This window comes from Neovison vison, chromosome 8 (genome assembly GCF_020171115.1).
Source record: "Neovison vison isolate M4711 chromosome 8, ASM_NN_V1, whole genome shotgun sequence".
Taxonomy (NCBI): Eukaryota; Metazoa; Chordata; class Mammalia; order Carnivora; family Mustelidae; genus Neogale; species Neogale vison.
The window spans coordinates 61,999,003-62,142,849 of record NC_058098.1 but is presented as its reverse complement, the minus strand read 5'-3'; the positions used below and the strand labels follow the sequence as shown (position 1 = coordinate 62,142,849).

The 143,847-nt window shown below is 45.6% G+C and overlaps 1 protein-coding gene and 1 long non-coding RNA gene across 10 annotated transcripts; one reads left to right on the top strand and one right to left on the bottom strand.

Moving 5' to 3' along the window:
• Positions 1–28,983: 28,983 nt before the first annotated feature.
• Positions 28,984–30,558, bottom strand: POU3F3 (POU class 3 homeobox 3). Its single transcript, XM_044262427.1, has one exon. It carries the CDS (start codon positions 30,553–30,555, stop codon positions 29,056–29,058), a length of 1,500 nt encoding a protein of 499 aa, XP_044118362.1. The 5' UTR covers positions 30,556–30,558; the 3' UTR covers positions 28,984–29,055.
• Positions 30,559–32,919: 2,361 nt separating this feature from the next.
• On the top strand, positions 32,920–143,396 carry LOC122916403. Of its 9 annotated transcripts, XR_006386187.1 has the most exons (8): positions 77,401–77,729; positions 83,885–84,064; positions 85,132–86,244; positions 86,518–86,594; positions 88,004–88,126; positions 121,444–121,514; positions 140,797–140,967; positions 142,031–143,396. It is a non-coding gene; the product is annotated as an uncharacterized LOC122916403 (long non-coding RNA). The 9 variants fall into 9 exon arrangements; XR_006386186.1 differs by lacking the exons at positions 121,444–121,514; positions 140,797–140,967; positions 142,031–143,396 and adding exons at positions 32,920–33,018; positions 96,798–97,262 and having other exon boundaries at positions 77,553–77,729; XR_006386188.1 differs by lacking the exons at positions 121,444–121,514; positions 140,797–140,967; positions 142,031–143,396 and adding exons at positions 33,833–33,945; positions 96,798–97,262 and having other exon boundaries at positions 77,553–77,729.
• The last annotated feature ends 451 nt before the right edge of the window (positions 143,397–143,847 follow it).

Here is a 143,847-nt window from a genome sequence, read left to right as displayed (position 1 = left end):
CTATTAGTTTGACATTGCCAACTTCTTCCTCACACTGAAAAGTCAGTAGTTTTTGCAGAAGTTACAGACGCATTCGGTTCAGCATGACTTTCCCTGGCACTTGCTATGTGTCCTCCTGCATGGTTAAGAGGTAGAGACAGGAAGGTGAGAATGACCGCTTACCTGCTGGGAAGTTTCGCTGCAATGGAGCCCCCTTCCACATGGATCATCTGGTTACAGGGGTGGGGTCCTCATATGGAAAGGGTCCCAGCTTCAGAGGCACAAACCTGCACGACTAGCGATGGGACCTCTGTCCCAGGCCCCTCAATTTCTGACTTTCAGTTTTGTCATTTATAAAGCGTTCAAATACTACTTCTTTTTTGCATGTACATTTGAGGCTTCGGTGAGATCATGAGGGAAAACCACTGAGGGGCACACGCTTTGGCTCTCCTAGGTGCCCTTATTAGTATAGCTTCTTAAGGGGGGAGGCTCTCTTCCCCTCAGCTCCACGGGTATCAAAGCGAGCAAGGCTTCAACGTGTTTATTAGAAGCTGGTTTGGCGCATTTCACAGAGTGATATCAGAATTCGGTCAAAGGTGACCAGGGAGGACATCTGAAAACAAACAGTTCAGGCCTTCACAGTATTGATGCAAAGACCATCTTCCCCCAGCCCCACGCCCACGCCCGCCCCCACTCTACCCCGCCCCCGCCTTTTCAGTGGCATAATTTGGGAAGCGCTGACTCAAAGTGTTTGAATCTGTGAGAGGGAGGGTGGCACTGGGGGAGAAAAGAGGGAGGTCTCTTCGCCAAGATTTGCAGGTGTTAAATATAAACCCCAAATTGGTTACTGTGACTCTCCTGAGATGGGAGAAGGAAGTGGGTGGGTGGACGGGAGGGTAAGGAGTGGCAGAATCAGGCTGGGAACCAAGGAACTCCATATGATGAATCTGAACAGATATTCCTTTCATATTTCCTGCCTTCTCCTGGGGGTGGGATTTACATAAGCATTTTCTGGAGTCCAGACCACTAAGACCGTGCCTTAAAAGACATTTCACTTTTCCTGCCCATCATCGGGGCCAGTACCTTCCAAGAGGCAGAAATCCTGGAGCGACAACAACGAAGGTGCTCGCCCGCGTTCTGAAAGCCTTCCAAATCACGGCACGAGAAAGAACGAGGTGGTGGCAAACCTCACTACCAGCCTGCCATCCCAGCTGCCCTTTTAATCAGGAGTGTTTGTTAGCCCGCTGCGTCGCTGTTCACACACGCGTCCTGTTCAAGCCCCGCATCAGCTTTGGGATGCCACGCACAGCAGAGTGATCTGTTAAGCCTTCCTAATAAACCGTAACCTTTGGAAAAGTGGTTAATGTTTGCCCCCTAAGAGCCTGTAAAAATATGCCCATTTCACATGCGTGGCAGGGCGGCCCCTGGAAAGACTGAAGGGTGTGCTTTTCAGATGAACGATGTCTTTTTCAAGTGCAGTATTGTTGTGAAAGGCATATTATATCTGAAATGGATGCACTTTTGGTAGATAATGAGTGATAGCACTTGCTTATTGTTGGTACCCACTCTCCACTCTTATGAAAAGTGGGTGCTGCACAGCTTTTGCAATGATCCTACAAAAGAAAAATTTTAGAGGATTTAAATACCTGACTGTTCCTAATTGTTATTCAGAATAAAAGGTTGTACTTCTTAAGTGTTCCCGCTTTTAACACTGTTTTAGTTCCTCCATTTAAAGCCTGAAAATAAAAATGCTTTTGCATGTGAATACAGAGCTAGGTGTTCCTGGGGGGGGGTCTGTCTTGGGGGATGGGGGCAGCCCCCCCCCCCCCCCCCCCGTGTCAGGAAGCCCATGGGACTGGGGAAGGCCTGGGGGGACCAGGCACTTCAGCCTGCATTCCCACATTTACTGGGCATCTATTATGTGCTGGCTGTTTCCAGGATCTGCAAGGCATATAAATAGTATGACATTTTTCTGCCTCAATTTCAGCTTTCACTGGCGAGATGTGACAGAACCGTTCCCTTGGTTGTGCTATCTGATCGGGGCTTGAGGCATTGAGCAATTCAACATCTGAAAAGGGCCCCACCCAGGTGGTTCCAGCCTACAACGAAGACTCTTAGCTGGAAGTTTCCAGAGACTCTTCACCCCTGGATTCTTCTAGGTGCCTTATGATGCACCTTGGCCTCCAGAGGGAAACTGGGCTGAATCTCTTCAGTCCAACCAACAGCAGTTTCATCAAAAGGTGTTTGGGTCAATCGACAGCTGAGAATATTCTATTCCTTAGGTCCCTGGACAGCCAGTTTTTAGCAATATAACATTTACCCTAAGTCCCTTATCATGTTTAATGCTTACGTCAGTTTTCCTGCCTTAATGAAGGACAGAAACTCATGTTTGGTTTTGTTTCGCTTTGGAACAGCCCAGAATGTGCATTCTTCCTGCATTTTGTGTCTGCCTTGCTCCTCCCCTACCTCTCACTCAGACCTGACAGTTCTCAGCACACACTAGGAATTTAATAAGCGTGATTCTGCATCCTGAGCGGCTCAATTTTCAGTGATCCTTAACTTCCTTGTTCTGTACTAGACATCCTCCATTTCTAGTACATTCACCTTACTGTCCCTTGGAATACCTTTAGGGTTAACCCGTCTTTCTGGAGTCACGGTGCCCGGGAGGGGAAAACCCTTCACGACGAGGTAATGAAGAAGACTTCCTATCTGCAACCCTTTTAATACCTCCCAGGATGGGACTGGGTCTCACTGTCACAAACCAAGGCAGGATGGCCGTCTCCTGTCAGCCCGCCCGAATCAGAGAGGAGTTCATTGCTGGCTTATGGTGCCAAACCCTTGTGGGCTTTTCCAGGGATAGACAGTTTTGCCTAATTCAGTGGAGACATGTGCGCCCCGAAATTATCTCCATTAGCTATGGTGCTGGGTATGTGGGAGCGTGTGTTCTGACTTTCTCAGCAAATGGGTTTCCAAAATACTTCAAGGGCTGGTTTTAGTGTCACAGAGAAGCCCTTGTTCGGTTGGCCCGCACTCATCAGTGGGATGCTTGGAAAACAGCGGAGGGGCTGGTTCCCTGGGGGCGAGCCGTGCCCCGCCACCTTCGGGAATCAGCAGGGGACACAGAGAGAAGCTCTCCTACCAGCTGCTCAGACTCAAGAGGGTTTCTGCCAGCAGCTTCAAGGTTTAGTAGCATTGAATTCCACAAGTTCTCACACAACCAGGCAATCCTCTACCCCTGGGTATTTTTATCCCCTGGTATACCCCTGATTTAGCTCCCAGGGGATTTCAGATATCACCCTCAAATAAAGGTGTCTGGGTTTTCATCACTGTTCCAAACTAATTTTGAATTTAATTGTATCCCATCTTTTATATACTCACATTCTTTTCTGTCTCCCTTCCAGAATCCTCTCTCTACCGATCATACCAGGTCGGTGTCATCCCTAACTTGATGAGCATGATCTCTATTCTAAGCAATTCCTACAGGTAAGAGCAATTCGACATCATGTGCAGCAATCTGAAACGGACCACCGAGGAGGCACCTAGGGAAGCAAGAGCTACAGAGAATGTTCTTTCCATCTTCCTCCCATGCCCTGTTGTTTTTTTGTTTTTTGTTTTTTGTTTTTTTAGTTCTGTCCATCAGCTGCTGGCAAACTTAGGGATTCTGAGACAGGATCTCTTTAGGAACTGGGCTCTTTTCTAGACCTAGTATATTCTGCCTTCTTATTAGTGAAGGGACAAACACCCCCCTTGCTCCTCCCCTCCATCTCCTCCCCAACAGTGAGAACCTGGATGATATTCATTCTCAAATGTTTGCAACTTTACGACACAACATGCCGATGTTCTGACAAGAAACATACGGCTGGTACAGGAGGTCCTGGAAATGTTTCCCCTCTGTATTGGAAGTAGAGAATTGCCTTCGTTAGAGTCTCCCAGGTGCTAAAGGAAGAGAGCTGGGCTGAGAAGGGAGAGCTGGACAGAATCCAAAGCTGCTGTGTTATCTTCCTGACTCTCCTTTGCCAGATCTTCCACAGGCGAGAGCAGAGTGCGCAAAGCTCCCTCCAAGGGCAGACCTGCTTCTTGCAGCGCTGCCTAATGGCAGACCAATGTGTGTTCATGCCCAATTTGAAGGAGGAAAAAAACAAAACAAAACAAAAAAAACCCCAAAGCTGTCAGTGTGTGGTTTCTACGGCCCCAAGCCAATCCAGGGTCTTGAACGGTTTCACAAATCCTCAAGGCCAAGGCTGCCACAGGCCTGGGGACGGTGCTATACACTCGTGATGCTGCCTTGCTTAGGGCATCACACACCAGGAGAATTCCACCTCACTAATGGCCTGGGCCCCTGGGAGTGCACCTCAGGTTGAAAAGGCAGGCTGTTTTTCTCCACTACTTCCCCTTAATCCATTGAGGGGTCATCCCTGCTGTTCTCCACAGGAAAGACCTGCTTTCTGCCAAAAGGCCAAGCCCATCATTCCCCTCCTCCCTGTGAGGGCTTTGCCTCAGAAGCTGATGTGGGGATAACTGCCCCCCAGGACCTCTCGAGGCCGAATTACATGTTGATGGCTATTATTTTCTGGATATTCAATAGTCTTCTTGCTTACAGCTACCTGTCATTTTCACCTGTTGTTCTGGTACCCAATTCTTACCCTAATCTACTTTGCAAAGCCTTCCCTTTATTCTGTGGTATTTCTTCTAGGCTCCTTCCTAGAGGGAGAGAGTTAAATTAAAATTTAAAAACAGAAAAGAATCGTGTGAGAAGGTGTACGCGCCTCTCAGAGTGCTTTGCATGCGAATTTGTTTCTGAATTCAGATTTCGAGTGTTGAAGTCGCACAGTGTGTCAGATGAGGATTGGTGAGCTCCCCTGGATTACTCAGACATCAGGGAGTAGGATTTCCAGTCAGTGCGAACAACATCCCAGTTCCAGTATCTACTCTACAGAGATGAGGTGAGGTTGAAGGAAGAAAAGGGTAAATGAGACCCTCCATGTCTTCTTTCCGACCAGAAAGATTGTGCTTATTAAGTCAGGCCAATATCTGAAATTTTAAACTCAGATAAGACTTAAAAAAACATACAAGCAAACTTTCACTTTGAGATGCTGCTCATTTCTTAGAAACCCATTCCCTAACAGTAGATTTTATCTGCTCTAATAATCTTTTGCTGAGTCAGTAACTCTACCAACTGGACAATAAGCAAGGTAGCAACTTGCTTCGTTATTTCCCCTATAAGTGTGGATTTTATTTCTTCTTCTTCCATTTTCAAAGAGGGGAAGGAAAGAACAACAACCTTGAGATGCAGTGGAGTACAGGGAACAGTGATTATCCAGTGATAAATATCCCATTTTGGAGAATCCTCCCGTCTTAGCCCACAGACCAAGGGACTGGGGACCCAGACCAAGAGACTATTCTTTCTTTGTTAGGATATTGTGGCTGCAGCCCCAACTCAGAGGAGCATACTGATTCCTGGGAATGACGGGGGTCCCTCCCATGGAACCCTCCCAACAAATCACTATAATTAAAAACCATAAATGTGGGGCACCTGGGTGGCTCAGTGGGTTAAAGCCTCTGCCTTTGGCTTAGGTCATGATCCCAGGGTCCTGGGATCGAGCCCCGCATCGGGCTCTCTGCTCCATGGAGAGCCTGCTTCCTCCTGTCTCTCTGCTTGTCTCTCTGCCTGCCTCTCTGCCTACTTGTCATCTCTGTCTATCAAATAAATAAATAAAATCTTTAAAAAAAAATTCTAAAAAAATAAAAAAATAAATAAAAATAAAAAAATAAAAACCATAAATGAATATTATTTTACCAAACTCAGGCCAATTTATTGGTTTTTTTAGATATGCCCACAGCTATGTCAGAAAAAAGTCAAGGCCACTGGTTGAAGAGCTCGCGTGAATTTTACGTATACACGGCAGGGAATGGCTCACTGAATTTCTGTGCAACCACTGTACCTGGAGAAAGAAAATTAGGTATGTATAGAAGCTACGTGAATATCTTTTATGTAAAAGAAACTCGATGTGCTTCATCTTCGAAGAGTCTAAAGCAAAGAATATTTTCACCCTGGTAATGTAATAAGTTGTTTTTGATACACACCTTTTGCCTCATTGACTTTTCAGAGCATTTAAGGGCTGAACAGATAAAAAAAATCCCCCAATCTTCTGTTGAGAGTAAAGGGTGGACGTGTACTGGTGTATCAAAGAGAAGAGTACCCAGCCCCCCGGTGCCCAGAACAGATACATCCTGTCCCCAAGGCTTGGCTCAGGGCAGAGACAGGTACTCTACTCACAGGCATTCCTCTGGAGCTCAGCGACAGTCACTGAGTTCTCCAAGGACTGGGCCAACCAGACACACTCTGATCTTTAGGAGAAAAGAGGAAGACAGCGTGAAGGGGTTTCCTTTCTTTTGTGCGTTCCAGCCTCCTCCCTTGCTTGGTACAGAGTGGTGAACAAATCAGAATGCATTTGATGGCACGGCCTTGAGAAGCAGTAGTAGACTTCTCTGAACACTTTCAGGGGAGACATCCAGGACACTGGCAGTAAATACAATGCAGCAATGGATCTCAGTGAGGAGCACGGTCAGGTGCCTCGGAGTGTAACTGGGAGCCAGCAGGAAATGGGAAGGGGCTCGGGCGGCTCAGCTACTCCTCCTAGAACCACAGGTCTCTTATGGACGTCCACGGTCTCCCTCCAGCCAGCCGCACTGAGTTAATCACACAGACTCCACTCAGTCCAAGCACAGAACCGGGAAGCAGAGCCAAGACAAGGCTTTCTCCTCCCATAACGCCGGAGAGGGCATTGTTGTAGACAACGCAGGATGAAGGAGAGAATCTGGCAAGAGGAATCTTTTCCATCCTCCTGGCTGTGGAGTGAACAGGTGGTCCCAAATCTGTCTAAGTGGTGGTGGGGGGGGGAGGCGAGTGGGGGAGAGGATGAATCTGAAAATATAATGTCCTGAAACTGAAATCCAAACCGCAGAAAGGAGGGGGAATAAGTGATAAGGTAGTAGTCTCAAAATTTTCCACCAAAAGATCACTAATCTCAGAAGAAAATGCATGTTTGGATGAGAAGGGGCAGGGATTTGTCCAAAGCCACCATCTCCAGCCACAAAAAGCATCTGAAGTCTTGGTGGTTGCCGCAAGCTCTTGCATAATACTAGATTCACACTCATTTTAATATAAAGGAGTATTTTGAAATTAACTATCTGTTAAATCACTTGACTTGTCCCTGAAAGAATCAGACAGTAAATGGGTGCTCCAGGAAGACACACTGTGCTCGTCTGTGACTTGGTTTCTGGAACCCAGACCCATCACCTGCACCATTCAGTAGCTGCAAATCGAATGAATGTAGCCACCGGACGGGCTTTCTGCTATGAAAACAAAGTCCAGAGACCACGATGTCAGGATGGGGGCGTCCGTAGAGAGGAGGGAGATGCACCCTCTTCCCCATGACGTCCCCTCCCTTCACCATGCCCACTCTGTTTTGCTCTCCAAAGGCCTCTCTTGAAAAGTCAAGGCCCAAATGTGGGAACAACTTGCCTCTGATCATTTCTCTTAGCCTAGCGGAGATGTTTTTCAAGAAGACCTGGGCGGGGGGTCGGGGGGAATGAGAGAACAAATAGGAAATTAAGGCTAAGAAGCACAAAATGCTGGGTCTCTGCTTTTTCCTCATGCTCTCACCTGAGATGACCACACTTCACCTCAGAGGGCTGGCAGGGCTTGGCAGCCACTGTACCCTTATGGGACCTGGTCTCCTGGACATCCAGACGAGAAGGAACTGGGTCAGAGCCCAAATGTGACTGAAGATGTGTCGTGTTATATGTGTGTATTGTCTGTGCTTTGTGTGTTTTGTGTGTTTTGTGTGTGTGTGTGTGTGTGTGTGTGTATACGGTGTGTATGATATGGGCACACAAATTTGGGGACACAGTGCAGTGAATCTTGAAATTAAACAGAGCTCAAGTTCGATCTTTGCCACCCACCTATACCCCTCCCACTCAGTCATGCCACCTGAGGGGTCTATTTTTTATCCGGAGATGGTGAGGAGGGGGTGACTGGCAGATTCCAGAATCTCAACTCTCAGACGAGATGCCAACACCTAGATACAAGATCTGTCTCAGCCCTGGATTCTGTCAAGTGCAAATAATACTAGGTCCACGTTAATAAACCCAATACTCACACAAGAATTCTGTTGAATAGTAACAGTGCAGCCTTATTACAAAAACACAATGCAGCATAAAAGTCCCAAGCCACCACTGAGAGTATGGAGAGGGTTGAGAATAGTTGCATGTAGATATTTCATTCCAGTCTGTACTATGGAATAGGCAAGGACACAATATTTATATAACAATATCGACAGTTCTTAGGCTTTCCTTATATCACAGTCAAGGAAAAAAAATGGCAGAGAGGAAAAAGAATCCACTTAGTTGGAAACAACTTATCCTTATTTCCAGACCAAACCCTACAATTGAATTCAGTCTCTGAAATTTGGGTAAATTGCATGATTTTGTTTCCACTCTGACCTTTGGAATCTGGCTGATTAAGGCTCAGTCTGCAAGGGCAGCGGGTCTGTCTTTCGACCAAACCGACCCGCGAGAAAGCAGGCAACCAGCTAGGAATCATCTAGTATCTGGTTAATCTTTACTGCTTCCAAGTGCCCAGATTGTTCAACTGCCTGCATTCAGGTGTGTGAAGGAGCTTTTCCCTCTCATCTTTGTCCTGCCACAGGAGGACATGAAGGACGGTCTTCAGGGGGAAGGGTCACTATACAACTTAGAAGAGATTCATTGGCAGCAACTGAGCCCGGAGGCGGTGGCCTCCCAGCCAAGCCACACACAGAGGGCACGCACCAGCTTGCCTCTGATTCTACATCTCTCTCCTCAGACTGAATGGGACCGTGGGAATTTGGGTGGCCTTAGCACACACTATCATCAGCGGAAAGCCTCATTGCAGACTGTAAAAGGAAGACACCGAAATTAACCACTGTGGTCCACTCTCTGTGGTCTCTGGGTTTATAGGGAGGACATTTTGCAGGGTAACTGTGTGTTAAGGATACACTTTGGCTATCTCCCCTGGCAGGGTCAGTTGGAGGGAGAGCTAATCACTCAGTAAACAGAGAGAAGAGAGATGCTTATACTTAATAAGCCATTGCAAATGGAAAAAGCAAGCTCCTAGCCGATGTGATTCTCTCTAGAAACAAATGGCTTGGATCCAAACACTACAAAGCCTTTCAGAATGCTGAGGGGTCTCCTGGTCCCAGCGCCCTCAGGACGTAATCCTTCTGCCTCGTCTCTTTCACATGGAAGTAGCTTTAACAAGGGAAGAGGAAATGATTGTGCGTGCATGCGTTTGTCACAGCCGTGATTTTTTTCTTTTGTCTTAAGTTACGGGAGCTCCTGATGTGCAGCATATCCTTCCCTCTAGGGAACAGACGCGGCAATTAAAGGGGAGGGCCAGACGGAGCCTCCGCAGCACCCTTCCCCAAGGGGCTGCCCCGCCCCCTCCCCCGCCCTACCCAACCCAGGATGGCTGCGGCACAGTCGAGCTGTGGCTGTTCAGCAAGTGGCAAAGTTGGCCTGTTGGCAGAAGGGAGGTCGAGGTCCCTGCCAAGGCTTGCTGCTCTGGTTTCTCTCATCTCTGGCCCGTGCCAACCCTCCTGTCAGATGGAAGGAACAGTGTGCTTCAGTGGGCCAAAGAAAGCTCTGCGACCCTGCCACCACCACCGTCCTCTCTAGGTAGCATCTTGTGCCCGTTCTAGATAGTTCCACTTAAAATGTGGGCAATAAAAACACTAACCGGGGGTGCTTGGTTGGCTCAGTTGGTATAGCAGGTGACTCTTCATCTCAGGGTCCTGAGCTTAAGCCCCATGCTGGTGGGGGGGGGAGGGGGAGGGCAGTGGTGGCTAGAGTTTACTTAAAACAAAAAACAAAAAAACCCTCAAAACCACTAGCCTGTTTCCCTGGGCACTACTTTAAAAAAAAAAGAAGGAAGGATAATAGAGCACTTTGTAAATACACTGCACATAATTCTAAATAAAGCTGATATGAGGTTACTGCCAGACAGGGCCATGGAAGGAAGTGGGGGGATGCTTTGTACAAGAGAGAGCTCCCAACCAAGGAATTCTACCAGTACAATGGCAGCCCCCCTCCCCCGCCCCGGCTTGCACATTTCCTTCTGTTCTTTCCCTAGGAAAAAGGACTTCAGAGATTTCCACCAGTCCACATGGCCAATGTCTGGGACACTAGCATCTTAGTTGGAAGAAATCAAAGAATCCCAGAGGAAGACAAGACCATTCACCTGCCTCTCCTCTCTACTTAAGAGAGGGTGAGTCTCTGGTCTCCTTCTGCAAACAAAGAAAGGAACAAGCTTACTAATCTGTGTCCCTTCCGTGTTCCAGCTTGTGATGACAAAGTGATGCCAAAACACGGTCATCAAGCAGTGTTTGTTCTGTGTACTCCTCTATTTTGGCCATTTCTAGAACTGGACTCAAAACTAAAGATCAGAGATTTGAAATGATTACCTGGATATTTCCACTCTGCCAAAAACCTCTGGCTAATTTGTCTGATCAGTGTTATTTCATTATGTGTGTACATTTGCACTTGAAAAGAAGTTTTAAAACCACAGTGAGATACCACTTCACACCCATCAGGATGGCTATTATTATTATTATTATTAATTAATTATTAATAATAGAAGAAAATAATAGAAGAAAAACCCAGAATATAACAAGTGGTGGTGAGGATGTGGAGAAATGGGAATTCTTGTTCACGGCTGGTGGGAATGCAAAATGGTAGGACCGCTCCCCCCAAAATTAGATGTAGACATCTCATATAACCCGGCAATTGCACTTCTAGGTATAGACTCCAAAGAAGAGAAAGTAGGATCTCAAAGAGATACTTGTACCCTCATATTCAGAGCAACATTATTCACGATAGGCAACAGGTGGACCCAGCGCAAGTGTCCATTGCTGGATGAATGAAGACCCGAAATGTGGTCTGTCCATACAATAGACTATTATTCAGCCTTAAAAGGGAAGTAAATTCTGGCCCGTGCTAGAACATGGATGAACCTGGAGGACTTGAAGCTGAGTGAAGTAAGCCAGCCATAAAAGGTCAAATACTGGATGATTCCACTTCCATGAGATACCTGGTGGAGGCAAATCCATAAAGACAGAACGTAGAATGGCTCCCTAGGGCCTGGGAGGAAGGAGGCAATGGGGAGTTAGTATTTCAGGGGTACAGAGTTTCCATTTAAATGAAAATTCTGCGGATGGATGGCGGGGATGTTTGTACCCAATGGGAATGTCCTTAGTGCTATTGAACAATACACCTGAAAATGGTTAACAGAATAACAGGATAAAAAGAAAAATATTAGTCTATCTGATATCATGGTCTACCCTCATAACATACTCGAGGGAGGAACAGGCGTTCTGATCTCCATTCTATAAACCAAGGAAGGCAGGACAGGGGGCTGTCACTGAGATCCACCACTTCCTCCTGGAATCTGGACTCCAGCCCAGCCCCATCTGACCGCATCGCCAGCTCCAACTATCCTGTCCAAGGCTGTCCACAGACCCTCCCTGCCTCCGGCCCTTTGCTCTAAGGCACTAAAGACAAGGTCCCCCCACAGTTAAACCTTAGGACGTCTGACAGTTGTGGGATCTCAGGAGAGGGTGATCAGGCCTGATGGCACCTCTCCTTGTCCTCCTCCTTTCACAGAGGGTCAGAGATATCAGCCCCTCTGCTGCCCTCTCAGACTCTGGGGATCTCCTGACCTGACCGGAGGGCATGGTTCCTGCTTCTTTCGCCTGTGAGTTCCTCACAGTGGCCTGGAACCTTCAGGAGAGGCCTGGATCTCCTCAAATGCCAGCCACCTCCTGGGTAGGTGGGTCCCTCCTTTCCATTCCCTTCCTTTGCCCTCTTCAGACACCCTTCCTTCCTGGACTTCACCGCTTCCCACTCTCCAGGACAGCTCTTCAGAACCCAATCCCTCCCTCCCTGGGGACAGGAAAACTCTCCCCAGGCCAGCACAGGACCAAATCCCCCTCAGTTGAGCCCTTCTTTTTCTGTTACAATACTATTATCCTCTCTCACCTCCTTTCTTCATCCCTCTGGAAGCTTCTTTGGCTGCTCTGCATTACGTGGCTGTTCCTTCTGGAAAACAGGTGTGCCCTACCAGGGCTTCTTGGGACTTTCCATCACAGCCCAAAAGGAAAAAGAGAGAACTTGAAAAACACCAGGACCCTATTAAGGCAGGTGCAAGACAATCCGTTCTCTTCTGTGGCCTGGGGGAGTCCGGAAGGGAGGCGAGGACAGGGGAACTGGGGACAGTCCCAGGGGACAGGCAGACAGGCTGCGCAGGCATGCTTCCTTGGGAAAGTGGGCTTCCGGGTGGTGGTGGTGGGTGCTCCGGAGTTCCAAAGCATGTATGTCTGCGTGTGCTGGGGGTGGCTGGCGGGGGGGGTTGTCTAGTCCCGATGTACAAGGAGAGTGGGGGAGGGGATCTTCCACGCCTGGGAGCCTCCCCCCACCCCACCCTCAGCCCAGCCTCGCGGGTCCTGACCTCCACCCAGAGCCAACTTTTTGCTGCTTCCGTTAGATGGCGCTCAAGACTTTCTAACCACTTGCGAAAGTGAGCCTGGCCCGGAACAAAAAGCACCGCGGGGTGTGAGTGTGAGTGTGAGTGTGTGTCATTGGGAGGGCGTGCGCGAGGCCGGGCACAGGCGCGGGCGTCGCCCTGGCACCACGCGGGGCCCCGTCGCGGGTCAGCCGGGCCCCGGGCGGGAGCGCGCAACCAGGAGGGCCTCTGCACGGCCGGCCGAGAACTTTCGCCTTTTCCTCGCCCAAGTGGGAAACACTCGGGTTCGCAGCCGGACCCCAGGCTGCGCTCCTCTAGAGGAGGGAGCGCCCGGCCGCAGGCCTGGGGATGCAGGCGCGGGCGGCCGGGGGAAGGCGGGTGCAGGGCGAGCGGGAGGAGAGGGCCCCGCGCCGCGCGGCGGGGCGACCGGGGGCGCAGACAGCAGCCTCGGGACGCACTCACCGCCACCCTTTCCTCCGCCCGGACTGACGGCCCCAGCTCTCTTTTTAAGAGCAGGGGACAGGTGCGGGGTTTGTTGTTTCAACCGTTCAAAGGCAACTGTTTAGTGCAAGGTTTAATAAACTTAGCGCGTTCGTGCGTCTCCAACAGCCAAGGGCAAACTTTCTTGCCGGCCCCAATGCAGGTTAAGCCCGAGTGCTGCAGTCTAACAGCTTCCGTTTTAAAAAAAGCCCCTGGGTACCTTAGGACGTAAGATACGATCGCTGATTTTAAAATAACCGATTAGAGATCCAGGTGGGAGCTTTGTCTCCACCACCAGGAGCATCTTTCCTTCCACGCCCTCCAAAAAAAGTGACTCGACGAGAAGGCGCTCCCTTCTCCTGATCCTCCTCTTAATGTCAGTCTGAGCGGGCACCGAGGCGGAGTGGGGATAAGTCGCCCCAACCTCGAGAACACAGGAGCCAGAGACCTTCCTTTGTGCCTCCCCTCGGGTGTGAACTTTGCCGCGCGGTCCGTTCTCCTTTAAGAAAGTCGCGATCCCTGAAAATAACGCCTGCGGCAGCCGGCAGCACAGAGAGAAGCCCGGGAGCCCACCCGCCCCGATCCCCGCGCGCATTGCGACCCAGGAGCTGGGCGAGCGCGTCCACACCAGCGGGCCGCGGCGAGAACCCGGGTCAGGGAGGGCGGGGGCTAAAGGGAGCAAAGGGCTGGGAGCAAAGGGGCTGGGGCCGGGGAGCCGGGCGCGGGGTTAGCGGGCAGTGCCGTTCATTTCCATAAGAAAGCTGAAATCTCTGCTGGAGGGAGGATTTCTCGCCCCTACCGCCCTCCCCCTAGACCCGGTTTTCTGCAAGAAGCGGGCTTGGGAGCTCAGAGCCCTACGTGTGCGCGCTGGTCTTTGATGGTATTGATAAAATGTGGTTTCAAATGTTGCCCCGACTGAGGCCGGTTTCCTGTCTGCGTGCGGAGTGGAAGGACCGCGCCGGGTGAGTCCAGAGCGCCGGGGAGCGGGCAGGAGGAGCAGGGGAAGAGGAGAGGGAGGGCGGCCGGGAGGCGCAGAGGAAGTTCTCCGGTGGGGTTCTCAAAAGGAGAGCTGGGATGAACCAAGATCCCAAGGCCAGAAGACTGGGGGTGGGGGGCCGTGGCGGGGGGGGGGGAGGGTAGCGCGTGATCTGGGAAGAAGGCTCGCGAAGCCATAGCCCAGTCGCCTGGGTGGTGAGACCGTCTGGCCCGTTCCGCGGTGTCCTTCTTCAAAGACCGAGGGAAACTTTTCCTCAGCGCCGCAGACCCTCTTCCTGAGAAGGAATAAAGTGAACTTGCTTACGTACTTGAATCCACGGACGTTTTAGTTGTTCCTGCTTTCGCCTTGAGTCCCTTTTAGGCTTTCAGTGTGAACACCACCCATGTGTCCTCAATTTCTATAGTGTGTGTGTGTGTGTGTGTGTAATCTAATATATATATATATATATATATATATATATATATATATATAAAATCTCCTAGGTACTTTATGATCCCATCTGGAGAAATTAAAACCCAGATCTGTAATGTTTATTCTTAGATAGTTTACAAAAAGCAGGGGGAAAAAATGTGTGAGACACATGTCTGCAAATATAACAAAAGTACTTTCCCTTCTGCTTGAAAAAGTTGCCTGCAAATGGCTTCCCTTTACTGGTTCTGGACCACCTGTACTTATCCCAAGAAACTAAATGGGGTCAGGAAGAAAGCACCAATCAGATCAAGCAATTAAATACCAATTATGACTATTAGTGACTTTATTACTCGTGATTGGAGTGGAGGACTTCAAACCTGCTCAAGATAATCAAACTGTTTCAAAAGTCTGCTACCTAAGTTTTTTGTTTTTGTTTTTTTTTTAAACAGCACTCCACCCCCAATAAAGGAGGTAAGAGGATAGAAGATAGAGGGGATATTTTCAAAAAGTACTCCAATAGGTTTCCTGTAGTCGATGCTAAATTTCTTTCTTTCAACAAAGTTTATTGCCACTTCTGATAAATGATAGGGTCCACTTTTCTGGTGGGCGTCTAGTTCGGCAGTGTGTGGCTGCTGATGGGGGTTCCAAGGTCTGGATGCAGAATTGGGGTGGGGAGGGTGTTTTCTCCCACCAGCAACTCTGGGACTGCTTAAGCCCTAGAGGATTTTTAAGGAGCAAGTGTTATAAACCTTCAGATGGGGTAAAACTTACCGGGATGGCTGGGAGGTGAAGAAGTGAGGGATGGTGAACTCAGGGAACAAAGGAGACATAAGGAACTTGGCTTAGGGTTTAAGTTTTCTTTTTTGCTCCTGGGTTGACATGGTTTGGGCCTGTCAAAAGCTGAGCGACTCTTTGAAACATAAAGGTTCCTGAGAGGAGTCTGTTGGGTTTAAAGGCTGCTGTGGTTGGGTCTCTTTATTAATGGATTGTGGTGAGGATTCCATGGTAAGAAGAGAGGATGGGGCAGCCTGCAGCACCACCAGGAAGCAGGTGGGCAAAGCAGCCAGACCATTTCCGTGTGTATCGCCTCCCCTCATTGCCCTTGGATTCAACCCCCTCCTATGGGCCTGTCAGGACGCTGGGTGAGTTGGGTCCCTGAATTTCGGGTCTGTCTGCTTTGGGCCGTCTCCCCAGCACCTTGGTTCATGGGTGGAAGACCACAGCAGCATCACACATCTTGTTCTGATGTATTTACCGGGCTGGTCTGGAAATGCCCAGGTTGCATGGTGGAAGCCCAAGCTGCTTGCGACAAGCAAACTCCCCTGAGACGCCTATAAAAGTTTGGACAGTTTCAGAGTGCTGGGTGGCCCCTTCTGTTGATGTGAAGCACACGGTCACCTCCTCCCAGTTCTAGCTTGTTAGAATTAATTGCCCTGGAGTGAGAGCATCTCACACCTCAGCTAATATCTCCGAGGAGGACTCCTCCAAAGGTGACAGGAGAGCGTGGAACCATCTAGGACACCAGGAAGGTCCCCAAACCTCACCCGAATGAAATGGGCCTGGGATGGTCTCCTTTCCATTGAGGTACATGTCTCTTCTGCCAGGCTCTGGCCATTACCTACAGAAGACCCTTGAGTCCAGAGACTCAAACTATGCTCGCTTCCTTGAGTGGGCAGCCAACCCCAGAAGCAGATCTTCACAGGACAGCCTCATAGCAAATTTGCTGCTGACCCTGAGAAAGCCGCAAAAGAAGGGGCCAGAGCTGGCATGAAGCACCCCTTACCCTTAGCCATTTGGGCCCTGCCTACCACTGACCCTGGCAGTGGGGGAGAGGGGCAGGGCTTGGGAACAGGGCTAAGAAAAACCATTGTTCCCGGCCTTGGGTCAGCTGCAGACAAGCCTGAGACAACAATTCCTAGGAGGAGGAGTGAGGGTGGAGGGTGGAGCTGGCCCTCTGGTTCTTTCTGGCTGTAGCACCAGGAGTTTTAGGGCTCTGTGCTAGGGAGAGAGAGAGAGAGAGAGAGAGAAAGGCTGGCAGTACTTGCTTTCTCAGGAAACCTGGTTGGGGAGTCTGGTCAGAGTTGGAGGCAGTTGTTCAAGGTGTCAGGTAGGCTGGGAGAAGGAGTTCCATCTGTTCCCTGCACCCCAGTAAATACAGAGAAATTCTGTTCCTTAAAAAGAAATGTTAGAACTTTAGACGTTTCCCAGCCAGAAACCCACCTAGTTTTGTCAAGGTTGCTTGTTAGCTATATCCCATCCTGCCTCTTTTTCCCTTCCTTTGTGGCCTCCGGTTGCATTTCGGGGGGCTTTATATAATGCTGCTCGTGTCAGCAAGCTTCCCTGTCTCCAGCCGCACCCCATCTCCCTGTATGGAATTGTAGTCGGAAACCAAACGCGCACACACACAAATTCTCGTTAAAATTTTCTGCTATTCTTCCTGACTGGAAGAGTTGACAAGACATAGACATTAAGTTGCATAAAATACAGTGGACTGATCAGCCAGAATGCATCTCATTTGCACTTGTACGGAGTCGGGGTAGGAGCTGGTGTCACTCACGGCCTCCAGTCCTCTCTGCCGTGCTGGACTGCCTGGCTGTAATTTTCTAGCAGGCCCCACTGTGGAGGCCATTTGTGAGGTTGGAGCCTTCCCCTCCAGCCCAGGCCATTCAAGGTGGGGGGGGGGGTTGGGGAGGGCAGAGGCCTCTGGAGGCCTGGCCCGAGGGCTTGGGCCAGCTTGGGGAGACCTTCCTCTCTGGGACGCTCAGGTGGCTGAGAGGCCCCGCTGGATGGGCTCAGACAGCTGGATGCCCCAGGTCTGCAGGGATTCCAAGGGGCTCCCTCTGGTTTGAATGAAAGGGGACACATTAAGGAGAAGGATGGTCACTGAGCACATTTTCTACCCACTTCTACCCATCTCCCCAAGTTTTGTTCTCATTCCCTCCTTTGTCCCCAGTGGAGGGGTCCCTGGGCCTGATAGTTTCCTTTACCTCCTCCTCCTCCTGAACTCAGACAGAGCCTGAGGGCTTCTCCCTTTTCTCCTGTCTCCCTGAGCTCCACTCCTGGGCTCCAGAGTTCCAGAAAAAAATGCCTTTCTCATCAGCTCCCAGAGGCACCTGGCATCTGCTCACTGAGCCTCAGGATCCCAGCGGGGACACTAGAGGAAGTTTGGGGTCTTTATGCTGGTCCCCTTCACCACTCACAATCACCTTCCAGCTTTGGTGTCCACTTTTCCTGCCGAAGACGCTGAGGCTTCAGATTCCTATCTACCAATTCGTACCCAGCACTTGGGTGCTGGGTAACTGCCAGGGTATATTGGAGGCTGGAGTCCTGGAGGCCTTAGTGGTAGAAGGGCCAGAGGAAATGGGGTCTTCTGGGAGCCTCAGTGGGGGTGGTGGGAGGGCCTGAGTGCCCCAGCTTAGCCTCCGTGAGCACCCCCAAAAGTGTGTCCCGGGTGCGTCTTTTCCACCGTGGCCTGCTTGCTTTCCTTGCAAAGGTCATGGGACTCGGACTTCCGCCAATCCTAGGAGCTCCCCTTTACTCCAGTGCTTTTCTTGCCCAGCAGGGAGGCTTCTGGACTGCTTCTGGGCCTCCACTGCCAGTCCCCGACTTCGACTTTGGCCTGTGACCTTCTCAAAGGGGTGGGGAGCCAAGGGCCAGGGATGTTGCCCCAAAAGACCACCGCCTCACAGGGCCGCTGGACCACGGACGAGGGCCTTTGGACCCAGGCGCAGCCAGCCACCCACCCGTACCCACGGTGGCCTGCAGCAGCGCAGGGCCAGGGCTGTGGAGCTGGGCAGCCAGCCCTGCACCATTGACAGCCGGGGCACGTCTGCAGCGCCCCAGGGAACAATCAATGGACTCTGTGTCCCGGGAGCTGGGGACACGCCTGTAAGGTGTGTGATAATTTAAAGATCCTTGGTACTACTTTTGCATGAATCCTTTGTTACAGCTTTGTCAGTTCGCATGCCTGCAGCAGCTCCCCCTCCCGGGTCCTCCCCTCACCCCCCCCCATCTTATCCCCCCTGGGGAAGGGGACTTGGCACTGGGGATCTGCCCAGACCCACTCCCCAGCTCCACAGTCCCTCCTGCAAAACCGCTTGTCCCTTAGTTGTGATTCCCCCCCCCCCCCCCCCCCCCCCCCCCCCCCCGTGCTTGGGGCAGATGAACACAGTTCAACTGCCTTTGCCTTGGGAGGCTCTTCTGGAAGAACAGGCTTTCTGAACCTGGAGGGCTGAAGGGGTGGACTCCTGCTGCTGGTGAATGAGTGGCTCACCTGACCCAGCATCTGGGGGACTGCAATGGGCACAGCAGGGTGCATGGGGGAAGGGGGAACCTGCTGTCCCAGAGTAAGGGTTGGAGGATTCCTTCAGAAAGAGCAAGGGTGAGGATAACACAGAGCTCAGAACTGATGGCCTCTACTAGCCAGGTGTCAGGGCCACCAAATCCCAGCATCCTTGGGTCTGATTGCTCTCCCCTCCAAACCCCAAATCAGGCATGACTCCTCTTCCGGCCAAAGCACAGCTCTAGCTAGGGTGTTTAAAGAGTGCTTGGTCACAGAGAATGTGTAGGAAAATTTACATGTTTCATCCTATATGGCTATACATTTCCCCATAGATTTCCTATATAATTTGTCTTCATCCTTCCTTTCCAGGCCTTTCTGCCTGCACAGTCACTGGGAGAAAAATCAAGTGTAAGCTCGTCTCCCTACAGAAGGTTCTGTATGTTATGTAATGCTCACATGGGGTCCCTCAGGTTACCATTTTGCTGCAAATCAGCCGCCACACGGTTTTCTGGCCCTGAGATGGGGGTGAGATCGTCAGGGTGATGCTAATGTGGGTGGGGGCCTTCATTCCCTGGAGACTTTTACTCCCCTCCTTGAAGCCCAGGAACAAGGCCCAGGAACAAAGTGGGTAAGTAACTGATCTGCCTTTTGGTCTCTCCCCTCCCTTTTACCCCTTCACTTGCAGGTCCTCCTCTTTGATAAATAGGGGAAAGCCTGTGGGATTCAGATACCTATGTAAATAGTGCTGACCTCGGTGCCCCTTCTCATTGAAAAGCAGAAAGTCCATTGCAGGTGCTGGCTGCGCAGTGGCCCCACTTCCACTCGCCCAGACTTCACTGGACCCAAGACTCCTTACTTTGCCTCCTCCCCTTGTTGAAAACAGCCAGGACAACTATTAAATAGTTCTCAGAAGAGTTAAAGATATGTCTCGGGGTCAAAACATTTTTAAAGCCCTGGATGAATCTTCAAGGAATACAATCAGTAGGATGGCCTGAGCAAGTTTGAAAGACTGCCCCCCACCACCTCACTGCCCTCCAAAATGCTCGTTAAAAATACTTTGTAGACGTTATTGTGTTCCCTAATGGGTTTTTCCACATTGTAACCTACAGATTCTCAAGACCAAGCTACTAAAACATCAATTTCCCTTTTGTTAGTTTCTGGGTGATACTACACTTTCTGATTAGACTTACTGAATTATTTTTAAAAACTTGGCTGGGAGAGTTTTCAACCTTGGAAGTGTGAGTGAAACATAGATGCTCTCCCTCCCAGATTCCTACAGGGGTTGGGGGAGTGGGACAAACCCTGACTCACACCTCCAAGTTGGCCTGTCTGAACCTGGGCAGAGCGAGGGTAGCAGGTTTTGTCACCTTTCATGCCAGTGCTGGCACAGAGTGAGCTCTTTGAAGTGAATATCTATTCTATTTCAGTGTGCAGTGTTCTGGCCGACTAAATGGGCTTGCCTTCTGCGGAGAGGCAGTCCTGGAGGACATAACTCAGGAGCCATCTCCCAGGAAGCTCTTCATCAGAACATCCCTTGTCCTTCTGTTTTTGTTTTTTTGCTTTTGTATTAAAAAGCTGTTTTGGGGGCCGCCTGGGTGGCTCAGTGGGTTAACCCTTTGCCTTCGGCTTAGGTCAAGATCTCAGGGTCCTGTGATCGAGCCCCGCTTCAGGCTCTCTGCTCAGCAGGGAATCTGCTTCCCTCACTCTCTGCCTGCCTCTCTGCCTACTTGTGATCTCTATCAAATAAATAAAAAAATTTTCAAAAAAGGTTTTTTTTTTTTTAAAAAAAGCTGTTTTTTGTTTCCCTCTCAGCGCCTGTTCTGTTATTTTGCAGCAACAACAATGAAACATGAACAGTTGATCATTCTTTTTGTCCTCTGTGAAAGTGTCGTGTATTGGGATGTCACAAAGCCCTAGACACACCTCAGCGTGTCCTGTGCTTTTGATGGTTACTTGCTACTCACTGGGTCACCAAAGGACCCACACTTGATTCTGCCTTCCCCCCAGATGATTCTCCCAAACAAAGTCCTTCTTCCGAACTTGCAGATTCACTTAAATGTGGCTTCTCAAAATCAGAAGGACCAAACTCAGGTTCTCCAGAGAAGTCGTACTGGTTTATACAGTGACTGGGCAGCCTCCCCAGGATGACTCCTCTCAAGAAGGAGGGAGAACGACAGACATGTTTCCAGAGACATTTCTAAAACTATGGCAACTAAGTGAGTTTCACGGATAAAATTCTGGTATATTCCCAGTCAGCTCAAGTTATTTAAATTTTAGTTTTGTTCCCACGTATAGGCACGCACACGCCAACTAGGATTACGTTAGCGGCGCATTTTCACTGGACAACTCTGGTGACAGCAGCCATGGACCAACAAACTTATTTTCTGAAGAGTGGAAAAGAAAAAAAGCAAAAAGCTCTCCATCTCTTTTCAGTGGTTATTTTATGCTGCTTAACACCCCAAAAGACCCAAAAGACAAGAATTGGCTAGACTTCCCAGCTTCTTTTTCTAGGAACAGGTAACTAACCATGCTCTTTCCCCTCCCCCCGCCAAGACCCAGCTATTTTTAAAAGCTAAAATTTCTCTTTCCAAAGGGAGGAAAAGGAACGAATTTCATTAATGAATTACTTACATGGAATGTGGCTTGTCTGGGGGCAATTGTATTTGTAAATAAACGGCTTCCTGTTTATTATACACGTTTTACAGAAAAACCGATTCTAATGCCTCTGAGCACTTAACACAGCAAATATTTCAACTTCTGGTTTAATCCCCCCCCCTTTTTTTCCTACTCACTAGAAAGAAATCGGATAAAACAGTCATTTGGGTGTGGGGTGATGGGGGGAGGTATCGTTATCCTTAAGCATCCAGACTGCTCTGGAGAAGTCACCTCTTTAAGTTCTCAGGTATGCCAAAGTGCGAGCGAATTGTTTTGGCTTTCGGGGAATGATATTGGGACCCATTTGGAGAGTTTCATTTTTGCCCCTGGATCTTTCTAAAGCGGGCCGCGGCCTCCTTTTAGCGCTTCAAAAGCCAAGCCGGCGCGCGCTGGTCCTGGCGGGCGGACTGGGCACCAACTCGCTGCCTGGCACCCCTGCCTTCCCCTGCGGCCCGCGCTTGCCCGCCGCCAGATCGACATCGCCGCGCAGGCCCGCGGCCCGCGGTCCCAGGCCCGGCCCGGGGTAGGGGCGCCGGGGGTGGTGACCGGGACGGGGCCGGGCACTCGCAGCCTGCTCCAGCATTCTCCCGGCGCTCGAGTTTTCCCCACACGCGGGAAGCCGAGGCGCGGGCCGAGTGCCCAGAGTTCCCCAAGCACTCCACTGCCGAATGCGGCGCGCAGGGCCTGGAGGCCCGAAACTTCACAAAGCCGCCAACGTCCTCCTGGCCCTGCCCCCGCTCCACGGCTCTGGCTTCCAAGGTCTCTGCGTATTCCCAAACAATGCGACCTACCCGCGCACTAGGCCAGTCCTCTCTGACCCCTACTCGCTCCCCCCACCCAAACCTCTCCACATTCGGACTGTATGTAGCAAAGGGTTAGAACCTCATTTCTGAGCCAGCGCGTCCCCTTCCGGGCACGGCACCCTTCGGGTAGAGACACAAAGTGCCCCCCCCCTTCTGTAAATCCCAGGCTCTGGGCTGGGCCAGAGTCTTTGAAGACCCAGGGGGTCCAGCTCCGTCTGTACTTTTCCTCCAGGGCTCCGGGCCTTGGGGCAGCAGGGAGGTGGATCTCCGGGAGGGCCGGGGTCAGCAGGCCCTGAACTCAGCCCCTGTGAACTCTGCGGTCCGCGGAGGGGGAGGCGGCAACTGAATTCCGGGAGAGGAGGCTGGACCCCAGCACGGAAAATCCGCAAACATGGAACGGAGGTCGACAGGCATTTATACCTTGAATTCCCCTATGCGTTCCAAAAAAGTGTTCGCCAGGACCTCTGGAACCTGAGCCGACCGACCTTCCAAGGAAACTTTCCCAAGTTTTCATTTCTCTCTCTCCTCGATTTCTTAGGTTTTCTCCAGCCACCGGCCTTGTCAATTGCTCCACCAACTGCCCTTTAGTCTCTAGGGCTCCCAAGGCCCGAGTATTTCCAGAATTATGACAATAATTGTTATTATCAGGCTGGGGAACGAGCGCAGCATCAGAGGAACTGAGGGGGAGAGTAGAGATGCTGATGAAAAGGGATATTTCAACCCTGTTTCAAAAAAGTTTCAGTTGACAATTATCAGTAACCCCGATAGACAACTCCATTAAAGAAAAAAATTTACTACTGCTCTTGAAAAGCCGTTATTTTTTACATCGCTTTTAGGAAGATAGATGAACAAAACATCGCGTTTCAAGCCATTTTGATCTGTAATTAAATGGCAGGATCGGTTTGTATTCTCCTACGGCTTTTACAGAAGTTGCAGTGATCCAAAGTCGGGTTGCTGTGTCAGAGTGGCATTTTATTAATGAGAATACAAAAAGCTTGCATATTCTTAGCCCTGCTTGAATTTAGTTGCTAAGCAACCGGTGTATGGTAATTCATCCGCGAAATTTAAATCTTTGAGAAAGGATCGTGCGTTTTGCTGAATGGTCGCCACGAGGAAAACAACTTGTGGGACTGGCAGCAGCTGTTACGGCCGGGCCGACGGCCGGGCCAGGCCGAACAGGGATCGGGCCACCCCACGGCGACCGGCGACCGCCACCACCCCACCTCAGCGCCCGGTCTGCCCTGTGTCCCAGAGAGAAGCGGGGTTTCTCCTGCACGCTGCCCCGGCTCTGCCTTCCTCCGCTCCTCGGGTCCCCATTTCCACTTGAGGCAGGCCCTGCACCTGAGCAAGCCATCTGCCTCCCTAGGGCTTGAGAGTCCAGGCCAAGAATTTCCGCAGCCCCCTCCCCTCCCCAGCACCCGCAGGCACGCGGCGCGAGGGCGCGCGCGCGCGGCGCGAGGGCGCGCGCGCGCGGCGCGCGTACACACACACACACACACACACACACACACACACCAGCGCGCGCACACCGTGCGGCCTCGAGAATGCCAGTTGCCCTCTTCCCAGACCCCTCTGAGGTCATTTCCAGAGCCATCTCTTCCTTGAGGAAGATCCGACTCAAGACTCATAAGAACGCAGCCCACAGCCCTCCAGAAGGCCAGGCGGCCGCCGCTGGCCGGCAGTGACATCATAGGCTCCTGCTCGCCACGCTCGCTCCCACATTTTAGGATACAGGAACAAACACGGATGTGAAATCAAGAATGAAAGAGAGAGTAATCTAATTAATAGGCCATGAGCCAGGCTAACAAAATCAAAGAATCTGATTACACAGGCACCCCTCTTGCTGTCTCCGCTCTTCCACCCCCACCCAGGTCTTCCAGCCTCCGCACTATTTCCTTTCCTAGACTGGAAAGTTCAGGCAAACCCAGAGCCCTCCGATTTCCTTGTTGAAATCAAGATCAAGCCCACGGTGGGGCTCCAGCAGCCGGGAGGTCACGTGTGTGACCTTCAGGCCCTCGGAAGAGCCGCCCTGAGGAACTGAGATGACCAAGTGACCTACAAAACCCCACGAGCTGGAGAGGTAGCCCCCGTATTTGTGACGCGCCGCACTCTTCCCAACATCAGCAACAGCAACACCTGTACTGATTGCTCATGCTATCAGAAACAGGACTAGCAGAGAAAGGTTCTTCACTCACAGCCGTTTCAGGAAGAGCTATTTTTGGAAAACAAACATAACACAACTCTTTCTTTCCAATCACCTTGCTTCTGAGTCACTGATAGCCTCCAAGTCTTAACTCTCAACACCTTTCCCCCAGCATAGATGTCTGAGCACAGCCAGGTATGGGGTTTTTATCACTGATACATAGCATCTGTCCTAATCAGTCTAGTCAGCCACGTGCATTTCATGAAAGAAGAGAATTCTTTCATTGCTATCCTTCTGCCTTGAAAAAAACCAGGTCCACCTCCTAAATAATTAATTTCAAGTCTGCATCCAGTGCCAATACTTGTTGCATCCATTTTAGAGTTTGATTAATTACCCTGGAACTTGGGCAAACTAAACTCCATGTGGAGAGAATGTTTCTTCCTTCAATTTAGTTCTGAAAGCTACAAGTTATTGATGGCTCTTACTCTATTTACATACAAATTGGTGCAAATATGCCCATATCTTAAAATGCATTTTGTATAAATATATAAAAGTGTCATTTTTGATTTAGCTTGAAGAGGTTGATCATTTATTACAAAAATAAACGAATAAATACAACAATATATTGTTGCTTCCAACAGGATAAATACTTTACAAATATATAATTTAAAAAACAAATTTAATTGTTAAAATTATTTAAAATATTACACTTATCGATAAAACTATCAATAGTATATACTGCATTTAATATTAGAACCAATTATTCTCTGAATGTTGAAAACCATTCATACAAAACAGATTATGAGCATGGTAATAAGCAAACACTGGAGGCTACAGGGAAGCAGAGGGAATCTCTAAGATCAATAATGAACAGTTCTATTTTGGAACAAAGAAGTAGTCCTTGGCTAAGTACTTAAAAAAAAAAAAAAGGCAGAGCAACAACAGCAAAGTGACTATTTTAAATACACCTTGAATGATTTATCGCCCAGACTTGCAGGAAGATGGTTGGGTGAATGAGGTGACAGGGGCTTGGACAACTGATCAGGAACCACAGGACACTGCAAACTATAAATGGGCCTAGCTCGGGATTAGCCAGATTGATGGAACAGAACTTTGTCACTTTCCTTTGGGTTGGAAGGGGAGGAGGGGGTGGATTGAAATGGAGGAAACAAATGGCCACTTTACGAAGCACAAGACACTTGCGCTGCAAAGGAACACAATGACCAAATTCATTAAAAAGATCTGGTGATATATAACAATATTTTCATTATTTACATGTGTAACAATATAAGCCTTAGCACAAAACCTCTCAGTTATAGCTGCCCTCTTTTGTTTTTCAGCCATGAATTTCATTTTGTAAATACATTCAAAGGGTTGATTTAAAAAAATAAATATGGAGTGCAAGCATGAGCTCACTTTTAAAAACGCAAAATGATGAAATAAAATGGGCTTTCATTCCCATCTTCTCCAATCAAAAGTTACTCTGCTACCCCTAAATCTGGGCTCCTTCTAAAGTAATCAGCAAAGGTTGCTTTTTAATAGAAAACAGTGTGAAATCTAATGTTAGTTCTTTTGTTGTCAGCCAAATCAAGTAAGCAAATACCTCCTAAAATTTTAAATGGACCCATTCTCGGTCTAATCAACCACTACCATTCCTGTAGGGAAAATAGGATTTCATCTCACGTGCCAGTAGTAGCCACCATATAAAACCCACCACACCCAGTCCTCAGCTTTCTCACGAGGCCTGCTTTGCTTGCCCCAGTAGCCCCTCAAAAAAATGATGAAGTTTGTCCCCACCCCCACCCCTCACTCCAGGTTGTAAATTTGCCGGGCTGAGAGATTACAATAACAAGAGAAATAGGAAACAAGAAGGCAAAGAAAAGTAAATTGTGGTTTCTTGTTTTCAATTTTTTCCCTTCTCTCTGTTTAATAAATATGGCCTTTTTCAGATTTCACAAATCAAAATGATTGTGATTTTTAGTACGATTTGGTTTTAAAATAATGCAACCCAATACTCGGCCATCTGGCTGGGCTTGATTTATGAAAGTGACACAGGGTCTGTCTGGAAGAAATGACTGTTCCTTGTTGCTCTCACAGTTTTCCGGGTTTTTTTTTTAACCCCTGCATCAATATCAGAGGAAGAGAGAGGAAGATGAGAGAAGGTAGAAAGTGAGTGACAGCTAAATGAGATTAAGAGGAAATTAATCCATAAAATCATTGCTTTATCACTCCCCAATACTTTTTTAAAGTACAATACAAAGGGACTCAACTGAGCAGAGTCTTTTGCGTCTGTAGTACTCACAACCTGAGGCATTATACTTTCATTTTCCCACATTGTAAATATTGATACATTAACTTGATAAATGTGACCGCTCTGCAGGGTGTGGCTAAAGAGTGATCAAAAAAAGCTCAGAGCCCAGGACCAGTAAAGAAAATACAGAATCATACTGGGGAAAGACCAGAACACAGAAATATGGCATCTGAAGTCTGAGCTGGTGATCACACTGAGGGTAATGCAGTGTAGCCCGAAATCAGGGTACTAGAACTATATTCTTCCAGTACAAGAATAATAAACAAAACAAAACAAAAAAACCCCAAACAGCTTAATAATTTAAACTGAATTGCATATAGTTATTAATGGGAAGTAATTAATATAAAAATACTTTATAGACTTGTAAGCTATTCTTTACAACTATTAGTCTTCAGAAAAGAGGAAAGACACTTATTATGGTTGGGGGGACGGGAGGGGAAAGAGAGGCTAAACTTGGGTTGGGGGAGCTCTGTCTTAACCATTAATAACCAGTTGGCACATTATTACTGGTGCTGTAGTCCAGTCTTCTGGGAAAGATGATAAAAAGACACAGGTATCTCCAAGAAAAGAACTAGTCTTTAGACAATCTCACCTGAAAACACTAAAAACACCCACTGAAACCAAGGGAGAGAAAAATGTTGTGAGATTTATGGATTAATGAGGAGTGACAACTATGTTAAAGTACTAGCAGTTTCTGTCATGTCTGTCCTTTACTCTCTATTTCCAAATATACCTTAGGTGGAGCAGGGTCTGCTTCCTCAGTGCTATCACTTAAGGACTTGCATTAGTAAAAAAATATCTTCTAAAGAACTCTTTTCTTCCCACATAGCGTTTACGCATCAGACACAGACTAGTTCATTCTAACAAATTTATTTTCTCGATCAGCTCTTACGGAATCACTACTCAAATTAAATTACAATCAAATGATCACATCAAAAGATACCCTTACTACCTAGCAACTGTCCATATTTTCATTTCATTTTGATTTGTGCTCGTCTGAAAAAAACACGTAATACAAGATCTGGGGAAAAATAAATTACCGTTTTGCAGCAGTTCATAAGTATTCTGAATAAAATATTAAAAGAAGTCATTTAATGAAAATATAAAGCAAATATTTTTAGATCAACAACGGATCTAACAATTCTATATTGCCGTCTTTTGAAAAGTCTGTTTATTAAAACCTACCAAAAACACTGCTTGGAAATGGCAGTATTATGTAATCACAACCTCAGCACCCATTCAATCAAAGTTGGCAACGGATTGAGGAGAGAAGTCCAGAGAAGTGCGTCGGCTGGTGCTCAGTCCTTCTAAATCTCTTTATCTGAGTCAGTCCAGAAATAAAAAATAAAAAATATTAATAAAAAAAATATTAGCGGTGGAATCTTTAGGCCTCATCCACCCGAGTGACCGCCGTTAAAGCCGGGGTTGGTGGCGGGGCCTCGCTCCGTGCCCAGTCCGCGCCTGCCCTGCCCAGGACTTGGCCGGGCCTCTCCCACTCCTCGGAGGACATCCCCTTCTCCCTCGCCCAAACCTCTGCTCTTTCGTGATGCTTTATTTCCAAGGTTACTTTGAGGATACTTTTTCTTTTGGCTTTGCTATTCAGTCTGTTAATTTCAGAAGCTGTGAATATTTCCTTTTTTTTTTTTTTCGTCCCGAAGACTGTTCTTTGTTTTCTCCTTCCCATTTCATAGTCAATTTGTCCCCAAATGACTTTAACGTGGTCAAGAAACACAGGGCCCCCGAGCACAGAGTCATCCTCTGATTAAACCCGGTGCCTCAGCTTTCTTTCAGGTCGTTCCCAGGAAAGAAAGTTTCCGTAGATCACTTTAGGCAGCCCTTTGGAGGGGGGAGTGAGTGAAAAGGAGAGAGGGGTGCTTTTTTTTTTTTTTTTTTTTTTTAAGAGGAGAGGACGAGGCAGGTGCTAGGTGCTGGCCCACCGTTGCCATGTAGGACTTTCTAGGGTGGATAAAACCTCAGGAGTGCAGTTTTGGTGCGCTAGGCATCTTCACTCTTCTTTAAAAAGAAAAAGAAAAACAAAAAGGAAACACCACCACAGTATAAACGAGATCTCATGATCGCCTCCTTTTTCTCTTGCGGTTTTGTTTTATATATGTATATAAAACAGTCTAGGTATTTATTACGCTTTTTGTTTTGTTGTGCCCCTCCTTCCTTGGACTTCAGAAACGTCTCCTTGGTCTGTCTCTCTCTCGCTCTTTTGCCTCCAAGGGCCGGCATGTTTGTCTTTGGGCGGAGGGGAGGGCGGCGGACCGGCCCCGGCCCGGTGCGGCCCCAGTGCGGGGTTGGCGCTGCGGCGGCGGCGGCGGCGGCAGCGGCGGCGGCGGTGGCGGCGGCGGCGGCAGGAGTTGGTGGCGGTGCTGACAGCGGCTGCGGAGGCGGCGGCGGCGGCGGCCCTCTTTGCGCTGCGCCCCTGGCCTTCACTGCACGCTCGTCTGCAGTCCGTGGTGCGGCGGCGGCGTGTCGGCGCTCACGGTGCCCACCTGCGAGTAGACGTCGTCCGGCGTCTGCTGTTGGATGCCTGGTGGCGTCATGCGCTTCTCCTTTTGGCGCCGGTTGCAGAACCAGACCCGCACCACCTCTTTCTCGAGCTGCAGGCTGTCGGCCAGGTTGGTGATCTCCTGCGCGGAGGGCTTGGGGCACTTGAGGAAGTGGCTCTCGAGCGCGCCCTTGACGCTCACCTCGATGGAGGTCCGCTTCTTGCGCTTGCGGCCCTGCGCGGCGATCTTGTCGATGCTCGTGGGGCTGCCGGTGCTCGAGTCCGCCTCCTCTAGCCACTTGTTCAGCAGCGGCTTGAGCTTGCACATGTTCTTGAAGCTCAGCTGCAGGGCCTCGAAGCGGCAGATGGTGGTCTGCGAGAACACGTTGCCATACAGCGTGCCCAGTGCCAGCCCCACGTCGGCCTGCGTGAAGCCGAGTTTGATGCGTCGCTGCTTAAACTGCTTGGCGAACTGCTCCAGGTCGTCCGAGGTCGGCGTGTCCTCGTCCGAGTGCGGGTCGTGGCTGTTGAGTCCGGGCCCCGCGCCGCCGCCGCCATGGTGCGGAGGCCCCTGCGCGTGGTGCGGGTGAGGGGGGTGAGGGTGCGCGTGGTGGTGGTGGTGGTGGTGGTGCTCGGCCAGCTCGGGTGTGTCCCCGCGCACCAGCCCCGGGTGCACCAGGCTCTGGGCGCCGCCGCCCGCGCCGCCGCCTCCGCCGCCCGGACCCGGAGGCGCGCTCAGCATCCCGTTCACCGTGAAGCCCCCGGGCTGCGAGTAGAGCAGACTCTGAGGCGGCGGCTGCTGGCCTCCGGCCATGGACGGGAGGTGTGCGGCGGCAGCGGGGGCGGCGGCGGCGGCGGCTGCGGCGGCGGCGGCCCCCCAGCCCCCGGGGTGGCCCTGGTGCGGGGGCGGCGGCGGGGGCCCGAGGTGCGGCGGCCCGCGGTGGTGCAGCGCGGTGCCCGCGTGCAGGTCGTCGCGTCCGGACCCGCCCTTCACGTCGGGGCCCTGCGGTGGCGGCGGCGGCGGCGGCTGCGGCGGCTGCTGGGGGCTGCCGGCCATGCCCACGGCGCTGCCGGACCACGGCGAGCTCGCCTCCACGGCAGCAGCGGCAGCGGCGGCGGCGGCGGCGGCGGCGTGGGGCAGGGCTGTGACCCACTGGTGCGCGTGGCTTAGCATATGGCCGCCGTTGCTGGCGGCCATGGCCCCCTGCATGAAGTCGCTCTGGACCATCTTGACGGAGGACGGGTCCCCTCGGTAGGCGCCCGAGGTCACGGCGGCGCTACCGGGCTGCATGCCGCCCGCGCCGCCTCCCGCGCCGCCGCCGCCACCCCCGCCGCCGCCACCCCCGCCGCCGCCGGCTCCCGCCGCGTCCGAGTGTACAATGGAGCCGGCCGCCAGCAGGCTGTTCCCCGGCAGGTAGGGGTTAGAAGCCGCCGTGGCCATGCCGCTCCGCTCCCGCCACCCCACCGCCGCCACCACCGCCGCCGCCGCAGCAGCAGCAGCCGCGGCCGCCGCCGCCGCCGCCGCCGCGCCCCCCCGCCTCCCGCCTCCTCCCCCCCCTCCTCCCCCGCCCCCGCCGGGGCCCGGGCCGGCCCCGCCGCCTTCGCCGCCGCCTCCTCCTCCGCCGCCTCCGCCCCCGCCGCCTCCGCCGCCGCCTCCGCCGCGGCCCCCGGCTGCAGCTGCAAGGCCGCTCGGCAGGGCGCGGGGGTCGCCGGCCGGCCTTGGTCAGCAGCAGCAGCAGCAGCAGCAGCAGGAGCAGCGCTCTGGGAAGGGGGGCTCGCTTCTCGGGGCGCGCTCCGTGGCCGCCCCCTTCAGGGGGGGTCGTGGCCGCCCCCCAGCCCCGGCGCGTTCCGCTCGCTCCAGCGGGGCTCACCGGGCGGGGCGCGGGCCTGCGCTCCGGGCTCTTTGGCGGGGCGCGCCGGCTCCGGCTCCTCCTGCTGTCCTCAGGCGAGTGAGGACTCTGCCCGGGCGCGGGGCTCAGTCCACCTGCTAAGTGAAGATTTCACGGGAGACAACAAAGAAAGCAGCCGTTTCTCTCTTCCTTAACCAAATTATGGATGACCAGCAACCGGACTGCTCCTTCCCCTCGCCCGCTCTCTTCTCTCCTCCTCAGGAACACATTTCACTCGGTTTCCTTTCGAGTAGTAAAACTTTTTTTTTCGTCCTTGAAGGCGTGGTGATGCTGGCTGCTCGCGTGTGCGGAGAGGAGAGGCTGGCTCCTGTTCTCCTCCTCTGGTCCTTTCGTTTCAAGTTTTGTTCTGTCCTAGGAAAACTTCTTGCGATGGTGCATTTCTCTGAAGTTGCTATTGCCGGAGCTCTTGGTTGCCTCTGAAACAAGAGTCCTTTTTCATTCTCCTCGCAACAGTCACAGTCTGATGCGACATCTTTCCTTTTGGGCAGAAATTAGGAAACAAATATAACAAGGAAAAAATTGAACAGGAGAAAAATGAGGTCGAATGGCTCTGTTACCTTGTTGCTGACGGTTGGGGTTGGTGTTTTATTTTTTTCCCAGCAGTTGTCTGGAGGAGGAGGAGGAAGAAGAGTGCATTGGTGGAGGTGGAGGTGTGTATGTGCATATAGGGGATCCTTGATACACAACCAACTCCAGTGGGCACGTTGCACGGCTCGTAGAGTGCACCGACGGCGCTGGCGCTGGCCGAGCCGAAGCGGAGTTGCAGCGGGAGCTCGCTCTGCGCCCTCGTTCGCGCTCTCTCTCCCTCTCTCACTTTCCCTCTCCCTCCCTCTCTCTCTCTCTCTCTCACTCCCTCTCCCTCTCTCGCCCGCCCGCTCTCGCTGGGATCTGACAGTTCGCTCTCTGTCCCTCCCTCTCAGAGCAGGGACTGTCGAATGTTTACCCTCCGCCGCGAGCGCGCACCCACCACCACACTTTCCCAAATACAAGGAAGTCGAGCACCAGGGCCCCCGCTGATTGGCTACCCGCTGGGTGATTGGCAGGCCCAGAATGACTGGCTCTGGACGCGCGGCCCCCCTTCCGGCCGTTCCGATTGGTTGCTTTTTAATTTAGGCAGAGCGTCGTAGAAGCTGGAAATCTGTCGTCCCCCCCCACCCCCCGCCCAGCCTTCCTCCCCCTGGCCACTTTCTCCTCTCCGCCCCTCCCCCTCCACCCCCTCCGCCACATCTTAACTCTTAGTGTCCGGCGGAGAGGTTGGCGTACTCTCCGCGGCTCAGGGCGTTCGCTACCAGTCTGGGAAGAGGGATGAAAGGGGAGAGAAAAGGGAGGGAGGGATGGGGGAAAGGAGGTGGCGGGGGGTGGGGGGTGGGGTGGGGAGTTAGAATCAGAAGGAAAATGAAGAGGGGAAAAAAATGAAAAATAGCAACCTACCCACTTCACTTAGTACTGCGTTGTGTTGCCGCCCTCCCCGCCCCCACCCCCATCCCAGAGATTTGTAAAGCGCGCGGCATGGATGCACCATTCACGCTAATACCTATAGGCAGATGTATTCCCAGTGGTTTCAAAGTTTCCTTTTTCCTTCACCAGCCGGCCCCCATCTCTGTCTCGGCGGGGGTGGAAAGGGAGAGCTCGCATCGCCAAGGGCTCGGGTCGTGGCCACGCTCCTTGGAAATCCGCCACCGCAACTTTCCGCAGTCGCTTTGCGCTGGCGGCGTCCCCCTTTGTTTAAGTTCTCGGATGCCATCATCTGGGAAACCTGCAGCCCAGGACCAGCGCGGTGCCCGCGCGTGCGAGACGGACCGCTCGCTGCCGCGGCTCGCTCTCTCCCCCACCCCCTCTCTGCCTCTGCGCTCTCCCTCCCTTCTTCCCTCCCCCCTCCTCTGGGATTCAAGCAAGTAGCGAGCGTGTCCTTGTGTGTTTGGAGGGTGCCGGTCAGCAGAGCCCTGCGATGTATTTGAAAAGCAATCAGCTCGACCTTTCCCCATAGATCCATCGTAAGTGTATTCCACCCCAAAGGCTCCGGGGATTCCCAATGCAGCGGGAGCCGGCCTAAAGAACCAGGATCCACTAGCCGCGCCCTCCACCGCTTACATTGTGCGTGTGTGTGCATATGTATATATATATGTATATGTATATATATATATACATATATATGTGTGTGTGTGTATATATGTGTGTGTGTGTATGTATGTATGTATGTATTTCTCCCTCTATGGTTATTAGTGGTGTTTTGCTTGCTCGCTATTCTTAGACACAGTGGTGCTTTTTCTTTCTTTTCTGTTTCGGATGGGTTTACGTAGTGAATGGGCTGGCTGCGACAAACGCTTTCTCAGCCCTAGCCCGGCTGAAAGAGTTAAGGGGGACGGGAGGGGGCGCGCGCAGGGTAGGCGGGAGAAGCGGGGGTGGGGGGACGCGGCCAAGCGGAAACGCTGCACAGAGGAACCTCAGCGAACCAAGAAAAAAGAGAAAGTGGCAACGAAAACAAGGGCAAATTGAACCCTCCTCGGGGATTTCCAATGAACTAACCCAACTCGGACATTCAATAAATACAATGTTCCTAATGAATGTGCGCGGGCGTGCACCCCGCACCCCTGACTGCGGGTGCGCCAGCCCTGCGCCCGCCGCCCCCAGCCGGCTCCTTCAGCCGGCAGTCCTGAGCTCCAGCGGCGCCCGCCGCCGGGCGGCGGCCCTGGGGGTAGTCGCGGAGCCGCCGGTGTGCTCCGATTAATCTGTGAACCGGGCTGCCCTCTCCCGAGGAACCATTCCTCTGGCTGAACGCAGTTAGGTGTACTCAGTTAAAGCCAGAGCTCTCCAGCCCAGCCGCAAGCTACGCCTTTGCGTGATCTCGAGATTAACTGTAGACGCGTAGGATTTAAGATCTCGTCCAGCTCCTGCTTGCCGGGTGAGAGATACCGTCGTAGGTAGGTTTTTAGCAAAGCCATTATTGCTAAGGTACAGCTCTGAAAGGCAGCGGTAACCAAACCCCAAACAGAACGGATTTTCCCCCCTTCTACGTCCCCCTAAGATTCCTTTAAAAAAATATTTATGTATGTGTATATGTATATATAAAAGACGGAACACAGATTTCATTGAATAAATCTGAGATCTCCAGGTGCAGACGTTTGAATAGTCGGTGCCAGCACCCCGTGTTTTCCTTTCCTGCCGATTTTGCTTGGATCCGGCTCAAAAACCGAGAGAGTCTCGTGGTTTTGTTTACACTGAATGGGGAGGATAGGAACAGAGCCATGGGGCCGCCTTTCATTAATATACAGTGAGGATTTTGTCTAAATTACTGCTATGAATTTCACAGTACACGCTTTCAAAAGCAGTCTCAGGTGGCCTGATGAAACGTGATAGCGCCTCTGCAAACAGATCCACTTTCTTTCTTTTCAAGGAGGGTGTGTGTGCATATGGGAAGCCCCCCAAAACGCTGTGCTCCTCGATAACAGAAATACACTTCTGTTCCGAGGTCTGTCCCCTTCGTCCTCCCCCCCTTTCTGCGCGTACTTAGTTTTCGAGTCGCTCCCTAGCCTCCCCCCCACCCAGCCCCACCCCATCCGCCCCCTCCCTTTGCCGAGTGTGATTGTTTTGTCTGGAAAAAAAAAAATCCAAAGTATATAACAAGGGGAGAACAGTTAGTGCTGATTTTCATTTGCATACATTTTCATATATTTTGGTGAAAATAATAGACTGGTGGAGAGCTGGGTTTAGAAGAGTCAGTGTAAAGGGAAGACTAAGGATGCATCGGTTCTGGGGAGTTGAGAATATGCCTCCCCCCCCCAGGCACCTTTAAAAAAATAATAAAACATCTTCTTTTATTTTAAAATCTAACCCTGGAAGTTTGTTCGGTAAGTCCTTTTCATTTTCTTTACCTGCTTTCTCTCTTTCTCCCCCCCTTTCCGGTTTGTTTATGCTCTTGTAGGTTTGGGAGCTTATTTTCATGGCTTGGGACAAGAGAGGGTTCACAGAGCAACTGTTTTGAAGGAAGGAAGGGAAAGTGTGCTGGGGGAGAGTAAAAAAACTCAACCCTGCTAAAATATTACATAAAAAGATGGACTCATTCCAAAGCTCCCCCGTAGTGAGGCATTTCACTTTTTGGGGGGTGGGGAAGGAGAGTCTATTAATTTTAATTGTTGGTTGTGAGGGAGAGCCCTAGAAAAAATGATTATAAAGCACGCAGTATTATACCTATTTCTTGTTTTGCACCCCCCCCCAAGAGAATCAGGACCAGAGGGGAAGTTACCCCCTTTCTGTAGCCAGGGCTGATGTGGTGACCCTTGTGTGCTCGTCTGGGATTGTGGTGGGGGGATTCCTGCTGGGAGCAGGGGGATGGGGGGGGGGCTTGGCAAAGGGAGGGCAGAGAGCCGCAGTGGAAGGAAGCAGGGGAGGAAGAGGAGGCAGGAAGTCAGTGCACCCCTGGTTAATGGCGAGTCTGGGGAGCAGTCTCAGTTGCTGCCTCCCAGCTCGGTAGTGAAAGTCCATCAGAAAAGGGTGATCAATCAAAACTAACCAGGACATCCTCCACTTTATTCCCAAAGGAAATGGGAGCTTTATTATCAAAAACCAGATTTTACTTTGTTTTCCATTTTGACAGCCGGCTTTGGCCCTCCACCCTTGCCACTGTCCCTGGGTTTTGTAAAAATCGAGGGGGAAGTTACTTGCGAGGTGCAGTTAATTAGATAAATATGGCTGGAGGAAAGAGCTAGGCCAAGGCCAAGCCTGTGTGGGCACCTTACCTTGGTGAAATAGGCTGGAGAGGATTGTAAAAGCTTCTTGGTTTTGTTCTTTTTTAAAGGAAGCCGAGTCTGATGTGATGAGGGGGTAGGTTCAAATGGCTGGAATTTTATTGCACGTTTGCTTCCAGAACACCTTACAATTCAAAATTTGTAATTTCTTTGGAAACAGTTGATGCCAAATCAGTGAAATGGTTTGTAAGGAGGGAGGAAGCGGTTTCAGTTGGGGAGGGGGTGGTAAGAATCACCAGTTTTCCACTCCTTGTTTACGTGCTTGGCAGCGTTGCTTTTGACTGGGGTTAACTCTCTGTGCTCCATTGGACCAGATGCCATATAGAGCTGCTCCCTGAAGATCATTTGTTTCCTTGATGGGGAACATTTCTGAGCAGAGCATATTGGTTGCCATAGAGAAAGAAATAAAAGGAAGAACACTAGTCACATTAAGCTATATGTTTGTGCACTGGGCTTTAGATAAAAGGACCTCGGTTCAGCCAAAGAGAAGAAGCCAAACTAGAGATTTCTAGCGCCACTAAAACTAGCTTTATTTTGTTTTGGACTTTTACAGTTGAAACATATAAGCTAATTTTATTGGTTGTTGTTAATTTTATATGACACGGTTTACTGAACAAAATAAACTTTGGAAGTGCTCGGGAGTCGCACTGTTGACTTGTCAGCAGGGGGCGCACTGACTCGCCTTAGCAGGTACTGAGTAAAATGTAGCTGTTTCAAAAGCAAATCTGCTCCTCCAAACTTGCCAAAGGAACAAACACCCCTACCTCTCTATGCATATTCACAATGAGGAGTGGATTCATTACCTAACACAGGGTTTTAAATGTGAGGACCGTGACCTCTCTGTCTCCCACCCATCCCTGTCCATGAAATGGCCCTGAAGGAAATACAGTTAAAAAAAAAAACAAAAACAACAACAAAAAAAAACAAACCACAGAGAAACAAAAAAAGCGTTTGTCCATTTCTCTCAGTGAAGTGTATATAGGATTGGGAAACAGAATTGGGCTATGGAAGCAAAAACATTTAAAAAATTATCAAGGGCACAGAATAAGTTACTTAAGAAGCTACATTTCAGGTTCTATTTTTGGGGAAGCAGTCAAGAGAGCAAAGATGCGTTCTAAGGTATTATCTGTTAAATACTAAATGTTCTTCAACTTGATACATGCTTTGACTTCTAAATAAAACTCAGGCTCTTGGAGATTTAGTCAAGGCTTCCAGGATCCCTTTTACTCCATTTGATACTTAATGGTTACTTCAATTCTGGCTACTTCCTATAGCTGTAGAAGATTTGGGGTTTACCCTGGAAAGCCTTGTTAGGGAAAAGAAAATACAAAATAGCCATCGGTGAGAGGAAACTGTGGGCTTGAAACTTTTTAGGACAATATCACTTAACACAGTTGAGAAGAAAAGTTTTCATAGAGCACGAGCTTCCCGCCTCAGGGATTTTTAGGTTCGGCCAATGAAGACTGAACTTTATTGAGCAGAGGATGAAAAAAAAAATGTGCGGAAAACTTCCTAAAATAATGAAGGGCAAATCCTGACTAGTTCTGAAGAATTAGTCAGTTTGTCACTAACAATTTTCCCAAGGAGATTTAAAGACTATGACTAAGGAAGGGAAGCCATGAGTGACTGGAAGTGAGAAGCTGGCTTCCACGGTTCAGTGGTTCAACGCACCTGTGAATGTGTCACAGAGCCTGTTAGGAAAGGGGCACGTTTTGTGAAAGCTCTAATGTCCCTCTGGAAGAGGGGAAAAGACACTTTATTCTTTCAAACTCAACTCCAAATCAACCTGGTTCCAGCCAGGAGAAGTTTTTCTTTGAAACTGACTTGAAAAAGTCAAGGTTTGGATTTATAAATGGCATTCAATTCCAGGAGAGTTGAGAGATTATGAGACTCATGTGAGCAAAGCAGATAGTCTGAGCAACATTTTAATTCCACGATTTTCGAACGGGAGCTCTCACATTTAGTCAGGAAATGTACTGTCAGGTTTGTGCTAATAATATAAGGTGGAAATTTAAAGAAACTGTGTAATCTGAGTGCAAACACTGCTTTTTCTTCAGCTCTCCGGACTTTTTCAGACAAAAGACTTCTGGGGGAGATTCACGTGAACTGGACAAATGCCTCTGAGCTCCAGTTTACTTTGTGTGTCCAGGGTCGCTAAAGGCATTTAAAAATTATTAAGGAGAAAGGAAACTTTTTCTATTTAGCAAGACAGTTTGGGAGAAAAAAAGCAATAATTGTACTTATTTAGAGAGTGAATTTTTTTGGTTTTATGAGATCTGTGATTATAACTATGTTGGCTGCTACTTACTTTCCTTTCTTGCAAAGGTACTTAAAGACACACACACACATACACACATACCACACCAATGAAAAATGCTCGCTCCTTATGATATCTATAGTCTCAGATTATCTAAAGTAAAAGAAACAGAAAATAATAATTCTGGGTAAAGCAACAAGTTAATTTGAGAACTGACATATTATAGAAATCGTGTTAGGATTCTATAATGATTTGGAGGTGGCAGCGATCAAGCTGGGTATGAATTAAGATCCCAAGTGCTGGGCAAAACTACAGGCTTTTAATCGTTGGGAATGGTGAAATTGCTTTTGCCAAAGGAGAGAATGAAGAACATTACCTGGGTCAAACGTACAAAACACAAAATGGGTATTTACTCTTTTGCTTCCATTTGAGGATAGTAAGGTGCTCTGATATTTGTAGAAGCACATTCGCCATTATCATTTACAAATTAAAATGTTAAACATATTCATAACCCATACTGTGTGTCATATACAAAGGAAGGGGCTCTTCAACAGCAGCTTTTGGATGGAAGGGAGTATTTGTCATCTTGGCAGTGGATGAGTTGTTTCTTGGTCTTGCTAAGTTTTTATTTATTTCTTTATTTATTTATTTTTGAAGCCTGCGGATAGCACCCCCCCCCAACTTTCCCAGCCCAGTTCTTTGTATCACTTTTATCTGATGATCTGTAGGAAGGGAGCAAACACTTAGTTTTTTTTTTTTTTTTCCCTTTTAAGATGGGTTTGGAGGAGAATTGTAAATTCAGACACTATAAATTCTCACCCTAAATAGTTCGAAGCTTTACTTCTGTTGCTCGTAGGACCGCTTTAAACTACAGGCCATTTCAGACTGTGGAATCTAAATGAAAAAGGCATGTTAAGTTGGTTATCGAGTGCATGCTTTTAAAACAACCCATTTCCAAGTGTTTGCCCGCTCTAGCTGCGTGTATGCACCTGGCAAGTCTGGTAATGAAAACTAGCAATCGCTAGGGAAGCCATAGCTGACACAACGTGGTGATGGACTATTCTTGCCTGCCCCTCTCACCTCCCTGCTCCCCTACCCCCCCCCAACACAATGGTCTTCTTCGAATTTAAATTCACAGAGCTAGGTAACATAGAACCCAGCTGATTGACCAGGGTGATGATGATGATTTATTAACCAAAACATGTGGGTATATCCTAGGTAGGAAAATATTCCAAGGTCAAATTGGTGTGTGTGTGTGTGCGCGCGCGCGCACGCGCACGTGCACACAAACACCTATGAATTTTTGTGTCTGTTTTTTTAAAAACAAAACCTAGAAATATTAACTCAGTCTTGCCAGAGGGGTGGCTGGATTTCTGGAGCTTGTGGTTCTAACAGAACTGAATTCTCCTCTCCTTTGGAAACACTCTATCCAGACCGTTCCTGTACATTATACAGTGTCTCCTTTCTGGCTTGGAACGGAGTAGTTTTGTGATGGATTAGAATCATCGTGGCACATCAGAAAACAACTCTTGCACTTTGGTGTCTCTGTTTTTTATTATTAGATCTTTTGGCATTTGAACTCAGCTATTGTCTGAGGAGCTGGGCGCAGCTTACCAGACTGAAGGCTGCTCTTTTGGACATTTTCCCCAATGTGGGAAAATGTGGCGTCTCTTGGGTGAATGTGGAAGTTCCCACTTATGTCAGGCTACCTCCTTAGGCCCACCCTAGACCCGTCAGCCACAAGGAGTCTTCAAGAAAGTGTGGTTATTTTTGTTCACCTTTAAAATACATTCCCAACTTTAAAATACATTACCAATGTTTATTGATATTTGATACTTCAACTACTACATGGATTGCAGCAATATAATTTCAGCCCTATATTTGGAAAAGAGACTTCGGTAGTAGAACTAAGTGACTTTGCTCTCTGTAGCTTCATGTACTGGGGTTTGTCCCAAGTTAAAAGTTAGGTATCCCCTACTTTTTTGAAGGCCCCCCTCCTCTCAAATTTTCTGTAGGGAGCCTGATTACTCAATAAAGCCCAAGGGAAGGATCCCAGGCTTACAGTGATGCTTGACAGAGGTCAAATCTTAATTTAGTGTTATATCTGGGTGCAAAAATCCCCGTAAGTCATGGCATGTATTGTCCAAAATGGCCTAGGCTGTTCCCTTTATTTTTTGTTCACGACTCAAAAACAAGTAAAATTTGACTTGGACAAACACATTATTGAAGTATCATAAGTTCGAAAACACTACGATTTTCTTGCAGGGGTCTGATAGGCGATTCTTTGCCAGGGCTTTAAAGTCCGATTGGAACTTTCCCTAGAAACTAGGTTTGCCTTGAGGGACACCAGGGTTCCAGGGCTGCATTGCCTAGCGGAGCACTCCATTTGTGGCTGTCGGAAGTAACTTCTCCCGAATAGGTGGTGACTTGTGGGGGTCTCAGGGCCAAGCTCTTCTTCTTTGTACTGCATTTTATTTTTTTTTAGATTACAGTTTGTGTAATAAAATTAAGAGGATCCCATTACTCCCTTTCTCTCTAAACACTTTCTTTAAAGGTCTTTCAAACTATCGTTTGAACGCCCACAGCGGCGTTCAGAAGTTAAATTAGCATTGCTTTCTTATGGAAAAGAAAAATGGAAAGAGATTTAAAAGAAAAAATAAAAAGGCCAAAGGAGAAGGATAAAAGGTAAAAGGAGTAAGGTGGAGAAAAAAGGAGGGCGATTGGGGACCGAAAGGGACGAGAGAGGAAGATAGGGGTGCGGGACAGCGAAGAGGTGAAGGCTGAATCACCCTAACAGGTCACTGGGTACACAGGAGCAAGAGGGAACCGTCCAGGAAAAACAGGGTGCAAATCGCTCCCCACCTCCCAAGGCCTCCTTCCCGCTCCGCCGCTGGAGCGCAGACTTGGAGCTCGGCGCCGCCCGCCCGCCTTTGTCACCGGCTCGGTGCGCGGCCGCGGGCTCCCGCGGTGGGCTTTGTTCTGGCGGAGCAGGGCAGGACCCCTTCGCACCGCCGCATCCCCGCCCTCCCCGAACTGGGGACAGTGGGGGTGGGGACGGGGCATAAGGGAAGGGGACCGGAGGAGCAGCAGCGGGCGCCTCCGAGCCTGGGATTTCTTTCCTTCGCTCCTTTCCGTAATTGAGCTGTTGTTCTCCCTTCGGGAGGGGGCCAGGGCTGCGCGGGAGGAGGGAGAGAGGGAAAGGGGGCGCCCGTTCTCACCCCGAAGCAAGGGCAAGGTGCAGCTCTCCGTGCCTCCGTCCGCATATTTGTAGGGTATGCATGTATGCAGGATGGATGGAGACATGCATGTATGCATGAGGAGAACCATTGAATTTGGTCCCACGTTCTAGGTTTCTAGCCGAGGTTTTGGCAACTGCAGGGCACCTCAGGTCCGTGCTGGTTATCTCCTAAGATCTGCTCTCGAGATGTTTTGGGGCCGCGGGTGGGCGCTGTGGACGCTCCCTGGGTCCGGGGACTGCCCACCGAGAGCGCACAGAACCCTGTGGCGGAGGCCTGTGGCGGGGGACAAAGAGGCAGACACTGGGAGCAATCAGAGGGCAGGCGCGCACATGCACCCACGCGCCCACCCCACTTAGAGTCCCTCCCCATGAGCCCCCGCGCCTGGATGCCCAGGGCTCTGCCTCTGGAAAGTTCACTGCTTGCAGAGCTAGCTCCCTTCTCTCACCGTTGCATTTAGAAAACTGCGTTTGAACGTGTGTCACCCTCTCCCCAGCCACCCCCAAAGGTGTGGGCAGATTGCAAGAGTTACTGCTCTGTTATTGTTTGTCAAACAGGCCCCTTCTCTTGGGAGAGGGGCGAGGGGCATGTGGCGGATCCCGGGCCAGGATTACATTAATCAAAGCATTATTTCCCCAGAGAAGTCGAGCACAAATGAGAGTAAATCCTAATAAAATTGGATCGCGGAGAAATGGTACGCTTTAAGTAATCTGTACTGCCAGATAAAAATCTCACATTTATAAGATGTGGGTCTTTAAAAAAAATTCGCACACCTCTGGCCATGGCTTGGCTGCTTGGTCTCGATCAGGACGTGGGACAATTACTATCCAAAGCTCAGCTGAACTTCTGGAATGAGAAAGGGACGTGGACACCCTAGAGTTCGAGGTTTCACAAAGTCAGGTTTACTCCAAAGGCACTTTTGACCCTGGGCGCCCCTGTGGGGTGTGTGAAGAGTCCCTGAGACAGATCAAGCTCCCCCTCTGTGCCTGTGAGGACTTGAACTCTATACTTTTGGAGCATGGCCCCTACTCTCCTCCTCCAGCGATGCTGCAGGGTGGGCTAGTCCCCGGGGATGGGGGCGCAGAACCCCGCCGAGCGGAAAGGCAGACGCGGCCGCCGATTCCGGGTCTCTCCGTTCCCCCAGCCCAGGACCGGCCGCATCCACGCTTGGCTAGGGAAGGGGCGTGCATTTGAGGGTGACTGCTGGGGAAGCCGAAGGTGCAGCTCGCCGGCCGGACTTCTGATACTTTCGGGTCGTCCCAGCCAGAAAGCAAGGCTCGAACTTTATCCGCCGTCGTTCCCCGAGGGGTAGGAAACTTTGCGACGCTTTGCGCGGCTGTGCGAGGAGAGAAAAGAAAGCCGCCCTTCTCCCCCCCAACTCCAGAGCCAGGACTGAGTCAAGCCAAGCCAACCAGCCAGGTGGCAAACACCCCCTGCCAGCTCGCGGCCTCCTGCAGCCGCGGAGACAGGCGAGCGGGCTGCGACGCCCCGCGGCCTCTCGTTGATGACCGGCGTGCACTCACTGAGTCTGGTGCGGCGGGTGAGCCCCAGCCTCAGAACTCTGCGCGACCCTTACCGCGCGGCGCGGGGGAAACCCGCTTCCGTCCGGGTCCTCCGCCCGGCCCCTCCTCCGCGCAGGGAGGCTGGCTGCGGGGCCTCTCCCCCGCCCCCAGCGCCCGCGCCCCCGCCCCCGCCTCAGCGGGGCGCCAACTCGCGGCGCCCCCTGCAGGCCAGCGCCGGGAGGAGCCAGCGCGCCGCTCGCCCGGGCTCCCGGGCCGCGTGGGCTTCCCGCGCTACCCACGGCCACGCCCCGCCCCCTCCCCCGGCGCACGCGGCGCCACCGCCTCCTTCGAGCGCCAGCTCCCTGCTGCGGGACGGGAGGAGGGAGCGAGGGCATGCAGGGAGGCGCGGGGAAGGAGGCGGCAGCGACACCCCCTCCATGGCCTGCTCCCGCCCCCTCTCCGGTCCGCGCCGCGCAGCCCCCGCTCGTGCGGGCCGTCGCGCGCCTTGTCTCAGGCCCGCGGGCTCCGGAGCCCCGAGAGCCGCGCGGTGCGCTCGCGGGGGGCAGTGCCGGACCGGGCCGCCTCACCTCCGGCGAGCGCACCTCAGAGGGGCTGCCTCCTCAGCAGTCCGGCGAGCGGAGCTGCTTGTAGCGGTGTGCGAGGGTGTGCGTGTGCGAGGGCGTGCGTGTGAGTGCGGTGCGCGCGCAGGGCAGGGCAGGAGGCGGTACGGGATGCTCCGGGGCAAGCGTAACCTTTGCAGCCTTGAGATCTAAATCTGCAATACCCCCCCCCCCCAACACACACCCCATCTCTGCACGTGCGTCTCCTTCTTTTGCCTTCGTCGGGTCTGATTCCCAGAGATCCCTCTTGTGGTCCGGGGATATTCATGGACGCCCCGACTCACGTGAGCGAGGGTAAGACTGAAAGGGACAAACAATGTTCGCTGAGAAATGCCACCGAGAGCATTTCCATCATCCAGCCTGCTCTTAGGACTTGATTTCACTCCCCGGGAAGCCAGGGTTCAGGGGCTTGTGTATCTGCTTCCTCTCTTTCTTGGCCTTAAAAACTGCTTGGAGGTGGTTTTGATTTTTGGACGCGTAGGGAGGAGGTAGCAATCAATTGAAAATCACTTTCTGGCTATATCTTTAGCTGACTAGTTGTGCTCCTGTTCTGTGCCACTGTCCTCAGCCCCTTCCCAGTTTACTGGCTCTTTTCCAGTGATGGGCAATTTTTGGGGGGGGGCGTGAAGACACCCACACCTTTTCAGTTCTGAAATAATGACTCCCCTTTTCTCCAGTCTGTGATTTCCATAATTTCATACAAAACAGGGCTGTCAGTTATCTCTCATTAAAGAAGAGAAAAGCAGACTAGCAGAAGAAAACTTGGGCCAGATGCAATCCCTCCTTCTTAAAACATTAACCAGTCCCATCCAGATTGTTCAACTCTCAAAGGGAAGACAGGGCAGAGAGAATTCAGAAAAAGCTTCCATATTCTCTTCATTATTGAGAATATGAACCCAATTGCCGAACTGTATTTTAATAGCATGAGGCTCAGAGGACCCTAAAGAGAAACTTTATAAACACTTTTAGTTGTCCTCTTTTTGCCTTTCTGTTTGTATCTGAGGATTTTTAGTAATTTGGAGAAAACAGTGGCATGTATATATATTTTTTATTTCTTGGATTTATTAATATTAGGTGTTTTTCCTATTAGCCACAATACTTTATAAGACCTCCTGTCCTGGAGAACGGCTGTAAGTGAAATTTACAGATCCTCATCTCAAGAGACCTAACCAGCTAGCATCTTGATAGAATTACAGTTATTCCTTGTCACAGGATAATTTATAGATGGCTACATTTTAATAAAGAACGTTAATGGTGGATGTTAATGTTTAACGAGATGAGTTTTTGTTTTTGGAAAACCAGAATTTAGCTTTTCTTTGAATTATTAATCAGGCTGTTTGCCCATAGGCTTTCCTAAGAGAAGGGGAAGGTGCAGGGGAGGGTATCACTAATTTATTTAAAGCTTATGTTGACATACGATTATACAACTAGCCTTTTGGAAAACAGTAAATATCTAAACCATGTCTATAAACACCCACCTTTGGGACTGTGAGAAAAAGGAAAACCTAATTACTTCCATAGAAAACAGCACTCAGTTAACAGTTAACTAAAATATTGTTTGGCAACCCTTAGAAGCTCCTCCTCCTCCTTCAGTATAGTACCCTTTGGTAATATACACATATTTATACATGATGTAAATATACATATGCACATGGGTAGATGTTTATGTACATAACATAACAACATATATACATACCCCAACTGAATACATTTGCATATAACATGTCCATGTGTAATATAGCAAACTTCTACGATTAACAATACATTGTACAACAGATAGTCTTAAAATAGCTGGGAGAGTGAGTAAATCGTATTCCTATTGAAAAAATGTTCACAATTTATTTTGAAATCTGAATTGTGCTAACTGTAAGATGACACCACAGAAATCAGTAAATAATACATGCATAGTATTGATATCTTAAGCACACCCCATTTAAAAGTAATACAAACTTAAAATAACTTGTCTTATGTAGAATAAAAAGGTATTGTATTTTAGAATGCACATTTAAAATAAAAATATTCTATCTAAATTCAGGTATTTTTCCTCCCTGCAAATTAAATACTGTTGCTTTAAAACAAAAATTAAATTCTGAATGTAATGAAAATAGCATTAGTTTTATTTTCCATTCTACCATAAAGAAAATATTTTTAAGTATTTTAATTTTATGTGCTTTTATATCATCAAAAGACTTTCAGTAGTCTAGTGATAATTCAGAGTGTAAACAGGAAATCTGGAACCATATATTTATACTTGAAATGATTTGTTTAACATGGGATGACATGTTACCGATTTGTTTCTGGTTAGATAATATTCTGAATCGTAGCATTTTCAAAGTTTTTTTTTTCCCTTTCTTAAAATAAGAATTACAGTTAAAATGAATATATTGGCAAGAATCCAAATATACTTTTGTGTCGGCAAATGTAAAGAAATGTTATACCCGAATGTTATGCTTTAAAAGCGATTTGTCCTAGTTAATAAAGGAATCAATGGTAAAGTTTTGAAACTTTCTTGAAGACCATGATAGGAGGAGCTTTCTCACATAATGAGAGTTGCTTTTACTAATGTCATAAAATATTATTTTGGTTTTTCTATGTTTATTTAAACGTATATTTCTTTCCTGGAAAACATATTTAAGGTGATGTTCCCATGTGTAATTTGTCATTTATTGCAGAGAGTGTATTTCAAAGACAGATAACTCCTCAGTGGTATCTAAATATTAGTGGTGAGCTTGTAAAAGCAAAATCCAGTTTAGCAAGCTGCTTTTCCAGGTTTGTTTCTTAACCTCTTTATTAAAAAGTTTGAAGTCACAATGATGGAAATACCACAAGTGAAAATCTTAAAAAAGGAATATTGCTTGTAAAGAGGCAAAAAACCTTTTTATTCTAGATGGGGTTTTGAAATAACTGCAAAAATAAATTAGTCTTTTATTTTAAGAAAGTTTTCTGTGTGATGGTGTGGCGTGATAGGAGTAGGCCCAGGCTACGTAATGATTTTAAAATGCGCAACATTCATTCAAAAATTTGGACCAAGAGTCATTCACTACCAGAATGTAAAAGAATCTTTTCTGCCGATTTAATTAATGAAGTGGGTAAAGAACTATTTTAGTAGGCTCAAGTTACACATATAGAAAGATTTGTCAGAATAAATACTTTGGCATTCTGTGGCCTAACAGCAGACAGAAGTATAATATAGCAAATAAAACACCCCAGACTGTAGGCATCCAAGATTCAATTTTATTAAAAAATTTGGCAGTTAAAGAAAAGAAGGAAAAATGCTTATTAAATCAGGGCAACTATAAAATGTTGACAGATCTCAAGTTTCATATCCAACGAGGCTCTGAGGAAACAGCTAGATGTTTGTGGACTACACGTTATTCTGTCAAACCATTTTTCCTAGCGAATTACCTTTTCAATCCCCTCAAATTCAAACTCCCAACTTCGTAGACTAATCATTTTCTCTCTCCCTCCCCCCATTCCCTCTCTCTTTCTCCTTCCCAAGCCTGTAAGCATTTGGGTGAGCTGATTCAGTAAAGGTTCCGAGAGACACCCGAGAGGGATTTCAGGTAGTCAGCCTTAATGTTTAGACATTACCAATGACACACATGAAGGGGAGATGTATCGGTGTTCTCTCAAAACATTTATTTATTTTTTTCTTCCCTCATCCAACTACCAGCTTCTTTTAAAGAGAGAACCAGGCGAGGTCTACCGAAGGCAAAATAAATCAGAGAGTTGAATTAATTATCTGGAGAATTCAGGCTGCTCTCCCTTCTGCGTAGCTATAAGAAAAAAAAAAAAGAGGGAAGACATAGCGAAATTTCAACAATCTAGATTGGCTATCTGTAGTGATTAAATTTGTAAGATCGCAGCGAATTCTGTGAGATACTGCTTGATTCTTCATTCTACCAGTGTAATGAGAGATGGAACACACACCTGAATAGATCTCCGGTTGAGATATTTACCAGATTTAAATAAAAAGGGTTGAGGGGCCTGACTTGCCAGGTTGGCTGAGGATATTGATGGGATAATTGTTCACCTTTCTGCTTAGCCCCATGAGAGGAGACACATACACATATCACAAAATACTTTAAATTAATGTTAAATAGTCCAACTGGGATCGCTAAAGTTAGTTACACCTAGCAGTGGATTAAAATGTTAGCATTAGACGGGTAATGAACTAGAATCTTAGTCTCCTCGTCTGCTATGACTTGGAAACATTTGCTGAACAGGTTTTCAAGGGTCTTGTGGGGAGGACAGTTTTCTCAGTGTAATTTGGAAGGTGGTCTCCTTTTACTTTCTTACTTTACTTTTTCCAAGGGGAGACAGGGGACAAAAATCGAGAAAATATGGGAAGGCAATGTTACGTATTGTGGGTGGTAATTAGGCCCACAGACTATTTTAAAGTAGTGTTTGGTAGAGTAGGCTAAGATTGAGCATGATTTGGGCTTAATCGAGGGAACATTAATAAACTTTAATTACTGGTAACTTAAAAAAAAGACACCTAGTGGCAAATATGATTTTAAAAATAGCACCTAAGAATCTCTATTAATAAGCTTTGCTTTCTCAAAAATTTCTGGAAAATTGTATCACTACATTTTGCATTCCTGTAATTAAACATGCTGAAGTATTATTCTAACACATAAAGCATGAATACTCCAAGAACAAATAAAAATGTAGGCTAGATAAAAATTGCTGATTTCATATTTGATATAACTTCAGGGGGGGAGTGACCAGGTAAAAATTATGGGCTAGTAATGCTTTATATTTATTCATAAAGTTTTATTACCCTGACCGAAATGATATCCTCTGGATTACACCTAGAAAAGTGAGATCATCTTTTAAAATTTTAAATGATTCTTATTTCTAGATGCACATAAAGATAGGGAAACACTTAATAGCGTTCAGGTTTGCTTGCACGGAAATTAAACGCATAGCAAGATTTAGCGAGTAAATGAATGATGTTTAATAGACTGGGCAGTTAGACCCAAGATTGTACTTTTGTTGTTTAAACAGCAGCCTACCCTATTTTGTTACCTTGAGCCTCAAGAACTTGTATCATGTGAAATTATTCCAGAATCACTAATTATTCCTCACCTCAGACCCTTTTCAATGAAGCGAGTCTATCCACTGAAGATTTACAGTGAAACAGGATGTTGAACTTATTATTAGGGAGCACTCCTGTCAAAAAAATTTGCAAGATTTTTTTGGAAATAATACCTACAGGGACATTTATTTTGCTTCTTCGCTTTCTCATTGAAAAGTTAGGGCCCAGTGCTCCATGTTGGCCGTTGATCATGGTGGAGGCTCCTGCGAGGTAGGCATGTAATTTCTTTATCTTTCACCTGCAAATTACACACATTATTTTACAGCTCAAAATAAGCATTCCCAATGAGTTGCATTCAGCAAATGTCTTTCACGGCATTAGTACAGAACTGAGGTACAAAAGAATATTAATCTAATACATTCCAAAATTCAAATACTTGTGATTAATAAGCATTATTATCTATAAATAAGGCCCTAATGATACTTTGGCAGTGTTGTAAACACAAGAATCAGAGGCAATTATTGTCATTATTGTTCAGCAAGTACTTCCCATGAATACCAAATGGGTTTTGCTGTCCAGCTACTTGGCAAGAAAGGTTCCTATAAAGAAACAGATGTTGGCCAATCAGGACTGGCTACTATTAACGGCCCTTAGTCCAAAATGCAGAGTCCTTAAAGAAAGAAAGAAAAAAAAAACAACACCTCAAGACATCAAAACGGTTTTGTCGTGATTTTAAAAAAATGCCCTTTTATTATAAACGTAAAAGCATCTTGAAAATAATGTTGTTTTCCAGTACTGACTTTGGTGAATGGGACGCATTAGCAACCATTGTGCCAGCCGGAAGTAAAGGTCTTGTTTGTGAGGCTCTAGACCCGGTGGGATGAGGTGCCCTTGAAGTGAAATCAGTGGACAACAAAAAATAAATTGCAACAACATGAATAACCCTTCTAAGAGCACAGGCATTGCCATGTTTCTCTTTTCCCCCTCCTCAGGTTACACAGAGCTCATTCCCTCACTCTTCTCTGTTAAACAGGACCAGCACACCAGGCCTAGCTCCAACAACACCGTGTGTGTGTGTGTGTGTGTGTGTGTGTGTGTGTGTGTAGGGAGGCTGCTGCAGTATGAGTTAAAGCAAATTCCTGACGCTCACAGAGGAGTCCATGCAGGCCCCTTGCCATACATTTTCACTCTGCACTCTGGGTCCTACAAGCCAACGTAGGACCAGATTTGGCTGTGCCAAGGAGCTGATTTTAGCTTGCAGTCTTACTAAATTCAATGGCACTGGGTAACAGCGAGATTAGTTTTTGTGGAAAAGCAAAAGAAAAAAAAAGTTCTGTATTCATTTTCCCAAGGGATAGATGCATTGAGCATTGAGTATAGATTTATTGTCTATTTTCAAGTTTTCTTGCACCAAGTCTTATGCTTTAAAGATGTTATAGGTCTGTACGGGGCTTGAGGGAGGGGCGGGGGCATTGAAAAAGCATTGAGTTGGTTCCCCATGGCACTGGAGAAACTTCAAGAAGAGTGGGGTGGCCGTGGAGTAGGTGATGTTGTGAAGAAGCCACGTGTTTGTCAACCACCATCGCTGGCTCTCAGTTTTGGTGTGAGCATGTTGTTCGTGGAGAATGCACTGTGGCATGGGGCGCTGACCCACTGGAGGTGAGTGAGAGTGTTGTATGGACTCCCTTCACCCCCAAGCCCCCAGCAGACACTTCTTTATCAGCACATTGGGTTTGATGGGATTTTTCCCTTCTTGCCTTCAGGAAACAGAAGCAAGGGATTCCACTTTCCTGGCAATAACCTGGGTGGGGAACCAGGGAGAGTGTCAACCTATGAGATTTTCCTCTGGCTCCTAAGGAGAATGTTCTTGCCACACTGAGCCCTCAGCCTGGACTTTTGTCACGGAGGAAGGTCTCCATGCTCGGGGCTGCAGGTGGCTGGATTCCAAAGCTGTTGTTGACAGGAGGCCTTGGGCACTGTGTCCTCTCTTCTATTTTCAACTCTTCTAAATGGGCTGGAGGGAGAATGGCCCACCAGAATTCAGCAGCCTGTGCTCTCTGAGTGGGTAAACAGTAATGATAATGACCCAGTCTTTTACTAAGGACTTAACACGTGCTTAATATGTGTCGTCGTACTGAAGCCTTTAAGTGCATGTTTGTATTCAGGTTTGACGGAGGAGCTGAGGGGGTGCTAGGGGGTTCCTAAATCACCTGCCCAAGGTCATGTGCCGGTGGTACACCATTTCAGTCGTGTCTCTTAGAGACGGTGTGTTTTTAACAGCAGTGCTTTACTGCTGTCCAAATTCTGGGGTACCCTGCTGCTTTCTCCCCTTCTTGGAGTTTCCCAGATGTCCCCACTGGCAAAGCAGTCCCGTAATATTTGTGAGTGCAGCTGACCACCCCTCTGCACCCCCCCCCCCCCAACTGCAGGCTCATATCAAAACAAGGCTGGTAAAGGCTCTTAGGCCTCCTAACACAGCACGGCCACACTCAGCTACATCTCCCAGCCCTGTGTAGTATGGGAACAGAATAAGGCTCAGCCTCTTAACCTGGAAGGATTACTGCAATTTGGTTTGGATGGCCCATTTCCACCAAAGCACAGCAATTATGGTGAGGTCTCAGAAAGTGCATGTGTGTCTATCTGTAAATTCCTGCGCTGGATATGCAGAAAGGGATGTGTCAATTTCTCTGTATATGAACACCCTAGGGAAGAGAATAACCTGCTAGTGGGAAGCACTACCCAGCCACAAAGTTCACTGTGACTCTGGAGATTGTCTCTTCTTTCAGCCTGACGAAAGAGCCCATCGGGCTCTTTTGGCTGGTCTGCTCCTCACTGTGCACACATTTGCAGGGAATAAGTGGGTGCCTTGAAGACACAGGCAGAGCCCCTGTCTTAAGCCTCTTCACTGCCCTTGGCATCTTTTGGGAGACAGTGGAGCTTTTTCAGATGAGCCCAGGATAAATCAGGAGGGCTGGACCCGATGCACCCCTTCTCCCCCCAAGGGAGTGCTGTGAATCTGAGCATTAATTCCTCATTACATTGACCAAGGAGCAGAGTATACAAATGCTGGTTCCTGCCCGGAGGGAAATGCATGCTTTCTCCTGGGGTTTAAGAGAAAGTACAGTCAGCTGTGGAACTTTGAGAAACACCAGTGCTCTACTCACCGCAACAGTGACACAAAGGTTGAAAAATACTCCTCAATAATGATCTCGTCCTAAATGAAATCTTCATTGCTTGTCACTGGCCCCCAAAGGGCAAAATGTTATCTGTAAAGGTCAGAGTGAAAAGGTTACTTGGCTTTTGGAAAATGACTTTCACCAATTAATTAATTAGGTATTAATTAGTTAATATTCTGCCTCATACCAAGAAAGAATATGACACAATTTATAAAAATACGAGATAGGCGGAAACTAAGGTCGGAAAAATGAGCCGGGGGAAGGCAGCATAAACTAATGTGTAACCTCAGATTCTGTGCTCTGCTTTAAGATACTAGAAAGTCACATAAAATGACATGAGATAGCGTTTGCTTTCTCCGTCACAAAAAACCAGAAAAATAAAAAAGAAAGCCTTTACACTAAGCTATCAATCTATGTTAACTTTTATTTGAAAAGACACTGCTTTCAAGATGAACTATCAATTACATATGAGTAGAATATATTTCCTAAACTTCCTTGCTGTATTCAACCTCAGAGATGGTGTTCTGAGAGGAATTTACTACGATCGCTTTTGTATTCAAAACAAAAAAGTGAATCTTGAGGCCATTCAAAATGTATATTGGAGAAGTAGCATTATGATGCTCTTTGGCAACTTCTAATGTTAGCAATTGGCATTTTACTTCCTATATTTACTTCCCATAAAATAATTTGACAGTTTGGAAAATAGAGACCTTGTCTGCTTCTTCGCAGTGAGACCCAGGAAATCAGTGAATGATCCATATTTTTACTGCTTCTTTTTCTTTGTCGTTGTTGTTATTGTTGTTTAGATAGTCAAGAGGGAGACAGTAGAAGAACTCAGTGAAGTCCCTTAGAGTTAGGGGCATCTCAATTCATGCACTAAGCCACCAACTAGTTTAGTGGTTTGGTTGCCTCATGTAACTCTTTTGCTCTCTGATTTCTCATCTGTTAAACCAGGGTAAGGGATTTAGTTGGTCTATTTAGCTGCCTTTTCTAGTCATAAAATTCTGTTGTGTTGAATTTTCTATCATCTAGAGAATCCATTAATGTAAGCATGATTTTTAAATATCTAGTTATATTTCAATTGCTATAGAACTTGCATGTAAAGAAGAATATGGGGCATTCTATTATGTGGTGTAAATCAATAAGATGAAAATGTATCCATTGACAACATTTGTATTTTCACCTATTACAGAACCGGTGCCATCTCTTTGAATACAATACACTTTTATGCCCCATTAAAGCATGCTTGACATAGCTTTCAACTACTTGCAAATGCTGAGAAGTTGCAAAACATAACATTTACAAAAGATACATCTGGTGCATATTTATATGACTTGGAATAAGGAATCATTTAAATACTGCTGAGCCATCTCCATATTAGGAGAAAAGATACTCCATGTCCATATGTGAAATCGGTAGTAAAATACATGTAGGTTTAACTTTCTCTTATGCATTTTTTTTCTTCACACATGTTAAAAATATGAAAATACTGATTAGGTCTTAATTCATCTATTTGAGTTGCTGCGATTGCTTCTCCCTTGAATTTATAGATCACATCATTAAACCTAGTTTATATTCTAGAGGAGATGAGTTTTGAAAGGGGTTGAAAGTAGCACTTTCTACTGAGAAAAGTTGCTTCTTCAGGTGCAGGAATTCTTAATGTGGCGATCATGGATAAGTTCAACACCCAGAGATAAGCTTCAGGGCTCTCTGAACCTCCTGGATTTATATGCAAACATTTGTGTGTGTCTATCTGCCTGTACATATATTTTTTTCCCTGGTGAAAGCATAACTCACAATTGTATCTTAAAGAGTGTTGTGATCCTGGAGCAGTTGGAAAGATTTGAAATCCTGGGAAATACTTGGGGTTACCTCTCACTAGTCGTTTAATCTACCTTCTGTAGCCCCTGTCTTCTGCAGGTTTTATCTGAAAAATGTAAGTGTTGCACTAGGTAATCTCAGATGCCATATGCCATTTTCTGCACCCACATTCTGTAGGTTTAAGTGGGAGACTTCCCTCCATCCACCTAAACACTTAAGCTCTAATGTCGTCAGAATTTGTTCTACCCCGTGCGTTTGTTTCTGATTGTTACTGTGGAGTTTCAGAGTGGAGTAAAGGTGGGTTACACTGAGCAGTATGCAGGACTGCATACATACCAATTTGGGAAAAAAGAACACCTAAATTGTACAGCTTTTCTAGAATGCCATGTGGTACAGCATATGAAATATAACTTGTACCCTCCAGCTCACACACACTTTAATTAATGTTATGGGCTGTGCTTTAAACGGAGACAAGTGAGAAAACCAAGGTTAAGGACGCTCTGTTCTTTACTATGTAGACGGAAAAAAGAGACAGCTATGTAAATTAAGGATTTCGTATCTCCTTGTCAATTTCTTATCTGTTGTCAGTTTGAATGATTTCTAAATCAGAAGAATGCTGAAGATCTGTTTTCCCATCAATTTTGAGCCTAAGGAATTTGGAGCTGAAGTTCTGAGCCAGGAAACAGTCCTGTTTTGAATTCAGAGGCTCTGCTGCTGAGCACAGATGCCAGGCTGATGATAAATTCCAAAAGGTTCAGCTTGATATTTCAACCCCAGAGGTCAGAGAGGATTCTTGGAGTGGGCAAGGGGAGTAGCAGGGAATCTGTTGTTGTAGCACTTGGGAGGGGAGCAGTTTAGCAGGCCCCGGGTGACATGGCCAGCTAGGAGAGACTCACCTTTCCTAAGTGGAATAGTGTGGTGGGCACTGCCGGCCTCAGGCTGGATGGCAACTCTGTGTTTTTGTATGTTTGACTTGGTGCATCCCTAACATCTGGAAGGCTTTCTAAATTTCTCACTTCACAGTTCGTTATTACGGTGTTTCAAAGGCTACACCTCCAAAGCTGATGTGATCTATTGTGCAAATTTTCTTAATTTGAGAGGTATTGATTGGGCAGATTGTCCCGCATTATTATTTTTTGGAGCCCGAGATCAATCATGTCCGTGTGGCAGCTATGTGTGCGGGCTAAGTCCACAGGAACACCACAAACCAGATTCCAACCTCGGAGGCAAGGACTGACTGCCACCTTTCTAGCCTTCTCTCTTTCCCCAGATATTTTCCTCTGTTGCAGATCTAGTAAAACTCTTTCCTTTAACAAGAAGCGATAACTTTTTCTGAGTTCAAAGCCCCACGGAGACTATTTTTCGGGGGAGGATGGCTTGAAAGTGTCCTGTAGAACCGAGATGGCTGCAGTCATGAACTTCATACGAAGTCCGATTTAGCGCAAATGCGTTATGATGTATCCTGATGACAGGAGGAAACCGGGGATTTATTTATTATTAATTCGTATTTCGAAGGGTTGACAGAACTTTTCACGACCAATTGAAATGACAAAAAAAAAAAAAAAGGACATGATTAAGGCTTGAAATATCACAGACCAAATTGCAATGGGGAAGGGAATAAAAATACGTTTTTTTTCTTCTAAAGGACCGTAACTCTAATGTTCCCAAGTGTTGTCAAAACCAGAAATACATCCTGCATCCTGTTTCCTTAAACAGTGAAGGGATTGTTCTGCCTTTTATGGTTATTTACCATGGTGCAAAGATGTGATGAGTCAACCTGAGTACCAGGGAACCCCAGGAGGTGGGAGGGAGGTCAGAGTAAATTCGGCTAATGATGTTGTGTTTTCATCTTTGGAAGGAAGGGAAATAAAAGACTGATGCTTGTTACTGACGCCATTTGGTCTCCACTGGAAGAGATCTGAAAGGCCAAAGTTGTCCTGATCGAGGGCTCTGTGTTCTGTCCTCTCAGTTTTTCCCGAGCCCTGTCCCCAGCCCGGGTGCAGCAAGACTGTGGTTTGGTAAAAGACACTTGAGCTTTCTACCTAGGAATACTCTCTCAGGAACCTCTTTGAGAATATCAGTAAAGCGACCACAATAAAATCGAATGACATGCCGTTGATAACGTGAGCTGGTGTAGGTTTAACTGAAACTCATCCAGTCAATAACACATCTGTTGATTTCGTGTGCACAAACACAGGGTAAATAGTATTTTACTTCAGTGTCATAAGGACCTTGGGAAAAGAAATGAAGTGTGTCCAAAGCACCTTCGGAAAAGCCACCTTCCGGGTCAAAAGTAACCTTCCCGTCAGAGTGACTCAGTGTTGCTTGCAGCAGAAGGTCATAAGATACCCCATGCAATGGAAAGCAACAGAGAACCAAACGACAAAAGATATCTGGCCCTTTTTCGCCACGGACTTTTTAAGTCCCTTCCCTGAGGTCCTGGTATTTCTCCTGTAATCAACGTACGTTATTTTGATTCAGAAACACCATTGGTTTATCATGATATATACTTTTTTCAGTTGGATAGTATTATTCGGGGGGAGGTAATTCCATCTTGGAGAGGTTCTGCTTTGCAGAGGTGAGAACTGAAATCCTTCAACTCGGGTTTCTTAGATTGCAGTCCACCTAGAGAATATTTTCTTATGTCTCTTGAACTTTTCTATTCATTTCATTCATGAATTAAGTGAATCATGGGTGGGGCAGTTTTTTTCTCACCCTCCCCTCCCCGGTTTTATGGAGAAATCATTGACACGAGTCCCTGTCTAAGTGTAAGGCACGCAGCATGAGAATTTGATTTACATGTACCGTAAAATGCACAATAGCTTCAGCCAACAACTCCCTTCTCATACAGACCCAATGAAAAGAGAAGAAAGACGAAAAAAAGAAAAAACAATGTTTTTTTTCTCTTTGCACTGAGAACACTCAGGATTTACTCTCTTAACTTTCTTATACGTCATATAGCTGTGTTAGCTGTAGTCCTCTCGTTGTACATTACGTCCCTAGTATTTATTTATTTTATAACTGGAAGTTTATGCCTTTGGACCACCTCATCCTTTTCCTATGAGGGCTTTTATTCTTCCTTTTAGATTCCACACGGAAGGGAGATGACAGAGTATTTGTCGTTGTCTGACCTCCTTTGCTTAGTTGAATGCCCTCAGGGTCCATCCATGTTGTCACAAGTGGTGGGATTTCCTCAATTTCTTTTACGGCTGAATAATATTCCATTGTGTATATTTCCCAGAATTTCTTTATGCATTCATCCGTTGACTGGCACAGGTCTTGACTTTTGTAAATGACGGCGCTATGAACATGGCTGGGGGTGCAGATATATTTTGGGGTTAGTGTTTTTGTTTCCTTTGGCTATATTCTCAGACAAAGAATTGCTGGATCATAGGACAGCTCTATTTTTAATTTTTTGAGGGTGTTCCATACTGTTTTCCATAGTGGCTGTACCAATTTACAATCGTAACAGCAGTGCACAGGGGTTCCCTTTTTTCCACATCAATGCTAACTTTATCACATCATAATGTTATCTTTTGTCATTTAGATGATGGTCGTTCTACTGAGCTTGAGGTGATACCTCCTTGTGGTTTTGATTTGCATTTCCCTAATGACGAGTGATATTGAGCGTTTTTAATGTACTTGTTGGCCTTTTATGTATCTTCTTTGGAGAAATGTCTATTCAGGTCCTCTGCCTATTTAAAAATTGTTTTTTTGTTTGTTTGTTTTTTGTTATGGAGTTGTATGAATCCTTTATACAGTGTGGCTGTTACCCTTTATCAGATATATGGTTTATCAATATTTTTTCCCATTCTGCAGGTTATCTTTTCACTTTGTTAGTTTCTTTTGCTGTCCAGAAGCTTTTTAGTTTCATGTAGTCCCAAGTGTTTATTTTTGATCTTGTTGCTTGTGCTTTTGGTGTCATATACCAAAAATCATTACCAAGACCCATGACAAGGAGTCTTGTTTTCTTTTAGGAATTTCATGGTTTCAGGTCTTACATTTACGTTTTTAACTCATTTCAAGTAAATTTTCGTGGGTGGCATAAAATGTGGGTCCAGTTTCATTACTTGTGAATATCTACTTTCTCTGGCACCATTTATCAAAGAGACTGTCTCCCCCCCCCCCCATTGATTATTCCTGGCCCTCTTGTCAAATTTTAGTTGACTGTATCAGCATGGGTTTATTTCTGGGCTCTTGATTGTGTTCTATTGGTCTATTTGTTTCTTTTTATGACAGTACCATGCTGTTTTGATGACTATAGCTTTATAGTATAGCTTGAAATTAGGGAGTATTATGCCTCCTTCTTTCCCAGATTTTTTGTTTTGTTTTGTTTTATTTTTTGTTATCTGGGATCTTTTCATGGTTCCATATAAGTTTTAGGAGCGTTTTTTCTACTTCTGTAAAAAATGCCTTTGGAATCTTGGTAGGGATTGCATTGTATCTATAGCTAGCTTTTGGTAGTACTGACCTTTTAACAATACTAATTCTTCTAAACCATGAACACAAGATACCTTTTTATTTATTTGTGTCTCTGATTTCTTTCATCAATGTCTACTAGTTTTCAGACTAGAGATATTTCACCTCCTCTGTTAAACTTACTCCAAAGCATTTAATGTTTTCAATGATATTGTAAATAGGATTGATTTCTTTATTTTCCTTTCAGAAATTCTTTGTCACTGAATAGAAATGTTACAGGTTTTTGTATGTTAATTTTATCTCCTGCAACTTTACTGAATTCATTGATTAGATCTAACGATCTAACAATTTTTTCATTGACTCTTTAGGATTTTCTATATATAAAATTATGTCATCTGTAAATACAGACAGTTTTGCTTCTTCTTTCCAATTCTGATACCTTTTATTTCTTTTTCTTGCCTAAGTGCTCTAGGAACTTGAACAGGAGAAGAGGGAGTAGGCACTCTTATACATTTCTCATCTTAGAGGAAAAGCTTTCAATATTTCACAAATGAGTATGATGTTAGCTGTGGGCTTGTCACATATGACCTTTAGTATATTGATAGATGTTTCTTTTATACCTAATTTGTTAAGAGTTTTTATCATGAATAGATGTTGAATTTTGTCAAATGCTCTTTTTTGCATCTAGATGATCATATGTTTCTTTTGTTTCATTTTATTGATATGATGGATTGTGTTAATTGATTTGTATATCAATGTTGTATATACAATGTTGTATATACAATTATACAATGTTTGTATAATTCAATGTTGAATTATTCTTGTATCCTAGACATAAAGCCTATTTGATCATGGTGGAGGTGCTGTTGAATTCTGTTTCCTAGTAGTTTACTGAGAATTTTGCATCCATCAAGGATACTGGCCTGCAATTTTCTTCTGTAGTAGTATCTTTTTCTGGTTTGGGGATCACACTGTCCTCGTAAAATGAGTTTGGGAGTGTTCCCTCCTTTTTGATTTTTTTTTTTTTATAAAAGCCTGAGAAATACTGGTGTCTCAAAAATTGATTTTTGTAATTGGTCTATTCAGATTTCTTATTTCTCCTGATTCAGTCTTGGGAAGTTGTATATTTCTAAGACTTCTTCCATTTCTTCCAGGTTGTTTAGTTTGTTGGCATACAGTTGTTCATTAGCAGCCTCTTATGATCCTTTGAATTTCTGTGCTATCATTTGTAGTGTCTCATTTATCATTTATGATTTTGTTGATTTGGGTCTTTTCTCTCTTCTTGGTTAGTCTAGCTAAGGACTCGCCAATTTACTTTATCTTTTCAAAGAACAGAGCCTTAGTTTGCCTAATCTTTTCTATTGTTTTTCTGTTCTCTATTTCTTTCTGCCATAATCTTTATGATTTCCTCTCTTTTGATAACTTTGTGCTCAGTTTGCTTTTCTTTTTCTAGTTCCTTAAGGTATAGAGTTTAGTTATCATTTGGGATCTTTCTTATTTCTTAATGTGGGTGTTGATTGCTATGAACTTTCCTCATAAAACTGCTTTTGCTGCATCCCACAAGTCCTGATACATGGTGCTTTCATTTCCATTTGCCTCAAGAAACTTTTTTTATTTCACTCTTAGGTCTTTTTTGATCTGTTGCCTGATTAGGTGAGTGTCGTTTAGTGTCCTTATGTTCATGAATTTTCTAATTCTCCTCTTGTCCTTGGTTTCTAGTTTTATGCCATTGTGGTCAGAAGAGATATTTCATTTGATTTCTATCTTATTGCATTTGCTAAGATTTGTTTTGTGGCCTAAAACATGGTCTATCCTAGAAAATGTTCCATATGAGGTTGAGAAGAATGTGTACTGTGTTGTTGTTGGATAGAATGTTCTGTATATGTGCATTAGGTCCATTTGGTCTATAGTGTTACTCCAATCCTCTGTTTCCTTATTGATTCTCTGTTTTGATGATCTATCTGTGGTTGAAAGTGGGGATTAAAGTCTCCAACTATTATTGTATTACTGTTTATTTCTACTTTTAATTCTGTTAGTTTTTGCTTTATATATTTAGGTGCTTCCATGTTGAATGGATAAATATTTATAATTCTTTATCTTCTTGATGTATTGACCCCTTTATTATTATGTAATAACCTTCTTTGTCTCTTTCTGCCATTTGTAGTTTAAGGTATATTTTATCTTCCGTAAGTGTAGCTACCCCACTTTTTTGGTGACATTATTTGAAATGTTTTTTCCTATCTCTTCAATCTTCTTCTAGTTTAAGGCCAAAGTGAATCTCTTATAGGCAGCATATTGTTGGATCTTGTTTCTTTTTATCCTTTAAGCCATTCTATGCCTTTTAATTTCAATGACTTTTAATTTCCTCTATTTTTATTTAAAGTAACTACAGCTGATGTTTGAACAATGCAGGGGTTAGGGACCCTGACTTCCTACACAGTCAAAAATCAGAGAATAACTTTTGAAATTTCCAAACTTGGGGCATTTGGGTGGCTCAAAGTATCTGCCTTTGGCTTAGGTCATGATCTCAGGATCCTGGGATCAAGGCCTACAATGGGCTCTCAGCAAGGAGTCTGTTTCTCCTTCTCTCCTGTCCCCCTGCTTGTGCGCGTGCTCTCTCTCTCTCTCTCTCTCTCTGTCAAAATAAATAAATCTTTAAAGAAAAGAGAAACTGGGACGCCTGGGTGGCTCAGTTGGTTAAGCAGCTGCCTTCGGCTCAGGTCATGATCCCAGCGTCCTGGGATCGAGTCCCACATCGGGCTCCTTGCTCGGCAGGGAGCCTGCTTCTCCCTCTGCCTCTGCCTGCCTCTCTGTCTGCCTGTGCTCGCTCGCTCTCCCTCTCTCTGACAAATAAATAAATAAATAATCTTTAAAAAAAAAAAAAAAAAGAAAAGAGAAACTCCCAAACTTTATCTACTAATAGCCTACTATTCCCCAGAAGCTTTCATGATAAAGAGTTAACACATACTTTATATGTGCGTGTATTACGTAGTGCATTCCTACCATAAAGTAAGGTAGAGAAAAGAAAACAATATTAAGAAAATCATAAGGAAGAGAAAATACATTTACAGTACTGTACTGTATTTATTAAAAAAAATTGTGTATAAGTGGAGCTTTGCCGTTCAAACCTATGTTGGTCAAGGGTCAACTGTATTGATAGGTAGAGACTTACTATTGTCATTTTATTAATTATTCTCTGGATGTTTTGTTGATCTGTTTTTTTCTGTTTCTTATCCTGCTGTCTTATTTGTGTTTTGACATCTTTTGGTATCATGTTTTGACTTCTTTATTGTGTTCTTTTGTATAGTTATCATAGGATTTTTTCTAGTGGTTACATGATACTTACATGTAATACCTTAAACTTCTAACCCCTTATTTTAAACTCATAACAACTTAGGAGCATCTGGGTGGCTCATTTGGTTAAGTGTCCAACTCTTGGTTTCAGCTCTGGTCATGATCTCAGGATCATGTGATTGAGCCCCGTGTCAGGCTCCATGCTTAGTGCAGTTTCTTTGAGATTTTCTATCTCCCTCTCCTTCTGAGAGAGGAGGCTCTCATGCTCTCTCTCTCTAAAATAAATAAATAAATCTTTAAAAAAAAACCATAACAACTTAACTTTAATGCAGTTAGCAAGCTTTACAGTTTTATTTTTTCTTCTCCCTCACATTTTAGGTTATTGCTGTCAAAATTTATGTGTTTTTTTCATATTGTATAACTAATAACAGATTATTGTAGTTATGGTGACTTTTACTACTTTTTTTTTTTTTTTTTTTTTACTTTCAACCTGCAGGGTTTTCTTTTTCTCTTTCTTTCTTTCTTTTTTTTTTTTTAGGGAGGAAGGATGAGGGTGAGGGAGAAAGAGAATCTTGATGTGTTTCTTTGATTTTGTTATGAATTGGTTTATATAATTGGCTGGTCCCATCTTAGGGACATAGATATTTAAAATTGTTAGATCTTCTTGTTGGACAGACTTTAAGTATGATATAGTGTCCTTCCTTATCTCTTATTATAGTCTTTGGCTTAAGAAATCTAATTTTTCTGATATAAGGATTGCCACCCCAGCTTTCTTTAGATGTCCATTAGCACAGTAAATTGTTTGCCACCTCCTCACTTTAAATCTGAGGTGTCTTTGGGTCTAAAATGAGTTTCTTCTAGACAGCATGTTGATGGGTCTTGTTTTTTTATCCATTCTGATACCCTGTGCCTTTTCATTGGGGGCATTTAGCCCATTTACATTCAGGGTAACTATTGAAAGATATGAATTTAGTGTCATTGTATTGCCTGTAAGGTGACTGTTACGGTACAGTATCTCTGTTCCTTTCTGGTCTGTTACCTTTAAGCTCTCTGTTTGCTTAGAGGACCCCTTTCAACATTTCCCATAGGGCTGATTTGGTGTTTGCAAATTCCATTAATTTTTGTTTGTCCTGGAAGCTTTTTATCTCTCCTTCTATTTTCAATGACAGCCTACCTGGATATAGTATTCCAGGCTGCATATTTTTCTCATTTAGTGCTCTGAATATATCATGCCAATCCTTGCTGGCCTGCCAGGTCTCTGTGGATAGGTCTGCTGCCAATCTAATATTTCTGCTGTTGTATGTTACAGGCATCTTTTCCCTGGCTGCTTTCAGGATTTTCTCTTTGTCACTAAGACTTGTAAGTTTTACTCTTAATGATGGGGCATGGACCTATTTTTATTGATTTTGGAGCTATTTTTATTGATTTCGAAGGGGTTTTTCTGTGCCTCTTGGATTTTGATGACTGTTCCCTTTGCCAAATTAGGGAAATTTCTGTACTATAATTTGCTCCAATATACCTTCTGCCCCTCTCTCTTCTTCTTCTGGGATCCCAATTATTCTAATATTGTTTCATCTTATGGTATCACTTATCTCTTGAATTCTCCCCTCATGGTTCAGTAGTTGTTTGTCTCTCTTTTGCTCAGATTCTTTATTCTCCATCATTTGGTCTTCTATATCACTAATTCTCTCTTCTGCCTCATTTATCCTAGCAGTAAGAGCCTCCATTTTTGATTGCACCTCATTAATAGCTTTTTGATTTCAAGTTGGTTAGATTTTAGTTCTTTTATTTCTCCAAAAAGGGATTTTATTTCTCCAGAAAGGGATTCTCTAGTATTTTCCATGCTTTTTTTCAGGCCCAGCTAGCACCTTGATAACCTTGATAATCGTCATTCTGAACTCTGGTTCTGACATCTTACTAATGTCCACATTGATTGGGTCCCTAGCCTTTGGTATTGCCTCTTGTTCTTTTTTTTTTTTTAAGGTGAGTTTTTCTGCCTTGTCATTTTATCCAGATAAGAATAGATGAATGAGAGAACAAAATACTAAAAGGATAGCAACTACCCCAGAAAAATATACATTAACCAAATCAGAAGAGACCTGAAACTGGTGAATAGAACAGAGCCACACACTTGATTTGGGGTATATTTAGGTCTGTTAGAAGAAACAACCTTCCAAAATTTTAAAGAAAGAAAAACTTATATATATATATATATATATATATATATATATACACAAAAATAAGGGTAAACATGATGAAGGGATGGAATATGACTGTAAAGATGAAAATTTAAAAAGATTCTAAAAAAGGAATTTGTAAGATAAGAAGTTGGCTGAAAAAAGAAAAAAAAAAGAGGAAAGAATGTGATCAGGCTGGAGACTAGAGCAAAGCCATGTGCTAGATTTAGGGTATATTTTGATCTATTAGAAGAAATTATATCCCAAAACTTTAAAGGAAAAAGAAAAAACTGTATGTATACAAAATATAAGGTTAAATACAATGAAGGGATAAAATATGAGCATAACAATGAAAATTAAAAATGAGTTTTATAAAGGTATTGATAAAATAATTAAAAATGTTAAAATAGGAGAAGAAAAATTTAAAAAATAGAATAAGAAAAATAAAATTAAAAAGTTTAACTTTGAAAAACTAAAGAATCATGGGAAAAAGCCATGAATTCTATGTACAGCATTCCCTCAGTTCTAGAGTTCCATGGTTCTCATTGATGGGTACACTTGGTCTTGGCTGAATATTCTTGCTGATCTGGAGGAGGGGCCTGTTGCAGTGTTTCTCAAATGTCTTTGCTGGAGGCAGAATTGAACCGCCCTTGCCTGGGGCCAGGCTAAGTCATCTGTTTGGGCTCATGCTTGGAGCTTTTGTTCCCTGATCGTTTTCTTTACAGCTTTGGAGGACGGGAATTAAGATGGCGGCCTTCTTGTCTTCGGCCCAGAGGAGCTTAGAGTTCGGGGCCCCACTCCTCAGTGCTCCCTCAGAGAAAGCAGTCAATCGCTCCCATCTCCTTGGTCTCCGGCCGCACTCTGTGCTCACATGGCCTGTGATTGAGCGTTTTCTATCTCGGCACATGGCCCCGTTTGGAGTCTCCAAACCCAGCTGATTCCGGAAGCACACTGCAGCATCACTCCTCTCCAAGGAGGAAGGTGAGTCTCCCAGGATCTGCCACTTATGAGTCCCTGCTCAAAGAGCAGGTGCCTGACTGCACCTTGAATCATGGTTTAAGGTAACCCTGTCCTGAGAGCCCACTCCTTGGCTCCCTCTCTGCGGTCGGCTTCCCTGCTCTGATACCTGGGGGTTTTGCCACACTCAGACATCCAAGGTCTTTCTGTGTCCCTGCGGGTCCTGAGACCACACTGTCCCCACAAGGGCTCCACCTCCCGCTTAGCCTCGGGAGGGACATTTCCCCGCAGAGTAGACTTCTAAAAGTTCCGATTTGGGGTGTCACTGCTCTACCGCATGCTGGGAGCCCCCTGCCCTACAGTCTATGGTCCCATATAGCCTGTCAAATTCACTTCTCTACACGTTCTACCTTCCAGAAAGTGGTTGATTTTCTGTTCCTAGAATTGCTGTTCTTCTGTTCCATCTCCTCTTGAGTTTGTAGGTATTCAGAATGGTTTGATAACTATCTAGTTGAACTCCTGGGACCTGCTATTTCAGTCTCCTACTCCTCTGCCATCTTGCTCCTCCCTCCAAATAAATCCAAGGTAGAGAATCTTAAGCAGACTCCATGTCTAGCATGGAGCCCTATGTAGGACTTGATCTCACAACCTTGAGATTATGACCTGATTTCATTGCGTCCCGTAATTCATGTAGGTTTTCTTCAGTCTTTTGTATTCTTTTATCTTTTTGCTCCTCAAATGGTTAATATCCAATGTCTTACACTCCAGATCACTGATTCTTCTGCAAGGTCGAGTCTGCTTTTGAAACTATTAAATTCTTTAGTTCAGTTATTATTTTTTCAATTCTAGAGTCTCTCTCTCTTTCTTTTGGTAGTTGCTGTTTCCTGTTGAACTATTTATTTTGTTCATGATTTGTGTCCCTTATTTTGTTTAGTTGTCCTGTCTGTGGTTTCTTGTAGTTCACTAAACTTCCTTAAGAGGATTATTCTGAATTCTTTGTCTGCCAGTTCACAGATTTCTGGTTTTTTTTTTTTTGGTGGGGGGTGGGTCCATTATTGGCACTTTATTAGTTTTCTTTAGTGGGGCTATTGACTTGATTCTTCATGATCCTTGATTCCTTCTGTTGGGATGTTCACATTGAGTGATTGTGCTCTTATTCCAGATGTATAGCTTTCTTTGGGCAGAGACAGTTTTTCACCAGTCAGCTCAGTTTGGGTTTCTGGGCAGGTTTACTGGTAATGTCCTGGGGAAGGTGGAGCCTGCTGTTATGGTCTATTTTTAGGTGAGGCAACGTGCAAGCTCTTAGGAAGTGGATGGGGATGTATGCCACTGGCTAAGAACAGTTGGCTAGTATGGCTAGCTCAGTTTCCTACTCAAGTGAGGCTGTAGGATGGGCTTCATGGTTGTTGGGGTTCTCTGGTCAGCCTTGCTAGATGGTCAAGACTGGGCATTACATTAAGCCAAAGATGAAGCTATGAATTAGCATCCCTGCACTGGCAGGGAAGCAGGACTGACCCTGGAGCCTATACAATTCATTATTTGGGTGTCCAAAAGATGTTAGAATGTGCCCTGAATTCCCTGGGAAGGTCTGGCTATTAGTTTTGCTCTGCTGGGAGGGGAAGGCAGGACTGTGCCTTTTGCTGAAGTGCTGCTCTAGGTTGGGCTTTTGAGTGGGCTCTGCAGCTTCCTTTTGGCTCTGGTTAGGTTTCTTGGTTAGACAGGTTGAAGGTTGTATTCAGTAATGAGTGGGGCTAGGAACCATTCCCTATCTTGGTACAGCAGGAGCAGCAGCTCCTCTAAAGCTGGTAAAGCTCTTTGGTTGTTGTCTTAACTCAAGCCAATCTGCACCCTAAGTTCCCTGTCTGAACAGGGTCACTGGCTTTTCTCTGAAAGCTATTGCCTTTGCCAGGATAGTTTTGCTAAGTAAATATGAAACAGGCATCTGGATCAAAACAAAACAAAACAAAACAAAACACTAATGGACGGTCTATCACTCCCAGTGAAGGCACTGAAACCGGAAACGGGAATAATTCTTCTAGAGACGTTATATAGAAAACATGATCATGACATTGCAAAAACGAGGTGGGACAGTTTTGTAAACTATCTTTATGTTCTAAGTTGGGAAGGATTATCATTTAAAATGTAGAAACAATTTCTTTTTTACTATTTGTTCTAAGAATACTATACAGTGTCTGAAATTCCCTTTTTTCTTCTATTATGAACCAGGAAGATTTTTCTGATGGAGAAGATTTCTAAAAGAAATCAGGAAATGTGCATTTTTGAGGTATAATTCTCCATAAGAAAAGTCATAGACTACTAAATTATCCAAATAAAGTGGCATGGGTTATCCCTGCAGTGTTGGGAATTTATGGGTGAACATTCACTATATAATATTGAATGTTCATATGATAGATCCAGAATTTTTTAAAAAGCCATTTTGCGAGGAAACAGTGAAAATTCATTAAAATTGAGGAAAGTACATCGTGAATCTATATCCTTAAATGGCTGGCCTGTTTGGACTAAATGAATGATAACTGAGCTACAAATTCCAGTTAAGTTGGTAAAACAGTTAATGCAGTAAACAAATTAAGTGGGCTAAATTTTAAAAAACAGATTGGAAGATTAAAGTAGATAGATCAAAATCAAAGAATGCTATAAAGGAATATGGACATATCCTCCAAAATGAGAAATTTCTTGTGCTGCCATTTCCAAGGAAGGGAAGAAAGAGATGACAAACGTATTTTGTAATTATTTGAGATTAATGTGTAACTTTTGGGGTATGTAAAGTAGGAAAATAAGTGAAGAAAAATATTTGAATAAAAATCTGGAGCATTACAACAAAAATATTTTTTAAAAGCCTGCATATGTTTAGACTATTAAAAGGTCTTCCTTTCTCTTATTTTGGTTATGCCTTTTTAAGTAGCTAATGGATTTATCAGCATTCTTAACCCGAGTCAGATGATTTGGCCCCTTGGTGACTTTTCTAATGCCTCTGATACCTATTTCAACTTGTTTTCTAAAGAGACAGTATGTACTTAGCTTTCGCAGAAGTAATTTGGAACCTTTCAAACTCCCGAGTTTCTGTAGTCTTCATTTTGTTCATTGGATTTTCTTCCCCTTTGCCTTTCCTCCCTCCTCTTAAAGTTTAAAATTAACCTTCCATTCCCACTTTGTCTTTTTCTTTTTGCTTTCCTCTGTGGTTCACTTCTTTCCTAGTGATACTACTAGGATTTTTTTTTTTTTTGCCTCACCATCGAGTTTCTCTTTCATTTTTCTTTTATGCATCTATTGACTCTCCTTTATCCATAACATCCATTTTTAAAAAGATTTTATTTACTTATTTGACAGAGAGACAGCGAGAGAGGGAACACAAACAGGGGGAGTGGAAGAGGGGGAAGCAGGCTTCCCATAGAGCAGGGAGCCCGACGCGGAGCTCTATCCCAGGACCCTGGGATCATGACCTGAGCCAAAGGCAGATGCTTAACGATTGAGCCACCCAGGAGTCCTATTCATAGTATCCTTATCCATCCCTGTCCCTTTTTCTTTTATGGACATAGTCATGTTGTCTTCTTTCTGTGGGGCAATTTCCCAAGCTACTGGAAATTTCAAACCAATATATGTTGATAGACAACGGATGTTTCATGCGGTACTGGATTTCTCCGTGGTCTTTCTCCGTAATTTCTTATCCACAGCTGCTCAGGCTTGCCCTCTGGCTTCCTAAGGGATGCCAGCTCTGTCTTTACTTGTGTTTTCGGACCCTTCTTTGTTTGGCCAGCTTTGGTTATGTCTAAGAAACTTGAGGTTGGGAGTTCTGCCTCACCAACTTAAAGTGGCATTTTATTTTATTATTATTTTTGCAGATCATTCTTTCTTTTAAAAAGTTTTTATTTTAGTTACAGTTAGCTAACATAGTGTTGTATTAGTTTTAGGTACACAGTAAACATGGACATTATAGTACCTTCTTCTCATCAGCTAAATACAGGGTACCTCCCCAACCATCCTTTTGGAAACAGACCTGGCTGAAAACAAGAACACCTTTAGATGGGAGGCACTGTGTTCATGCTGAGTCAACAGATAGACAAGGGTTTGGAGAGGGGTCCTCCGATTATACTGCGTGTGTCACCCTGGATAAGCCATTGGATTCTCTGCACCTCTCTTCCTTCTTGGAGATAAGGGTTTTTTGCGTACATTTTGTACCTGGTGCATTTCCAATAAGGTTTCATTCCTTGTATATGCACCTGTGGTTGACACCTCAGAAAACGTAAAGCAGTACCGTTAGGCACAGTAGACGCGGTGGCACGGCAGAAGGCAGAAGTGGTAGAAATAACGCCATTACCACAGTGCTCTCAGTGTGTGTGTTTCATTTTATCTTGACAATGACCCTGAGGTCTGATGAAGATCCCTGGCCCCTCAGTGGGGAACTGAGACCTCTCATCAGGCCACCACTGTCATGTCATTAATTTGGGAGGGAAGAAATGCCTACTAAAAAGCCACGTGGATATTGTGAAGGTAATGGGTAGTACGAGATCATCCTGAGTGTGGAAAATTGGAGCCATTCAGCCTCGTAGAAAAGAGGAGTTTTATGTTTCATTCCCAGGTTCAGAGAAAAGAAAACCTTTCCTTTTCTTTTCCTCTTTGTTGTTGTTGGCAAGAGTCTGTAAGACTGCAACTCACATGTAAGACACACTGGGCCAACTTTTCAAAGAGCCTCTATACTTTGCATGTGTTAGATTTTTCATGCATAGCTACAGTTTTGGGCGGTGGTGGAGCTTGTGGGGTGGAGGGGAGGGTGGGCACAGATGGATTTTTCACATTTGCCACCTCACTTTGAATGTGTAAATGAACTAATTTTGTGAGATTTGGTTTCCGGAAAAGAAGAGATCCCGAAGCAGGCTTATATCTAGAGCAGTGTCTTCTTTAAGTGAACAGCTCTGAAAGTGGTCAGGATTTGCAGATCTGCCTGGACGGTGATAAGAAGGTGGTGTATTGTTTGGAATAGAAATCAGCCTGAGGAGAGCTCCGAAGTGTCTTGCAGTTTGGGTGGGCTAGACATTAGTCTTGCAGTTGTGTACGGCTCATGTCATGCCTTTTTCCTAGGCACTTTTTGTCTCAGATGGACCTTCACTAGGGAATGATCGAATGTCTCAGAGTTAGTGATTTGCTAACAGAAAGCCTGGCAGGTTTGTTTTATTCTCAGAAAGATCTAGATTCCTTCTTTCTGATGTGACCCTCAGTAACTTTAAACTCCCTAGTTTTGTCTATTTGCCATCAATGCCTGTTAGGATAGAGAAAGTTACATTATGGGAGAAAGTAGGCCTCAAAACCTCAGTGGCTTAAGATTACAAAAGTTTCTTTCTTTTTTTCTGTTGTTGTTGTTGGCTCTGTGTTTTTGCTATTTTACTTATTTATTTTAACTTTTGTTCCAGTATGGTTTCTAAAATTTGAATTCCAGTAAAGTTAATGGACAGTGTTTTGTTAGCTTCAGATGTGAGATAGAGTGATTCAACCCTTTCATCCAATGCCCAGTGCTCATCACGACAAGTGCACTCCTTAATCCCAGTCTCCTATTTCCCCTCTCCCACCCCAAAAGTTTATTTCTTGATCCCATTTCATGTCCACTGTGAGGCAGAAGGGGTGCCCATCAGCCATAGATAATTAGGGACTCAGAATGATGGAAGCTCTTCTCTGTACCTGTTTCCACACTCACCATAGCGGGAGGAAGGAGACATGGCGAGGCTTGCCCTGGCTAAGGCGTCTGCCCAGAGGTGACAACTGCCACTTCTCACATTTCATTGGTCAAAAAGTCTCATGACCGTGCTCCACTTCAAAGCACTGGAAGGCACATTCAATCCTACACCAAGTCTAGCAGGAGAAGAGAAATTAACAACCTGCTGGTGACTACCTCATCGGCCATTAGACATCAGCACGCAGGGAAGGTATTTGTCTTTTGTTTATGGTAATTAGCACCACCAGTGCTAATTTCTCTACCCTGGACATTTCTGAGCATTGGTAAAAAAGTGTTGTCACATATTTCCACAGTCGTCCCCATGAAGTGAATGTTCCGCCTCCTTGGAAGCTTATAATACAGCAGCTTCAAGGACTATGGATACTTTGAAATGTTTTCAGTGACAATGATTATGATGAAAATAATAGTGAAGAATAAAAACTTACCCACAGAGAGAAATCCATCCCTTAAGCCGTGCTTTAAACTCACTTCTTTCTTTTGAAAGTACCTTTCAAGTCTTAATCAAAGGACAACATCTTCATGACCAAATTAATCAACATTTGATGGATAAGGAAGTTAAGGATCAGAGAAGATAGAGTAGACTTCTCAGGTCTCTAAGATAGAAGTGAAAGCGTTGAATTCACATTGGGGGATTTTACTGTAATCGCCAGAACAACCTTTGCCACCATCGCTACGGACCTCTGTCCCCACCCCCCCAACCCCATCATTATCCCCACCACCCTCCTCAACCCCCCCATCTTTACCACCTTCACACTACAACCACTACGCCCATCTAGTGTTATAAACACAGACAGTATGACCCAAATAATGTTTCTTTTCAGAACAATCAGGAGGACCATAAAACTAGGTAAGATTTTTTAAGCTATTAAGTTTCTTTTTCCTTATACATTTCATAATCCAGGAATAAAAAAGGTCACGGAAGAGGATTGGCAACTCTGAACAACCATGGGAACGTGGCTTGGACTAAACGTGTCTTTCTTCCTCTTCAATTTGTCTTTTTGTTTTTCCCTTTCAATTTTCTTCCTGGGGTACTTTTTCTTTCCCCTTTAAACTTGAAAGAGAGCCAGTGTTAAAAAATGCCACACTCCATGACCTTCACGGCCCAGAAGGGGTGGTGCGTTCGTGTACTATGGTAGCGCTTACTTTATTTTTATATAGCCCTTTGAAGAGCACAGATGTGGGCAGGATTTCCAAAATGGGGCTCTTTTTCCTGCCAAACTCTGCTTAGAAACCAGCATGGGGATGGTAGAAGGACCATCCGAAGCAAAGTGGCACAGTTGCCCAGTGAATCAGAGGGATTTGGCAGAATCATTGCAATCAGCATGTTGTACTTCATGAATCCACCTGTCTGCTCTGATTTGGGTGTGATGCCCCAGGCCTCTGGGAGAGTGTTCAGAGTGGGCTTTCTTTGGAGGTGATTCTTATTGGCCCCTGAACTGTGGATTCTGTCTTAGCCTCTCGGTCTAACATAGGGAAGGATGGCATCTTGGATCCTTGCCCATGGCCTGTGCAGTGTTACCAAACTTCTACAAGGCCCCAGGCATTTGTGTCTTTAAATACCCCTGCTGCCTGAGCTAATGATGGAGGGTAGAGAGATTCTGGCCCAAAGCTAACACCCTAGAGCTTTACTAACCCCCCTACCCTTAGCTCCAAATATTAACAAAACAAGGACGTTATCACATTACCAATCCAGGCTGCAATTGATTATTTGCCAAGAATTCCACGCTTCCACCTCACATAATACATTTTATTTTTCTTTTGGGGATTTGTTTTCTGAATCAGTTTACTTCTTCGTGGTCCAATAATCACCAAATGGAATTCTCTCCATCTTTCATCCTTCATCATTAGAGGAAAAAATACAGTATCATTTTCTGGCAAGAAATAAATATCTCAAAATGAAAGACAATATTTAGTGACCAAAAAAAAAAAAAATCCCTCAAGAGCACTACTTTTCTGATGAATCAGAGCTGGAAGTGATTAAGGGCTCAGTGCATTAAAACAATGAGCACTCACGTCCATTCCTTCATTTTCATAAGAAAATCAAACATCCTCTTTTAAGGAAGTGGGGGGTTGCTTAACAAATCTTTCAAGTGAGCCATAGATAAGTGCATTGGCATGGTTTGAGGAAACGCATAGAGGAAATTAAAAATATTTATTTTATTGAACTAATATTCCCAGTTGGAGATTAAAGTAGCATGGAACCCACAACTGTAAGGTTGATGCGATTTGGCCATTTAGTTTCTATTTATTTTGTTCTTAACTGTCAACTTGAACTTGAGGAGAAGTTTAAAATTGTAACTTACTAAGTGCTTAAAAGAGTGTTCCTTGTATATGAGATGGGGTTGTCTCAGATTGTATTTTTGGGTAAAAATACGTGTGGTTTGATTTTTTTTTTTTAATTTTACGTTCAGAACTTGAAATTCCTGGCTGTTTTCAAGGTTGAATAAAATTTTGCTGTGTTGTAGAGAGTTATGATTTCATGACTGTGTGAGTTTGGAAAGGTTCTTATGTCTTTTTTGTCATGGATTTCAAAAGAAAACATTTTTAAAAACACCATTTACGGGGCGGGCACCTTGCTGGCGCAGTCGGTTAAGCAACCGACTCTTGGTTTCGGCTCGGGTCTTGATCTCAGGGTCGTGAGATTGAGCCCTGCACTGGGACCCACACCCAGCAGGGAGTCTGCTTAAGATTCTCTCTTCTTCCTCTGCCCCTCCTGCTTATGTGCACATTCTATCATTCAAACAAATAAATAAATCTGTATAAAGAAAATTAAAGGCATTATTTAGGAATCAGGGCTAACTTTTTTCATTTCTGTCTGCTACCTCTTTGCTATTGGATCTGGACATACTATTCCAGGCTGGTCGTGTTCCGTTTGGTCATTGCTGTCTTCTTCCTGGTTGGACGACTATTGTACTTTTTATTTCAGATTTACAAGGAAAGGGACATCTGGAATGCACACCTGTCACATCAGACAGTCACGTTTGCTCAAGAGGCAGAAGTCGCTACCATGGTTAAGCTTCCACCAGTACTTACTATGTTCCAGGAAATAGGCAAAGGAATTTATGTCCATTATTTCTTGTGGAGACAGTTACAGTTTTGCAGTAACTATAATTATCCTCATTTTATAGGTGAGGAAACTGACCTCTCAGAGAGGATACCTCACTTTCCCATGAGCCCCTAGCCGGCAAGTGCCAGAGCTGGGGTTCTCCTGGTGGGCGTCCTGTTGGGTCCCCCCTCCCAGATGTTGCGGGGCTTCTCTAACAGTGGCAGAGACCCAGGTGTTTCAAGATGGTCGTAAACCTCCTGGGGCAAAAATTGATAAATGCAAAAGCAGGGCTACATCCCCGTCCTCTTCCGGTTCACAGCAATTCTCCTGCAAAACAACTGTGCATCTGCAGGCTGGCTTTTCCATGGAAAAGCTAGAGTGGGCACACGTTCAACTCAATTCCCACTGTGCTTTCTCACAGAGGTTCTTCCACAAGATTACAAAGACTGGGAACCCAGCCTATTATTATTAATAATTTTTAAAAGTTATTCTGGCTTCTTTCAGGGCCATATCAGTTTCAAAGATCGCTGTCAGGGTGGGAGCAACTGAAGTTAAAACGGCCTGAATGCTAAATGTAGCCTGAGAGCGGAAACTTTGTTCTTCAGAGTTGAAAAGTCGGTGGAATATTCATAGAAATGTAATATGAGCACAGGATACCGAGTCAGTGTCAAAACTTTGTTCCAAACCATATTTGCTATTTGTAAAACTCACTCCTCAGGGCCCGGCTGGAGGATGAGAGGGCAAATGGATTACAGCACGCCCTGAGTCAGGGCTGTGTGTTGGGGCCTCCCTTCCCCACGGGGCTTTTCTCCACAAGAATTAGGGTTCGTAAGGGGGGGGCAAAGGTAATGGGGTCCAGCCCTTCTAGGAGGACCATCTCTGCCTCAAATACAGAAAACTTTCCTCTGTGTTTCACCTACAGTTTGTGCCTGAGTTTGAAATAGAAACTGTGGAGGGGTCTATGTAATGTTTCCCATGTGCAGAAGTGACACCATTTGCTTTTTTCTTTGAAGCTCTCCTGATTGAGATATTGATTTAAAAAAAAAAAATCATGGTGGCATAGGTCGCAATGAATATCATCTTCAGATGCTGGACTTCTATCTTAAAACTAACCAAAGGACCCATCTACTGATGACCCAAATTTCCTTTCAAGAATTAACGAATTCTCTCGCATTTTCCCCCCCCGTGGAACTCTACTCATCTGTAGTTAATCTAAGAATTAACATTTAGCAAATTACTGCCCTAAATGAGGTATGTGCCTGGTGGCTCCGTTGATTAGAACCCTGTGCTAATGAGATCACGGGTTCAGTCCTCGGGAGGGCTGGTTCCCTTCACCGTGGTCCCTGTCTGAATCCCAGCCAGGCCTCCCAATGCACACTGCTTACAAGGGGCCTTCTGGGGAAGAATCAACACAAATTCTTCATCATTTGTGGGAAAAAAACAACTCAAAGCAGATGCCTTGAGTTAACTCAGGGCATGATAGTGATCCTGTGGGGGTAACGAAATGGTACCCTAGAGAAGGCAAGGGCTGCTTGCAGATGGTGGAGGTGTCGCACTTCCTGGGGATGGCTTCTGGGCTGGGAAAACAGATTTGGTGTGTGTAGGACGTTCTGGTCCTGCCAAGTGAAAGGGGGACTTTCATATAGGAAGGGTAGGAGGCTGGATGCTTATCCATGGGGCAGACTCAGAAGGATACTTGGTGGTGGTGGGGGTGTAGGTTGTTGAACTTTCACTCATCACTTATTTAAAAGACAGATCATTCTGGGCCTTCCCTATAATGTCAGTAGTCATGTAATTCATGGGACCATTTCTCCTACAGCCAGGCCACTCCAGCCAATTGTCTTGGGCTGGCAGGAGACACCGTAGCTAAGAGCTTGAAGAGCAGGGGTGGTTCTCACTCTTACTCCCTCTCCATTTTCCACTCTCAGAAACCACCTTTCAGAGGTAGGTCCAGGTCTGAGGCCAAACCTCACCCAAGCATGACCGGATGCCTTGATATCCTCTGAGGCCATTTCTTGGGTTTAAGGAAGAATAATGCCTAATGAGCTCCAGCTGTGCCTAGTGGCATTCCCTGTTGAAACCAGCAGCCCCCACTGGCTTTCTTCCATTTTCCGAGAATACTTTCTTCAGGGCAGCGGCCACCTCTTTTTTTTTTTTTTTTTAATTTTTTAAAAACTTTAACTATTACATCCTTATTGCCCAGCAGATTGCTTTGTGTTTGGAAGTTCCATAAATATCTGATGGATATTCAATTGTGCAACTGGTTCCATTTAGACAAAGGCAATATTTTAAATGTTATCGTCTTATTTTTCTCTTTGCAAAATTATATGCCCTTACCGGGAAAAAATGAGAAAATAGAGAATAAATATCACCCATAATGTCATCAGTTGGAGATAGCCTTTCCTGGCATTTTAGGGTGCATGATAGTTACATCTGTATATGTATCTTTCAACTATACGGGACTCAGACAATACATATTATTGTGTAATCTTTTTTTTTTAACTTATATAAAAATCTTTGCATGATACTATATATTGAGATTATATATTATTCCACCTTATTACTTTTAATTTTTTTCAGCGCATTTTATTGCATGACTGGACTTCAACTTAATCAGTCACATATTAAAATCTTGTAGTTTAAACTCTTTGCATAGTTTTGTTTATTTCCTTGGGACAAATTCCGAAAGGAGGAATTGCATGGTTCCACGGTTTTCTAATTTGCTATGTGTTGGCAAGTTGAGGGTCAGAGAGGTGCCCCCAGTATGAACTCTGGCCTGCAACAAACAATGTAGTGCCTTGCCACTCTCCTGCCTTGCCAACAGTATTTATTAATCTTTTGTATATTCGCTAACTCATAGGCGAGAAGGTAGCAGTGTGCTTGTACTTTGCATTTCCTTTATCAGTAGTGAAACTGAGTATTTTTTTCGTGTGGCTATTTTAATGTCTACTTTGCAAGGTGACTGTTAATATTTTTGAAGACCCATGTATTTTGGGGGCTAGTAGACCTCCTTCTCTCTGTTCCTTTATTGTAAAAAATCAGTTGACACCATCTATTTGAATACAAAGCCATACACAAATATGTTGATCAGCTTTGTGACCCTGCAGGATGAAGGTCAGAAGGAAGGGTCACCCAAGAGTAAATGGGCTGAGTAAATGGTTTCCAAGCAAAGACCTGGGTGAGCTTTGCCAGAGGAGGGGCGGGGAGAGCCACCTGTGAAGAAAGGGAAAGGGGATGTGACCTGAAGATTTGTGACTTTGAGAAGGTCACTGGAAATAGACAAGGTCAGAGATAGTACAGGGGCTGGCAGCTCCAAACGGGAGCCAATTAGACACAGAAGGAAGCGAGATGGGCAGGGGAGCTGTAGGAAATGAAAGAGATGGTGCCCGGGGGTGGTCTGTGGTCTCCCTGGGGGGTGGGGGACAGGCATCTCCTCAGATGTCCCTAACACAGCAACAGAAAAGAGAAACACTAGCAGCGCCTGCTTCTCTGAAGACTTATCTGGAGTCCAGTGTGACCAAGGCAGGCGTGTTTAAGACCAGAAAGGGAGATGCCACTGCACACAAGTGTGGTCTTCTGGCTAGAGTACACCTGTGCTTTCTTGTAAAGCCCAGGAGTAACCACACCTGGGAGAGGGAAGTGAAATACACAAATTGGTGGTAATTAAATAAAGATAAAATACTGCACTAAAATTGCCCCAGCATGTATATGACTCCAGTTATGTAAAACTGTATATAAAGATACGTAATACGTCATTATAAATATAGGTTTTAAACATGATATGTATTACTATATATATATGTATAGATATATATGTATATATATATACACACACACACATATACATATACATAAAATACCTGAATATAGGAATATGCACACTTGCCCATGGTCATGTCCAGAGAGTGGTAATGAGGTGAGACAGGGAGAAGGAATTATTCTCACTTTTCCTCACATTTTTAAGTGTTGCTTTACTTGTTCCAGCAAACATGTATTTATTCTCTAGCTTGTACATGGTCGAACGAAGAAAAAAAATGGTTAAGACGGGAAATATATGTGTGCTGAGGGCGGCCTTCCACTTGCCCTCAGTGGCGTGACTGGGGATTCATGAGGGCAGTAGAAGCTGAGGTCCTGGGCTGTCACCGGAGCCCCTGCCAACTCAGACAGAGGAACCCTTGGAAGTACCTGAGAGTCACACCTGGGCCCCGCAGAGCGCCGAGCTCATTGGCATGTCACACTTAGATGACAGGGGAAGCCGTGCCTTCTTGGCAGGCGGGACTCTAGCCAACAGGTAATACATTTCCAGGCCACCTGTTTCCAGATCAGGTGAGCATCGCCACCTGGCAGGGAGGAGGCACGGGTTCATTGCAGGGGAAAGAACTCGAGCTTGGTGCAGGAGGAAAAATGAGAACTTTTCTCCTTCCGTTCAAGAGCTGCCCGTGCACCATGAAACAAAGTATCTGACTGGGACTTTTTGTTATTTTACATCAGGTAAAGCCGCTTTAAGGCAACACCGTTTCCTGCGTCCTTTGTGTTCCCTGTCCTGTGGTCTGGAGACAAAGCTGGGGAACAAGACTCAGCTGACCTCTGACATTCTGGAGCGACCCTTGAGTAGGGGAGATGAACGGATGGCACGCGAGGGACCAAACAGAGAGAGGGTCACACGTGGTAAGATTGCTCTGAAGGAAACCAAAAGCGGTGGGAAGTTCAGGGCTGGGCTATTTTGGATCTGGAGACAACGGAAGGTCTTTCGGAGGAGAAGACGTTTACCCTGAGTCAGGAATGAAGAGAAAAGGTCAGCAGGTGAGTCGCCAACCGGCAGAAGGGGGACCCAGGAGGCGGGACTCAGCTCAGCCTGCTGGCCGTTGGTCTGAAGAACAGCAAGTGTGTGGGGAGCTGGTCAGCATGAGGTTTGAGAGGCCAGCAGGCATCAGGTCATGCTTGGCCCCATAGGTGGGTCATATCTAGATATTCAGTTTTGTCCTTAGTGCGAAGGCAAGGTAAAGTGTGTTTAGAAATCTGACATCATGATGCCGCTTCATTTTACACAAGCTTTACACCAGCTTCAACTCAGCATGTGTAAAGATCTGTTGAAGGAGTGCAAAATAGATAAATGGACTGATGTTCCAGGGTCAGAAAATGTCCCATGTTTATTTTATTTTACATTCTATTCTATTTTATTTCATATATCTTATTTTATTTATTTGTTTGTTTGTTTGTTTATTTATTTGACAGAGAGAGATCAAAAGTAGGCAGAGAGGCAGGCAGAGAGAGAGGAGGGGAAGCAGGCTCCCTGCTGAGCAGAGAGCCCAATGTGGGGCTTGATCCCAGGACCCTGGGATCATGACCTGAGCTGAAGGCAGAGGCTTTAACCCACTGAGCCACCCAGGTGCCCCTATCTTATTTTATATATTGTATTTTATTTTTAAGCTACAGTTTTGACTTCCATTACATCAACAGTCACTTCCATTTAGATTTATTTTCACAAAAAGACCAAGCTCCAGGGATGTGAAGGAAGTCTGATGCTGCGGAGCATGCCTGAAATCAAAGGAAAGGTTAATGAGATACTGTCTCCACAGCCTAGACTGCATGAGGCGCTTCCCCAAACGGGACACCGTCCATCTTTGTCATCTCCCAGCATGCTGGGCGGAGCAGACGCTCCTGCTGTCTCCGTGGTGTCTCCAGATGAGGAAACCATCTCAGAGAAGTGAGAAAGGACTGGGTGGGGCCATACCCCCAGGAAACCAAGAGGCACCTGGGAGTCAGCGTGAGGTAGAGGACAGACATAGATGTCGAGCTTGGGCAGATCTGGTTTCCAGACCAGCTCTGCACTTAACTGTTGTGGGGTTTTGGAATAGGCACCCTACTGTATGATCTCCATGAGGCCCACTTTCCATCTTTAAAATGAGGGTAATATCATTTACCTCATAATATATTGGTGCAGATTAAAAGAGAAGAATTAGAGTATTAGGCACACATGAGACACTCAAGAAATATTAGTTTCTAGGTTCCATTACCCACAAAAATTCAATGAATCCTTCCCAAAATAGAACATCCTATAGAATCTTACCCTCCTCTTTTTGGTTGTTGTTGTGGATGGGACATCCAAAAGGATGTTAGGGATTTTTTTTTTTTTTTTTTTTGGTTTGTGGTAAGCTGACTTTGCACTTTAAAAGGGAAAAGAAGGAAATCTGTAGTACCTCAAACAATGAGCCTTTTAAAAGCCTGCATTGGACTCCAATTTCAAAGAATATTCTTATTAACATACTTTCTTATAAATGGAGCGCTACTCATCAAATATTTATAAGTAGTAGCCCTAGAAGCCAGCACAGTGCTTGGCAAGCCTGGGGACATTTCCCACGTGCGCTGTGGGATGGCGTAGGCAGGAGAGACCCTTTAATTTTGTGACATGGTTTGGGGGCTCCAGCGTGAGCTAGTCTTGGCATGGTTTCTCCCTGCTCTGGGCCTGTTCTGGAGCCTTTCAGGACTCCCACGTAGACTGTCCTTGCAGGCAACTCCCTTTGAAGTCCCTGGGAGCTCTTTGAATGGAAAACATACACAACGGGGGTGTTGATGCAAATAAGCATCAGACCTGATGTACGTGGGGGAATAAAGGTGCTTCTCACCCCAAATATTAGCTCTCAAGCCTAGAAACTACGTTGTGATCGTTAAAGAAAAAAAGTCATCCCTCCAACAACCCCCCCCAATCTATCACCAAAGCTCCATCATCTCCATTCGCTCAGGAAATGATAAACCTGCTAATTACCCGAGAGTTTTAATTAAGCAACAGATACAGACAGTGCAGGGCTCTGTTTTTCCTTTAAACATATCAATAAAATGAAATTCTCAATTCCAGAGCAACTTGCTAAATGAAAAAAAAAATAAACATTACTCTCTTTTGAAATATCACTCATCGAGTGTGATAATTTAGAAAAATATCTCTATTAGAGATAGTTAGAGATATTTTTTGGTAGAAAATGCAGTCGCCGATGTAGCACAAAGCTGCAATTTGTAGACAGGTTAAGTAAATTAAATCACTCACTGTCTTTTTTTTTTCAATGGCTTTAAAAGTTAAAGGTAATTTGCAAAGAAAATGCTCAGTTTGAATTGGTTTGTAATATCTGTTAATGATCTTTAAAAAAATCCACTTATTCACAATCCGGTCCCTGGGGGAATTCCAACGTGCTATCAGAAAAATTTCTGAAGTCTGAAATGTCATTAGCTAGTGATTCCTTTGAAGTAAAAAGCCCCGAAAAAATAAATTATATAAGGTATACAAGTGCGCAGGACAATCACTTTGATGAATAATATCTGTGTTTTTCGTAACTAAGAACGCAACAATTGAAATCCAAGCTGCTAAATTATAGAGCTGTCTTGTGAATTACCTCGGTGGAGGTATGCCTGTTCTGTTTATTTCACACATATATTGAGTTCTTCCATATATTTATAGATTGTTGATGTAAAAACAGTAGTGTTGGAACAATTTTGATTATATTCATTGTGTTTACCTTTTGGAAACACAAGGTGTTGCCTAAATACAGCTCTACAGGTGTTGCCAGCCGGAACTAAAACAATAGCCTGGTTTAGGGCAGCCTCCTGGATCCCAGATCCAGGTGCCCTGAGCGGTGGCGCGAATACCGCACAGCCCTGCGAATTGTCCGATATTAGATAACAGCGCTGTGAAATACTACACCAAAGGGGACATTTTCTTCCTGACCCTGGCTGGCTATTGGTTTTTGCCTGGAAGCAGGGGAGTCTTTGTAATACGATATTAGTCAGTGTAACTACAGATGCTGCTTCGGCTGCTATAAATAGCTAATCTTTTTTTTTTTTTTTTTTTTTGAGAAGAGTCGGATTTAGTAAACCGTTGGCTACAGGTTAATTATACATTTCGTAAGAAGGCACTTCCTTGTAGGCAATTTGTTGCCTTTTAATGCTGCTTTATGTGAGGATAGCCACATGTGAGCCTCCAGGAGGACCTTCATTATTTCTTTATTTTACACATTGGGGATTTAACTTTTTCTTCTTCTCAACCTGAACTGCCAAGGGACCCAGTCTTATTCATTTTTCCTCCAGGGGAAGGCATTCTGTTCTTCCCCAGTTCGGCTGATTTATAATTGTAGGTGTGGTTCTTCTGGTTTTCTGTTCTGTCACTGACATCCGGAGAGCACACCGAACGTGGTTAAGAACAAGCCCCTGACTGATGCGGTAATATTTAGTGCCTCCGTGTGTTTCATCTAAGAAATGGAAGTCACACTTGAAACTTTTTTGGGAAGCTTTATTGGCGTTCCATGTATGGAAGATCACTCAGTGTGTTATCCTGGAAAGGGCACACCCTGTAACTACCTCCCAGGACAAGAAAGAAAATATAGCCAACATTCGTGACTGCCCCTAGGATGGGACGCCCCTTTCCTCCTCAAAGTAGCCACTCTCCTGATGTCCAACACCATAGATTTGGTTTTTGTTTTTGTTTGAACTTTGTGTGAATGGACTCCTATGGTAAGTGTTCTTTTGCGTCTGATTCTTGCAACATTGTGTTTGTGAGCTGTGTCAATGTTGCCAGGTGCAATTATATTTTCCATTTTTATTCCATTCCATTCCATTGTATCAATAATATACCACAATTAACCATTTTACCCTGGATGAACATCGGGTTGTTGTCAGTTTTGGCTATTTCAGAGAGCCACTATAAGCTTTGTCATGCGTGTCTTGGGGGGTGTAGCTGCATTTCTTTTGGGTGTGTAGGCTAAGAGGGAAGTTACTCAATTTTAGGGCATGACCGCGCTCAGCTTTAATGATGTCAGTTTTCCAAAGAGGTTGTATAAGTTTCCACTCCCACGGGTGGTGGGTGAGATGTGCTGCTCTCATTCTTGTTAACTGGTATTTTTCTTCTTTCTGAATTTGGTCATTCTGGTGACATGTAGTTGAATATCATTATGGTTTTGATTTCCCAGACTATTAAGAAGTTGAGCATCTTTTCATATACATTGGCCATTTGGAAATTTTATGAATGGGGTTTTCAAGGATTTTGTTTGTTCATTTTTCCATTGCTTTGTTCATCTTCTCTGTTTTGAAGGAGATATTTATATATTCTGGATTATTCTAGTTATGATTTTTTTTTTTTTTTTTAAGAGAGAGAGCACACACATTCACTGCTGCTGCTTTAGCAGCTTTGCATCCACTTCTGGTGTGCAGGAGTTCCCAGGCATAGGAGCTGGAACAATGCTCTTCCTCTCAGGCCTCGGAACAGAGGGGTTGGCCCCTCAGACTGGACCCGAAGAGCACCTTGGATAAGGAAGAGCACTTTGGATGAGGGGTATAGGGTGAGGGGTGGAGGGAGAGGGGGAGAGAGAGTCCCAAGCAGGCTCCATGCCCAGAGCGGAACACAACATGGGCCTCTAGCTCACAACCCTGAGATCATGACCTGAGCCAGAATCAGGAGTTGGAGGCTTAACCGACTGAGCCACCCAGGCACTCTAAGAATATAATTCTTTTTTGATTATATATATTGCAAATATCATATACTACTCTGAGTTAGACTTTTCACTCTAAATATGGTATCTTTGGATAGATAGAAGAGTTTAATTTTTAAAAAATTATTTTTATTTTAAAAAATTTTTTTAAAGATTTTTATTTATTTATTTGACAGACAGAGATCACAAGAGGCAGAGAGGCAGGCAGAGAGAGGGGGAAGCAGGCTCCCTGCTGAGCAGAGAGCCCTATGTGGGGCTCGATTCCAGGACCCTGAGATCATGACCTGAGCTGAAGGCAGAGGCTTAACCCCCTGAGTCACCGAGGTGCCCCAAGAAGAGTTTAATTTTTATGTGGCCTAATTTCCCAATATTTTCCTTTATAGTTAGTGCTTTCTATGTCTCACTTAAGAGAGCTTTGTTTATCCCATGGCCATGAAAATATCCTTTTATATTTTCTTCTGGAAACTTTATTGTTTTACTGTTCACATTCAGAGTTGTAATCCATATGTCATTGATTTTTGTATGTGGTGTGAGGTTGGGATCATATTTGTTTTTTCCTCCACGATATCTACTTACCCTACACCATTAGTGAAAAAGACTTCTTTCTCTGGTGCTCTGAAGTAATACGTTTATCATAAATTAAGTACTCACTTATTTATAGAATAATCATGACTACCCCACCCCCCAGCACTTTATTATGTTAGTATGATAAGTTATTTAATAGGTTTTTGAATGTTAAACCAATCTTCCATTTCTGGACTAAGTCCAATTTGGTTTTGATATATTATTTATTTGAAGTACTTCACATATTTTGATAATTTTTACAACAATGTGTATGCATGAAACTTACCTGTACTTTTCCTTGAGTGTAATGTCCTTGTCAGGTGAGTTATCAAGGTTTAGCTGGCTCATAAAATGATTTGGAGAAGTGTCCTCTTTACGTTCTTTAAAAAATTAAAACATAAATAAGTCTAATCTAATATAGTTATTTAAAATATATGTAGTTTGTCCTAAGAATATTATCAAAGTTCTCCAGAAAAGAAGAACTAAACATCTGTGTGTGTGTGTGTGTGTGTGTGTGTGTGTGTATTTATTTATTATAGGAGTTGACTAGCACAGTTATGGAGGGCAGGAAGTCCTACAATGTGCTGTCTTCAATCTGTAGACCAAGGAAAGCTGCTCATGTAACTCACCTCAAGTCTGAAGACCTGAGAGTCACAGGGGTCTCTGGGGAGCAACTCTGTAAATTCTAGCTGGATTCTGAAGGCCCAAGACCCAGAAACTCTGATGCCCGAGGGCAGGAGATGATGGATGTCTTCACCTTTCTTCTGTCTTTCTCTTCTATTCCAGTCCTCAATGGATTGGAAGACGCCTACTGCATTGGTGAAGGTGATCTTCTTTACTCATCTACTGGTTCAGATGCGAATCTCTTCCAGAAACACTCTCACAGACACATCCAGGCGTATGTTTTACCAGCAGTCTGGGCATCTCTTAGCCCAGTCAAGTTGACACATGAGAATAACGGGCACAGTGAGTATTCGTCACAATTTCTTTCATTCTAGGCTTCTGTATATTTTAATGTAGACTTGTGGCAGGAGACTGGTTTTGTGTGAGTTTGCCTGAGAAAGAAAATGGAAGTCACACTATCTTCTGGGACTCACAATCTGCTCATGTGCCCAAGGTTGAAATTTGTTATCACATCTCAATCCTGGGATCCACAATCAAGGCTCATCCTGGGTTTAAAGGAGGACCTGTAAGATGAGAAGCTTTTGGGACCTAAGAGAAGCATTCAAATAAAACACCTGCTCCCCTATAAGAAGCTTCAAAGCCAATTTCTCCACTTTTGACCCTTCAGTTACTGCTCCACAGAGATTATTTTTTTAAATTTTAATTCCCTGCAATTCTGTATATCTCATGCCTTACCCCATCTCTCCATTCCTACTTGCTAGTGTCCAAGTTCAAGGCCTTATCACCTACTGCTTGGGCTATGGCATTTGTGGGACATCTAGTGTCCATTTTATCCCTTTCCGAGCCATCCAAGTGCTCGCCTTAAAATGGGAAGCTGGCCATGTTAGTCCGTGTTGGGAACTGCTTGGTGGGTCTCTATTGCTCTCTGAGAGGTAGTCCAGGTTCATGAACACAGCACACATATTCTCCCGTGACCTGGCTCTTCCTGACTTCTCCAGCACGTGTTGCTCCTCACACTCCAGCAGCTCTGTCTGCTTGCGGTTCCCAGTACTCCCCCTGGGATTCTTCGTGTCCCAGCTTTTGTGTGTGCTAATCTTTCTCCCAGGGATGGAGTATCTAAGTCTTACTCTTGGGCCATCAGTTCTTTCACAGTCAACTCAAGCCAGAGACCCTTCATCCCACCCACCTGGGGCGGCATGGTCTCCTTTTTCATCCATGCCTCTGGCTCTGATTAGACTGTGAACTTCTTGAAGCCTGGGTTCAAATCTGAGTCATTCTTCCATCTATAACTTGCTCTGTGCTGGAGGGTAACAGGTGTTCAATAAGCATGGATAAGCTTAAACAGAAGAGACAACACTTACTAGTTGACTAGTTTGGGTTTCATTTCATTTTTTTTTTTTCCTTGCAAGCCCAAGATGGAATGAAATGAAGTGGCCCAAACGCCATGACCAGAAGGGATGCAGGAAGTCAAAGATGATGGAAAATCTGCAGATAGCCATCTCTTCCTGAACGACTGAATTTGGTTCAACTGATTAACACCCTTAGGATGGGATTCATTTTTGTAGAATGGATTCGTGACAAGGATTTTCTATAAAGATAGATTTTTTTTCCAGAGAAACAAATTTGAACACTTTAGTCCAAGAATTTAAATGAGGAAAAATAATCCTACTTAAAAGGCAAATTGACCAATATCCTTCCTTTTTTCTCTTATTAATAAAAGAGTTTACACGGAAACTCTGTAAGAAATTGTGTAAGAGATTCACAAGGATCATTAAAGTCTCTATGAGACATTCACTTTCACTTTGTAAAATTGGCTATACCCTCAAAATGGTATCCCATAAAAATGGACTTTCTGGGGCTCTTATATATATGAATGGGTTTTAGTCACACAGTGGTGCCATTCATTTTATTTGGCCCATTTATTGCAAGTACATTCTAAATTTGGCCTTAATTATTTTTCCTTTCACAAAAATATTTTGTGGGCTCTTTTTGAACCCCTACTACTTCCTTCTTGCCCCTTAAGACAGAATCCAGGAGTGTTACTTTTGTTCTCTTCTAATTAAAATAATTGCTTGGTTCCTTTTAACTAGATTCGTTCAGTTATTAGCCTAATACATGGATGGGTGCCATGGGGTGCTTGAGAAACAAAATGAAAAGTGATCGTGTAGCTTCACATGAAAAAGATTGTGCAGTGCCAAGGAGCATTACTCCTTTCAGCGGGCATTTTATAACGGCCTTTAGTAAACCTGGCCTCCCCCTGCCCCCATACCCTCACTAAAAGACTATTAAGTGAAAGAATGGTTCTATTTTCTCCATTAGGTAGACAGTGAACTCACTACAATTTGAAGAGGGGCACTTGATATGCTGGGTATGGCCCAAAGACTGGGAGGCTGGTTTTAATCTCTGCCCCAGCTTTGTCTTTCAGAATAACTGCAATTGAAGGATAAATGCTCCGTGTCCTCTCTTTGCCAGTTGGCGTTTATCAGAAGGCACTGGAAGAAGAGGGACAAAGGTGCCTGGATGTATGTGTTCACCAAGAGTTGTCAGGACCTTGATTCTAAAAGGAAGTTGTAAACTAATGTTTTTGATGTCAAGATGTTTCTGGAAGTGGAGGCAGTTCAAGAGTTTGGCAAACACAGGCCTGCAGGCTAAGTTCAACCTATTGCCAGTTTTTGTAAATAAAGATTTATTGGAACACAGCCACACCCATTAGCGGACTGGTTGTCTGCTGTGGCGTTTGTGCTACAATGTGGAGCAGTAGTGGCCTAAAAGATTTACTGTCTGGTTCTTTCCAGAAAAAGTGTGCTGACTCTTGATACAGTCCGTCCAATACACTGAATATTTATGAATGCACTACTCCCTGCTGAGAAAGGTATTTATTGGAATTTCAATGGGGGTCCTCATTTGATGAGATGCTGAGGGCTTTTGGTAATGTGCTTAGGTTATGAGTGTTCAGTACTGGTGAACAGACAGCAGGAAGTGAGGTGGATTTGGGGCAAGACATTGTGGTTTGAGAAAGAGGCTTTGCCATTAATGTCTCAGTGGCAAGTCACTGATTGTGGCTGGGCTGTTCCTGTTAGATAACAAGATTGCTCTACTACGTGGAGAAGGTGCTGAGATTTCCAACGTGGAATGCACCTTGATTTACTCCTTCAGGACCTTATGGTCAACATTATGGATGTCTGCTTCCAGGCCAAAAGATGGGCACCCTTTGCCACCAGTTGGTAGTTGGATGGGTCAAGCGAGAGAATGTGCATCCCAAGCATTTCCTAAACCGTAAGATGCTCTATTTGTGACATATGAAAGCAGCAGGGCAAGTGTTGTTTCTGTCTGGCACATGAAGAAATGACGCAGCCTACCCAAGATCAAGTAGTCAGCCAGCAGAGGACCCGGAGGCTAGCTCTCTTGCTTTAAGTCACCATTCTTTCCAGTATACCATATGCTTCTTTGCGTCACGCTTCTTTCCATGGTTTCAGAAATGCTCAGTTCTTTAGTTCATTTCTTTATTCTTTCATTCACTATTGAATGTTCTTTAACAGCCTGCTATGAATGGAGAAGGAGCTGGATGTTTCAGGGAGAGTGAGGACTATGTAAAAAGAGTTGGAAGACCTTTATAATAATTTTATTCTTGGACCCCTGTGGCCAGAATCCTCCAGAAGGACGTAGATTCTTCTCTTGAGTTCCCCTGCCCTGACCAAGGAGCTTATTTGTGATATGGAGAACAAGAAAGTAGATTGGATGAGAAAGGGAGAGCAATCCTGTCATTCAAAAGGGTTGCCTGACATGTTGTTTTATGTCATGTATGTGCGTATGGTATGTGTACACACCATGAAAGCAATGAAAGAAAGAGGGATTCTGAAGTTTTGATAGCAGATTTTACCAGCAACTGAAGGATGGAGACAGTCTAGGTTTGGAGGATTTGCAAGTTAGGATTTTGTATATAAAGTCCAAGGGAATCAATATCAGAGGAATTTTCCAATATGAATTGTCCAATTAAATGACATAAATTAAACATGCCAGATGTGGATTTATTTTATCACACTGTTAAATACAGCCTTCATTCAGATTGTATTCATTCAATGATGTGTCTTGTAAGTTTTGAAATGATGATTACTAAATGTGCCTGGAGGAAGCAGCTTCCACCAAAATATTAAGTTTGCCCTGTCATGGTGAGAGAAGTGAAATTCTTGAAGTTTCTGTTTTTGACACTAGCTGTTTTAACAGGGAAGTTTGCCAGTATTTTCTTCATATTCAGTATTGTTGGCTACTTGTTTTTTTCAGGTTTGTCTATGAGCCTAAGTCTACGATTCTCTGAAGAAATATGCCCGTGAAGTTGCCTGATAAAAAAGCAAACCTCCCAGAGTCTTCCATTGGAGAATTGTCACCTGCAAAGACCTCTGAGAGGTAGAGTAGAAAATTCTGCCTTATTCTTCTCTCCCTCCCTTTCCATAAGTCACTCACAGCCCTGCCAACTGAATTTGGAGGTGGTGTTATCTGATTCTGTAATTCATTAATGAAGCCATGTTACTTCTTGGATATTCCCAGGATCCAGGATGCTGCTGTCTTAAGAAATGTAATTTGGTTCAGCACAGAGAAAGCATATTCATAGCAGGTCTCAGCCGTGAAACAGATAATACTTTTCATCTGTAAAAAATTTGTAAGCATTGACTAATTTATTTAAGTTCCCTGTAATTGAGCGAATTTTCTTCCATTTGCTGTGGGAAAACCCTTCTTTTTCTAATTCTAATCTTTCATCAGGTATTCTCCTGAAACCTTGTCACCATGCTGGAAATGTTTTGTAGAGGGGAAATACATCTTTGAACACAGTGTAATATTTCACTGAAATAGATGACCTCCATTTCCTCCGTGTAGAGCCTATTTTTAAATGTTTAGACAATGTTCTGGAAAAAGGTGAAATCTCCTTGAAAACTGTGGGAACTGTTATTACATTACTCCAGCCCCCATTCCTGCCACGACTATGGGCAGTGTTCTTCAGGGATTAGAGGTATTACTTTGGGTTCCCCAGAAAGGAGAACTGGAGGAAAACCCAGGTGTTGTCTTTTTCATGGAGAGTTCAGTGTCAGAGTGGGACAGGCTGGGGAGAATGGTGGTCAGGCTGAGATGAAAGGAACAAATACAATGGTGTGTTATCAATGTGGCCCCAGCTTGGCATGGGGTGTAACCGAATGCTCTCTCCTTGGGATCGTGGTTGGCTAGACAGTGGTCCTCCAAAGAAATGTCTGCATCCTGATTCCTAGAACCTGGGCATGTTGCCTTCTGTGCCAAAGACTTTGCAGATGTGATTAAGGATCTTGGGATGGAGGGATTGCCTTGGATTATCTGAGTTGATCTAAAATCCAGTGGCAGATGTCTTTAGAAAATGGAGGCACAGGCAGAGGTGCAACTGACAGATGAGAGGGCAGGGTGACTGTAGAGGCGGGGCTTGGGCACTCACCAGAAACTGGAAGAGTTGAGGATGGGACCCTTCCCTGGAGCCTCTCCGCCAGCCCCTGTTGGTGTCTCAGCCATACTGATGGCAGACTTCCACAGTCATACATCTCTGTTGCTTCCAGCCATCATATTTGTGGTAATTTGGTACAGCAGCCATGGAAACGAGTGCTGGGAGGTCTCAGGATAGACTAATAGAGGAAGGACAGTGAAAGAATTTATTTGCTACTTCCAGCCATTGACTGGGGAATGGTTTTCCTCACGGGACATTGACACCACTTTGTGTGCCCCTCTTACCTCCGGATTGATTGTGGTTGGGTGCAGAGTTTCTCTGGAGTGTCTCATGCTTCAGGGATAATGGGGAAGCTCCAGGAAGGGAGGACAGAGGCCAGCCAAGCAGATTCGAGAAGGGGCTCCATTTACATGCTAAAGTTTGTGGTCTGGAAGGTGGTAGAAGCAAGTAGCTGAGAGCCCAGAGCAGTGAGGCCAAGTCACCACCTGAGAGGTGGCATAGAAAGGGGTTGGAAATGATGATCTCCTTGGTTCTCACCACAGCGCCATGAGGCAGATCCGGTATGATCTCCTCAGTAGGTACTCATTCTCCAGTCTTTTTTTTTTTTTTTTTAAAGATTTTATTTATTTATTTGACAGAAATCACAAGTAGGCAGAGAGGCAGGCAGAGAGAGAGAGAGAGAGAGAGAGAGAGAGCAGGAAGCAGTCTCCCCGCCGAGCAGAGAGCCCGAGCAGAGAGCCCGATCCCAGAACTCCGGGATCATGACCTGAGCTGAAGGCAGAGGCTTTAACCCGCTGAGCCACCCAGGAGCCCCTCATTCTCCAGTCTTGACTAGCATGAGCTTTTGGAACTCACTGTCACTCACGGTTGCCTGTCTCGTCTTCAAATGCAATGACTAAAATCCTATCCTTCAGTTGAGTCGAAATCCCCCTTCACAGACGACTCTGTGAGTGGCTCTAGTATTACTTCTTGAGGCACATAACATAAAGCTCATTCTGGCATGTGAAAGCTCTCTCCAAATATCTGAAGACAGGTTTTATCCTTTTTCTCTCTACCAAGCAGAGCACACCCCATTTCTTCAACTCTGACCTAGTAGAACAGCTTTCTCTTTGTGGCTGGTGGCTGTCCCTTGTCCCTCTTCTGGACATGCTACAGTTTGTCTCCTCACAGGGAAGCTCCCAGAATACACTGGGACTTCAGGAATGGTCTCCTCAAGCACACAGGGGTCTTTCATCCTTGGTGTTTATGTCAATTATTGTGGTCAGAGCTTGTTTTTATTTTATTTTATTGTCAAGCACATCCTTTTTAGTTGCACTAAGTGCAGTGTTGGTTACAGTGTTTCTCACACATGTGTATGGATGTAGAAGCAGGTGTTAGTACTGAAGGTGCCCCTCCAAGAGCTCCAAAGAATGGATCAGTTTGCAAGTGGTGTTACTGTATGGTAGAGATCAAAATGCCACCCCATGTCATGGCAGATAAATAGTCACAGTTTTATGCAGAATTAAGGTCAGTTGAGGCTTCTTACAGGTCAGTACCAACTGGCCATTCTCAGCCAACTTTCCCTGCCACCATCCTTACTCCTCAGAAGAAACAACCAACCAACCAACCAACCAACCAAACCCACTTCTGGAGCACCTCCTGGGATGGAGGAGATCTACCTGGGTTGAGCAGGTAGAGCTCCCCTCCTGGTCCCATCCAAGACCCCAGGATCTTCTGCAAGAAGAGCTATTACCATGGGCTAAGAAGGCCAGTGGGCATGAGTTTTAGATCCATTATCTGCCGTCTTCACAGGAACCCTGCAAGGTAGACACGATTGTCTTCATTCTACTGATAGACAAGTTAAGGCTCAGTTCAAAGGAACTTTCCTGAAGTTGCAGTGCAGCAGGCCTAGGGTTGAGCCTCAGGGGGGCCAGCCTTTCTGTGCGGTGGTCAAAATGATTTTGAAGCTGTACTTGAGGGGAGAGGGAGTCCTTGGACCTCTGCAGGTGCACTGAGCCTTGAGCAGAACCTTCCAGACCACCTGAAAGAACTGGGGAGCACATAGTTGGCATTAAATAACCTAGGCTCTGTAGGGTCTCCCTCAATGACTGGCTCTTCTGGTCTCATATGTGTTAGGAGACATTCCTGCCATGTTCTGTCCCAGCCTCCACAGTTCACAGGCTTGGGACTTTGTTTGGCCCAGTATCCATTCACTAAGTGCCTTTTGGCTCTCTTGCATAAGCCAGGGTAGAGATGGAAGAACAGATGCCCTCGGCTTAGGTCATGCAGCATGGGAGTACAGGGGTTTGGCTGAGGGTCTCAAAGGTCTAGGTCACTCAATCTGATCCTGCAGAGATGCCAGTAGCACTTGAACTTCCTCTGGACATCTACCCAGACCAGGGTGCTCTTGACCCCATGACACAGGCCAGTAGTTTATGAAGCGTTAGCCACCCTTTTTACCTCTAGGATTTTTCTTTTCACTTTTACCTCATGCAGGCAACTAGGCCAGTGCCTACTTGTTTTGGGGGGAGGGAAGTGACAGTGAAAAATGGGTCTTCACCTGGTCGTGGCAGATTCTTTAAGTTGGCTGCTTCACACCCCTCTTAACTGGTTATTTCCTATCACAGAGGCTAGACACCAGACACTCAACTTCCTGCCGCCCTACAGATTGGAATGGGCAGATGCCTCCAGTGATGAGTGTGAAACACACAGGCCCCTTCCTTCCCGGCCGGCTTTGTCCCGCTTGTCTGGCGTGGGCTGCTCAGGGCACAGCTCTCATTGTTAAACAGGGGCCTGGCTGGAGGTTAAGAAGAGCCTGCCTGCTTCCTTGACTGCGCCTTTGAGCACTATGCCCGATTTTTCGCTTGTGTCTCACAATAAATTTCTATTTGGCCAAGCCTCTGTTGTTGGGTTTCTGTGACATCCTTCCAGATGTGAGGCTTACCCAGTATACTGTTCTGTTTTGCTACAGCTATGGGGGAATGAAACACTTAGGGCCCTGCTAAATAGTGCAGAGCACAAGTCTGTGGGGACATTTCACACTCATGATGGTGGGGGAAGGGGACTGGGAGAAGGACATCTGTCCTTGGTATCTTGACACCTGAAAGGGACTGGAAGGGTAGAACCCAAGGTCGGCTTCGGCCAAAGACATGTGAGAACCAGGTAGGGGGACTGACCAATGTATCAGAGGTTGCCTGCATAGACAATTAGCACCAAACCCCGCCAGCCTCTCCCCTACCACATCTTAGAACTAAAGACTCCCCAGAACGTGGCCATGGCTGAGGCAAAGGTGAGGCCCCATGACTGAGTTTCTGCCACCTTGCAAGAATGAGGCTTCAAAGTAGACACGATATTAAGTTATTACAAACTTATATTTTTAATGCCTGAGTTGTTGACTGAACTGAGCACCACCTCTGTGTTAGCCATTGGGTAGAACCCCTAGAAGCACTCTTTGCCAGGCTGAAATGTCATGCTGGGTGAACCCTCGAGTGGGCCTGCCTCTACTCCTGCATGAGGACCCAGTCTAGGGGATAGTATCAGGCTGAGCGGTGGGGCAGGGCTGCCAGGGTTCAGGGTTTCCGGGGTCTCAAGCTGACTGCTCTGACGGGGCCCCTGTTCTCTCTGGCAATCCCTGAAGGGCTTCTCAGTGCCCAGCCTGCTTCCGCCCAGCAGGTGGATTCAGCCTGGAGGCCCTGGGAGGGTGCGCAGAGAGGAGGTTTGTCTCTCTGTCCTCATGGAAATGTTGCCGAACACTGCTGAGGTGGAGAGGGAGAATTCAGCAAATCAGTTTTGATTTTGGAGATGATTATAATTAAGCCAAATCGTTTCCTGCCTTCTTTCAAGGCTGCCACTTTTCCAACTTTCCATTCAATTAAATGCTGCTCATTTGAGCAGCAGCCCTGTGGTTACTCTGTACTCTCCAGTGGCTGACTGGCGGGCTTTGAGGGCTTCTCCACCATGTGACCTTGGGCAAGTCACTTCATGGATCTCTGCATCATCTGTAGACCGCGGTGGATGACAGGACCTCCTCCCTGGGTTGGGGGAGGAGCAAAGCCCTGGGAACCGGTCTGGGGTGAAGCACACGGTCGGTGAGGGCCTGAGCATGCGCTTTCTCACCTGATGCCCGTCGTTCCCTAGGAGATGGGGACACTTGGCCTCATCAGGAAAGAGCTGCGTCACCAGACACAAATCTCATGCTTTCCTTCTGACGGTCATCAGGGAGCAACAAGTCCACATTCAGGGCTCTGCCGAGGCGCCTACTGAATAGTGTTACTATTTTATATTTTGTTTGAGAGGAGGAAGCTTGCTTCAGTTGCCTACCTTGTACTGGGTGATTTCCTGGAAAGGTGATTTCTTTTTCGTTTCTTTCTGGTTTTGTTGTTGTTGTTTGTTTTTTGTTTTTAGAGAAAGAAAGAGAGAGCAGGAGGGGCAAAGTGAGAGGGAGAGAGAGAACCCCAAGCAGATTCCCTGCTCAGCAGGGAGCCTGACCCAGGGCTCGATCTCAGGACCCTGAGATCATGACCTGAGCCAAAATCAGAAGTCAGACGCTGAACTGACTGAGCCCGCCAGGGGCCCCAGGAAAGGTGGTTCTTTCTCACTGAAGGGAACCTTCTCTTCCACCCCTGTAGGGGCTTCCAAAGATGGCTGAGTTCTATTGCAGGGTTGAACTCCCCATCAGAAAGTCAAGGATAGTTGGAATAAACCTTTAAAAGTGAAATTCTTAATTGCATTATTTATGGTCACACCTTCATTTCTTCGTTCCATTCTAATAGTTTCCCTATTTTGGATGACGATCTGCTGCCCCTCATTACAGACTCCCCCCACCCCCAGCGCCTCTCCGCCCCCAACAAGGAAGGGTTCTCCATGAGAGCTGGTCTCACTCTGTTGCTCAGAAGGGCTGTATTCCAATGTGCTCCTTCCCTTCATTCATTATGCTGAAATCATATTTCTAGAGGACAGAGATGAATGCTGTGTACTTATCTGATTAAACTGCCCGTTGTTTTAAATCTATTTTCACCGACTTTTTCCTTCTGATAGACATTCAGTGACACAACACATTAAAAATTGTATCTGTATCAGTGGTTTCCTCCTTTGTATTTATGTAGCGCGTATGTAGCGCGTGCGCATGCGTGTGCGTGTGAGTGAGCAGGGCTAACCCAGCGGTCCCCTCTTAGGATGGGTGTGTATTCAACAATCATGAAACAGTGGCCCCTTTGAAAAAAGAGAGGTTGGATCATATGTTTTATTGATCGGTTAGAAAAATCACACCGTTGTGTGAACACCAAACATATAAATTACATTAAAATGAAAAAGTACAAAGAAACGCTGTTTACCAAAGGCTTTTTACTGGAGTGCCAGAGCTTTACTTGTCATGGGCAGTTCGGCAGGTCTCCCTTCTGGGCCATTTCCGAGTATTTTTGCATTTGCCGAGTGTTTCAGCAGGGCCTGGGGATCAGGACTGAGTGTATTTTCGTCCTTGCCTGCTGGTGTCATCAGAACCTCCCTTAATCTCTGAGTTCTTTGCCCCCACTTTACCAAAAGAATAATGCCTCCCCCGGAATTACGCAAAAATCAATGGCAAAGTTAATTGAAATCTGGATCTCTTAATGTTTTCCTCTTTCTTAAGTGATGGCTTGGTTTCTGAAAAGTGAGGTTTAACTCAAAGGACGACTTTAATTGAGGGTGAGTGAATTGGAAGGTGAGCGAAAGTAGAGGTAGATAATTTTCCAAGAGACTGAAAGATCGTGTTTGCATTTAGGATTTCATTTCCTTTCAAGTTTTACACTGGGGCTTAAGGAATGTTACCAGATGAGAAGAATGACCAGGGCCGCTGCTCTGTTGTCTCTTTAGAGGGCTGGAAATGCTTTGAAGGAGGCCGGCCTCTTCCCTTTCCTCCCACGGGGCCAGGGCGAGCAAGAGGGGCGCGCGCGAGAGAGCGGTAGAGGACTTCCTGCCACCAGAAGGAGGTCAGCTTCTTTATTTTAAAGATTCTCCACTTTTTTGGTGATTGAGGTATTCATATTCTAGGGATTCAGGCCTGTAATTTGGCTTAATGCTGACCACACTCGTTATATTTAAAACAGTTTATAATCCTCAGAGTAAACTCTTTGGCGGGATTCTCACGCCAGTTTGCGGAGGCAAACGCGACCGGTATTTTAATCTCTACTTTGCAGAGGAAGACACGGAGACTCCGGTGGGTTAGAATTTGTCCAAGATGACCCAGCGGGGGGCGGGGGATGCCGGTCTATAGACTCTTAGGGAAAGAGATAGGGGGTCAAGCCCCAGGCACCCACCTTGATGGGGTTCCTGACTGTGTGGTAGACAAGGTTCAACTTCAGCTAGTGGGGACACAGGCGGCATCCCTCTAGTGCCCTCGCTTAGTGCCAGTCCCCCCCTGGGCTTTGCAGTTCCGAGTGCTGGTTCTGACTCTCATTGGGATCTTCCAAAAATATTCAGACAAAGGACTCCGAAAGGCATCTGGTCAAGCTTTGCGAGGAGAGAAAACTTATCCTCTGATTCCCGAAGCCCCGAAGTCAGGGATTTGATTATGCTTATCATGATCTCAGCTTCCACCGCTCCAAATGTGATTAGTTTTGTAATTAGTTAATGTCATTACCTGTCATCAAATCCAGACAATGTTGGTCTCTGAAACCTCCCGTGGCAGAGAAACCCACAACCTGACATCTTTTCACTGTTTAACACTGAGTTTCTTTAAGAATTCTGGCAACTGTCCCCTCTTTCCTAGACCACAGGTCTGAAAGTTAGGGGAAAGATGTATTTCTTGTGTTTCTTTAAGGCAATTTAAAATTCTTCGGTCCGCTTCCCAAAACTTTTCTTCACTCCAAGCAAAGCATAAATATAATCTTTTCAGCAAATCTTATACCCCACCATATTTTCCTTCTTATGTATGTTGGCTATATTTTGCTTTGGGCGGAATGGCCAAAATAAGAACCAGTTTACCGTAGGGAAACACCCCGTTAAGAACTATTTTTACCTTATATAAAATGCTGCTTGTCTTATTGCTTACTTGCTGTTAAATGCTGGGAAAATGGTTTTTCTTCTTTGCTTCTATTCAGATATTCAATACATATTCTCCGAGTGTCTGTTGTATGCAGGTACTTGGGAATACAACAGAGCACAGATGAGCTAAAATCCTGTCCTGAGGGAGCTTACATTCTAACGGGGGAAGGTAGATAATAGGAAATGAATATGTTGAAGTAAAGTACACAGTATGCAGGTTGGACAATTTCCATTTGCGCCCCTAGACCCCCTCTCTCCCCTTTACCACCCTGCTCTGTGGAGAGTCCTGGGAAAGGAGGTCACTAAGGTTTGCATCAGTGGCTTCTTTGTCCCCTCCATGGTCTGGCTGGGTCAGGATCTGGAAACTGAGGCACAAGAGAGCGAGGTCGAGGTACTGATGACCAGTCTGTCCCCCTCTGCTGGCCCAAGGGTAACATAATTGCTTTTCTATCTGGTGGGAGTCAGCCCTCCCCAGTGCTGCTTCAAGCCCAGGGGTGATATCTGCTCACCAAGTTTGGGTTTTCTTAACGCTCATGTAACAACACCTCTGAAAACAGACCCTTCGTTGGCCTCTCCCAAGTCACCCATTTGAATGAGCCCTCTGTCTCTCACCAGGACCCTGACTGCCACAGCAGGTTAGAAGACAACCACGGAACGATGCCATTCATCAGCTGTATTGCTTGCTGTCACGTGTGTACTTTTGGACTAAATGTCATCAGACTTCAGGTCTCATGGCTCACTTATGACTCAGCATCTCCTGTCCTGTGTGGGGGCCCCAAAGAGCTGCTCCTTCCTCCACCGGTCCTGCACGCCTCCGAAAGCCTACAGGAAAGTGTAGGTCCCTGAAGTGTGGTCCTTGAGACCCTCCCCAGCCCTTCCTCCTGCCCCAACAGCTCTCCCTTTGCCCCGTGCCCTACCCCACCATGTCTTTTTATTCCTCTGCGATAAAGAGCTGGATCAAGAGCCCTCTTAGAAGACTTTGCTGGTTCGCCATTTTGAGGAAGGAAAATATATATAAATATATACAACATATATGTATTTAAAGGTTTGATTGCATTAAATTTCCTGATTACGAAAAAAGCTCATGTTGACTGTAGAGAACACAAAGTACAGGACTTGGGAAAATTCATCTTACTCTCATCTGTAGGTACCACAAACATGCTGGATGTATTCAGGAACCTTCAACTTTAGCTATGAGGGCAACACATTTATACGTTGCCAGGCCACCTCTGTTGACCAATGCCTTTTTGTTTTCTGAAGAACTTTTATAGAATCTTGGACTCTTTTCTCCTGCCCAGTTCACACCGGCCTGAACTACCCACTTAAGCCAAACCAAGTATTTTCCTTGTCTGCATTGGAGCTTATTGCTTGGGTTTGGGGAGTGAACCTTCTCCCTGGTTCAGGGCATCTCCTCCTCTTGAAAACAGGGTCCAGGGATTCAGATGGCCAGGAGTGTGCCCCGTGTTTGTGGGTGGTTTATATACTTATCACCTTCCTGCTGGAAACCCCTGATGGGTGCTGTCCAGTCAAGGAGTTTTGCTCCTTAGTAACTCTCCCCCTCCCCACCCGTTAACATACCCCTGTGTGTGTTAAGGCCACATTATGGTGCCCTGTGCAAAAAGCCCTTAAAATATGAAATCCCCCATTTCTCTTGATAGAAATGATGCAGAAAGAAAAAAAAAAAGCATAACAGCTTTGTTACCTGATGGTACTTATTAGTTAACTTCCCTCAGAAACAATTTTGAGAGATTTCATGTGGATTTAAGTTAGACTCGGGGAATTCGTCAACAAAAGCCACTGATTGAATGCCATTCATATGTTCCTTTTTTTTCCCCCAGTCTAAAATAGATGAAATAAGGATAATAGTCTTCATTTGATAATGCACTCAAGAATCATTCAATATAAGTTTTAGTTTAAAACTCCCAGTTTCCAGCAGCCTATTTAAAACATGTGCATGCGTACACACACACACACACACACACCCCAGTCTGGCTAAGAAATATCCTCAGGAAACCAGCCTGGAAGAACAGAGGGTGAAACATGAATGAGCTATTTAGCTTTTCTTGGAAAATGGCATAATTCTCAGAGGAATGAAAGGCCAAGCATTCCCCAGATTTTTGTCAGGCACATGTACCAGTCCACAAAATGCTGGAACCCCAAACACAGAATCTGGATTGATTTCAATCTCAGTAATTCAGGTGTTTGTGGCAGAGAAGAAACACCACCCAGAAGGCAGCATCCTGAGTTACCAGAAGTTTCGGGTGCAATAAAATTTTCGGCAACACTTTCAGCTTCTTCCACACAGGGATAGTAAGTTAGTCATTCAGTTCACAGAAGCAGAACGCTTTACTATTTGAAACAGAAATCCCGAATCCACCAACATTTGGGACTAATATGCTGAATTAATGTATTTTTCTAAGGTTGGGTAGATCTAGCTTCAATCTGCGGGTATCTTTGTGTGTTTTTTTTTTTTAATTATTTATTTATTTGACAGAGAGAGACACACACACACAGCGAGAGAGGGAATACAAGCCAGGGGAGTAGGAGAGGGAGAAGCAGGTTTCTTGCTGAGCAAGAAGCCCAATGCAGAGCTCCATCCCAGAACCCTGGGATCATAACCTGAGCAGAAGGCAGACGCTTAACTGAGTCACCCAGGGGCCCCTGCTGGTATCTTTATTTCGACAACTCTGTCTGTCTGTCTGTGCGTGTCTGTCTGACGGGTGGTATGCGGTCTCATTGTGTTAGATGGTGTGAACTGTGGGAACTCACATTGCTATCTCCTGCTTTCAGGGAACTTGCTATCCAGCCAGCGAGACTGGACAAATACTTATGAAACAATCAGTGGATAGCACAAGGCACTAAATAAAATAAGTGAATGAGTGTGGAGCAGGCATTGAGGAGAGAGAGTGAGAGAGAGAGAGACAAATTGTACTAGACTGTTACAGACAGGGTTGTAGGCATGGGGGTACAGGCTGGGGGTTGGTTTGTATAGGTTGAGGAAGGGAGGTTAGTTTATCAGGCTGAGATTTAGCAAGAGAAAAGTCACTAATTGAAAGAAAAATAAATTGAATATCCAGGTGCCTGGTATTTCTTAAAAAGAATTAGGATCTTCACATTCATGAGCTATTTCTAATAATAACCATATGACAAGTTATCATAGCTCCCATTTTGGATATGAGCAAAATGAGACTTAAGGATATTAAATAATTTGCTCAAGATCATACTGAGGGTAGCGGCTACACTAGGATTGTCTCGGGGCCATTGAAGAGGTCTGCCTATTTATTTCCCTCGCTTCCAATTAGAGCAGGAGGCACTCTGGTCAATTGCATTTTGCATCTTGCATAGGAAATGAAGAAAGGGATGGGAAATTTTAGGTGTGAAAACAAAAACCCATCTAGATGTTTACTGAGCTTTGGAGCCAAAGAGGAAGGGGAAGATTGATCATGTTGGAGTCTCAATGCTCGAGGTAGCCGCAGTGATTGTCACCGAGGGGGTCTTGGCAGTGGGGACCCTAGCAGGCGAGGTGGAGGTCTTCTTCCTCCAATCAAAGACAGTCTGCACACAGGTTCTGCTATCCTGGGGGGAGAGGTCCCAGAAAGTTCTCTACTCAGAAAGGAGTCGAAGAACATGTGGCAGATGGCGAGTTTTCCCTAAATCTGTCCTTCTTTTCTCCCTGGACATGAAGTCATTCAGCTAGAGACTCTATTTCCCAACCTCCCTTTCTGGACAGAAGATTAAGTCATGGCCTATGAGATGTGAGCAGAAGCGATGTGTGCAACTTCTGTTTCTGGTCTTCAATGGAACGAGCTCTTTCTAGGCTTCCTCTCTTTCTCCCCCTCCCGCGGGCTGGAACTTGGGTGTGCTGGCAACCCCATTAAGCCAAGCAGATGCTCAGTGCCCTGCAGGCCCGGAGGCAAAAGGAGGGAAGAATCTGGGTCTCTTCGTCACTGTGTGAAACAGAACATCCCACCAGCCTCGACTGTCCAACTCCAGAATGTGAAAAACAAAACAATTCGATCCTAGGCAACACTGTTGAATAATACAGAACATTTCTGGACTGGAGAGCAGAGAAATTATTTCAAGTCAATATCTTGTCTTCCCTCCTTTTTTCCCCTCCTTCCACAAATATTACTTCCACAAATATTCCCAACTCTATACCAGTAATGCTCAAGTGACAAAAGAGTCATGTTCCTCCCATGTCAGAACCTCCATTCCAGCAGGGAAAGAGACAAAGCAAGCAGACAGACATAAAATTAAAACACCGGCAGACTGGAATACATGTTGTGAAGGACATGCACTCGGGTTTGGGATATACATGGCTGAGCAAGAGAAGGCCGCTCCGGACAGCAGGGGCAGGGGGAGTCTCCATGGGGAGGAGGTGTTTCAGTCGATTCTGAAAGGAAAACAAGAAGCAAGACGTGCAGAAATGGGGGGCACACCCTTCAGAGTGGACGGGAGTATGTGCAAAGGCCCCAGACATGGAGGAACTTCTCGAGCACAAGAAACTGGAGGCAAGGTTGAGTGGAGAGAGACCCAGTTCTTTTTGGCAGCCTGTGCGGGGGCTGGTGTTCCAGTGGCTCTTGAAGGGTTTTAACAAGAAGGGTCTTGTGTGTTTGGGAGGAGGGAGCGTGCACTCAATGTTATTTAAGATCATTTTTTTGCCTTTTTATAGAAAAAAGACTGAAAAGGTAAGAATTCTTACAGTTGGCACAACTATGGTAGTCCTAGCAGTGGAGATGGAGATAGGTTATTAAAAGAAAATTGCACTCACATAGATGAAAAATGCAGCATAAGGGGATATTCAAAAAATCACAGAAGAATTTCTCTAATCATATAAGATTTGAATTCAGGTTAAAAAAAAAATCAGTATGGGGCGCCTGCCTGCTCAGCCATTAGAGCACATGACTCTTGATCTCAGGGTCATGAGTTCGAGCCCCACGTTGGGTGTGGACCTTCCTTAAAATAAAAATAAATACAAGTCAGTAGTTTGAAGCACTAAGTTGAAAGAGGGTTTTGTCAGCAATTCGCTGTCAGTTCCAAACAGGTCGGGAAATGCTGCTTTAGAGTTTAGAAGCCCTGTCATCTTGTCAACATTTGTAGTTTGGGGTTGTGGGTAAGGTTGTTGAAAAGGGGTTCTCCCCAGAGACACCGAGCATTGCCATTTCTGGGAGTTGGAGGGGATATCGTCGTTTTGGGACTTTAGAAAGTGTCTGTGCCCTGGCCTTTGGAATTTCTCCCCCTGGTTTAGAGACAGTGAAGAAGGAAACGGGCACATTTCAATTCATAAAACTGCAGACTGTTACAGCTACCTGTTTTTTTCTCAAGCAAGTGAAGACTGTATTTAAGATCCATCATTTCCTCCAAATATTAATTTTTCTGTGTGAGATTTGCCTCTTAAAGAGCAATATCCTGACTTCTTTTGAAATAACTATTCACAAGCGGGATCTTTCAGAAAGGAAATGATACAGTTCCCAGACTTGTAGATGTCAATGCCGTTATTACTGGGGTATTCTTTCTAAGGTTTTTTTTTTTTTTTCTCCCCAGCCTTGTGGAGATAGAACTGACATGTACCACTGTTTAAGTTCAGGTGTACAGCGTGTGGATTTGACATACTTACATAACTTACAGTGCTGAGGTTTTTCACAATTGTCTTTAGAAATAGGACATTGTTGTTTATGCCTCCCCCCCTGTTTTTTTGGACAGAGAAGTGATATCGGGGTCTGAAACAGACCCAATTAAGTATATTGCGAAATACTCTTTTGTTGGCTGAGGCTTTTTTGTGCATCTAAGAAATTTCACAAGAAAAGAAGTCCAAGTTTCAGCTTCTGCACATCAGGAAATGGTTAGTGTGTCCCAGGCTCGCCTTACAGACCTGCTGGGGAGGAAAACCTTTCTTTCTCTTCCCTGCCCCCCATCCCTGCCCATCTCTTACCCCCAAAGGATTCTCGAGGGAACCGGGGTACGCTTGAATGCCCCTGGAGAATGGCCACCGTCTGTCCAGCTGCTCCCGGAATCAGCCTTGGAACCAGGCTCTCCTGGGGGCAGGAGGGGGAAGAGGGATGTGGGGTCAAACATGGCTGGATTTCCTATGGCAAGGCTTCTTTGTGGGTGCTTTCTCCCTCTGCTCCAAAAACAAAACAAAACAAAACAAACAAAACACAACACAACACCAAACCAAACCAAACCAAACCAAACCAAAACCAAAACCAAAACCAAAAAAAAAAAAAAAGAGAAAAAGAGAAAGCGCCCCTGGAAGAGGCCTGGGGAGTCAGATCAAATGTACTGGCTCAGAGCCAAAGCTTGACTTGTCCCAGCCTGCGTCTCAGACCAGGGACTCCACATTCTCAAGTCTTCATTTCTGTCCCGTTGAAACTGATAGCGAAGGTTAATGAGATTAACGTGGCCAAACACTGCGGGCTTCTGAGAAAAGGAGCCAGATCCGCGCTGGCCACTGTGAAAAAAGCGGTGGGGCCATTCCGTTGGGGACATTTTCTTGGGCTCTCCTCGAATAAAACTTGATTGTTTTGTATCACAGGATTCAAAAGGGCTAGTCCCATTTATGGCTACCCCCGTAAATGCCTGCTGAGTCCCTGAATGAGTGCTCGTCTTAGTTTATTTTATTTCGCTTCTGACCTTTTCAGCAACTTGGCCCAACCCTTGCCACCTTTGCAAATATACAGCGATTAATATTTCCCGGGATGGGACCTTTTATTCAGAACAGCCGTTGCGGCTGTGATGAAATGCGGTAAAAGGAAGACCTAGTTGAGAACGAACCCCAAGCTCCCTATGGGGCCCGAGAGAGGAACTCTCTCTTTGGTTGGAGGCTTTCAGAATAAAAAGGTCTCGAGAAAGGCAGCGAGGAGGGAAACGTTGGCCTGTGCGTTTATGAGCATTTTTTAAAAAATGAAATAGAAGCGAAAGGAGGAGAAGGAGGAAGAAATTTTGGTAAATCTATAAAGTCGCCACAATTTATGAGAGTTTAAAAGGCAATTTCTTTTTAAGGGGCCAATTCCTAATTTCCCACATAAAAGTATGGGAATTGAATGGTAAATCCTTCTGCAGCGACAAGACCCCTGAAAAGAGGTATGAAAAAGAGTTACTGTTCCTCTTCCATTCATGTCTCTTGAAAGCCCGTGGATGTGAAACCGCCCTGAAACACACAGCGCTGGGTTTCAAAGCTGCCCGGATGACTTTTCAGAAATGATCTATTGTGGTGCTTTGTTTTGTCCGGGTCGCCCTCGTTTTGTTCTGCTCGGGCTGTATCACTCTTCTGCCGCTGCCATTAATCCACCCTGTCTACTCCTCCCCATTCAGAGGCACATTTTACCCCCTGCCCCGCACGGGGAGCCCTGGGACGACGTGGCTGAAAGGCTCAGCGTAGCTGCTGTGGAGGGACCGAGGCAGAAAGGCAAGGGGGCGGGGCGGGGAGTGTGGGGGGGGAGGGAGGAGCAGGTGGGGTGCTGGGTGCGCAGGCTCACCTGGGTGGTGCGGAGGTCTGGGAAGAAAAGCCCAGGGAGTGGGGGAGGGAGGGAGGGGAGCACGCCACGGGAAGAGGCTTTATCCGTCTTCTGGGAGCCCGCGCACGTTGGGAAAACCTTTTGCTTGCACTTGAGCTGCGGGGCTGAGCTGGCCCGTGAGGCCCTGGGAATGGGAGCTCGGGTAGCCTGCGAATAAAACCGCCCTTCATTTTCAGTTTTGCTTTGGCTAACTTGCTTGCAGCTAAGTAAATAAGCTCCTTGTCGCTCCGGGCGGGGCGGGGTGGGGTGGGGTGGGAGGGGGGTGGCGGACAGAAGGCAGCCTGGGATAAAATGGCAAAGGATACGATGATTTGTAAAAAAGACCATTATATCTGAAATCTGGTGTTTGGGCAGTCACTCAAAATTTGGTTCCCATCCTTGTCTTCTCTTGGAAATATCATTATATTCAATTATATTCTAAATAAGGAAGATGCTTCTTTTTTACTTCTCCGTCCTGCACATCTCTCACTCGTAAGCGCCAGGGGGCTGCGCAGAAATCGCGAAGGGTCCTGGGATATGCTGGGTTATACAGTAGTAACAAACATCCCCCTCATGATCAGTGGCTTAACCCATTAGTTTGTTGCTCTCACCACACATCCAGTTGGGGTCGGCAGGGGGCTCTGCTCATCACCCTTCTTTGGGGAGGTGGGACGGTGGAGGCTCAGTCTCTACACGTTCATCCACGATCTCCATGGACAGAAGTAGGTACGATTCTAGGCTCTCACATTGGCAATTAAATTTCTGGCTCAGACGGTGCTTCCCCTAACAACTAAGTCCAGTGGCTCTCCCCTACTGCTGGGGCCACTAGGCTTCCTCCCTGGTCTCCAGGAGAAGACATCTGCCAGGACAGATCCCACACACGTTCTCAGGATTCAGCAGAGGGCCGCATAAAAGAACAAAGAACAGGGCAGCGAGCCATTTCCAAAACTTTGAATGATACAAGTCAGGAATTAAACATGCCTAACACAGTGTGGTTCACCCTAAGACTCCCCTGTGATTTGAGCTGTGCAACCTTAGGCAGGTTACCCAACTCTAATCATTCATAGAGTCAATCAGTGGGTTTGATCGGTGGTTCTCAAATCAGAGTGGGCTTTAGATCACCAGAATCGTATTAGAGCATTAAGAATGGGACCTGATGCCCACGCTCTCTGATTCAGCAGGCTTGGGCTCGGGTCCAAGACTTTGCTTTACTGACCAGTTGCCGAAAGATGTTCCTGCTGCTGGTCCAGCGACCACATTTCTCAGATGGTGTCTTGATGAACTCTACAGTTGGATGTAGGAAAGGTAATCTCTCCTATAGGGAATAAGGTAGAATTAGTCGGTGAGTTGGCTTATAACTACGGTAAAGTTTTCGTGTTGAAATTTGACTAGAAAATGATTCACCGGAGCCTCACCAAGGCTTCACCTTTTTCCAGAGCACATTTGCATGTTGGGCTGACATGTATAGTTTAAAAGACACATCTCAATTACAAGATGTGGTCCAGACAGCTGCCCTTGTGGGGACAGAGGCGGCCACTCAACTCTGAGCAATTACTTAAAATTAGACTTGTCAAATTTGTTTAGGGTGACCAGGCAAGTACATACATTGACCTGATGTCACTCTTTCCGGAGAGACGCTGTAATGATTTTGTGTATCAGTCAAACTATTCAAATACTTACGCTGCCTTCATGCCGTAATCAACATTCTGGTCAGATGTCATCTTTAGAAGCCCTTGGGGATTTGCATCCCTTAATTATTCTTCAATACCCAAACCAAGCATTCTTTAATTGGTGTAAATTGAACGGTGTTCCAGTGCAAACAAGGAGAGGGCACACTGATCAATGATTCCGTGCATGTCTATTGGAAAGCCATTGCCATTAGATCAAGTCACAAATCCTCAACTCCCTTTGCTGCCGTGGAAACACCAGCTCACGGAGCCTGCTGATACTATTTCCACTTAAGTCATCAAGATGGGCAGGCACGGAGTAAGTTGTGACTCCAAAAAAATCTCATCTTTCAGGGAAAGGGTTAAAAAAAAATCCATCCTAAAAATGCTTTTCTGTTCTGGTGTCAGAAACCGCATTCAGGAGATTTTTATTGAGAATTCAGCTAGAAGTGTTTCTATCCTCCTGTGATTTGACGTCTGTCTCTCTCTTTCTAAATTGGAAACAATATAAAATTTTTGTTAACTTGTCAAGCCGTTCTCTCCCATGATATCTCTATTTTTTGTTCCTGATAGTGCGTGATCCACGCGATCATACATCCGAACTGCAGTCGGGTACATGAAGGAGGGGCTCCCTCCTACTTTTAATATGATCGAGAAAACTTAAGGCACTATACTTAAGCAGCCCAGGAAAAATTCTTCTGGTAAATGCGTCGTGCCCACTTTTCACTCTTGTCTCTTTGTATCAGCTCTCTCAAATAGATTATTTATCACTGGGCTGGGAAGAAAGAGAAGCCACAGGCCCGTCACATGCCCCTGGCTCCGATCTGCCAGTCTTCCGCTCCCACGGCTCAGAAATACTCGAGGTGCGGTGGCTATGTGTGTTCATTTTTCATCTCTCCGGCTTTTGACAAAAAAGTGCTGATTCTTGGGGCCGGAAGGGTGGGGGGAAATCTTTCAAGTTGATTTGAGTTTAAGAGTGGTGCAGGGCCAGATGCTTCCAGTGAGTAGAGGAGTAGAGAGCTGTCAACTTCCTCGATGATCTATGTTCTGTTGCTTGGATGTCAAGGGCGGCTTCCGGTGGGTAAGCTTGTTTGGGAAGCACGTCTCCATGTAGGGCGCTGTCATTTACACACGTCCTAACAGAAAGCACATTGCTAGTTTTCAGCAATCTAGGCAAGGGTTTTGAGGATCTCAGTGCAGGCATTATGAGGAGTCTTAGACTTGGGGTGAGGGGTTCACTATTGAGGTCTGCTGGAAGAATGCAGACAGCGTAACATGGGGTGGGCGTATTCCTGTGTCTCAGTAGGTATCATGGACTGGAACATCAACCTTAAAATAAAAGTGCATTCATGCTGGGAAGCCAAAGGAGATCAGTGTTCCTTTATTTGGATGAATGTTGAGAGTCTGAAAAAGCGGACTTAAAAATGGACAGCAGAAATGATCTGTCCCCTCCTGGTTTTGAGGGACCCTTTGGCATCTGCCGTGGAGTGGCTCCCCACCCTCCCTGCTTTTTGTCACCCTTCCTCCCACAGACACTGTTGCCTGGCTTTCTTCAGCCCTGCAATGGGCACATGGGACATAAGAGTAGAATCCTTGGTTTGGGTCCTGGCTTGTCCCTTCGAAGTCATGTGACTTCTCTGGGTTTTGAATTTGTCACTTGCAAAATGAGGGGGTCCAATGAGGTGGACTCTACCATCTCTTGGAGGTATTACAGCTGAAGAGCTATTTTTTCGAATACTGACCCCCATGGAAGCCAAGGGAAGGAAGCCCAAACTGCATTTCCTTGAAATCCATGGTCTGGCTCCCATTCACAGAAATGGGTATCCTGTTTCAAATGGAGACTCTAGGGGCACCTTGGTGGCTCAGTGGGTTAAAGCCTCTGCCTTCAGCTCAGGTCATGATCTCACGATCCCACATCGGCTCTCTGCTCAGCAGGGAGCCTGCTTCCCCTCCTCTCTCTCTGCCTGCGTCTCTGCCTACTCGTGATCTCTGTCTGTCAAATAAATAAATAAAATCTTAAAAAAAAAAAATGGAGACTCTAGTTCAGTAGGTCTGCAGTGGGGGCTGAGACCTCGTTTTTCTTAGGTCTCATCCTTCCCGTTTCCCAATGTACCTGTGACTAAACGGGCCGGAAGCATGACTAAATGGGCCTGATGCCTCCTCACTGGGCACTGTGCTTGTGGGAGTGGGAGGAAGCAGGTGCCTCTCTCCACATCTGGCTCCTGACTCATTGCCCAGAGGCCATAGTTCTCAAACATGTACTCCTAGTGCTTTCTTTCCCTTCTGTTGGTTTCTCTTTGATGTCCATTTCAACAACTACAGATTATTTAGAGGGAGTACCGTGTTGCACGTAGCATGACAGTGGCTCCAAACATCACCATTTTATGGAAGGAGCACTGGTCTGGGAGGCAAAATATACGGGTATCACTCTGGCTGGCCCATGAACTAGGGCAGTGAAGGACAGCCCATCAAAAGTTCTGAGCTCTGAAGTAGGCGGAGCCTTTCCGGCCTGTCTGTTGACTGGAGATGATGTTTGTAACAGTCCTCTGGAATCTGCAGCGGGTAGGTTAATGAGTTTGAGTGAGTTTGAGTTTTCACTCTGCTGTACCAGGGAGAGTCCTCTCTGGGGGGGGGGGGCAGACACAGTGCCTCTGGCTTCTCTTGTTGCAACCCTGGGCTCTCGCAGGTGTGAACTTACAGAAGGAAGTTCTCGCTCCCTCTCTTCTTCCCTCCCCTTCTCTCTTTCCCCTTTCTCTCTCTCTCTCTCTCTCTCTCTCTCTCTCTCTGACGCATGCGCACACAAATGCGGAAATGTTTGCTTTTCGCATGTAATCTATTTTCAGTGCAGGATTCCCCAAACTTTTCTGATACAAATAAATTTGGGCCCTTGTGGAGCTCCTCCATTTCCAAGGAGCTTCTCTGAGTCAGCAGGTGTGGGGTGAGCCGTGGGGATCAATCCTTCCATCCCATTCTCTTTTCCTCTGTCTTTTAAAAGAGTTCCAATGGATTCTTATTTTCAGAGATGTTTAGGAAAGAGTGTTTACAGATCAGAAAGTCTGGGGATGGGACCAGGCATCAGTGATGTTTAATTTCCCCCAGAGGATTCCCATGTGAAGTCTGGTATGGTTTCTGATTTGCTTGCCTAGTGCAAGGAAGAAGTTAGGGGAGCCCATCACCTTGTCTGTAGGCCAGTGATTCCCTAATGTGATCACGTGTTAGAATCGTCTGGACGTATTTTTAAAAATCCCGATGCCTAGGTCACACTTTGTAGCAATTAAGTCAGAATTTCTGGAGGTGGGAGCCTGGCATCAGGATTTTTTTTTTTTTTTTAAAGATCCCAGGTGATCCCACTATGCAACAGAGCTCAGGTTCTATTTGGTTGCAGGTTTTAGTGATGAACCATATGGCCTCTGCTCTCGGCCTTGCTGCTGCTGAGGATGTGGTGCCTTTCACCCTTGTGTCTTTAATCACCCCCAAATCTGCTGGGGAGTCCTCTCTCATCTTCTCAGGCGCTTCTCAGCAGTGGACCCCCTTAGCACCAAGCAAAAGGAGGATCTATCTGACTCAAGCCTTCTTCACCTCCTGCAGATGTTTTGTTTAATTAAGGTGAAATTAACATAAGATGAAATTAGCCATTTTGAAGTGTAAAACTCAAGGCATTTAGTCCACAGTAAGGTACAATTGCTTCCTGACTCTAGTTTCAAAGCCTTTTTTATTACCCTGGAAAAATATACCATACCTATCACTTACTCCTCATTCTCCCCTCCTCTGGCCCCTGGCAACAACCTATTTGATTTCTGCCCATTTGGATGCCTAATCTGGATATTTCATATAGATGGAGTCATAAATTTGTGACCTTTTGTGTGTCTGGCTTCTTTCATGTCACAGAATGTTTTCAGGGTTCATCTGTGTGGTAGAATGTTCCAATGCTTCCTTCCTTTGTATGGCTGAGTAATAATCCACCACATCTCTGCCTGTTTTTCTTTTTGTTTTTTAAAGACTTTATTTATTTATTTATTTGATAGAGATCACAAGTAGGCAGAGAGGCAGGCAGAGAGAGGGGAGGAAGCAGGCTCCCCGCTGAGCAGAAAGCCCTATGTGGGGCTTGATCTCAGGACCCCGGGATCATGACCCCAGCCAAAGGCAGAGGCTTTAACCCACTGAGCCACCCAGACGCCCCCTCTGCCTATTTTTGGAATGAAGCTTTCATGGGCCCAACCATTTCCCTTGATTTACATGCTACCTATGGCTGCTTTTGCATTTTCACGCCAGAGTTGAGTTGTCATGACAGACCATACAGCCTGCAAAGTCTAAGATATTACCATTAGGCCCTTTACAGAAAAAAACATTTATTTATTTATTTATTGCTGATTCTTGTCTTAAGTAATATGGGGGGAACTTTGTTAAAATCCCATGTATGGAAATTCTAAAGTTTTAACATAACTTATTTTTTTCTTGTGACACGATTTATAAGTTCAGCTGGATGAACACATCACATATGATAGAAAGGCTATGACAATTTTGAAAAAGATGGGTGGCAGGGGGAAGACCTTTCCTACAACGTAGTACATAAATCCTGGAGCTATGTTAGCTAAAGGATGTGGTGGTGGTACAGAAATAAGCAGGTAATGGAAAAGGCTGGAAGCTAGGGAGGGTCAGAAATATATGATCAAGGTGGCATTTCAGGAGTGGGTTAGTCCATGTAGAGGGTGTTGGACATGTCTCATTGGGACCAACCTGGTAGAGATCCTGAAGCTGAATCCCCCTTCCACTCCTTTGAGATAAATTCCAGAGGAATAAATTATTTAAATGGGCAAAAATGTATAAAAGTATCAGAAAAAAAAAAACCAACATTGGAGACGACCTTAGCAAGTTCGTAGTAGAAAGCTTCTTCTATGCTTGATAGGAAAGTGACAATAGAAGAAAAAGTTGATTAACATGGCTAAAATTTGATAAAATTGGCTAAAATGTAAAACCTTTATGCTAGAAATGTAATGTAAGTAAAGTTGAAAGATCAAAGAAAATTAACCTCAGAAAAGTATTTTTTGTTATAGGCAAATGGTTAATGTCTCTAAGAGTAAAAAAAAAAAATGAATGAGAATCTGAACAGAACAAAATAAATAGGAGGGAAATATACAAACTAGTAATAATGCAGTGAATGCAAATGGCCAATAAATGTGGTACTAAGAGTGTTCAATTCTTCAAATAATTATTGTCACAGGAACACTGGTATCAATAAGATGTCAGTTTTTGTTGGTATGTATCTGATTGACAAAGGTAAGGGTATGTGGGGGAAGGCTCTGTGATAACTTCTTGGATTCCGTGTTTTTGGTGGTATAGTTCACCTTTGTGAATGTGAATACCTTTTGTAAATAACATCAGCAACCCGACTTCTTGGACATTATTTTATTACATTTTAAAATTTATTTAAAGAAATTTAAAGGTTTTTATTTAATTTCCAGTTAGTTAACATACAGTATAATATTGGTTTTAGGTGTACAATGTAGTGATTTAATACTTCCATATATTACCATGTGCTCATCAAGTAGGATTTTTTTTAACCTGCTTTATGGAGGGTGATGTGTACAATCTATGCATATGTAGTGTATACAACTGAGGAGTTTGAGGACAAGTATACACCCATGAAGCCATTGCTGACATCAGGATCGTGGCCACAGCTACCACCTCTCCGAGTCTTCTCCTGAACTCTTTATTATTATTGTTATTATTTTACTTCTTTGTGATACGATCACTTAACGTAGCATCTACCCGCTTAACAAGTGTTAATATGCAATAAAGAACTGTTAGCTAGAGGCATTGTGCTCTATAGTAGATCTCCAGAATATATTTATCTTGCAAAACTGAAACTTTGTATGCTTGAGCATCACTCCCTATTTTTCCCACCAAGAAGAATTTAGTAAGTTATGATATACCCACGTGATGGTTTTCCAAGGAGCCATTGCAAGTAAGGTCGCATTATCAACATTGATATAGATTCTAAGTACTCTGTTTAAATCAAACTTGTATTATGTTTGCTTCCTTCTTTTATTAAGAGACTCATCTTCTGGATCCATTAAGGGGAAAAACAATGCACCTTATTGCCAACCTTGTCCAAGTGATGGCTATTACATGCCTTTAAGTGTTTTACTTACTTATTTCTACTAGCAATGTTACATTTAACATATAAGACTTGTAACATACAAATCCATGTTTGAGGACCATGGACTTCGGTTGGTGTGTGTGGGTGCGTGTGTGTTTGCGCGTACATGTGTGCACGCATATATTTGTGCCTGTGAGTGTGCTGTCCTTGGAGAGCCTCGCATCTAGCGCAGGGTGCTCCCACTCCTAGAGCAGTTCTGTTCCCTTTAAAGATAGATTCGGGGATTAATAAACCAAGTGAAGACATAAACAGTCTCTCTGAGGATGAAACCTTTCCTCCTGTAGGACTCCTTTATCTTCTGAATGGAATAGCCTGGGATGTGGATGCTAAGGGAAACCACAAATAAGTCTGAGAAAATTTGCCATTTGGCAACAAGCTCCATATCATTACCCAACACTCTGGAAATTCTTTCCTTCCTTTTTTTTAAGTCTTTTGGGGCTTCATCCACTTCCTCTGGTCTTTTGGAATTAGTTCCACCTGGTAATGAGGTCCCTGACTGCCCGCCCACCTCACTCACCACTTTATCTCCTCACTCCTCCATCCAGCTGAACTGGTTCAGAAGGCAGTGGTATGCCCAGGTGCATGGTGCTTTTGGTCCTACTTAGAGAATCAGGAGAAGTTGCCTGAGAGCAGTGACCATCAAGCTTTTTAATTGCTCATCCTAATCACGAAAATATTTTGGGCATAGGCTTCCAATGCATGCTTATCTATATATCTACCTATCATCTATCTGTCTACCTGCCTACCTACCTATCTATTGTGTACCTCTACTATTGTACTAAGAGATTATACACATTTTTAATATTTACATAAAGGTGAAAATTCAAAATGATGGCATTAAAAAGTAGAAGTTCCAATATTCTCTTGTCATGTCCTATGACAGTAGACCAGAGGGGGAACGTCTAACTTGAGGGCCTCAAGGGCACTGCAAACACGCAAGGCAAGGTTTCCTTCCTCAGTGATCTGCCTGGTCCGAGCTGCCCACTTGCCTGTTGTGGACACAAGACACAAGGTGTTGCTGCAAGTGACTTGAACTAGTTTGTCTCTTGGAGTTTCTTTCACACTCTTGCCTCCTTTGCAAGGCTTCCCCTTGCCCTTGAAGCTACACTCGTGTTCTCTCTCAAGGACTCTGTTTCTTGGTTAGGACCTGTACTTGGCCAACCACAAAATGCTGGCTTGGGTGAATGGATGGATCCATGGGTGGATGGTCTTAGAGGATTGGTCCAAAGCCTCAAGGAGCTTGAACAGCAAGGGTGCAGATTCACACAACAAGGGCTGGTCTGTGTGCTGGAATGGAGCACAATGCCTGGGTGCCTCTGGGATGCAAGTCCCTTGGGAGCAGAGAGTTTTCTTGATACTCTTCTATCTCTTCCATCCTCAGCACCTAGAGCAGTGCACGGCACAGAGGAAAGACTTGAATGAATAAATGATAGAAATGTTATCGTGAAGTGGTATCAATCAGGAGAACTCTTCCATTGTTGACTTTGGTTGGGGATCTAAAAACACACTTCCATTCACACGCAGGTTGTTTTTCTTCCAAAGTGGGAGAAAAGGTTCTGCTTTTGAGGATAATCTGACTTATTCAAATAGGCAACTGGTACTATGGGGTAAGAAATGTTTGAGTGTCATTTCTGGCAGTTTCTCTAGCTAGCATTGCTACTCCCCATGGGGAGTCCTGGCTTCCTCTGACACTTGATTTCATTATTATGCTTTTTTCCAGATATCTCTGGACCCATTCATTCCCCACCCACCCCCGCCCCCGCTGACTGTCCTCCTTCTGTCTCAAAAATCTCTTAGTTCCCCCTTACCTTGACCCCTACCTCCTCTCACAAATGAACATTTGCTTTGGGCTTTTTTCTACTGCACCCCACCTCCTTCTAAAGGAATTAAAAATTAAGATTTTTTTTATTGTGGCAGAAAACACAAGATTTATCCTCTTAACCATTTTTAATTGAACAGTTCAGTAGCATTAAATTTATTCACATTGTTGCAAAACAGATCTCCAGACTTGCAAATCTGAAACTCTATACCCATTAAACGATAACTCCACTTTTTCACCCTTCACTAGTCCCCTTGTAACTGCCATTTTTAAAAAAAAGATTTTATTTTATTTATTAGAGAGGAATAGAGAGAGAGAGAGAGAGAGCGCACAAGCAGGGGTAGTGGCAGGCAGAGGGAGAGGGAGAAGCAGACTCCCCACTGAGCAGGGAGCCTGATGGGGAACTTGATTCCAGGACCCTGGGATCATGACCTGAGCTGAAGGCAGATGCTTAACTGACTGAGCCATCCAGGCATCCCATAACTGCCATTTTCTTATCTGTTTCTATAAATTGGATTACTTTATGTCCCTCATATAAGTGGAGTCCTACAATATCTAACTTTTTGTGACTGTCTTATTTTACTTAGCGTCATGTCCTCAAGGTTTATTTATGTTGTAGCAGGTGACAGGATTTCCTCCTCTTCTAAGGTTGAATAATAATATTTCATTATTTATACATATCACATTTTCTTTACCCATTCATCTTTTGATAGACATGTGGGTTTCTTCCACCTCTTGGCTATTGTGAATAATGCTGCCATGAACATGGGTGCATATTTATTTTTTTGAGACCCTGCTTTGCAGTCTTTTGAACTTATACCTACTAGTGGGATTGCTAGATCATATGGTAATTCTATTTTTAATTTTTTTGAGGAACTGCCATACTGTTTTCCATAATGTCTGGACCATTTTACAGTCTCACCAAGAGTGCACAAAAGTTCTTTGCCAACACTTATTATTTTCCATTTTCTTGATAAGAGCCCACTTAATGGGTGTGAGGTGATATTTCATGATATTTTTAATTTTTTGAGGCACCTCCATATTGTTTTCCATAGTGAATGCTCTACAATCCCACTAATAGCACACAAGTGTTCCAATTTCTCCACATCCTCACGAATCTTCATTATTTTCTGTATCTGTTTTTAGTTTGATATTGTTTTGTTTTGATAGTAGCCATCTGATGGGGTTATCCCATTGCAATTCTGATTCATATTCTCTGAAGATACATGATGTTGAACATCTTTTCGTATGCTTGTTGGCTATTTGCATGTTTCCTTTGGAGAAATGTTTATTCAAGTACTTGTTCATTTTTTATTTGTTTTTCTTTTTTAAAGATTTATTAATTTATTTGAGAGAGAGAGAGCATGAGCACGTGCTTGTGCATGTGGGAGGAAGAACAGAGAGAGAGGAAGAGGGAAAGGAGCAGACTCCACTCACTGAGTGCGGAGCCTGACTCAGGGCTTGATCTCACAACCCTGAGATCATGACCGGAGTCAAAATCAAGCATCTGATGCTTAACCAACTGAGCCACGCAGGTGCCTCTATCTGGGTTATTTTTATTTTTTAATTGAAAAAAAATTTTTTTAAAGTTTTTATTTAAAATCCAGTTAGTTAACATATGGTGTAATGTTAGTTTCAGGTTGTTCTTGAGTTGTAGTTCTTTGCATATTCTGGCTATTAACCCCTTATCAGATGTATGATTATAAATATTTTTTCCCATCTATAGGCTTCCTTTTCACTCTGTTGATTGTTTCCTTTAACATGCGGAAGTCCAAAGTTTAAGGTAGTCCCAGTGTTAAATGTAGTCCCAATTGTCTACTTTTGTTTTTATTATTTATGCTTTTTATATCATGTCCAAGAAGTCATTGCAAAATCCAATGTCATAAATCTTTTTCTTTATGTTTTCTTCTGGTAGTTTTATAGTTTGAGGTCTTATATTTAGGCCTTCAGTCCATTTTGAGGTAATTTTTGTATATGCTGTAAAACAAGGGTCCAACTTCAAAATTTTGTATTAGATATCTGGTTTTCTCATCATCATTTATTGAAGACATTCCTTTCTACATTGAGTGGTCATGACACCCTCATCTGAGGGTCAAAGATCATTTGACCATATGCATAGAGTTTATTTCTGGGCTTTTTATTCTATTCCATTTCTGTGTATATATGCCTTTATGTCAGTACCACACTATTACTATAGCTTTGTAATAGTTCTGAAATCAGGAAGTGTGAATTCACCAACTTTGTTCGCCTCTATTTTTCAAAATGGTTTTGGCTATTTGAGTGAGATCCATTGAATTTCCATCTGGATTTTAGGATTTCTAAAAATTTAAGTAACGGTTTTGGGATTTGGTGGGAATTGGGTTGAATTGGTAGATTGTTTTGAATAGTACTGACCTCTTACCAGTCTTATGTTATAATTCATGAACATGGGATGCCTTTCCATTTATCTGTCTTTCATTTCTTTCAACAGTGTTTTGTAGTTTTCAGTGTATAAGATTTTCACCTCCTTGGCTGGGCTTATTCCTAAGTATTTTATTCTTTCTGATGCTATTATAAATGGAATTGTCTTCTTAATTTCCTTTTTGGGTCGTTCATTGTTAGCATATAGAAACACAACTGATTTTTGTGTATTGATTTTGTATCCCATCACTTTGCTGAATTTGTTTATTGGTTCTAACGTCTTTGTGTGTGTGTGTGTGTGTGTGTGTGTGTAGCTTTTAAGGTTTTCTACATATAAGATCATGTCATCTGTGAACAGAGATAATTTTACTTTTTCCTTTCTAATTTATATGCTTTTAACTTATTTTCTTGCATGAATGCTCTGGCTAGCACTTCCAGTACTATGTTGAATAGAAGCAGACGGACACGGTATCCTTCTCTTGTTCCTGATCTTAGATGAAATGCTTTCAGTCTTTAGCCATTGAGCTGTGAGCTTTTCATATATGGCCTTTATTATGTTGAGATAGTTTTCTTCTTTGCTAGTTTATTTAATTTTTTTAATCATGAAAGTATGATGATTTTTTCCGAATGCTTTCTCTGCATCAGTTGATAAAATCATTAATTTTTGTCTTTTATTTTGTTAGTGTGACACATTTATGCCATTATTTACATAGTTCCTGGAGCCTGTTAAATATTTCTTCCCAATCTTCTGCTCTCTGACAATACTGAGTCTTCAGCAAAACCGTGGGTAAAGATTTTTGTCAATATGTTATATGTTGTGATATAGTAATTTTTAAAATATATCTGATCTCTTTAGTACTAACTATTCTGAGTTTTGTTTAAGAGAATATGACTCTATTCCTCTATGTTCACCTAGCCCTTTATTTACAGTTCTTCCTTATTTTTAATGTCTTCTGAAATCCATAAGTAACCCCCAAAGCATTCCCCAAAATCTCATTTTGAAGTCTTTTGCTGTGAAACTGCTCAGTATGGTGACTTACCACTGAGGCATTATTAAAACAATAGGAACTGAAACTTGACATTCCTCCTGGATGCCAATATTACCTTCTCATGGTGGGTGTTTTCTGAATCTATGCAACTCAGTGGCAGGTATTAAACATATCCCCCATTACTGGGGCAAAAGCAAAAATCAAACAATGAGACAAAACAGGGTGATAACAGGGCCTAGCAGATATTTGGTAAGATATGAATTTTATTTTTAAAGTCAGTTCATCCTTTATAAAACTTAAGGTTAATTTATCAATGTGTTATTTATAGATGTAATCAATTCCATTCAGAGAGACACACCTACAGAATTAGGTCATAAGTGGGGGCACCTGGGTGGCTCAATGGGTTGGGCTATGATCTCAGGGTCCTGGGATCGAGCCCCACATCAGGCTCTCTGCTCAGCAGGGGGCCTGCTTCCCCCTCTCTCTCTGCCTGCCTCTCTGCCTACTTGTGATCTCTTTTTCTGTCAAATAAATAAATAAAATCTTTAAAAAAAAGAATTAGGTCATAAATGAAGGAAAAACAACATAGGACATAATATAAGAGCATAAAGGATAAGAACAGTCTTGTCCTCTCTGATATTTGTGACCCCCAGCTCTGCTCTGTTTTTTTTTTTTTTTTTGAGAGGTTGCAAGTAGGTAGAAATGAGGGTAAAGGGGAGTAGCGCAAGCCCAATCACAAAAATGCTGTCTTATCATAATTATTTTCTAAATACTGCTGTAATTACACTTACCTATTATTAGTTCTTTATCACAGTGATGTTAATAACAATGGCATGTCTAAAAGGGACAGTTTACATAAAGCTTTCTATTTGAGGCCCATGAAAGCCAACTAAAAGAATTTTCAAAACTGCGGTTTGAACATATTTTAGTTAGGTAATTGGCAATTGTAGATTATTTCACCTTTTCTAGAGCTTTTTGTTTTTGAGGATCAAAAGGCTTTTCCCTCTTGTTAATGTCAAAGAAATAAATGTCTGCCTACCACTGTTGTTTCATGGGTGAAATGGTTCAATCTTTGTACCAGTATTATAAAATTCTGGTCTGAATAATTCAGTTGTGGGGCCCACATAGAATTGCCTATGAGGAATCCATAGAGAAATCCAGCGTCTTACAAAATGATTTCTATTTCATTCATGTTTTATTTTATTTTTAGTAAAACTCGATCATTAGTAGACACTTCGGAGACCATGAAGTCTTAGTCAGTATGGAATATGTGATTTATCTTTACCCACAGCTCTAGAAACTCTTCATCCTTTGAAAATTGGGCTGGAAAAGTGAAATATGCAGGGGCACCCCAAATTCCTGTCTTTGGTGACACTGCCAAGCAGGTGGGAATTGGCTGAGTTCTCTGAGGTGTTGTGTTTACCTCATTCTAATCTCCTGTGTGAACTTTGGGTTTTCTGCCCGTCAGATGGAGTCGCTGCCAGCATGACATTCTCTGTCACGAGCTTTCTGTGCTCCCTATGTTACGCAGCCGAGCTATAGGAGTATCAAAGAGACCTTCAAAATCTTGGCTCTGTAGTTTCCCCAGAATCCCAAGCAGGAATTCTTCTGGAGTCGCTCCTTTAGGAATCTTTGCTTGGCTGGTCCAGCTCCGAGGGGAGGATAATTGTGGCAGGATAATCTCTTGTAAGGGTCTCAGGTTCTGTCTTCTTCTTCTTATTTTTTAAAGATTTTATTTATTTATTTGACAGGGAGAGAGAGAGCGAGAGAGTGAACACAAGCAGGGGGAGTGGGAGAGGGAGATCCGCAGGCTTCCTGCCACCAAGCAGGGAGCCCATGGCAGGGCTCCATCCCAGGAATCACGACCTGAGCCGAAGGCAGATGTCTAACGACTGAGCCACCCAGGCGCCCCGCAGGTTCTGTCTCATTCCCTGTTATGTCCATGTTCTTTTCTGGCAAAAGATTAGCTGTGGGTGCATGATCACGTCCAAGGAACTGAGGGGGTTGAAGCGTGGTAGGTAGAAGGACAAACTAAAGTCCTAAATAAAGTCCTACTACAGGTGACACTACCTGAAGCATTATAGTCCGTAAATGAATTTGGAAAGTTGTGCTGACAAGAGGTAACAGGAGCACAGGGGGCCCCCCATTGTTTTGGAAAACCACGGGACTGTGTTGATTGGAAAGAGAAATGGGAGCGTCGGGGGCCCCTAAAAGGACCCCGAAGGGCTTGTCAGACTCCTGCCCAATATTTTTTGGCTCCGTATCATCCTTTCAGGATTTCTGTTGACTTAGGGAAGTGGGGGTAATTAGCTCCCTGCTGCTTCAGGAACTCTCCACGCATGTGTTCTCTGACCATGGCAATTTGCAACAGAGAATAAACCTGGGTAGACAGGCTTGGTCAATCACTGGTCAATTAACCCAGTTGAGGAACCGGTTAAGTGGCCTGGCAGGGTGGCCAGGGACGGGCAGGCCTCTCCCGCAGTGGGTGTGACCTGCCCTCTCCTCTCCCTTCCTCGACAGCTGGGCTTCCAGAATGCCGTCGCTGGGCCACCTCCCTGACATACAGTGGTAATTTTGGCTGGAAGGAGAACATCTGGGGAGGCTTCCTGTGGCAATCTCAGGGGGCTGAACGAGATAATCAGGCTTAGCAAATTGGGTTGACTAGACAATGAAATATTTATTGTGATTCCTACCTACCCCACCCCCCCCTTTTTTTTGAAGTTCAAAAATCCTTGTCATCCCTGGACTGAAGTCTGTGTACTTGACAGGAATTCACAATTAGATTAGAAGTGGCCTGCTACCATTTACTGATGACCTCAACCTGCGGCAGGCAGAAGGCAAGTGATTGTGTCTGCATACGGGCTCCCTTTAATGGAGTTTTCCCCTAATAAACCAGAGAAGTCCACGAAACAAAAGAAAGCAATCCAGAAAACCCGCCTGTGTGATGGTCTTTCATTAGTTTTTGGTGGATGAGATATTTTCTTACTGGATGAAAAGAGAGGCAAATAACTTTGGTATGGTTTTAAAACAGACTTTTTAGTAGGAATGATGTGTAGTCTTAAAGCTCTGTGTTTGAAAATTTACCTTGGATGTGTACCAAAAGCACATAGAGCATTGTCATTCAGCCCAAAATGCTGGTTTCCCTTTAGATATTTATATAACGCTACATCTGCCTCGTGTGTTTCGTGACCAAGTACTCTCTTCGAGTTAGTTGATTAGGTCTTGGCTGTACCCTCAAGCCAGGTCACATATCAGGAGAGAAGCATTCAGATTCATCATCAGAGAGGACTCAGCTTTCTGCCCAAAGTGGACAACTGTGTTTCTTCCATGCGCACACTTATTAGTAATCTGGAATCTAGAAGTTTCAATCAATCAGCAATCAACACTGATTACAGAGAGAGAGATGAAGGCTCCTCATCCGGGTATAAGATGATGTCTGCTTGGGGCCTCCCCTACCTGTCTCGCCCCAGTTCCTCCCATTCTCCAGGGGATCCCGTGCTGCAGGGAAAAACTTTAGCATTCCCAAACCTGCCCAGATCATTTCTTCCTCCATGGCTTTACACCTGCTGTGTGCCCCTAACTTCGCTCATTGGGCAACTTCCTGCATATCTGCTCTTGGAGACCCCCTTCTTCGTTCCTCACCTCCTCCTGGATACCTTCCCGGGCCATCTACTTTCCATCACGCTCTGTGCTGAGAAAGGCATCTCTCCTTTGGCCTCCCATGTCATCCTCTTTGCTGTTCTACTATATCATTTTACTTCCTTCAACACCCCCCAATTACTTATGGAGGGTCTCCCCTAGGGTAGGACCTGCCCAGATGGTGAGCATTTGGACCCAGTTCCTGCCCTCACGGGGCTCACATTCTGGTTGAAGAGAAAGATTATAAACAGGAAGAGGAAATGGTACTGGGTATGGTGACTAAATATACAGAGGTGTTTTTCTCCTGGCTGTCTTTCCCAGCACGCTGGGAGCCAGAGCAGGTGCTGGTGACTCTAGGAGGAAGCAGTGCCTTCGCATACATGAGGTGTCAGGAGATACGGAACAAAGGAGCCGAGGAAAGGAGCATTCGGTGGACCTTTATCTATGTTCCCAATCTTTCCCGCACTGCAGGCTGTAAAAGAATCAAAGCTAATTTTTCTCGTGTTTACAGGTGGAAAGTTTTCTCTTCTCAAAGAATATCTTTGTGACCTTTTTGGAGATAATAAGAAATTTTCCCTCTTACCAGGAAACAGCAGCTGGTCCATATAGAGAGGCAGATTGCTATTAAACATCTCCTGCCTGTCATTGATTCATCATTCAGATAGATTACACACAAGACACGTAAAAAATGATGGTCGGCACCACAGGTTTTTTATTTCTATTAAATTCTATGGCATATGATCTTGAACAAACATTTGTAGTCAATATTTGATAAAAAGTCCGATTCAATCAAGTAAATAAAGCATTAGAAAAAATAATTTCATTCCTTTGCTAAACTAAATCCATTAAGACTCTAACACAAGTAGAACGGAGGACAAAGAATGTTTAAAACAAAACAAAACAGTGAGACCCATTGTGCATTTGCATTTTGAAATTAATTGCTGCCCTAATTATTTGTCAGTAGAAGCATAAATTAAGCAAATATAACTTAACGGTAAGCTTTTAGACACCCACAGGATTCTCCCCTCAAGAGTAAATTGTCAGAAGGGTTCTGTGTGACGGTTTATTTTTGCTGTCTTTCCATGATCGAGGGAAGGGAGAAGGTTGGAAATGGAGCGGTACGGAGATGAAACAGGGGCGGCAGACAAAAACGTCGACACAGGTAGGTGCTTTTAATTTTTCCCGGTAAGGTGTGAGAGGGTAATAACAAATAAGGAATGTTGGTGCCAAAGGAAACCTTTGGAAACCCTACTGAAGTTGAACTTCCATGAAAAGCAAGTGCAACTCTGTGACCCCAACACGGAACCAAAAGGTGAAAAACACCGTTAAGTGTGGCATGGTTATTCATCGTGCCTTGCATAAATAGGATTGATTGGCTTGAGTATTTGCTCCATCTGGTTTCCCTTACACCGTGTCAGTGGAGCTATAGGCATCTAGCACAGCTGGAATATTTTTTCTAGCCCACAATCAGGCATACATTGTTGGTGATCTCTCTGAAAAGCTTCCGCAACAACACAATGATGCTGAATAACAAACAGCTCCAAATCTCAATGACTGAAATTAACCACCAAAGTCTACTGCTCATGCTTCCTGGGCTGCAGGTCAGCCGTGGCTTGGCTGATGGAGGCTGGGTTCAGGTAGGTGACTGTCCTGCGGGTGGGCTCTGCAGGTGCGTAGTTGGTGGGAACAACTCCTTCACCCTGCGGCTCTGTTCCGTTCTGTTTCATCTGACTCTCATTCTGCCGGGGTCATCTGCATTACCGGGCTCGTGATCTTCTCACGGTAAAAGTGGAGGCTCTCAGGGGAGTGAGTGTAAATGTGCAATGCCTTACAGCCTAGGCTCCAAATAGTCACAATGTCATGTCTGCCCCCCTTTCATGGGCCGAAGATGTCCCATTGTCAAGCTCAACACAGGTGGGGTTAGACAGTAAATTCTCCCCATGGATGTCAGTGTGAGTGTGTTGGGGGGGGTGGGGAAGTGACTATTTGCTGAGCGATAATTTAATCTACTGTGACTACACATATGGAAAGGAAAACCTTCATTTTCCGATCTGGACCTTTACACAGGAATTATTTAAAGTTTGCCTTAAACTACCCCCCTACCCCCTCATGAGTTATGTTAATTATAAATATGTTAGATTAGCCAGAAAGATCTTCCAGGAAAATAAAAATATGGAGGATTTAGACAGATATGTGAATGAAACTCTAGCAACAATGGCCTGATGTGGCCAACGGAGTCTCACCCTGCCGTATGAAGAAGGGGTCTTTTGGATGCTGGTTTGCAGGCCTCAGTGGGCTGTGAGGCCACGCACTGAGCTGCCTGGTAGAGACCAGACAGCAAGAAATTTTGCCTCAGCAGATGTGTGCATGACTTCACTGCTCTGATTACAGCATCACCTCTCCCCTGTCACCAACTGGCAACCCACAGTAAAGGATGTTTTTCTGATCATTTTGCACTCATTAAATGCAGCTGTCACAACAGTGGATGTGAGGACGCATGCAAAACTTTCCTGCCACGTCAAAATAAAACTGAAGAGCTTTTTTTTTTAAAAAAAGAGCTGAAACCTTTGAAGCCTATTCTCAAGGAATATTGGAAATATTGCCTTTCGTCGTTGACAATTGAAAGGGTTCCCTCGCGATCCCAATTAAGCATTGGCCCAGGCTAAGGAAGCATCATGCGTCAAAATTTTGCAGCAGAAAACATTGGGCCGAGCACCGGGGTTCAGTTCCTGGGTCTGAATGATCTAGGGGTTCCATACTCATGGAAGTGGCTGACCCCTGCTAATGATTTTAACGGGGCAAAGGAGTTCCCCGATTCTTGAAAAAATGTTATAAGATTGAAATAATTGGACGTCTCCTACATACCCCATCAGAGAAGTTGCGCAAACAAGTGGATTCTGGATCCATAACACAGACCTGCTGATTAGACTCTCAGGGTGGAGGCGAGGGCCTTCCTTGGTCTTGGTTCGCTCATCAGAATCCATTTCACCGATCCACAGATTTGCAAAAAGGACGGCATCCTCAGTGATGTGTTCTTGATGGAGCATCTCTTGAGCATTCCAGTTCCTTCCCAAGTACCAGTCTTCCTCAAAAGTTGACTCTGGGTTTTGCTTTTCTGAGAAGCTTTCCATATGCCCCCTCCATTGGGGTGGTAATGGGGTCATTGGCTGTGTTCCCTCCATACCACTGCCCACCTATATTTCACAGTAGTGACCACTCTGTCCCTGTCGTGGCACCATTTGCTCATGGGTCCCCACTTGACTCGGAGTTTTTGAGAGTCAGGACTGGGGTTATGGTCATAAGTGTGGCCCTAATGGGGTCATATGGGGCTGTCTGCCACCCTAAATGGTGAAGGGCAGAAGGGAGGAAAAGAGAAGAAGGCAGTCAATGGCATCAGGCAATTTCAAGGGGTGACTGGGCACACCTTGCCTCCAAATGTTGCTGGTGAACATCAGGTAACAGAGATACAGATGGTTTTGCCTCCCCTCCTCCACCTCTGGGTGCACATTACAGGTTCCTGGGCACATGGGCAGTAATTCTTGGTTAAGTAATATGAGAAGCACTTACCCCTGGGGTGAGTGTGTCCTTCAGGGTCCAGTCAGGAAAATTTACCTCACAAGATATTTCTTATCTCTGAGTTCACTAAGTTCACTTTTGGGCAGAGCCTAAAGGGAGCAGGAGATTGTGTCCCAGCCCCACAACCATGAAGCAGAGAGAGAAGAGCTAGGAGCTTGGTGACAGGCACCAAAAGAACCAGATGGCTGAACAGTGCAAAAATCGAGTTTGCTCCCCCATCACAAGATGGGACACACTGGAGTGACCCGCTGCAGGGTCTGACCACCATGTCCACTGTCCTCGCCTTCTTGTGATAGGTGGTGATGTCACAGGCAGCTTCAGGGAACAAAATGTAAGGAGCTGAGATGCCGTCTTCTGCTTGAGGCCACACTGGTGAGAAAGTCCAAGACCAGAGAGAGATCATGAGTTCAAAGGAATCGTGGATGGGAACCTAGCATTCTCTGGTGTGTGGGTCGCCGTGCCCGTGCTGCCAGAGATCTGAAATAAGAGTTAGAGGACCAGGCAGAGGGTAAGTGGGCCTGGAGTCCGAAGAGTGTTTTGCCAGCTTAGGTGAGCCCAGGAGGGTCACGGAGCCCCTTGTCCACACCACACTCTGCCTCGTCCTGGAGAGTGAAGAACTCCTTTCCTGGTTGCTTTGTCTATCCGGGAGTATATTTTGACTAGATTTTCTTCCTAATTGGAATTTATGAGATCTACTTTATAAACACTGCTCAACAAATCAAGAGGGGGTTCACACTGCTTGTGTGTGTACCGTGTGCAAGCTAGCTCCTTCCCTTCCTTCCGCAACTCACCTTGAACGTCCGTCCCCTTCACGGAGGCCATCCTTTAAACGCCCACTTTGAAGTTGCTCTTCTCCATCACTCGTTACCTTAGGTGCTGGTTATTTTCCCTGCCTAATGCTAATTATAATTTATAATTAGTTCCTTTACCTGTTGAATTATCTGGCTCCTCCAGAAGGGCAAGGCCAGGGTCTATATCCTGACGCTAGCACGGTCCTTGGCGTGTCATAGAAATGACAGATGAGCTAAATACTAATACTAAAAAAATACGCAGAGTGCGGAGTGGAACGTTAAATAAAATCCACTGCTTTTTATCTCAGACTCTTAACATGGGGAGGAGACATAGATACCAAGGGGTACCAAAACCAGGCATTGCAAGACCATCCCTTTTTAGAGAGACACCGCGATGGATTCTGATAGAAAGCATTGCTGATGACCTTGGCCATGGTGTGGATTGAACTGCTCTTCAGCTGAGGAGAAGGGTGAGCAGAGAAGCAGAGTGGGCTTGTGGTAGTGGGTTTGTAGCAGACATAGGACAGGCATCCCCTGACTCCTGAAGAATGGACTTCTCACTCACTGTGGTTTTTGACCTTTGGTCAGTGTGTGTGTGTGTGTGTGTGTGTGGTCTCAGCCTAAATCATCAGGTAATTCTGGTGTGTCATGGAGGGTCCAGCCTGTTTGAGGGGCGAGTTGTCCTAGGTATCTTCGGTCTATCTCTCGGTCTCCCTAAAGTCAAGTGGACTGTGCTATTACTCTCCTCTTGGGTGGTCCATGGGCCTCTGTGGTCCTCAGGGAGTGGCAGTAGCTTACACCCATTCCATGGGCAGCAGACAGTATTTAATTATATTATTCATGCCTATGCCTCTTTCAACTGTGCTTTCTACATACCTTTCATTTTATTAAGAAAGTGCTCACAACTCGGTATCAATAGCACCATTTCTGAGTGTTTCCTGAAAACTCTTAATTCTGAGGGCTCTGGGGTGTGGCAAGACCAAGACTGGAGCTCAGAGGGTTAACAGTGCCTGCCTGGAAGGGGACCCTGGACCCTGCAGCTTATGGGAAGGAATTGGTCCAACCCTGAGAGTTCGGGCGGGCCACCACCTCGAGTTGGGGCGACCACCCGGAATTGAGAGGCTTGAGAATTTATATTTTCATTAATGAATGCTTCAGAAAGTGTACTGTCCCTAATTCCCTTCCTTGAAAGATGGAAACTTTAATGTGCAGTTAATTAAATGTTGTGTTGATTTGCAAGCCCTGAGCTCTTAGGGGCCTCGGGAGGTAGAGGCAAGTTTAGAAATCAAACAACGGGAGGACTGGCTTTCCCTGATCTGACCACAGAGTGAGTGGTACTGTTTGCTCCAGATGCCCAGGAGGCATTTGAGGCGCCCCTGTGGCCAGGACCTGTGTCCTGGGTCCGGTAGTGCCCGCATGGTCTGTTTACTGTGGAAAGGAGCAGACCAGGGCCCGGCTGTTTTCAGGGGTATTCTCCCACCCCCCCCCACTGCTCCAGCATTTCTTTGTACCGAGAGGAGCTGTGTCATGCTAGAATTCTTTTCACAACAAACTAAAGAACCCAGCTGTGGCGCTTGGTGCGACCGTGGAAGCTGTGGGCTTGTGCACGCGGTCCGGAATGGGGGGAGCCATTCAGCTGTGAAGGTGGGCTCCGTGTCAGACACAGTGCCAGCCCGATTGGGGTGGTGGGGGGGAGTGACACCTGCTCATGGGGTGTCTGGGGCCCGGCATCGGAGGGCACCGAGGGGTTGATGGATAGTCTGGTACTGAGGATCGGAGGCTGAGCCGGGCAAGGCCACGGAGCTCGCCTTCTTTCACTGCCGCCAAAAGATGTAGGGGAAATGTGACGGAGAAATTCAGCGGCTGGATTTTGCAAGCGGAAGTAGGGTTCTCTCCAAAGAGCTAGCACCTGTTAACAGTGACAACCTTATCATCCATTTGGCCCTGGCTAAAGGCACAACTTCCGCAATTACCGAATGACATCTTGTAGGGTTATCTGCCACCAGAGCTTGCTTTCCTCGACACCACGCCTGGCAAGAACAAAGCACCCATACCTGATTAAGAGACACACTGACGTCTCATTTTGGCATCCGAACTCCTGACTTGTCAGTCTTCTGGGCGGTCATCTTGCTTAGGGTGCCCTAGAAAGCTGGCAGAGTTTCTGGGATTGACTTTGGAAAGTGTTGGCGGTGCTACGATATTCTTATTATGAATAAAAATTTTAAACCCAAGCTGATAAACACATTTTTTTTCACACTGAATTCATCAGGAATACATTAACATTTTCTAAAAGGTAAAGACAGAAAAAAAATGAAAGAATTAAAAGGAGAACATTAGGATGTATTTGGCCATTAGGATCCCCATTTCCATCAGCTGCTGTATGAGCCAGAACCTTACCCCATGTAACTCACACTCGGGGAATTAGCCTATGGAATAATTATCACTCCCGATGAGCAGAGTAAGAGCTTGTTCCCGTGTGTGTGTGCAGAGCCATTCGTCCTAAGGAAGAAATCTGGAGTGAAAGCTCACAGCATATTTTGCATAGGTCCTGTAAAAGGATCCAGGCAAAACAGGCTTTGCAACATTAGCTATGATCATATATGGAAAAAGCAGTTACTTTCTGTGGTGACATATGGCTGAGTTGGTACGATGCCCAGGAATCTCAGTGTCCCCCCGCCCCAAGAAGGGTGAGCCCCGGCTTTATCCTCTGCCCCGTTGTCATCGGGACCAACAGCACAGGCAGCCTGTGGAGACATTGCCGGCAGAAGTGAAATCACGTACACCTGCGCCAAGACCAAAGCTGCTGTTGGGCTCTGGCAGTTGGCAGGTGGACTGTCCCCGTCTGCGGAAGTGATTTTTCCTAAATCAGAGAAATTATGAATGGAGCCCATACCCATCTGCTTCAAATTCGAGCACGGTGACACCCCACCGTCAACAACAATGATCAAAGCGCACTCCTCTATCGTAAGGGTGATCCTATCCTTCCATGATGGGAATTTCGACTCTTTCTCATACTCTTCCATAACCAGGAAACTCACTTCCAAAATTTCTAACGTGGCCAGGCAAATAAATTGAGTTTGGTTATGGAAGGGGCAGAGAAACGTGACCACGTGAGAGCAGGACAGTTGTAAATCCACTCATTCATTGATAGGACCGTGACTTGATTCAGTTAAGTGTCCCTGCACGCTGGCTCTCAGTGCTGGGGATGCGAAGAGATCTTTACCTTCAGGGTTCACAGTGCTGTGAGAAGGACAGCGATTCCCGAGGAAGCTGCCAACTGACGCATGCTTTGATTACAGGGTTGCCTTGACAAACCCCTTCCCCTTGGCTCTGGGGTGGGCCAGGAGGGATTTAAGCCTTCTAAGTGACCCCGATTGCTGGGCGCAGGTGGGGAGGACAGCGCTGGGATGGGTCCATCCAACAAAGACCACTGCTCTGCTGCTTCCTAGCTCTCGACCCCTGATGGAGACCTTCAAATCTCCGCTTCCTCACTCTCCACACAGAGAGGGCAGTGCCTCCTGTCGCCCTATGTGCTGAGGCTTCATTGCGGAGTTTTAGGGAAAGAGCTTCATGGGCCCCTGGCTGTTGTGAGCGCTCAGGAGGGTCAGCGCCCTGTAATGGGGAGTGTGGAGCCGGGCTTGGAGAGGAGCTCCCAGGGCCGGTTTGGGCCTCAATGGGTGAGTTCTCTGCAGGCGCAAGAGTCTCCTAGGTTTGGGTTTTGGGAGGAATACTTTGGTTGGAGAGGTTTCCGTACATGAGTTAGGAGACAGAGAGACAGAAGGGTGGAGGGTGCTGAGCTGTGGCCAAAAGACCAGTCTGGAGGAGGCAGAGACAAACTGGACGGGGCATTGTGAAGGTCCATCTGCAGGGGCACAGGGAAGACACACCTGGAAAGTCAAATAGGAAGGAGGAATGAAGAGAGAGACAGGGAGGGGAAAAGGGAGAGAAAAGGAGGGGAAGTGAGACACACACAGAGTTACAGAGAGATATATAGAGAGAAACGGGAAGAGAGACAGAGAGACAAGTAGAGAGGGAGGAAGAGGGGGACATGGGGAGACTTTGGTGTTAAGGCTGAGGGCCATGGCACTGACTGAGAATACAGCAGGGAGGATGCTGAGTAGAAAGGGTGTAGGGGGGCACCACCCCCTCCTCCAGAAGAGGAGCTGCCCTTTGACAGGTGCACAGGTGTGCACAAGGCACTTGGCTTACCCCCAGTCCAGAAAGTCACTGCTGAGCTGGCTCCCGTCTGCCTGTTCCAGCACTCCCAGCTCCCCACGGGCGACCTGTTCTCGGCATTCACCCAATGGCACTCGCTCTGGAGCTGTGTGCCCAGATCGGGGCGCGGCTCCCGAGGGTGTGACCGGCAGCCATCCATGGAGCAGAAGATGAACCCTGCGGGGCTGGGAGCTGAACTGAGTCAGGGGATGGAGAGCTCAGCCGCAGGTGCCCATTGGCCGTTCCGACGGTGGGTCTGTGCAGGCACAGTGGCTCCTGCAGGCTCCACGCAGCCCCCACACGGCACCTGCTTCTTCCCTCCGTGCCCAGGGTTGCAGGTGCTGCCAGACTCACGCCTCATGCTCGCACATGTTCCTCAACACCCGAAGAGCGCCTCCTGTGGGGGACTCTGTCTCCGGCACCAGCCACCGGGATGCCCCAAACGGATGGGGTGTGTCTGTCAGGAGTGGGGCCTGGTGTTCCCCTCCTCCTCCAACTGTGGCCTGAGGGGTTTGATCTCTTGCTAGAGAAATTCCAGGCAGGCAGCAGGTTGTGCGTGGAGAACGAGGGGCTCGTCCTCCCACTTTGAAGCCACAGGTGCTCTGCCTTCTGGCCGCGCTTCCCTCGGCCTTGGCTTCAGAGGCCCTGGGGAGCTGTTTTCAGGGGAGTAGCTCCAGGCTCTCCCACAAAAAACATGTTCTGGGGAAAATGCAAACACTGTGGCCTCAAAGAAGAGATAAGGCTATTGCAATTTCTTCTCCAGGCCGGTGCAGACCCTTCAGGGCTAGGATCTGCTAGTTTCTGTAGTGAGTGGTATGGCTTTAGCAGATGGGTCTCTCTGTACCTTGCCATGAACATTCACAGAGCACTTTGTATGGGGATGGGGCCTGGGTGGTGCCTGTCAACTGCGTCACCTCATCTAAGCCCCACCATGAAGTCCTGTGAGGGCAGGGAGTTCAGGGGTTCCTTGAATAACACGAAATTGAACTGACATGTGGATTGTTTTGGAAATTTTTTTGAGATTTGCAGCAGTTTGAAAAAACTCGCAGACCCACCTGAGTAGCTTAGAAATACCACTCCTCCCCCCCAATTAAGGTAAAGGTATTATTGTGAGAATGCAGTATATAATACTTATAATGCACAAAATATGTGTTAATCCATTGTTTATGTGATCGGTAAGGCTTCTGTCAGAAGTGGGCTATTAGTAAAGATTTCGGGGAATCAAAGGTTATGTATGGGTTTTCTTTTTATTTTTTTAAAAGATTTTATTAATTTATTTGACAGACAGAGATCACAAGTAGTTAGAGAGGCAGGCAGAGAGAGAGGAGAAAGCAGGCTCCCTGCTGAGCAGAGAGCCCGATGCGGGGCTTGATCCCAGGACCCTGGGATCATGACTTGAGCTGAAGGCAGAGGTTTAACCCACTGAACCACACAGATGCCCCTATGCATGGGTTTTCCACAGCAGGAGGGGATGTTTGTTCCCCTAACCCCCACATGGTTCAAAGGTCAGCCGGGTTTGAGAGTCTCTGTGGTCTAGGCAGGGGCACCAGAGTTCAGAAAGGTTAAATAACTGGTTCCTGGTCACACAGCTAGTCATGGCTGGAGATTTTATTTTTGAGAAAGAGAGAAAGAGGAGGAGAGAGAGAGCAAGCATGAGTGCTCGAGAGCAAGGGTGGAGGAGAGGGGCAGAGGGGGAAGGAGAGAGAGGATCTTCAGCAGGCTCCACACCCAGTGCAGAGCCCAACATGGGGCTCCATCTCACGACCTGAGCTGAAATCAAGAGTCGGATGCTCAACCGACTGAGCCTCCCGGGCGTCCCTGGAGATGGTTTTTGAACCCCGATCTTTGGATTCCGAGAGCAGAATTCATTATATTATAGTCTATTGCCTCCTCCAGAGTTCTTCATTTTTAATGATTTTATTTTCCGCCCTTTTTGGGCACTTCAGCGAGGAATACGAGTTTGGGAGTAGCTCAAGGAAGAGGCACTGGGTGGAGGGCGAGGCTAGTGCTAAGTTCATGGACTATTTGTAAATCAAATGAGCCCTCTTCTTGCAGCCTAGTGGCACACTTCACACACCTGGAATATCTTTCCTCTAAAGCACGGACGAGCAGCATGCAGTCCTCAAGCTCTAGCAAGACAACCTTTCATCTAATAAATGCAGGTACAAACGCCTTAGTTCCGGCTGTGGAGCCCTTCAAATGCACACCCACGCCTTCCGGGATGAGCTGGCCCTCTAGTTGTGGCTGGCCCTGGGAGCCTGGGGCCCAGGATGAGCTCTAGACAGATGCCACTGTTCCCCTCCCCTGGCCTGCCATCCCAACAAGTCCTTCATGAAGAGGGCAATAGCAAAGGAGTGTTTGAAGCTTGGGCATATTTGTAGATGCTGAAAAGTATTCTATACATGTACATTTATATATGGAATTCATAAACATACATACAAGTCTTCCCCCCTGGATTCTATTTCATGCTTAAAAAAAGAGTACAAAGAGCCTCCCGTGCAGAAAGGTCACTTCAAAGAGCCACCAGCTCTTGAGGAAGTTGGTAGGCTGTGTGTGGATTCTAGAAACCAAGGCCGTCCTCTGTCCATGGGTTAGGAGGTATTGGGAGGGCTGCTCCCTCCACCCAGCGTGAAGGTGTGTCTCGTGCCTCTTGCCAATGGGAGAAGCTTCTTTTTCATCTCAGGGTCCTGGGTTTCATGGAACTGGAAGGCCCTAGTGGTGGGGACCATGATGGTCAGTAGGAAGCCACCAACCCAGAGCAGCTTTTTCCTTGGTTCCATTTCCAGGAGGGCAGCAATAGGCTTCTTCACCCTCCCCCATCCGTATCTCTCCCAGATACAATCTTAGCTCTAACATTATATCCTGAAAAATAGTGTTAGAGAACAAAACCCAGCCACCTTCTACCATGTCTGACCACTTCAGGTTAATGATCCGGGCTTGAGAGCATCAAGTGAAATTCACAGGAAAGTCACAGACGATGAGAGAGAGTCAGATCTTGTGTGTGTGTGTGGTGCTCAGTTCACTAAGAGGCAACTGGGAAGGAATCTGAAAAGTGTTCAAAAGGGAAGTTGGTGATAACGCTCGCTTGTGAGGTCCAGGTTGCCAGATTGGCCTTGTCTGGAGTTAGATTTTGAGAGGCTGTTGTACTGGAATTTGCCACGTGAGCCAGAACCCATTGAAGAACTGCTACTAAGAGAGGTGAACCACGATTTGGTCAGGTGAAACTCATTGACGGGGTTAGGGTGAACAACACTCAGGGTCTTTGGCCCTCTGCGGGACAGACACTGAGTCTATGGTTAACTGAGGGGCGGGGGAGGGGGTCACTGCTCAAATGGACGCTGTGGCCTTTTTTAGTAAGAGCATGGGAACTGGCATGACATTGAGGCGGTCCTGGGGAAGATGTGTGGGATGAGGGGACTTGGAGGATTGGCTCATTGCTTTCCTCTTAAGCTGACGCCTTAAGAGGCGCCTGATGGCAAGCCCAAGCCCGCCCACAGTGATGAGAACCTACAGAAATGGTAAAGCCCTCCAGGGAAGGATGGTGCAGCCCTCTTTGGCAACCTCTGCTAATGTCCTAACAATCCACATTGTCAGGACCTCCTTTCTTCCTATTGAACTTAAATTCTTCTCCCTCTAGTTCAAGCCGCTAGCTTCTCACTCCCTACTAGATGGGGATGAGGAACAGCTGGTTACAATCTTCTGTGCATAAATCCACAGTTCTTTGAGAAATGAACTCACACACATAAAGCTCCGAGTTCTACCTTTAGGATTGTTTTTTCCCCTCTGGAAAATATTCTCCAGATTAAATAGAAATTAATTTTCAATTTCTCAAAAATCTTATTTCCTAGCCGATAGCATTTCCATATGGATATCTTACAGGAAAGTAGTAGACCCTTAAGTTCTGGAGGTTTAGAAGTCTTGCCAATACTTGCTTTTGAAAATATGAACTAGAAGTCTTCCTATGGAAAGACTTGTCATAAATAATAAGTTCTTGGAATGAAAGTGTCCACGAACTTAAGGGTTTGTGTGATGTTGTCTCCCTGAATCTTACGGCATCAGGAACTAGGGTTTTAAATTTGGAAAAATGTATGCGCCGTAAGCGGCTTGTACTGTGGAAGAGGATAAGCTTCAGGGCTTGGCTCTGCTCTATTTTTATTTCCATTATGGGTTACTTTTGTGTGTTTTGATGAGATTCTACTGATAGAGGAACAGGACTGTCCAGGTCAACATTTGGCTTCCGGTTGGACCATGCTAGAAGCAATGGGTGCGAAGTGGGTGCGGGTGAAGAGTGGGGAGCGCCCACAGCAGTCGGCAGCAGCACCTTGGTGCCTCTTCTTGGCTGCCCTCCTTCCTTTCTGCTCCCGACACTGCCCTTTGCCAGGGCAGCCACCAGCAAAACCCAGAAACGAGAAGAAACCTGGAAGACACTTGGAGAGGTCACCAAGGTGGGTGTAAATTTCTTGGTGGGGGGAGTGGATTGTTTCTGATTTTGCTGCAAAGGCCAGAAGGTAAGAATGATAAAGAGAAGGGGAGAAGAAAGGGGGAGCACGGTGGAGGGAAGGGGGAGGAGAGAGGGGGTGGAAAGGCGCCAGGGGAAGGGGAGGGAGAGGCAGGGAAACAGCTGTCAGTTTCTGGGAAGAGAAGCCTAAAGTTACAGTGATGTCTCAAGGCGCAGCAGCCCCAGGGCTGCTAAAAACTCCGTCATTGGATTCAGCCCCTAAGCCAGCTGGCACCTCCCATGCCCTCCACCACCTTGCTCTCCTAGGCACTGGGAGTAGTAGCAGAGTCACACAGGGAAACTCCACTTACACCGTGTCCTTAACGATTTCCCCGTTCCCTCTGTCCCATCCAGACAGAACTCGTTCAGGACCTCCCCGGCCTTCCCTCCATCTGGCTCCATTCCATTTTTGGTCCCCTGTTCTCGAGCCCCAGCAGCCCTCCCCGCCTCACAGCAGCGCCCCAAACGTTCATGCTCTGGCTTCTAGCCTGCATCTGCCTCGCCAGCTGCCTCTCTTGCCAACCGACCTTGAACTGGGTGCCTCTGCCACCCAGAGATTTTGGTGACTCCCCTGGGCCACCCAAGCTTTTCCTCACAGCGTTGCACAGGTTGTGCCCTCCATCTGGAATAAGAAAAAAAGCACCACCACCGGGGAGCTCATGGGAATGCAGGCAGGGGCTAGACTGTCACCCTGTGAAGGAGGCACCAGGATCACCTCCATTGTTCCAGAGGAGTAAACCGAAGCTTCTAGAGGTTCGCATCTGGCCTCTGGGAAAACCTATTAGATAAGGAAAGAGTGAGGGGAAAAAAGAGCTAGCACACATTGAGCACCTACTGTGTACCAGGGCTATGTCAGCCCTGGATGTATGCTCCTGATGCAAGATGCTACGACTTGAATGCCAAGCTGTCCCATTTTTCCAGAATAGAGATTTTTGATCCGTGTTTAGTTAGAGGAGAGACATGCAGACTTTGTTAGTTTGTTTTTTATCTGGTGCGATAAGGTAAAGGAGTTTCTCTGTCTGTCTCTTTTCTCATTGTCAGTCCTTTTTGTTCCTTGGCTTGCAGCTGTTGTCTGTCTTTGAGGCTCACGAACGTTTGCAGGAAGAGCTCTAGAGAATTTGGGAAGAAGGGGGGTGGGAAGGAGAGAGGTGCGTGGGTTTTCAAGAAGCTGGAAGACACAGGGAAAATAAAGGTGCTCTCGAGTGTGTCGCCTGCAGCCTTGTCAGGGAACGTTTCTTTACATGGTTCTTCTTCCCCTCCCTCACTCCGAGCTGGTTCTTCATCATTTTTTAACATCTCTTTGGGGACAGGGACATGAAAGTGAACAGCAGGTCAAAGTCAGGAATTCGGGGTTCTGGGGTCGTCTGGTCTGATAGGCTCCCCTCGTCTGTGGCTGTGCCCTTCGTGGGGGCCGGTGAGGCCGGTTCATCATTCTGGTCCCATCACCCGCCCCTGGGTGACAGCATCACACCTCTATCCAACCATTTACATTTCAAACCAGCACCACCTGCTCTTGATTAATTATTCAGTAACGCTGGTCACTTGGGAGCTTTTCTGAGCTCCTATTTCACGTAAAAGGTCCACTCCTTTTTTAGCCAAATCTTCTTTCCCTGATCCTCGTGTAGTTTAGAAACGAAATGGTATGCATTCCTTTTGAGCCCTCAGCTCTCACGGATTGGCTCCTCTTCTTGGCAGCGGTACACCTGGATATTGGATTAGTGGGGGGCGGCGGGGCGGCGAGGGGAATCGCCCGTCAGGCTCCCCTTCTCTGCCTACCTCTGACCTCGGCCAATTCCCCCTCACGGAGCTCCATTTTTTAATAAGTGAATAAAAGGGTTTGGAATGCTGAGGCTCAAGGTCTGTCTGCTCTCTCTTTAATTATTGAGGGCATCTAGGAGAAGTCACAGAGGGACATGGGCTTTAGAATTCAATGGAATTTGGGGTGTCTCCGCTGGCTCTGGCACCTATTTCTGTGAGACTTTGGATAAGTTAGGTCATCCATTTGCATCTTACTTTCTTTCTGTATATTTCCACCCTACAATGGGGATAGAAATATACAGGTAGCAGGGTGGGGGTGGGGTTGAACAGGGAGGCATGAGTGACACCGGCCACAGGTAAAGAGCATAAACCATGGGAAGATGGCGTACTAAGGATTTAACCTTGACCTTCGCAAGCTATGCAAATAAAACGGTTGACACAGAAGCAACCTTCAAGAACAGTTAGGAGGTTTCTTGTGGGGTTACCTTTACCCCAGGCAAAACTCTCACCGGTACCCACGTGGGGGAGTGGGAGTGCCACGTGACCAAACCACCTCAGTTCTCAGTGTTTGAAACCTGAAGTTTGTCCTCCAGACTTTTAAATTCTGGCTCTAACACTTATTAGTTGTGTGCCATTGGAAAAATTTTATTTTCCCCGGCCTTAGTGTCATCATGTTCAGAATGGTTCTGATTCAACCAGCTCAGAGGGGATATTGTGAAAAAATTAAATGCAAAAGGTGGAAACACCTGGTAGATAGTAGGCCTGCAGCTGATGACTTTGCTTTCTTAACGTCGTGATAAATTAAGGTCTGCTCATAAATGAGTTCTGGTCAGTTCTCAAGACAGAGAAGGAAAGTCCAGATTTTTCTGTTTTGTCACCAAAAGTATTATTAGGTTTTCAAGGAAACGGAGTGCGTCCTTTATCACGTAATAAAACTGAATCTACTGGTTTTCTGGCCAGGAAAGAAAAAAAAAAAACCCATAAATACAACTGACATCAATTCTCTGTGCGTCTTGCGTCTCCTCTCCCTGGTTTACAGTTTTCAGAATCCAAACGTCCATCTGTCTCGGAGACCTTTCTAGTCTCTAGAAAAGAAAACACTGTCTAGATAGAGTCGTGCTGTTTCATGCGGCTGCCTCGGAGCCCCCTTGCATGCTTCCCTCCTGCTGACAAGTGCACGAAGCCAGGATGCTGACTTATGGCTCCCTCTGCCCCCGTGGGTTAACCCCCCTCACAGCCCGCTCTGTGTGTTAATTTCATCACAGCCTCCCCCTGGCTTTTTTGTGGTGAGAACACAACAGAGGACACGCATCTTGGTGTGCGTTGCTCATTGCCACCCATGTGGAAAGAGCAGCTAGAACATTGTGGACACCCAGGCCCTTCCTTCCACGGTGTTACACAGTCCCAAATCAATCAGAGAGCTCCTGATCTATTAAGCCCATTAATGCACAGAACACAGTATTACCTGATGGAGAGGCCTGTGCTTGAGAACATTAAAATCTTGACTTAGTTTTCCAGTCCAGGCCCCCCTTGGCGCATTAGATCTGAGCCACACACCTTGAATTTCAGTTCAAATGTCCTCTTAATCTGTAAGAGGCAGAGAGAGAGAGAGCGAGCAAGTGAGCAGGCTCCTGGGCTTTGGGCAATACTTGGCAATTAGTGCACAGAGTAGTAAAAGAGCAACAAAAATGCATTTATTTCCCATCTCTAATGAAAAAGTGATCAAACTGGGGAAGTAAGACAGATCCTATTTGGTTCTCAAGTAATTTCTGGGCTTACACAGCGGTTGGTGCGTCAGGCCCTGGATCTCTGTCCTGTGAAAGGTTGAGAGGCTGCCTGCTGGGGCCTCCCATCCTGCTGGGGAGAGACTCAAGCCCCAGCAGACAGGTCAGAGTGGAGGGTGGAGCCTGGGGAAGCCTTCCTCGGGCTTCCTCCCTCCATGTACATGTGGCAGTCCCCAGAGCCCACTCTCCAGGGTTCCCAGCTCCCCTCCGCCTACTGCCCACACTCCTCACCTGGTCTCAGGTGCAGCCCAAATGTCCTTATTCCACGGCAGGTGCTTCAGTCACAGAAGTGTGTTTGGCGACCCTCAGGACCTAATTTCTTCCATTCGAGACACCAAGAGCAGAACTGCCCCTGCCTACTTCACAGCATGTGTTAAGAAGAGGCAATGGAATCCTACCGGAGGTTACTAAGAGGCTGAAAGAGTGTAAATAAACAGGTGTTAAACAGAAATCCGTGCCGACTGAATAATAGATGGGTTGGAACTCCACGGCCAAACTCAGCAGCAGCCGGCCGTGGTTGTCCCTGGGGGCAGGGTGGTGGCCTGGCCTTGTGGAGTCCCTTCCATCAGTTGGGGAGGATACTAGTATGCGGAACGGCCAGGGTGCCGGGTGTCACCTAGCTGGAGCTGCGTCCCCCTCCCACAATCCCCTCCTGACCCAGGTTGGTTGGTAGCACGAGCCACTGCACTAACAGCAGATATCTCCAAGACGCGGTGAGGGAGGAGGCGGCGGAATGTGCAGGCTGGGCGCTGTCCACCTGCCGTCAGCAGTGACTCAGAAGGAAGACCGTTTTACACTGGGTGAGTCCGAGACAATGCTGAGTTCATGGATGGGCTGACTCTTCTGCATGGAGGGAGGCCGGAAGCCTTTTGTGAAGATGAATCACTTTTCCTATACTTTCCCGTGGCTGCCCAAGGGGTCCCCTGGGCCAGCATTGGGAAAACATGGCAAAACTCTGAAGCTTTGCTGTGGTTCCCATTGTTTTGTTTTGTTTTAAATTAAGTCCGTGACAATGGTTACGATATCCAGGCACGACAGACAATAGTCAGACTGACATCCCATCTTCATTTTGAAGAGCATTTAAGTGGGAGTGAGAGGATCACACTGTTAAAATAAGATTAATAACAGAATAAATGCTAACCTCCCCGACGTTGGGAAGAAATATAATGAATGGCCAAGGCTGGTTACATGGAAATGTCATCAGCGGCCACACAGATAGAGAAAGTTACTACCACGGAGGACAAAGTTGGGCTGTGCAGAAAATGGGGTCCAGGGGTAACTGTAGCCTCAGCAAGATAAAGCTGATTTTTTTTTTGCATGGAAGTCTGGGCATAGATGGTCAAGGCTGTGGGAGTCTTGCCATCCACGGCTTCGTGTCTCTTCTTGGGAGTGACAGTGGCTTTGACTGGCACACCTCTCTCCATCCTCCAGCTGTTGCTGCTTCTTTCTCAAGCAGAGAAAGAATGGAGAATGGAGAGCTTCCATTCTCAAGGACATCTCTCGGTCCAAGGGTGCAGAGGTAACACACCTGCATTCCTGCCGGCAAGAAAGAGGGCTGGGGAGGCTCTGGCAAAGGGCGGATGCCTGCTGTTACCTGTAGAAGGTTCCCAGAAGCTCCTACATTGCACCCTCGTCTACACCCGCCTGCCCAGGCCACAGCCACGTGGCCACACTTAGCTAGCTCTGTCCTACAATCAGTGCTTTGCCAAGACCAAGTTCTACAGAAGAAGTGGAGAACAGAGACTGGGGCACCACTGGTGGTCTCTACCCATCATGTAATTTCAGGGCTTCTGGAATATGCCTTTTGCCTTCCCTTCTGCGTAGCTGATGCCTAAGGTTTCTCAATTGTATTGAGTCTTTCCTTAAGACAGAGTGGACTTTCTTATGCTGTGATCTTCTCCAGGCCACTTGTAGGGTTCCTGGTACTCATTCTTTCCCCCAGTAACTCCCAGCCCAGCTGAGCAGGTATCATGGTAATACCATGTCTTCCCAGTGTCCGTTTTAGGAGAGGCATAGATATTATTGCGGCTGACACTTAAAATACACTAGATCTTATACTCACAGTTTAGATTTCTTTTGTTTGTTTCTTTGTTTTTTTCTCATTTATCCCCCAGCAAAGCCCCAGGAGCTGAGTGTTCTTAAGATAGATGCAGACTTAAAGCCAGAATCCTCACTAACCCTGGGGCTCACCATTACACCACATGGCCTCTCCTTTATCCCATCCGATCTCCAGGTAAGGGCAGGCCCTATGTTGATTCCAGAGAAAGAGGCACATTTCTCTGGGTCCTGGTTCCGAGTCTGAGAGGATGAGGAGTAGGGGTGAGGTGGGCAAAACCATACTAAAGATCCAAAGGAAGGTAAGGCTGTTTGGTAAGTTCCCTAAGAGGTGAACGCAGGTGTACTTTCCTGTAGGTTTCAGGAGATGTAATGTTAAGGCACTAGAAGGGACACTAAAAAAAGAGACAATCGCTTTACTCCAGCTGCATCTCCTTCCCTCTGGTAGACCTGGAGCCCTTCACCGGGCCCCCGTTTCAGCACAGTGAAGGTCATGTCCCCATGGGAGCCAGCTGTCAGCAGGACTTTTGCCCCCGGGGATATGGTCCGACTTGACTGGAATCCTTATTCTTCGCTTCTTTCTTAGCACTTATTTCCTCAAACTTCTTTTTTGCTTTAATGCCCGGATGCTACTTTTCTACGTTAGTGTTTTTCATCAAAAGTCACCCCTATCCATACTGTTTCTGAGTTTAGTAGATTTATCAGAGACTAGAAGATTCTTAGGGAGATCTCATTCTGGGGTGAGGTCTCTGGCACAACTGCCCTGCCTTTTCCCTCCCGCCTCTGGAATAACTTCAGCTTTATTTTTCAAACACATGATTCCTCTGCATTTGTGAATTTATATCCAACCACCAGTTAAGATTTCTCAGAAAAATGGATTCCTTCGACTATAAGAGATGCTAGAGAATGAAAGGGTCCTTCCCTTGTTGCTCTTGATGTTTTGGTGGCCAGACGGATACAGCCAGAATCCGTCTGTATCTTTAGGTAAGGAAGAGATAACATGATGCTCCCTGATGCTGGCAATGAAGGAGTCTTGGCTTGTCATGTGGGCTTGAAGGCAGGGCCTCGGGATCATGGTGAGTTTATTGTTCCTGAAGCAGTGGGGCTTGCTGTAGTCTTCAGAGGTGGAGATCACTAACAATTTTGAAGGTGGTTGCCATGAAGGCATCTGTATGAGTTTGGCCATTGATGGAAGCGATGGAGATGCCTAGAGCTTTCCATATCCGGTCTCCCTTCATTCCTAAGCACATGGGAAGGCTCAAGCTGCTCTGAAGCTTGTTAGACTAGATCTTCCCAATAGGCTTTGAGTGAAGAGATGTGTCATTTTTGGTCTGAGGCAGTTGAGAGTTTTCCATAGTCTTTCCCGTGAGCCATGTGTCGAAATAATAGTGGAGAAAGATAAGAGGAGCCTAGATCCCCGAGAGGGTAGGCGGACAGGAGCCCAGCTGACCTGCTTTGGACTTGGCATGCACAAGACAGAAACTTCACTCAGGGGATGGGTATTGAGAGAAACACCAACAGACAGAAGATCTCCTGCTATTTTTGACCTTTGTTACCAGAGCATGGCGTAGTTTGTCCTGAATACAGATAAAATAGAATTTAAGTAGACTGTGCTCAGCTCTCTATAAATTCTTCAGAATGTTCCTGGATGTCTAACAGATTCTAAGGTTTGGATAGTCAGGGGATGTTTTGGGATGAGAAGAAAGGAAGGATTTTCTGCATCCTTTATTATTTCTGTTTTTTTTTTTTTTTTTTCCTCTCCTTAAGTGGCCATCATCTCAAAGACACTGGGGGATAAGGTGGCAAGTACTGAACAGAAACACTAAGAACTGAAGAGAAGCACTGGATAGGATGGTTCCTGAAAGCCCCCTCAAGCCTCGGCTTCCCTAACTGATAAGCTGTTCTGGAACAATTCTGCTTGACATGGTGCCCCGGCAGGTTAGTAAAAAGGAGAATGTTGTGTTGAATCCATGTGTTGGCATCCCACCTTTCACAGCAGCTGAGAATCCAGGCTCTGTTTCCATGAGTAATCACCAAACATAGCAATTATACATATCACACGAGATGAGAAAACCCCAGGAGGATACTCTGTGTCCATTCCATCCAAGTCTGAAATCTGTTGCGGATATTGGCAAAGTGGCTCCAGCAGGGAGGTGGGAGAGGGGACGGCAACCCCAGAGGTGACTGAGGTAGCAGACAATTCGCACATTCCGCTCTTGGAAGCTCAAAGGGTGCCGAATACTATGCCTAATACGACACAAAGTGAATATTTACTTATGCAATGGTGACTCTCAGTTCAGAATGAACGTGTTCATTAAGAGTAGAGATTGTTTGAAAACGCTTTCTGCTATGCAGAAATAGCGTGTGAATCCTTGTCCATATCATCTCCAGCACAGAGAAAGGCTCCACCTACATATGGGGTGCGTGCCTCCCTGTGATGAGTCAAGTTTAATTCTCTGCCCTATATTCTCTGAAGTTCTTCCTGGAGACAGGGACACTCCAGCCACATAGTTGCAGCTGGTGACATCTGCAATCCTTCCTTCTAAGGATGAGGCCAAAGCATTGGCAAGAAGGCATGTGAGCAATTCTACTCATGTGTATTATCTGTGCAGCTTCTAGAAAAGTCCTGATAGAAGGAGGCACTGAACTAATATGGGAATCTAAGAGAATATACTTCATTAAAGAGGAAACCTCCTTCTAACTCCCAAACAGAGCTAGAGGTTCTGTCTAACGAAACACTTCCCTTCTAATCTGACTTCTGGAGTTCTACCTTGGAATATGGAAAAGTGTCTCTAGAGTTAAGTACCTCTCAGAGAGAGAAAGATTTTTCTTGACTCCTTCAACAAGGAGCTTCTGGCACTGTCCCTGTGTTCAGTGACCCTGTCTCTGCTGGCGAATTCTCAAGTTCTCCAGGTGGGTGGGCTGCCAATGTTCACTTGAGAAAGTGAAAGGCTATTGAGAAAGGAGAGACTGAGCTAGCTTTCTACTTTCTTCTTTCCAGGATGCTCTCCAGGAAGATTCCTGTGAGCCTGACTCAGAAGAGCAGCAGTCTGTCCGTGAACCTGGCGAAGAATTTGATCTCGAGAATCAATACCCTCGAGAATTTGATCTTCCTTCCGCAAGAGCTTTGATGGCCACGTTTTCCTCTTCTCTGACTTCTTACCAGCTTTTCAAATGGTGGATTTAGAAAAACTAGAGTTATTCTAGCATTGATTATGTGATCTCATATTCTTACAGTAGTTTTCCTCCAGATGAATATTGGGAAGAGTTTGGTAGCAAGCTATATGGTGAGGCAGGAGACTGGAATGAAAGTCCAAAGGTGTTGTAAACTGGGGCAGGTTGCTTCATCTCTCTGACACTTTGTTTCATCAGCTCTAGATTAGAATGTGGATTAAAATGTTTCTAACTACCAAAGTCTATAAATCCTGAAAGCTGTGCTCCAGAGGAGAAAACACACACGGGCAAATGTATATTTATTCACTCTTTCGCCATGCTTTTGTAGACTGGTTCCAGAGAGTTCTGAATTCACCTAGTAATAACATTATCTTAATTTGGTATTGAAGACATAGTTCCAATAACTTAACCCGTAAGACTTGTACACTGGCTGACTTCCATCCTTTCCCTAATATAAAGTAGGTTAATTAATCCAGGCAATTACTGTCAAGCAAAGAAGCAAGGTTGGACATTCTCTGAGAAATTTGGTGGTTGTACATCTGATATGGCTAATTTGCAAGACCTCGGATGGAACATTTTAATTAATTATTTCAGTTATTATTATATTTAGATAGTGCTGGATGGGTAGAAATCTATTAAAATGATAAAGTTTGGGTCAATTTACCAACGAAAAGGATGAACATCCTTCTGCCTTTTCTTTTTTCTCTCTAGAACCATAGTGATTAGAGAAATTATATCACGATATTGGGCAAATAAATTAGTCAATCCCAGCCCAAAAGTAGTTTATGAGCAAACCATTAGAACCCTTTCCCAGTCAAATGGAGGCCTATTGAGAAGCAGTATGTAAATAGAGCAAAGCTTATGAAATGAAATTGACAGGATAGAAAATTTTCATAGACACAACCCGCCAACAAGGACTTTTCTTACACATGTCTCCATTACCTTGATAAGATTGGGAGGTGGCCAGTGGCTCTATAAATTTAAAGCAAAAAGTGGCAATTAGGTCCTCAGGGTACATCCTTCTCCCTCCTTTATTCACTTCAGGTTCATTGTTTTGGATTTTTCAATTATATTTTTATGTTTCTGGTCCTTGGAGGAGGCTGAATATGACATTTTGACAGTGGAATCTGAAAGAGCTACAATTCTAGATTCTGTAAATACTTCTTGATCATTAAAAAATGTCTTAGTTTTAACTTTGATTACTGTCTCATTGGTCAAGCCCTTTGGATTACATATACATTTTATTGAAAGGTCAATCCCCCAGATTCACGGTAGAGAAGTCTGCTTTTCAGAGGTTCAAACTGTGGGTGGTTTAGTTCATATCCTTTACCCCAAAATGAAAATTCTGGGATTCTCATCAGCCTTCTCCCAAAGCAGACCTTTAAAGCTTCCCCAACACATGTAAAAACCAAACTTTATGGGGATCCAAGGCCAGCCAGGAAATTTTAACAAAGACTAAATTTTAGAACAGCGAATCTTCAGTTGTGCAAAGGACATTGCTAAACTTCTGGGTTGGAAGGTATCCTGATCTACCTAATTCTATTTATGAAACTGCATATGTGCTTTGAAACTCCATTTAGATCCAACTCTTTCAGCTAGAGATGGAAACCATATGTGTGTCTAAGGCCCATATGTTAGGGCTTG

Coding starts and splice junctions, on each gene's coding strand:
- POU3F3 (XM_044262427.1), bottom strand. CDS start 30,555: ATGGCCACGGCGGCTTCTAACCCCTACCTGCCGGGGAACAGCCTGCTG.